The 104,316-nt window shown below is 41.1% G+C and overlaps 6 protein-coding genes, 1 long non-coding RNA gene and 1 other non-coding gene across 17 annotated transcripts; 4 read left to right on the top strand and 4 right to left on the bottom strand.

The window, feature by feature from the left end:
• The first annotated feature begins 3,686 nt into the window (after positions 1-3,686).
• Positions 3,687-13,787, top strand: sufu (suppressor of fused homolog (Drosophila)). The gene is made up of 12 exons (XM_020642971.3): positions 3,687-4,054; positions 4,419-4,553; positions 4,841-4,977; positions 6,939-7,081; positions 7,370-7,455; positions 8,596-8,668; positions 9,178-9,334; positions 9,484-9,589; positions 9,982-10,116; positions 11,902-12,040; positions 12,129-12,197; positions 12,302-13,787. The coding sequence occupies exons 1-12, from the start codon at positions 3,906-3,908 to the stop codon at positions 12,389-12,391; spliced, it is 1,419 nt and encodes a 472-aa protein (XP_020498627.1). The 5' UTR covers positions 3,687-3,905; the 3' UTR covers positions 12,392-13,787.
• A 1,048-nt stretch (positions 13,788-14,835) lies between these two features.
• Positions 14,836-29,247, top strand: trim8a (tripartite motif containing 8a). Of its 4 annotated transcripts, none has more exons than XM_020642974.3 (7): positions 14,836-15,099; positions 16,170-16,761; positions 25,716-25,811; positions 26,635-26,868; positions 27,019-27,050; positions 27,610-27,725; positions 28,028-29,247. In XM_020642974.3, exons 1-7 carry the CDS (start codon positions 15,086-15,088, stop codon positions 28,687-28,689), a joined length of 1,746 nt encoding a protein of 581 aa, XP_020498630.1. In that variant the 5' UTR covers positions 14,836-15,085; the 3' UTR covers positions 28,690-29,247. The 4 variants fall into 4 exon arrangements, with proteins under 4 accessions (XP_020498630.1, XP_065815427.1, XP_020498631.1 ...); XM_065959355.1 differs by having other exon boundaries at positions 16,167-16,761; XM_020642975.3 differs by having other exon boundaries at positions 14,836-15,103.
• Positions 29,248-39,505: 10,258 nt separating this feature from the next.
• Positions 39,506-43,186, top strand: LOC136180398 (uncharacterized). The gene is made up of 2 exons (XR_010667077.1): positions 39,506-39,938; positions 41,841-43,186. It is a non-coding gene; the product is annotated as an uncharacterized lncRNA (long non-coding RNA).
• On the bottom strand, positions 42,588-46,291 carry npm3 (nucleophosmin/nucleoplasmin, 3). Its single transcript, XM_020642961.3, has 5 exons — positions 46,112-46,291; positions 45,817-45,902; positions 45,562-45,681; positions 44,121-44,214; positions 42,588-43,308 (listed from the first exon to the last, which is right to left on the bottom strand). Exons 1-5 carry the CDS (start codon positions 46,182-46,184, stop codon positions 43,196-43,198), a joined length of 486 nt encoding a protein of 161 aa, XP_020498617.1. The 5' UTR covers positions 46,185-46,291; the 3' UTR covers positions 42,588-43,195.
• A 1,898-nt stretch (positions 46,292-48,189) lies between these two features.
• Positions 48,190-62,325, bottom strand: oga (O-GlcNAcase). Of its 2 annotated transcripts, XM_029279157.2 has the most exons (19): positions 61,837-62,325; positions 60,492-60,543; positions 60,291-60,388; positions 59,969-60,099; positions 59,670-59,841; positions 59,476-59,574; positions 59,079-59,363; positions 58,810-58,968; positions 58,460-58,659; positions 57,971-58,255; positions 57,676-57,879; positions 56,797-56,971; positions 55,183-55,236; positions 53,703-53,788; positions 52,519-52,623; positions 52,190-52,281; positions 51,888-52,080; positions 51,629-51,788; positions 48,190-51,146 (listed from the first exon to the last, which is right to left on the bottom strand). In XM_029279157.2, exons 1-19 carry the CDS (start codon positions 62,000-62,002, stop codon positions 51,010-51,012), a joined length of 2,853 nt encoding a protein of 950 aa, XP_029134990.2. In that variant the 5' UTR covers positions 62,003-62,325; the 3' UTR covers positions 48,190-51,009. The 2 variants fall into 2 exon arrangements, with proteins under 2 accessions (XP_029134990.2, XP_065815424.1); XM_065959352.1 differs by lacking the exon at positions 55,183-55,236.
• Positions 62,326-63,404: 1,079 nt separating this feature from the next.
• On the bottom strand, positions 63,405-75,208 carry pprc1 (PPARG related coactivator 1). Its single transcript, XM_020642908.3, has 14 exons — positions 75,051-75,208; positions 71,864-71,959; positions 71,621-71,770; positions 70,745-70,825; positions 68,630-70,652; positions 68,027-68,080; positions 67,164-67,224; positions 66,764-66,831; positions 65,660-66,368; positions 65,367-65,570; positions 65,188-65,260; positions 64,968-65,089; positions 64,480-64,631; positions 63,405-63,885 (listed from the first exon to the last, which is right to left on the bottom strand). The coding sequence occupies exons 1-14, from the start codon at positions 75,129-75,131 to the stop codon at positions 63,785-63,787; spliced, it is 3,975 nt and encodes a 1,324-aa protein (XP_020498564.2). The 5' UTR covers positions 75,132-75,208; the 3' UTR covers positions 63,405-63,784.
• On the bottom strand, positions 64,731-64,869 carry LOC114920754 (small nucleolar RNA SNORA50). Its single transcript, XR_003809050.1, has one exon. It is a non-coding gene; the product is annotated as a small nucleolar RNA SNORA50 (small nucleolar RNA).
• A 5,245-nt stretch (positions 75,209-80,453) lies between the features above and the next one.
• Positions 80,454-102,760, top strand: ldb1a (LIM domain binding 1a). 6 transcript variants are annotated; one of them, XM_020642944.3, is made up of 12 exons: positions 80,454-80,637; positions 83,905-84,011; positions 94,956-95,058; positions 95,645-95,689; positions 95,870-95,945; positions 97,219-97,321; positions 97,634-97,806; positions 97,895-98,017; positions 98,111-98,188; positions 98,287-98,410; positions 98,584-98,726; positions 99,639-100,514. In XM_020642944.3, exons 2-12 carry the CDS (start codon positions 83,984-83,986, stop codon positions 99,861-99,863), a joined length of 1,221 nt encoding a protein of 406 aa, XP_020498600.1. In that variant the 5' UTR covers positions 80,454-80,637; positions 83,905-83,983; the 3' UTR covers positions 99,864-100,514. The 6 variants fall into 6 exon arrangements, with proteins under 6 accessions (XP_020498600.1, XP_020498598.1, XP_020498599.1 ...); XM_020642942.3 differs by having other exon boundaries at positions 98,584-98,732; XM_020642943.3 differs by having other exon boundaries at positions 80,454-80,748; positions 98,584-98,732.
• Positions 102,761-104,316: the final 1,556 nt, after the last annotated feature.

The following is a 104,316-nucleotide window of genomic DNA, read 5'->3' as shown; positions in this document are numbered from 1 at the left end:
GTAGAACCGGTTGTTTCCCAGTCTAACTGACGGAAAGATAGGAGTTTCCTGAACATGCTCAGGTGTGGCCTTCCGCCAAAAGTTCATTGTGCCATATTACACGTCTCCTAAAAGAATGTGCACTCACACTGACTGAACCACAGAGACACAGATAACATTGAGGATTTATCTTACTGTACTGTCACTGTCACTGTAGAGTCCTACAGTCAATATTGACCACCATCCTTTCTTAAGGGAAGGTAGAGATCCTGTAAAACAACACAGGTTAATATCCAACTTATCATGGACGGTTTCAAACATACATCAACCAGCTACTTATCTAACTGTCCCAAAGTTCTTTTCCTGGGAGTGTTCAGCCATAAATGATGACTCATTCCAGTCCCTGGCCAGAGGGATATCGCAATGATCTGATTTAGTTTCATTTCAGTGGTCGTGAAGCATTTCCAGGAACACTCGAGTTGAGGGGATGGTTGGAGACTCCATAAGATTTGTACAACTCCAGCACTGAAAATTAATTGTAGAGGTTTGTTTTTGATATCTAAAATCTATTTAAATCCAGTCATGACAAAGTCTATTTTAAAACAACATCTTGTTCTACTGTGTAATTTCCATGCCAACCGTGATTGAACACTGCTCAATTTCCATTGCAAATGTAACGGCCTCTTGCACAATGTTCCAATGAAAGACGGAGGGCTGATGTTATCGCTCATCATCACCCTACTTTTCTTGAGAAATAGGGATAGTCGTCAGTGACTAAACCTCACCGTGCTACCCAACATGTTCATATTCCATAGCCTGTTAATAACACTAATGTTGTTTTATTTCAGATAGAGTGCGTTATTATTGTCTATTTCATCAATACAAAGACATTCAACTGTAAAATTAACTGAGCATTTATAACTTAGAGAGAGTTGTGTCAAATGATCAAGCCGTCCAGGGTTTGTGAAGCTCCTCAGTTTTCTTAAGTGCTATGCTATGAGAACTGAATTCCATAGATGGTGGCGTCTTCAGGTGTCGTCTATGGGCTCAGTTCTTTTGGTATGGTACCACTGCACAGCACCAGAGAGCGGAAATCATGACCAACAGAAGGCAATAATGCCTTAAATTAATTGCACCATGTCTCAGTGTTGCTATGAAATATGTTTGGATTTTATGTATTTGTCGTTTTTCTTCAAATGATGGGTAAGCTGCTCGTTTTTAGTTGCATTTATTATTTATCTGAATCATACAAACGTGTCTTAACAACTGTTCAGGGTTCATTAAAGTTGCTGTTAAGTACTTTTTAATATTGTTAATAAAGTGAATCAAACTGAATAATTTGTCTCTGTAATTTATTATCTCTCGTCATGTGACTTTTAAAATTCCTGCTGTACGTTCTGTATTTTTGAGAAAGAGCATTCAAGGACAATGTCTTTATAAAACCACAAGAAACTTCATACTATGCACACACACAGAGTTATTTTTCTTCTGATCTTATCTCAACTCTGGCTCCATAAAATCCACAGCCTCGCCGATGGCAGTTAGCTAGATTAAACAATAAGATTAGCTGAAACTGCAAACATCCTTTTAAATTAGAGAATCATGAGAATCTAACGAAGTTTCCAGCTGCATGTACTGAAGAATTCAATAAACAACATGATGTAAACCACTTCTGGTTTAAAGCATTTATTTGCTTTCCTGAAATTCCTGAAACTCATGCTAACTGCTGTACAATGGATTAAGCAACATTTCAGGAGAGGGTCCATAATGGTGGTTTTATTTTTCACCATCCTGGTTGGGTCTAATGGCTTCTGGCATCCAGACTCCAGCTATGACTGTGTTTACGCTGTTATGGTGATTTTGTTCAACTGCATGTTTAGAGTGAGGATTATGGGCCAGTTTTAAAAAGGGTTTCAGAAAATGAAGAATAGCTGGCACTTTAATGCTTGTCAGGTGGAAAGGTTATCACCACCAACTCCAGCGGGAAACCTGGTGGCTGATAAGACGCTACGGCTTTTATACTGTTGCCACTCTCTGGCACTCAGAACTGTGTAAGAGATGAAATACAATGATTATACCTTATCTATGATGTATTGTGATGAAATCTCTTGACTTTCTCTTTTCAGTTTGGTGTTGTCTCATAATAGGCTGGTTATGTTTATTTGTATGTTTCTGAAATAAATAATTTACATTTAATGAACTCCTTCCTTGCTCTTGTTCATTTGAGATACAGTAAGGCCTCACATGGTTAACAGAAGAAGGATATCATGAGGTTAAAAAATGTATGATATATTATATCCCTACAGACATGCACTAAAATGTCAACATTTCAGATTTTGAATGGTCTGATTCTCTTTCAAGAGGAGGATTTTATTCAAACCATGAACTAATACAGCACAGAGCGCACAGTGTACAAGGATCAGTACAATGCTGACTGAACAGTCATTACGTGACCCCGGCTCATCCCCTCCAAATAAGGATGGTGACATGGTGACTTCCTCATTACTACATCCTCAAAGTAAGGGTGTATCTCAACTGAACTCTGACTCATCTCACTTTACGACTCTGACCAGAGGACTCCTCCACATGAACTTTCTTTTATGAAGGGTTTACTTGCAACCAAGTATTATTTTTCATGCTTTCTGGACTGAGAGGTTACAAAACTATACTTAGAAGTGAAAAAAAAGGAGAAAAAAATGAAATAAAAACGAGTTTTTAATGTGATAGATGGAGTTGTAGGGGTTTAAACCATACGCATATACTACTTGAAACTTAACATTTTAAAAGTCAACTGTTTCCCTTTTATTTTGATAGTCGTGATACGTACTGCAGCAGATTCTCACAAATGATGCATTTTAGATTTTTAATTTAGCAACAAAAAGGAGGACTTTAAAGTAGTTTTCTATTTGGTTATTTCTTGGCTGATGGTCTTGGTTAATCTGTTCCCAGTATTTTTGTTGTTGTTTTGTCTAAAAACTTAATTTGTTTTGGCCAACAAGTCCAACATCATACACTGATTGATGAAAACATTTTTATTTTTCTGTGAATAATGCACAAAAATAACAAGGGGTACGACCAGAAAAGTTTTTAACTTCGTCCTATCCCTTTTGAACATGGACTATATTATTTGAGTTATTTATTTGTTGCTACGGCTCTGAGGATCCAGTTTGTTTTTTTTATTTAGCTTTTTTCCTTTTTATTTTGTGTTTGTATTTCTTAACATGTTCAATAAATTGAATAATAAAATAGTTTAAAAGTATATGTGCACTTCAGATAAACAACAACATATACAGAAATCTTACACGTAATATACAGTGTAATCTCACAAGGGCCATTTTAATGTAATTAATTAAAACATTTTACTGGTAATTGGCCTACTTGTATAATTTTACTCTATTTCATGCAGGACTTTTTAGCAAAAAGTTTGCAAATTTAACTTTTGGTATAAAAAAATTGCAATTGAATAAATATTCTAGTTACTTCTTCACACTCGTCACTTTTCTTCAAAGGCCCATTTGGCCAAACACTCATCATTTGGCTCCTGGAAGACTTTGAAGAACCAGGCATCTTCTTACTATTTGATTGACAGAGTATCAGCCAATCACAATTGTCTTTAAATCACCATGAACCTCAAACCTCCTTCCTCATTGGTCTTAGGGGACGTCAGTCACTTACGTCACCATCCCTGTTCAGCCAATGGGAAGGCCGTTTTTTTTTGTGGAGGATGCGCAACAGGCTGTGTCCCTGCTGAGTGTAGCACAACGACTGAGGGGAAAACCTAAAATTTCGTTGCTTAGCAGTACGAGATTAACACTTTTTATGATTCACAAGTTTCTCTTATTTATTGAACTTTGGGTGGACAGAAGAAGATAACTGTTCATTCGTTGTTTATTATACAAAAAAGCGGATTTGTTCGAGGCCTTCGCATGGATGAGGTACGGCCTACCAGTGGTGCTCCAGCCCACGGGCTGGTGCCGCTGTTTCCCCCCGGACTGCAAGCTATCTACGGGGAATGCCGGCGTCTTTACCCCGAACAGGCCAACCCGCTCCAAGTAACAGCCATTGTGAAGTATTGGTAGGTGACTCCTTGTTTTCTGTCAGTCTGAAACTTGCATTTAATTCGTGTATAACAAGTTTATAAAGTGATGGCCAGATGTTTGGTCAACAGTGAGCTGAACTGCTAAGCTAACATCTCAGCTACACAGGAGACATACTGTAGCTGCTGCTGTGTTATAGGACATTTGAGTGTTTAATATCAACTATTCTTGCCTAACCAGTCGTGAAACGTGTGTTAAAATAAGTTTACACCTTGACTTACATGTGGCACACTATTTGTATACAAGGCATGACCTCCCAGCATGGCTACTTGTCTTCACATGGGCTGTGAGTAAACACAGATTTTTCACCTGGCCTATGTTTCTATTTGATGTTTCTCTCAGGTTAGGAGGACCAGATCCATTAGACTACATCAGCATGTACAGGAGTATGGGCTGCCCAGCTCAGGACATCGAGGAGCATTGGCACTATGTCAGCTTTGGCCTGAGTGACCTGTATGGGGATAATAGGGTTCATGAGTAAGTTCACTATTGTAACAACATTACTAAAAGTTGCTGAGTTACTATCATATTGTGTGGATCAAACAAAGCCTATCTAAGTGTGCTAAATATTTGCTTAACAAACCATTGAATAGTAGACCACCTACTAACTAACACAGCACTTAACTATCCTCTGTTATTCAACAGCCTCCTGGTGATCTCAACAAGCATTGTGATTTTTTTTTTTTTTTACATCCCACATGTGTATCACAAAGGAAGTACAGCTTCTGACGTGTTGTTTTACCTGGTGTCTTTCTGTGTGTTAGATTCACGGGGGCAGACGGACCGAGCGGCTTTGGCTTTGAGCTCACCTTTAGACTTAAAAGAGAGGTTGGCGAGACGGCACCACCGACCTGGCCAGCTGAACTCATGCAAGGCTTGGCTCGCTATGTGTTCCAGTCAGGTAAGAGTTAAGTCATTTTTTTTTTTTTTTTTTTAACAAAGTGGTACTTAGGCTTTGCATCTTTGAAAAGAGAAGGCTGCACAATTCAAAACATCCAGGTTAAGCCACAGTCTGTTTGTCTCGTACTCTGTGGCAAATAATTGTGAATTTGGTTTTGATAATAATCCAGCGTCTGTGAGAATAATAATGAAATATTAGGAGAATGCATACTCTTGTTTTTTTTCCCAGTGATAAGGAAAGACATGATTTATCTTCTGAGATATAAAACCTTCACAGAGGGGTTTTTTAACGTAATAATTGGTATTAATATTACAGCTGGTTTCATTAAACATTGGATGCTTTTTAAGTAATAGGTTAAGCTAAACGTGCAGTTTGAAGACCTTATTTTGGACTTTAAAACGGCTCATGATATTGTCGACATATCAAAGAGGATTGGTTTATCAAGCAACTAAATGTCAGATAAAGTTATAAACAACATTTTTAGTCAAAGTCCTACATCTATCACAGTGGTGTCCACACTTTTTTTGTTGCGGGCCAAAATTGTCGTGTTAGAATTGTTTGCAGGCCACAGATTTATTTATTTTTTTTAAATATAGTTGAAAAAATAGTAAGGCTTTGTAGATCAGAATCAAAAGGCTCGCTAAAGATACCCTTTAATTAAAGGAGATCAAATATTTTGATTTCTTTGTTCTACTTTATTTGTTTTTTTCTCAGGATCCAGTCTGTGACGTGGTTCATTTTTTTGGAAAAGCTTTCTGCATGTAGCTCAGGTCATTAAACGGTTAAACAACAGTCCGCTTGTTTGTAAAAACTTTGCATAGGTTTTTTTTCATAGTTTACAAAAAAATGTGGAAAATAGTAAAAGCTGTAGATTTAAAAAAAATAAACAACAACATACATGTTACTGAACATTTTCTATTTATAGGAATATTGTTCAGCCCTTGTTAACATGAAAAAGAAAAATAATAAATAAGATAATGTGCCAATCTTAATCAAGGCCTCGAGCCAAAATCTTCTGATTCTTCATTTGAAGTCACGGGCCGCAGAAAATCCCCTCAAGGGCCGCAAATGGCCCTCGGGCAGCACTTTGGACACCCCTGATCTATCACATCTACAGTGTATCCCTTTTACTTCGGTGTCCATACCAACTTTTGGTTTGTGAAATTAAAGAATGTTTCTTTGTAAAAGTATTGTTTTCTTATGCATGATAGATGAGTCTCTGCAGGCAGCAGTTTTCAGTTTAGCACGCACTATTTGTGTGTGTGTGTGTTGGAGCTCTGGGCATTGACAGGAAGTCTGATTTACCATTTCTTACCCTGTGCCATTTGTAAAAACAGCCTAACAAGACTGTTGTTGTAGTGCTAATTTATAATCTGGGTAATGGGTGTATTATCTGGTGCTAAGTCGTTTCAGTCTTTCATAAAGTGCACAGGAAAGTGTTGTTGAGAAGCAAAGGGGCATTTAAAAGCCACGAGGAAAGAGAAGAAGGCTTTTCTCCCCTCATCACTACCCAGCCCTTCTCTCCTATCCAGCTGGGGTCAATTTGTGCGTGGGTGGGCTGGGCTCCTGAGCTAAGTTAATGCTGATTCTTGGCCATCTTCCCCCTTGCTTTTCTTCTGCAGCAAATCAAGACGTGGGACATGTTACCTCCCAAGTAGACACATTCCTTCGATGGAAATGTTGTATTTATGGGTTTTTTTTGTCACATCTTGGACTTCTCTCTCGTACTTTCTCATTCTCTTTCTCTGCTGTTTGTGTTCCATCTTTTCCTGCTACTGCTACTTTTCTTCTGAATTCCTGTACTCTCTGAACAATGGAAAATTGGACCGCCTCCCTCTGGTAGCTGGAAATGCCCTTTGCCGATGAAGACCCATGACAGAGTGTATTCTTGGCAACTTATTATAGTGTATTCTGTCATACTTTAAAGATACATATCTCCTTTTTCTCTCTCTCTTTAACAGAAAATACATTTTGTAGTGGCGACCATGTGTCGTGGCACAGTCCTCTAGACAACAGCGAGTCTCGTATCCAGCATATGTTGCTAACAGAGGATCCACAGATGCAACCAATTCAAACTCCATTTGGCACACTGAGCTTTCTCCAGGTCAGTCAAAATATACACTATCCACACAGTGGTAGTTATTTCACAAGAAGCACTCCTTAATTTAAATCCACTTCATGGTGTTATGGTATTTGAATTGAGAATTTGGACAAATCTCTGACCAGTATGAGAATCATTTGCTTGACACATTTTATCCAAGTTAATAATAAAACCAGTACAGATAAGAGATGGCTACTTGTCATGAAAAATAAAGTCAAACCTCTTGAGGAGAAGCATGATATGAACAACAGTGGAGACCACACCCCTCATGCTCTGCACTGTCTCCTTCAGATTGTAGGGGTTTGTACAGAAGAGCTTCAGGCGGCCCAGCAGTGGAACGGCCAAGGCATCCTGGAGCTGATGCGTGGAGTCAAAATGTGAGTACGAGCTGGGCTTTGTTAAATGATTTTTGTTTCAGAATTGGTTGTTGATAAGTTAAACCAAATCAGGATAGTTCTTCTTTATGTCCTAGAATAAGTAGATCAAAATATTAGCTGTTATACCATGTGATTTAGTACTCCTCATTTCTTTGTGCAGGTTTGATAACTTTACTCGGAACACATCTTGAGTTAGTATCGGTCTTGTATAAGTGCATTTCTATTTGATAGATGATGAGTTTTTACCACAAGATAAAAATTACATTTATTGTCTCAGAGAGGAAATGAGCATTGGGCAGCGTACATAACAAGTGAAGTACCAGGGGCCGTATTCACAAAGCCTCCTAAGTACTAAGAGTTGCTCCTAGGTACAAAACTCTAATAAAATTATTGAAATCGGGACATTTTGTAACAATTTCCCCTCAAAGTTTGACGAGTTCCTTGAAAAGATGAAAGTTATTCACAAAGTGTCCTAGCCCTTAAGAGAGCTCCTGAGGCGTTTAACTGTGAGGAGGAGTGAGGAGGACTTTTAACAGGATGAAGAGTTTCTCAAGCTGAGGAGAAAGTGGAGAAATGTTGACATTTCAATCCATCTATGACTTTTTTCAGGACAAGGGAGACATGCAATTTGAGTTTCTCTACATGTGTTTACCTCCACAGGTACTTCTAATCACTAATTAAGGCTCTTTAGATATAACTATCAGCAAGTGAAGAAACTGCTGGTCGTGTCATTTTAAACATTTTGTAGGCTATGTACTTCTCAAATTATCAGACAGATTCTAATTTCATAGTGTTCATAATTACACAATCTTATTTTTTTGGGTTATCCAATCACAGCTCATATCTGCTTCCATTGTTAGCAAATCAATACGGATGACTTCATTACTTTCCGGTACATAGTTTCAACTCTCCGTCCAAACGGTCAGTCATTAAACCAAAGTGAACTTAGCTGAAAACAGGAAACAAGTCCCATCAGTGTCACTCCAGTGTAAAAGGAATCCAGCCCAGTTAGACTGATGCACCGTTGGGCAGCCAGTAGAGAGCACAGTTACTGATTTATATATTAACTGTGTGTGTGTGTGTGTGTAACTTAAGTTGAATACTATGTGGGACTAATGTTTATGATCGTCCTGTGTACAGAGCGGGTGGCCCCTGGCTAATCACAGACATGAGGAGAGGGGAGACCATTTTTGACATCGATCCTCACCTACAAGTAAGGCTTTACTAAGTTCTGCACAGCTGAGCACTACCGGTATATGTTGTATTTACAGGCTGTGACATGTTGTATTTAACGGCTGCTAGCTTGTTGTGCATTTTGATATATGAAGATGCAGGTGAAAATTAGTTTTAAGCTTACTCTAGTACAATATATGATATTGTCCCTTTGCAAATGAACTGTGTAACATCATAATATCCTTTTATCATTTATACAGGGGGTTTACTGTGAATCCTTTTGACTGTACAAAAGCTCAGTGAACAGAATAGAGTTTAAAAAAAACTATCAAGAGTTACGTAACAATCAGTCGAGGCAAACTGGTTTTCCTGGTATAAAGACATAAATAGATAAAAGGTGGCCATCTGTACATTTGAGAACAAACTAAGCGCCCTCTGTTGGCCCATAACTCTCAAAGCAGTGTCTTCTCACGTCTGAAATGTAAGCCATATGTGAGTTTTATGTGAGCTGGTGTTAATGATTGCGTATATATTTCTTGCTCATCCAAGCAGGAGAGAGTGGACCAGGGTATTGAGACGGAGGGCTCCAACCTGAGTGGGGTCAGCGCCAAGTGTGTGTGGGACGATCTGAGTCGTCCGCCAGAGGATGAGGAGGACAGCCGATCCATCTGCATAGGGTCACAGCAACGGAGGCTCTCAGACAAAGGTACGGCATGTTGTAAAGGAGTGAAGGAAAGTAGACCCTTCGATTAAGACTGAGCAGACCAAAGATCTGTAAGGAGGAGTTCTGGTTTCACGCTGTCAGCAGTGCATGATGGGATAACTCCATGCTGATCCTTGTCCGTGTGTTGACAGACACAGAGCAGATCAGGGAGACGCTGAGAAAAGGACTGGAGTTTAACAGCAAGGCAGCACTACCACCCATCAACAGCCAGAGACAGCAGAGCCATGAGAGACCTCAGTGAGTGTTCCTCCCACACACACACACACACACACACACACACACACACACACACACACACACACACACACACACACACACTTTAACACAGGTCCAGCTCAACACATGGGTTTCACGAGGATAACTCCCAGCAACATGTGCAGTGACTCACCATGAAACTGACATCCGGACTGTTACCGCCATTGTTTCTTAGCTACCACCGTGACGCAGTGGCGAGTCACTTTTTTTGTAGTTTTTTCTTCTTCTGCAGAATCAGGTAGCAGCTCTTTTTAAGAGGTTGTGAAATAAGTTAACAATTACAGGAAAAGGACAAGATTTACTGCACAGAAGCTGTATTCACAATTTCTCCAAAATGACATACACTTTTCTCCTTTTCTCTGTCTGTTTCTTAGGAGTCGGAAGGACAGTTTGGAGAGTGAGAGCTCGGCAGCAATCGTTCCTCACGAGTTGGTCCGAACACGGCAGTTGGAGAGTGTCCACCTAAAATTTAACCAGGAGTCGGGCACACTGCTTCCTCTCTGCCTGCGGTACTCTATCCCTCCCTCGCCTTCTTCCACACACAATATTTACCCTTTTGGAATGTCCCTACGGCAGCTAGATAAAGATTAATCCCAAACATTCTTGTTGGATGGGTGTGGCGGACTGCCTTTATAAATCATCAGAGCAAAAATGCCGATGACGCCGTTCTCAGAAGTTAAAAAGGGGCTTTTGGCAAGTCAGCCCCAAACTCTGATTTTCCACCTCCTTCTTCTTTCACTTTGATGCAACTTCAAAGTGTCAATGAAATAAATAAAAAAGTAGCCATTTTTTTAGTAGCCTGGAGCTATTTGTAGTTGGCAGAATGGCTTCAAAGTAAAGATTAATGTAACCTGTGACATGAATGGTCACCTGAAAATTTGAAGAAAGGATATAGACTCAAGTCCTGTACCCTGTACTTCTGATGTTTTTTGTGATCTTATTCCTGCACATTAATAAAAGAATAACTTTATTTATGTAGCACCCTTAAAAAAAAGAAAGAAAAAGAAGTGCTTTGACAGACAAAGCAAAGGCACAAACTCAGGACAACAACAGAACAGATATCAGAGAGTATAAAAATAATATAAATGCAGATCACAAGAAAGAGAAAATGTGCAGGACTCGAGAGGCAGTTAAAGCTATCAAGCAATATGTTTAAAGAAAATTAAATTCAAGATAAAAAAAAAGTCAAAAATAAAGAAGAAGACACTATAAACAATTATGAAAAGGAAGAAGAAAATATAGATGTTCAATAAATAAATAAAAGCAACAGAAGGGGTAGGAATGAATAAAACTGTTAAGAGCAGTAAAATAAATAAAGCAAATGATGAATTAAAAGGCTAAATCATTAGAAGAAGGATGACATAAGCGGTGCTGGTGGCCTAGTGGTTAGGGCGCGCTCCAAGTGGGCAGTTGAGGTTCAAATCTGACCTGGGGCTCCTTTTCCCGCATGTCATTCAACACTCTTTCTCTCTCCTATTTCTGAATCTATCTCTAAAATAAAGACAACAGTGAAACATTAAATCCTTTGATGAAACACTTTGGATGACAACTATCTGGTCTTGGTTTACAACTGGATCTGTAACCTTCAACTTCAAATGAACCCAAAGAAATTGCATATTTTTTTTCTTAATGAAATACTCCTCCGCACAGGACGGGAGACAAGGATAAAGCTGCTCCATGCTATCTGTCTGAAGAGAGACCAAGGCCAGAGTTGATTGTCAGAGAGACTTTTGTGTGAGAGTGAAGGGAGTTAAAGTTGGGCCAATTATACGACACCTACACAGGGAGTGTTTACGGGAAATGTTGCATACAAACTCTTTTTTTTTTTTATCTCAGTGATTGCAGATAAGGGAGCATTTCAGCAACACACCTGATTAGAACGAGGTGAAGATTTTTTTCTCTCTCCTGAGCAATGGAGTCTATGGATATGTTCCCTATGTGCTATATTTTCTGGCTATTTTTGGGTGATCTTGCACTTTGATTTGATCCCTTGATACTGTAGTTTCGAAAAATATCTCTTGTCACACTAAATTAACCACGATCACAGTGGAGTCAAAGACATTTATAAATGTGCTTAGTCCATGAAATCACATTATGAAACATGCAACAGTAATTGTTATTCTTATAACTGCAAACAATATTGTTCTCACATTGTTGTCTTACACAGGTCGGGTTAAACCCTTGGTATTGCCTTGTGGAGGGACAGATATACAGTTATAGCTCAGATTTTATAAATTAAAAACCACACACTCATGCATTTTGTTTATGTTGCCCTGTGTTTTCATGTCTTACAGAGGCCGGTTGCTTCATGGGAGACACTTCACTTATAAGAGTATCAACGGAGACACAGCCATTACCTTTGTTTCTACTGGAGTCGAAGGAGCTTTTGCTACTGAAGAGCATCCATATGCTGCACATGGCCCCTGGCTTCAGGTACATAAAACCCAACTTAAACTTACTCCTTCATGTAATGCCTTTATATTGAATCACATCTGTTTGACTTTCTGCTCTCATTGTTTAGATTTTGTTGACTGAAGAGTTTGTGGAGCAGATGCTCGGGGATTTACAAGAACTCAACACTCGTGAGGAGGTAAAGAAAAAAAAAACTCTTTGTTGTAACTTTTGTTTTGAGTTTATTCAACTGCTTTCCTGTTTGACTTTTCTGTACCTTTTTTTTTTTAATTCTTTCTATAGACAAAGCTGCCAAAGGAGTACAGTTGGCCAGAAAAGAAGCTGAAGATCTCTGTACTACCAGACTCTGTGTTTGATAATCCACTGCAGTGAAACAGAGACACCTAATCTCCAGAGAAACACAACACAGCTGCAGAAACACTACCAGAGTGGACCATTGTGGACAGGACAATCTCCCAGGACATGCAGCGACCCTGAGCAGTCAGATATGTTGCTCTGGTGACGGACGAGACTGTTTCACTCCTGTAGATGATCTAAACACGTTTGACTGTTACTGCATTCTCAGACTAGTTCATACTGTTTACAAGTTTTCCTCTGCGGTCTGAATGCTTTTGAAAATATGGAATCAGCCTGAAAACCAGCCTGTCCAGATGTTAGACCTGAAAGCATAATCATTAAGTGTGACACACTTGCTGAAGGGCAAAAAAAGGATGTCGTCATCTCTCCAATCAGGCCTGCCAAGGTTTGAGGTCCAAAATATACGTCACTAGAACAGACAAGAACCTGCCCAAAACAATAACTGAGTGGATGAGTCTGAAAAGCAGTTGTATTTATTCCATTGACCTTAGAGAGGACAGAAAATTTCAACTTTGTATCCTTTTTAGTAGTGTTTTTTTTGGGGTTTTTTTGACAAATGCTGGACATTTTTCTATTACGTGTCTGTGGTCATACCAAAGTTTGAGCTGTTGGCCGACTGCTGCCAGAACTGTCTGTCACAAATGTGTCATGATTCTGTAATAATGACAGGACAGGATGATTGACTGTTACTCACTGGTTTTCTGAGAAAACCAAACAAGCATTTGAACCGTTTTCATAGATATCTGGAAAATAATGCTGCACCTCCCCTCTTATGTGCCAAGAGAAATGAAAATGAAATGAAAGAAAATGTGAATGTCAGTGTCCAGTTTCCTCACGCATTATTATTTGTGTTCAAAAGTTAAGAAACTTAATACAGTGAGTCTGTTGCAAACATTCAAAGATAAGGAAACTGTGTTCCTTGTCGTCTCTTTTAAGTGTTGTCTCCGATGGCCACATACAGGTAACAACCCCCCCACCCCCCTTAATGCTAGGACCTGCTTAAAAAGTACATGTGTAGTTAAATTCCTCAGTGCCTTGAGTTTTAAAGGAGCACAAATTCTGTTGACTCGTAATGCCACCAACAGCGCCTCAATTGTGATGTCACGACTAATGAAGGCTGCTGTGTTCATCGTCTGCCTCCTGTTTCCTCATTGCATTCCATATTAACACCAAAACAGAGAACAGACTACCTTTACTGCCGTGTCTTTTACAGTGACGTGCTCGTATTCATATGTGAACGTGTCTCTATCTTTGTTTGTCTTTTTTTTTTTTTATTATTCAGAGTGAGAAGTGTCAAGTTTAGACGTGCCTTTTCTTTGTAAATGCCATCCTATTGACAGAACTGGCTGATTGTAATCCCAAGTGCATTAAAGAGTGTAGGTATTTACACAAATAAAAGCTGTAAAACTAATCCAGGATTACAGGAGTTTTATTTCTTTTAAAGTTGCTTGTAGGTGGTGTATGGCTGCAGTGATACAGCACTTCTCACTTGTGATTATCAGACATGTTTTTCTACTTGCTGAGACACAATGTTCCTGTGTTTTTAACCGTAACTCAAACTTTACTTGTTTGTATGAATGGATTTAATTGTATCATGATTCTTATTGTTTTATGAGTCCCAATAAAATACATAGGCACATGTTATAAAGTGGGCATAGGCTAATTGTATACCATATACCAATATTTAAATCAGTTCAATGTAAGCTATTCAGTTAAGTTATATCTGGAATGGTGCAGGTGGCCTTGTGGTTCAGTTCACGACCCATGTACGGAGGCAGAAGTCTTCAAAGTGGGTGGTCCTAAGGTTCAAGTCTGCCCTGTGGCTACTTTCTAGCTTGTTATTTCTCTCTCTCTCTCTCCGATAGTCTATCCATCGTCCCATCTAATAGGCAATAAGCTCCCCCTCCCCCAAAATCTAACACATTATTCATGAATTGGCACCACTCATGGACCATATCAAGCTCCTCACCAACTAATGTCATTGCCTTGACTCTTAGAGAGCCTATTTTCAATACAAAGTTGTACTCACATGGTGCACATGGCATTAGAAATTGTTTAACTCAAATGACCTCATTTTTATTTGCTGTTTTTTATTTAATCAGTATTGTGTTTTTTTTTTTATCTGTTATTTCCCAAAACATTTGCTGCAGTATCTTTGCATGAAAAGGGCTGTACAAACACGGTTATTATTATCATTTTTCCATGTGTGATTCAGTGTTTTAATGTTACTCCTCGTGCACCAACCCTCTCATGGGCCCCTGGGGGCCTCTTACCCAGCCAGCCAGGACTCTCCTCTTTATGAGAACCAGTGGTGCAGAGGATGACAGGTCACACAAATGTCTCCCGGTCATTAACAATCTCTCCAGTAGAGTTTGCTGTGGCCTGCTGCTCCCTGGTCTTCCTCCTCCTCCTCCTCCTCCTCCTCTCGGCTCCTCCCCATCTATTTATCAACTCTGTGACGGGTCACGTTGTCGGAGGGGGGCTGTCGGTGTGAAAGCACTGAGCTCCTTACCGACGAGTCACAGTCTGCTCGCAGTTACCATTAAATATTAGTCAAAGAGTTGACGGGAAAGCGAAAGCAGCTGGACAACAGCCGGTTATAAAAACGTCGGATACATTGTTGAAATCTAACCGGACGAGCTGGATTTCCTCGCGGACTGGAAGTGAAGCTCTTCGGCTTTAAAAAGCGAACCGGAGTCCGCCGACGAAATGGACAATAAATAGTTGGTAACGTTGCTTTCCTATTCTAAAAAAAAAAATTAATTTCACTAGTTTAACGCGTTTTTTTTTAACAGCGGGTCAGCTGTGACTGACTTAAAATAAAAGGTCAGTGTAGCTCAGTCAGTGTGACATTTCATTAGGCAGAGTCCCGTTTCCAGTGTTATTCTGAAGCAAGTTGTCACTCGCTCTCAAACGCCACAGCTTGTATCGCCCTGGATTGGATTACCCAACGTTAATTGAAAGCCATATATTAGAGAGACAGTGTGAACTGTTTCATTTAAAAAAAAAAAAATAGTTTTAGACATGTTTGGGTTGAAGTTTGACTGTAGTTGCACCTCATGGTTTGACTCTTGAACTAACCTCACATGTTTCATCTCTATGTAACAAACCCTTCATTAACCTTACCTTAAAAGGTTTTCTTGGCCTGCAGGCTGTTTCATATCTTCCATATCTTTCTTTGTGCCAGTTTTAAGTAGCTTATGTGATAGGCTTAATTTCAATGGAGTAGCCTGTTTATTTAATAAAACAAGCAATCCATTATGCAGAACCAAAATCTTAGTTTTGCCCTGACTCATCATGACTCCATTCGCTCATCGTAATGCATTATGAATAATCTTTTACTAAGATTTTCTCCACCTGTGGTTTTACTTGGCTCTGATCTTTCCGTGACATTTTGGGTAAAGTAAAAATAAGGTTATAGTCTTGAATGCTGATTGTATTTCTTACAAATAGCTTTGTAATATAGCAATAAGTAAGGTCTTTTTACCTGCTCTTTTGTAATGTTAAAAGACAAAGAGTAAGGTATTTTACCTGCTTTTTGTAAAGTGTCTTGAGATAACACTTGTTATGAGTTGACGCTATACAAATAAAAATTGATTGATTGATTGAAATAGTTAATTATCTATGAATATTTTCATTTATTTATTATTATTGTTATATCTCAGTTTAACATGACTTTGAATAAATCTTACCTCTTATTTTTTTAATACTCCGTTTGCTGTTGTAAAGGGTCATTCTTTAAAATCTTGTTATTTAGAGAGTAATTGTCACGTTTGCTCCTCTTGGTCAGCAGCAGTTTGGACCCAGCTGTAGTCATGGATGAGAGTTGGAAAAACTGCTTCGAAGAGGAGCTCCTGTGTCCCATCTGCCTGAACGTTTTCGAAGAACCCATCCAGCTGCCGTGCAAGCACAACTTCTGCAAGGGCTGCATCTCCGAGGCATGGGCCAAAGACGCCGCTGTGGTCCGCTGCCCCGAATGCAACCACGAGTACGACCAGAAACCAGCGCCGGAGAAGAACTTTAAGCTGGCCAACATAGTGAAGCGGTTTAACGCGCTGAACACTGACAAAGCCCCCGCGGTGCTGCACTGTGTCCTCTGCAGACGAGGCCCGCCGCTTCCCGTGAGGAAGGTCTGTCTGCGCTGTAAGGAGCCCTGCTGCCAAATTCACATCCAGACTCACCTGCAGCAGCCGTGCCCCGCCCCGGGACACCTGTTAGTGGACGCGGAGGAGCTGAGCGCTTGGACCTGTCCCAGCCATGAGGAGTACAGGCTTCTCCACTGTGAGGAGGAGCAGGTGGCTCTGTGTCCATTCTGCTGCATCTCTCACTGCACTAACCAAAGACACACAGTCTGCGATGTGGACACTCAGCGCATACAAATGCAGGTACATAAATCACACCCACACACACACTCTCCTACTCACGCACTCACTTCCAACTATTAGCTGGCAGGCAGGTGACTGTCAAAACATTTAAAGGATTCACTCTTCCTAGACTTTTAGAGGCAAACACTTCTTTCAGTTCAGCAGTCTTTAAAAGCCTCCTCTCATTTTCTTTTCCTTCATCTGATATGAAAGGACCCGACAGGTGAAAGCCACAGCTCGGAGTAGATAATAGTGCACACACATGCATGCACACACATGCAGACATACGTCACACACTGCTTTTAACCTTGATCAAAGCAGCCGTTCCTCACAGCCACGCCTTCACATTAGCCGCCCTGTGCCCCCCCCCTCCCCCGGTAAGTGCTGTGATGCAATCTGCAACCACCGGAAACGCTGACCCCTGTGCAGAGGGGTGGCGGATCCACATGTAGTTTGTTTATCTAAGCTACAGTGATCAGTTTCAGGAGTTGGTCATGAGGAAATGCACACTGGCAATGATTTTAGGGTGGGTATCCTGTGTCTAAGAAGGAAATGTAGTGATTTGTGATGGTGTTTGCTAGCCAACAAAGTTGCATTTAGACCGTTGCCAGGCCTGAGGAGGTGATATTAGTAACATTTTCATGCCAACAAAGCTTAAGATGATACATGATGATGAGATGTTCAGAAGCCAGCAAGTTCATGATGTTGTAATGCAACAATAACCAGCACTAAAAAGGAAATTCTAGTCAAAGTTTCTGGAAAAAGCACAGGTCTGATAATAGGCAGTTGTAGTTTGTCCTTCTTCTCCAGCCGGAGTTGTTTCATGAAGAAATGCTCTCTGTCACTTGTTTTCAGTCTGAGACGTGTGTTGTGGTGTGTTCAGAATCTAGAAACTTTATTTAGTTGCATTTCAACCATTTCAAGGAGTGTGTTATTCTAGTGAAAGTTTCAGGGGGACCGAGCTTGTAAGGACGTGAGGAATGTTGATTTTTGAAGTATGAAGGAGTATTTTGTTTATCTCAGCACCCAAGATCAGGAGTTGTTTGTGAGGAACTCAACTGTAGCAAGACGGGTAAATGACCAGACTTTAAAAAAAAAAGATTTATTTTGCAGCTTTTTATGTCTTCGTGTCAGAGATCGGACAGTGGATAGAGTTTGAAAGCAGGAAGAGAGAGAGAGTAGGGAACGAGAAGTGGGAAAGGAGCCACAAACCTGGACCTGAACCGGGGGCCGTCGGCCCGGAGGATTACAGGCTCCGCACATGGGGGGCCTGCGCACCAAACACTTCACCACCGGCGCCCCTGGACATTCTGTTTTATAATGAAATGCGGTGGCTTGTGAAGCTGGGAAGTTTGTGAAGTTGGCAGGAAAGTGCTTTTTGTCAAATTTTCAGAAAATTGAAAAGAAGGAAGGAATGTAGATTGAGGAGTTTGCTCATAGAGAGATGAACACTGGCAGTCCTTTGTGGGCTGATAAAAAGTTTTCAAGAAGGAAAGTGATAATTTTCCGAGGTGTCTAACAGACAATGAGTTAATAAAGTTGTAATTCAACTTTTACCAGAAATAGGAAGGTGAGTCTAGTACACTTTGAAGCAGACAGAGCTTCAAAAGAAGGGAGCATTATAGACGCAGTGGCAGTTTTCATTTGAGCTCACTTTTCCGAGCATGATCACTTTCAGGAGTTATTTGTTCAGAAATGAACAGTAGCCACATGGCATACTGCTTTTGAGAAGGAACTGTGCAAAAAAAACAAAATGAAGGTGTGCACAAACCAGACAGTTTTTCAGTTGCAATTCAACTATTTTTAGAGTAGGCAGGCGACTGTAGTGAACTTTAAGGTACATTAACAGAAAGAATAAAGATTCTGTAGTTTGTGTGGTGGCCTTATCCAATGTGTTGGTAAGACAGGAAAGATGTCTTCACAGTGGTCACTTTTTCATGGTTATCAGATTCATCCTGATAACACGATGAAACAGAACCTCCATGTAGATTCCCCTGAAGCTCCAGAAGTAGAACAAATATACGACATGTAAGTTAGCTTAGTTAGCAGTAACTGTCAGCCAGCAGCAGTCACTCTTTAAACAACAGCTTTGTGTGTGCTGGTTCATTGACATCTTCTCGACAGGTTTTCCCCCACAGGGGAAATGCACAAAAGAAGAGAAAATACCAAAGAAGAAGAAATTAGGGAGGAGGGGCTCTCATCGTTAACACTACAGGCTACATACTACACTATATAGATTCTGTGTAATTATAACAACACTGCAGGGGAAGATAAAGTCACATACGACCCTGCTTCATGTTTTTTTTTTTTAAAGTTAATAATAATCGATCTTCTCCAGGATGGACTAATATGTAAAGGCTGTGTTCATTTCTGCCCCCCCTTCAGTTTTATACTTTATTACAGTTAACTTTTCACAAGTCTAATGTAAGAAGCAACGTGTTAAAAACAGCCGCCCACGCGTCCTTATACACGTTTCTTCTCTATCTGTAAAGTGGCATCAGAAAGAACCAGATTAGGTTCAGCTTCTGCAGCGCCGTGTTATACTCTTGTGGATTTGCTTGACGATCGCGTTATTAGGTCGTGAAAAGTTACAGATGCACGGCTTCCCAGTGTGTGGATCACTAACTTCTAAATCAGTTAAAGGATTCAGTGCAAACTGTTGCTCTGGTTCTGAGCTATTATTGGGACAAAAGATGTCTGTTCAGCCCTTTCCACAGCTGCCCTCTACACACATGCACACACCCACCCATCCTTCTTTTTTTTCACAGCTGTATGTTCACAGGGTAAATGGAGTTATCCTGGAGTCAGAGGTCCTGGCTTCTCTCCCCGCTTGAGCCTTTAGACGCTACACAAAGCAGTGCTCTTTAATGTTGATAAATGGAGCAATAGCCAAAACGTCTAAGACAAGGCTCTAGTAGCTTCTCGGCTTTACTTACTGAGAGGTCAGTCTTCTTGACAGAGCTGTGGTCTATTTTGGTAAAGGATTTTTAAATTCCCCTGGCAGCACTCTTGTTACTTTTGGGATAAACAAAGAGGGAAAAACCAATGCAGCTATGTTCATATCTTTTAGTTATGTTTGGCCCTCAAAGGAGACTTTTGAAGGCGTGCTGGTAATTTCAAGACAAGAAAGGAAGGGTAATATAATAGTAATGTGGTCCCTGGGACAGGCGGGGGAGGAGGAAGAGCCCTCCCACACAACCTCACCTTGGTTTTCTCAGGCTCCTCAGCAGGAAACCATCGTTATGGTGGCTCAGACGTTTGCTGTTCTTGTATCTGGGCTTCAGTGAGTCAGTTCCCCCAGAATGCAGAGGGCAGTCCATTGACATCAGTCGTGGGGAATAGTTGTCAGTTGATTGTGAAAGAGGCTCTCTGTTCATTGAGCCTGAGGCTCCTCATTTAAACATGAGCTTCCTGGCAACCCGCGGGTGTCTGGATGCCTAAATAGGACAGTGGGGAAAGTGATCATTGGCGGGGTTTAATCTTGATAAAGGTAGGCTTTCACGCTGCTGCAGAGAGATCTGCAATCAGACTGTTCCCTCATGTCCCTTTATGCTATTTCAAGCACAAAACAGGGCAAAAGGGGAATAAGAGGAAACAGAAACATGAGAGAGACATAAAGGCACCGAAAAAAATCAACATGAAGCAGTTAATGTACCAATCACAATAGCAATAACCCTACAAAGTGTTCTTTTTTTGTCTCTACAGCAGTCACACAATAGGTTTGGAATAGGTTTGGGGAACCACTGAGTTCTTATAAACAAAAGCAAAGCAGTCATGATAAATGCAAATGTGCTGCCTGTAGTTTGTCCACACAGAGCACATTAAATACCAGATGAAGCTAACTTTGTGAAAGGAAGAGTCTGTTGTTGTGCATATAATCCGACTGTTTGAAGAGGACTGTTTAACTGAAACTGCCTGCTGTGTAAGCAAGGTGTAGAGTGGAGATGTGTTACCAGAGGCTGACACAGGATTAAAGGACCACTCTGTTGGTTTAAGACGTGAAAACCAGCCTTTTATAAGATAATATTATATCTGTAATGTTTGTTTTATAATTCTGATATGGACCTATGTGTCTAAATAACAAAACTAAGTAAAGATGTGACAATATAAATATGTATAATCAACACAGTAAAGTTTGAATTACACTCAGGGTTAACTGAAAGTGTTGTATTGTATTTGTTCTTTATTTGTGCAGAAACGAGAGTAAAATAAAACAGAAGTAGGCGTAAAAAAAAATGCACTGGAGGGTTAAAAAAAAATCTGGGGGCTTGTAAAAGGAACCCACCCAACATTGAAGTTTAAAGAATCCACAAAGTCGTGTCAGAAATTTACAAGCAGATTTGGGAGTTTTAAGAATGTACAACAGAGGGAAACTGAAGTTTTTAATCGCTGTAACCTCCACATTTTCATGTTAGAACAGGCCAAAGTCAGCGAGTTATCGCACTAAAAGGTCTACTAAACATAATGAATGCTTTTTTTATGATGTATGAAGTTGGCGTTGAAGCCTCATTCACCTTCATTTGCAGCGTACTTCTTTTCCACTTTCATCGACAGACTAATAAAAAGATGAATACCCAACATCTGAAACGCCCAAACCCCTCCCCGGTCTTTGGGTTTGGATGTGTTTTCCTCATCATGAGTCTATTTGATAGATCTTGATGTGCTGTTGTGAAATCCCAAACATAGCTTGCTCACCATGCACAGCTCTTTTAAAAACAGCCATATCCTCATGATCTGTTATAGCATGTGATACAAACAAAACAAGGAACTGCTCATCATAACACGACTCTAAAGTGTCATCGGTTGTTAAAAACAATCCACGAGGTACCTTAAGGAGAAAGCATTGAGCTAACTGCTGCAGTAGTTAAGTGTAAATCATGGTATGATACCTTCATTTGCTACACAATTATATTGATTCTATAGACTGTACATGAACTAAGTCTCAGTATGTCTCCCATTGGTTTCTAAAGCACACTTCTGAAGCTCATCCATGGTCGCCATATTGAAAACTCTATCTCAACCAACATGTAAGTTGACTCACTGTAGGTCAACCTACATTCTGGTTGTAATTACAGGCAAAGAGGTGCAGCTGGGGGGGGGGGGGGGGGGGGGCCTTCAGCCTCATGACAAACAACTACTACTTGTCAGTCAGATCTGCCAAACCCCTTATCATCAAAAAAGGCAGTTATACAAAATGAATCGCCTGTAAAATGTCCCCCGATAAAGACACAAGACCAAGATGGTTTTTTGGACCAGTCGGTAAACATGTTTATTTCTGCTGTAGAAATGGACATTTTAATATAGGGTGTGTATGGGACTTCCTGGTCTTTTGGAGCCTGCCTCAAGTGGACACTTGAGGAACTAGTTTTTTGCACTTCTGCATTGGGCTTCATTTTTCACCACCGGAAGTTGCCTCTTGACTCTCCCTTATTCTAACTGATACATCAGATGGCAAATATTAACATCTAGATGAGCCTCTTTTATTTATATTGGTATTAGTGTAAACATTTAGAAATATGTGCCTAGATGAAAAGTTATTTTACGGAACATTACTTTTTCCATGAGTGAACACTAAGGCCTGTGTCCACCTAGCATTTTTTTTTTCTTCCAGCGCCAGCGTCTTTTTTTCAGTTGTTTTCAATGGGTAGAGAGCATTCGCAGCAGAAAGCGGTCGCCTGGAGAAAAAGCGATCTCAAACATAAAACATAACGGAGCCGTGTCGGTCATACAGCGGCCGTTGTCAACAAACTGTTGTCATAGAGACAGGACAGACGTGCTTCTCAGAACGCTTCATTCAAACACTCCCGAGAGCACAGCCGGCCCTTTTCTGCCCGGAAAAAACGCTAGGTGGACACGGGGCCCAAGGCTCCAACTGTACACTAAGCAGGTTGTTCTAAACTTGGTCTCGACTTATGACCCACTGCCAACTCAAATGTTGACCCAAATTTCTTCAATTAATCAGATTTATTTAATGAAAAATTGTGCAGTTTGTACCTGAGACAGTAGGAAACGTGACAAAGCAGGAAGTGGAAAAAAAAACTTGAGTGTTATAAAAAGCGCTTCACAGACTCTTTGAGACAATTTTTTTTTTCTAGGCACACAGAGAAAACGTCTCTGCGTCTCGCTCTTGGTGTCCCGACCCACCAGCTGTGAACCACTGCTCTTAGCACTGTCTGCAGCGCATTTAACAGAACTTCACAGATGAGCAGAAAGTGGTCAGCAGACCACAAGAATTGTTCGACTATGAGTAATACAGTTTCACACTTGTCAATACGGTTGTTTAAGAACGTCACTCCTCGGATACCTTTGCAGAGTGAAACTGTCAGTACGAAGAATACAAGATAAGAATCGTTTCCATGTTTGTTTCTCAGTACCTGTATACCTCATACGTTTATGTCACACTGTATACCCTCAGTATTCAATTCATATACCCATTAACACTCACCTCAACAGAGATGCTCTTATTAATGCATGATCATGTAACTGCATGCTTTTCTACTACGCACTTACAGCCACCCTGATCAATATTCTCAAATGAACAACAGATCAAACATCTGCCAGTGTTTGACTTCAGAGTGGTTGCTCATAGTGACAAAAACACAGCGAATTATCTCTGAGCTCTTCACTTACCCTCCAAACTATCATGCTGTTTGGCATTTTTAGTGTCACTGATTTGGTTTAGCACTTTAGCCTGCACGCATGGATGTGAGAACTTTGCTCAAATTGCAATGAGGAAGGGCGCCGATAGTCTAGCACTAGCGGTTATGTCGAACGCCCCGTGTGCGGAGGCTATAGTGGCCTTATTGCACACCTGTAGGTTCGAATCCGACCTTGGCCGTTTGCTGTGTGTCATCCTGCCCCCCTCTCCTCCCCAAATGTCCAGTCTCTCTTCAGCTAACCAATCCGAGAAAGTCAAAAAGTTGCAATGAGGCTATGACTAAATAAATCTGTGAAGCTATACTGAAGCAAGCATCAAAACTTTGACTTCTAGTTCCCAAGTGTTTCTGTTGTTCTAATGCATTACACAGTAAACTTATTTGTCACTTTGGTCTCTTCTGAACTCAAAACTATGCCCGGTAGAAGTTTTATTCTCAAAACAAGAGTTTTGCCATCCACCTTTCCCTCGCACTTCATTTTGTCCTCAACCATCCTTCAAGCTAACACCAAGCTAGCATTAGCTCACACCAACTCCTCTGAGGTTAGCCACCTGGGACAGCTAGCTAGGGCTTTACCTGATTGGTCAAATGGTGTGTCTCTAAAATGTAAAGCTCTATCTGATAGGTCTTTTAACTATTCTAGTGTGAATGCATGACATGTGAACAGAAAATGTGTTTTTAAATCATCCAGTGTCACAGTTTTTTTTTTTTTTGCAATTAATCTTCTACTCAAGTTAATGAAGATGTGATTTATGATGCAGAACTAGTTTTCCTGCACCTGAACTCAACTCTCCACTCTTATCAACAATATTATCTGCTGCAGCCGACAGCCAGACAAAGGCTTTGATTAACCAGAAACATGACTCCAAACGGATTTCAGAGTTGGTCCTGTTCTGCAGGATGTTGTCAGGACGGGAAGTTGACAAAAAAAAAAAAAAGTTAATGTTAATAATGTGTTTGTAATGTTTAACAGCTTACAATCATTCATTTCTCATATTCTTATTCCCCGGTTGGGCTTCCAGTCCTAAATCGTTGTCAAATATTTACATACAAAAAGAGAGTAAGGCCAATGTGAGTGTAGCATTTATCAGCTAGTATTTTATGTCATTAGATTTCCTTCTTGCTGTTTTGTTACAGGAACTAAATGCACTCTTTCAAGTGTTCATTGTGGTGAAGTTTAGTGGCTGGCCAGTTGTTGAACATAAGACTCTATGAGTGTTGTAAGCAGCTGAAGAGGCCTGTTGCTGTGATACCACAATGTAGCTACCCTGAAACTCACTCACTGGAGACCACAGGAATGTCCTCTTTCTCCCTATCTCTCTCTCTCTGTCTCTCTCTTTTTTTTTTTTTTTTTTTTGCCTCAAACTTTCCCTCTGTCGATTTCAGTCTCTTTTTGTACGCTTCCTTTCTGTCCGTTCTTGGCATGTGCAAGCAGAGCCCCCACAGCACTTTGCCGTTCCTGCCGTTTCTTTTTTTTTCGCCCATGCACACTCACGCGGAGGGAGCGAGCAGACCCCGGCGTTGTGCACACAGACGTGACAATCTGTCACTGACACAGAGGCCAATGCAAACAATGGGAGCCATGCATGTGGCAAAATGAGAAAGCAGAGAGGGGTAGTGAGACCCCCCCCCACCCACCCACCCACCAACACCACACACACACACACACACGGACCCACACACACACGTTTTGCACCCTCACATACACATTAGCTTTCACATATAAATACATACACAAGGCTTTGTTGCCATGACAGCGGGTTCTCTCATTTGGGCACTGTGCCTTTCCCATGCAGAAACAGTTCATTAAAAAGCCTACCTGCCCTCCCCTGCTCCTACTTAGCTGTCAGCCTGTGACTGCAGATTGATTTCCGTCTCCTGCGGTAAATGGAGAAGGATTGTGTTTACTGACTCTTTTTGCACTCAGCCCACAGAGGAAGTAGGCAGGTCCCAACAATGGCTCTCACTTGATGCAGAACGGCACCTGATCAACTTAGAAACATGGATTTGGGCAATTGTGTATTTGCCTGATGGATAAATGCATGTGTTCGTTGCTGGCAGCTGTTGTGTCCTGCGTCTCATCAGGATTGTGCAGGAGGTTGTCTTAGTGATTAATGAATAGCACCCAGGGTTACTGAGGTCACAACAGATCCTTAATATTAAGGCAGACTGTGTGTGTGTGTGTGTGTGTGTGTGTGTGTGTGTGTGTGTGTGTGTGTGTGTGTGTTTTTGTGTGTTCTGTTTATTATTTCCATTTTCAGTGTATCTTGTCGAGGTTCATCTGTCTAATCCATCTCTCAATATGTCATCTCTCCACAGGCCATGCTAATGAGGCAGCAGGACAGACTGGAGGGTCGTGTTCAGAACATCGATGAGCAGCTCACCAAGCTGGAGTCAGACAAAACGCTGATGAAGGTACAGTACGACACACACACACACACACACACACACACACACACACACACACACACACACACACACACACACACACACACACTGCGTATCATAACAGAAACACTGAATAGAATCAGCTCTGGTCCCTCAGTTCTTCATTATCATGAGGGGTTTGGTGCTGTAATGAACTGACTCTGCACCTTTGTTCACTGTTTGGAAATGACAAGAAATGATTATTTAGCTGCAGGTTTGAATGGCTTGTGCATTCGCTGGAAGAAAAGGCATTCTCTAAAATGACTTTCCTACTTTATCTCCGAACAAGAAAAAGCACTGATTCCACAAAATATAGTTAATACAAATGTACTTTAATATGCATAAGTGAGCACACTAATTCATTATTGTGTATTGAAGCATAATCTATCCCAGTTTTTTATCTGTTTTCTGCTGGAAGGTGTGAATGGAAATTAATGGAAATTAGATGCTTATGCTAATAATTGCAGAATAACTTGGTAAAAAAAAAAAGCTTATTTTATTTTTTAAATTGGCACTCCAGCGGTTTGATATTGCTCTTTTTTCCAACGCAGAGCACTTATTAAAGAAGAAAATTAAAACTTTACACAATCTAAAGTTGTAAAAGGTTCTCATACATAACAATACTTCCTCCAGACCACCAAGAACATTACACAACTTTCTTCATAGGATGAGTTATACTCTTCGAGTTAATTCATTTGGGCGTGCAAACTAGGTAGTGTGCCCGTATAATTTCTGTGTATATGCATTTTATAGCTCTAAGAGTGTATCTGCACATGTTTTTGAATAACCTCGTCTCTTCTCCTCTCGGCAGGATGCGGTGTCTGAACTCAAGGAGCGTGTGAGAGCTCAGTATCAGAGGATGCAGGCGTTAATAGAAGCCAACCAGGTTGAATCGGTGCAGATGCTGGAGAGCACTTTCACGGCATACGTGAGGAAAAACTCCCAGCAGGTTCTGCAGCTCAACGAGAAGCGCCAGGAAGCGGAAAAACTCCTGAGCTCTGTACAAATGTTATTCCAAAGAGCAGACAGTGTCAACTTCATGAAGGTACTTGTCTTAATTCTCTCACATGCATTCACATCTGTTAACCTGCACAAACGCAGGTCGACTGTTAAGATTATCAAACACAAACATTCATAACGGACATCATGCATGGTCAACAATCTAAATGACCGCTGCTTTTGATTTCATTTTCAGAACACAAAACCTTACCAGCTGCTAATGGACAGGTGAGCATTGAACTTCTATTTGAACTCTCTTAGCTTGTAGAAGATAAAGATTAGATGAGATGTTTATTGCCATTTGCACAGGTACAGGACAGTACAGGTAGATTGGAATTTTTGTGTATTAAAGAGAAGAAAGTCATACATTTATTTTTTTCGTTAAGGCGGACTTATTTACAAAAAGTACGAGTCAGCAACTTGTTTTAAGTTGTTTGATGACATAAAGTGCTTATGATAAATTCTATTTTCTACCACAATTATTCATCTCCCTGAAACAATCTTCCCTGAGTTCTAAAACAAAAGAATCATCTGAGCAAAAGCAACTTATAGTCTAAAAACCCTGAAAATATAGAATATTTAATTCACAATCCTTTTTGTATCTCTTCTCTTTATTCATGAGATTAAAGGAGCAATTCAAATTGCAAGATGAAAGGTGTACATCAGTCATAAAGCTGAGACTTTGCGTTCATATAAACCAGAAGTCCCTGAGTGCAGAGCCAGAGGTGCAAACAGCTTGTTGAATCAGGACTACAGCATTTTATTTGTGTTTGTCTCCTTCTCATAGGTCCAACTCACACCTGATCACAGCCATCCCTCCATTAAGAGTGGGCCAACTTAACTCTCATCATTTACTCTCTGAACTCGCAACAAGGGAAAAGAACCTGCGCAAAGTGTTGGAAGGTACGAAAAGAATGGCAAAGACTCAAGAAAAATTGCTTTAAAAAAATATATATACATGTATTTATATGCTCTTCGTTTATCTCTTATTATTCTATTACCTTGATGTTTATTTAATTTCATTTAATATATTTTCTCTGTTTTCTCTACCCTTTTCTCTATGAAATAAACAGTCCTTTTAATTTGATCTTTATTCATTTGTTTATTTGTTTTTGGAATAAATATGTACAGTGTGCGTATAAAAAAAGAAGTAATGTTGGTGATATCAAATTGTCTAAACACTGATATGATTTTTCTCTTTTCAGAACCCATTAGTGAGGCGTCCATTCTTGAGGTTGTCCCGTCTCACTGCAGCTCTTCTGGCTCCCACACAGGGACTAGTTCAGGACTACAGAAGAGAAAATACAGCATGGCTTTCCTGGAGAGTAACACAACAAACTCCACCTCCCAGGATCCTCCACCGTTGCTCTACAGCAGCAAGAAACCCTTCCTGGCTGATCAGAGCCATCGAACGTCGTCCATTTATTCCTCTGATGGCCTCTCCCAGAATCCTCACGCCGGCCCCGGTCACAGCCGACTCCTTGACTCTTCTGCCCATCACATGGTGGGTCTAGGGTCCAGCTCTAGCCACCACTCAGGGACCATATTCCCCCCCTCACATTTCCCCGTCGGAGGTGCCTCGCAACAAGCCATGTATGAAGGCAGGAAAGTGCTCATGTGCACTTTGAATAACTGCTGCTGCTCCAGGACCCCCGCTGCTACTCGTGCGCGACCTCCGTATCCGGCTTCGGACTCCTTCCCCTCAATGACCTCTCAGGAGTTTCCCCCTCATGCATCCCTTCCTGCAAGCCAGCCCCTGCAGCATTTCCCCATGAGGGGGCTAATGGAGGCCTCGCAGACGGCAAGGCACCCTGACTTCTACGGTCTGTACGGCCAGCCTTCAACCAAGCACTACGGGACCAAGTAACAAAGAATCAGCATTCGTTCTGTGTCATTTAATCCCAATTTGCATTACCACCATTTCCATGATTGCTTTTTGTTTCTTTCCATTTTGGTTCTCAAATGAGTTGTCGGTTCTCTGGCCTTCATAGTCATGTTAATTTGACATTTATCTGACCCCATTTCTGGGAAACCATGTTGTTACCTCCTGCATCACGACGACAGTAGTAATGCTCTAATTTTCCGTTTTGAATCAACTGGAAGTGCTGGTGTGAATCATGTAGTCTTAAATCCATTCAAGAAGAGAACTAAAGAACCGAGTCCGGACGTATGACTCCAGAGACTTCAGTGCCTAAAAAGACTGTTAACACTCTATTATTGTACTTGCAAGTTCCTAGCTCTTGATTATTTCCTGTTTGTGGCTGAAAGCATGCAGGGAGCCTCTCCATGCACTCCAGAAGTCCATGTGGCTTTAGAAACACACTGGACTACAAATGCTTGTCAGGTTTTTCATGAGTTTTTATACAAGATTATGAATAAACCAAAACCAGTGGAAAATAATGAATAAAAAGAGGATATTAATTTACCTTTTTGTTGTTTTTTAAGCCTTGTTTCACAGTTTTGGCTTTCACGTTTGTTATTCCATGTTTGATTATAGTTAAGTTCTTGTTTGTGCAGGGAGGCACAATGTGTGATTTGTTTGGGTTTGGAGGTTTTACAGTTTGACTCACAGGGTTACAATGAAATGTCAGAGCTTCCAGTGAAAAAAAAAAAGAGAAGCCATTATTGCAGTGCAACTAACCCCGCAACTCACCCACAGTCTATTCATAGGATAAAGCTTGTAAATGGAAAAAACGCCCTGTATGACCACATGTGTGAGATCTACAGTATTCCGAGGAATCTCCGAGCACGCTGGAGGAGGTTTGGAACAATGATTCGTTGCAGACGGGGCCGCAGCAGACCTTATTATCTGCCAATTTAGGACAGTTCACTTCCTTGTCAACATCCTGGTCTCCGGCAAAACCTCCATCTCATCCCTCTTTGTCTCATTATTGGAGCTTGTTGTCGAGTTAGGTCAGAGAACAGGAATAACTGATGAGCAGCACCTCCCTCCCCTCCACCCCTCTCTCTCTCTCTCTCTCTCTCTCTCTCTCTCTCTCTCTCTCCTCCTCTCCCGGGGTATCATTTGCGGGGGCTGGATGCAGAGGAGGAGGAGGGTGAGAGCGGCGGATGATATAAACGCAGAGTTTTAATGAGGGCTGGGACAGCAGAGTCATCTACTTATCTGTCACTCATACTCCTTTCATCAGTCCCCTCCCCCCCCCAGCGAGACGGTGAGATAGACGGAGGGGCGGAGAGAAGGGCGGAGAGCGAGGGGAACGGTTAGAGAGGGTGAGGCGGGAGAGGCACATCACTTATTTATTTATGGGTTATAAAATGTTCTTCTCTCCTGTTCTGGTCCCCGTTTTCTCTCAGTCTTTCCTTTTTTAAATTCAAATTCAAGAGGGTGAAAATTTGTGATATCCTTTCCAAAGGACCCGTCCCCCTTAAGCATCGAACACATGAGGAGGAGGAGGAGCTGAGGTTTAGTTACTGTGTGGCATGAATCTGACATTTATTTTGTGTGTGTGTGTGTGTATAAGCCTATTAGCATTCCCCTTGAGCTGGTTCCTTGTGTGTGTGTGTGTGTTATTAATAAAACATGCAGCAGATATCCTGAAGGAGGCCATACCATTAATTTAATCCATATGAGTGATTGCATTTAAAGCTGCATGTTTCTTTTTTTTTTTTTAATCAACCAAGCTGCCTTAGAGGGTCAAACCTTCAACGACAGGGATCGAGTTGTGAGAGAAGTTCTAGCTCCAACATTACAAAAGAATATTTGAGGTCAGTACTTGTTTCAGGAGCTCTAATGCTAATTTGATTTATAAGCGTGTTAATTTATCTGAAAAATGCCAAGGGGCTTCACAGGACAAAAGAAGAAGAAGACAGAAACTGGCAAAAAATAAAAGCTTAACACTCAAACCAATCTGAATAAACTGTAAATAAACTCGTTGGCTTAATTAAGTTTAACTTTTTTTTTACTTAAGACAAAGGAATAAAAGATTACTCACTTTATAGATCTGCTGTAAATCATTTTTAGAGTTGTCGTCTCTCAACTGGAAGGTTGAGGGTTCGATCCCCAGCTCCTGGCCTATCTTCCTGCAGCATGTCCGATGTGTCCTTGGGCAAGACACTTAACCCCGAATTACTCCCGCTTCTTCATCGGCGGCGTATGAATGTGAATGAAAGGATTAGTTACACCTGATGGTCTCACTACAACCACCGCCATCAGTGTGTGAATAGGTGTGACCTGCGGTGTAAAAACACTTTGAGTAGTCAGAAGACTAGAAAAGCACTAAAAAAGTTCAAGTCCATTTACCATTTCTGGGGCCTCTGCAGCCAGCCTCAAGTTGACCCTAGCTGAACTGATATTGCACTTCCTCATTGGCTTATTTTGTTCAGTATCAAAGGTTGCCGCTTGGGTGAGATATGACAATAACCTTATTACTCAATTACTCAACTGATGTCAAACCACAAAATGAAACAAATGATAGCTGAACAAAAGGTATCAATTTGAAAGAGTAAACACATTTGCAGTCACTATTTCTGCAAGGAACGGGAGAACAAAGTCTAGCTTGATAAGAAAATCGACCTGCAAACAGGCTACACCTAACAACACACATTAAGATGTATTTAAATGTTTCTGTCTTTTATTTAAAACTTTTTTGCAAGGTGCTTAACCATAGAGCAAAGGTGAAGATTTGAGGTATGACAAGAACGCAACATAACGCCGTCAAATCCTAAAGTAACATCATACCAAAAAAAAACAGAAAACCAAAGTACAAAAACAACATTTTGACCCCCAGTGCAATCTTAAGCAACAGCCCTACCATCAATTCTACTTTTATGAATATTTTACATTTCAAGTTTTTCTTTACATAGTTAGATGAGAATTCTACTTTATATTGATCACTGAAGTCGCAGTGGGAGGTGCTAGTTTATTAGAGTGCATTCAAATGAAAGGTGTTCCTGATATTACTGATAGAATCACTTCCTTGGTGACATCAACAAAAACTGAAAATGCAGAAGCTTTTTTAAAAGTTGAATGTATAGATCGTTAAAGTGGACTGCATCATATTGCACATTTGGTGGTAATGTTATGGCTGATCTGTGTAGGACACCATATAAGAATTGCATACATACAGTTTATAAGATTGAACAAGAACTGGACTAAACACAACCCTCAAGTTGTAACAGACATGACCCAAAGGCAACATTTGAATGTTCCTGTACTTCAGATCTTTACAGTATAATAAGATCATCATCAGCTGTTAATCTCTTAATTGACAGAAACCCTGCAGGTAAAAAAAAAAGAAAAAAAGGTGTGTATCTTTCTGTGTTTGGTTTGTGGAGCCTCATGTGCGGGTCTGGTGCAAGTCCAGTCCTGTTGTATGAGCGAATGTGTGCTCAGGTGTCAGCGCACAATCCGTCGGTTTCTGCGTGTTTCCTCATATATGTGCAAAAGTAGGCTCTCTGAGTGTGTGTGCGTGTTCAGTGAGGTTACATGTAGGGTAAGAGGTGATGCACGCAACAGCTGTCCTCTGTTGTGGCAGGTGTGATGGAGCTGTATATGTATGAGTACAACACGCCCCATGCCTGCAACAGGACATGGGGCCGTCCTGTGTGTGTGTTGGGTAAGGGTGCGTGTGTGTGTGTGTGTGTTTTCAATGCATGGGGAACTGTCAGCTGTTTTGCAGCTGTTGTTTGTGTGCTTTAGACACTGGCTGCGGTTCTGTTAGAGTTACAGTGAGCAATATTTCTCTCTGTTTCCCTATGCAGATTCTCCTGCTCAGCATTTTTCATATTATTTATTTATTTTATGTATCAAATGTTTATTTATATAGGGAAAAATATGTAGCATGTAAACAGTGACAGAAAGAAAGAAAAAACACACATTATAATATTCAAAGTATGGTACAATAAAACATCAGACATAGGGAGCACCAGACTACATGAGTGAGCCCTCTTCAAACATTGTGTCATTACGTTTGAAATAATCCCAGTTTGAGTCGTACAGGTCAGATTTTCCACGTTTTGATCCCATGAGCATGAAAAGCTGTACGACAAAGTGAAGCTATCTCAGAGCACATTTAGGTTTTGATGAAATGTGCTGTAACAGATGTTTGCATCCTCACATGTCGGTAATAACTCTGCAACATTTGCATCATGGCCTCAAACCGACTACAGCTCACGCAGACAGAGGAGGTCTATTAGAAAAGAGACGACTATTGTGTTTCAAAGAGGGCTTTTTTTAATTTGGGGCCTGTGGGCAAAATCAGGCCCTTAAATCATGCATGAAAAAATCTTTAAAAGATGAAATATTTCTTCCAATAAGAAATATTATCTCTTATGCTTGTAGAGAGTTAATGTCAGTTCATTATCAAGTATACTGCATGATTATTAAAAGATTATAATTAGGCAATTAAAGCTCCGGTTAGGAGTTTAAGATGGTTATGAAACTGAAATTAATATTGATTAATTTGAGAAAACGTATTATTTCTATTTAATTACTGTAAAGTCTGCCGCTAGTTATAGGAGTAAGAAAAGACAAGTAACAGCACACTCCAGAAACAGTCTTTGTTTCAGTTTCCACAACTAAGAGTTACCATAAATTATACCATTAACTGTTTAAGGTCACGTATTAAAACTCAACTTTCAACCAGTTTAAAGTCTCAGAGCTCCCCAAAACATGTCTGTGAAGTTTCTTGTAAATCCACTCTTATCCTGTATTTCTCATGCCTATAAACCCCTCTATTTCAGCCCTGCCCAGAACAGGCTGTTTCTGTGTCTGTAGCTTTAAATATGTAAATGAGCTGTGTCTGACCACGCCCCCTCTCTGGAAGGGAATTTGGCTTGGCCTTTCTTACTCCCTGCCCTGTTTTTTTTAACAGTGGAAAGGCAAACTCAATGAGCAGAACAAACAACTAGCTGTGGGAGTGTCACCCACCTGGGGGAGGGGTTACTGCCCTTTGTGATGTCACAAAGGGAAAATCTCAAAACGGCCTGTTTGAGCACACATTTTCTGAAAAGCGGAGCAGGCAGAAGTAGGAGAGGATGGACTTCTCAATTGGGGGGGTGGTGTCAAATATAGGGTGGTGTTTAATTTAAGCTTTTAATAACTTAAGCCTTCATTTGAAGAGAGAAAAGATGCATTGAAGTACGTCATTGAAGAATGACTCCTTTAACGTCTCACGCTGAGGATGTATAGCAGCTGAAGGGTATTCGAGGGTGGATTTTTCCACTGTCACTCAGGCCTTTGATGGATACTATTGACATAGTCCCGATACATTTGCACAGCTTATAGCTTACATAACCGTCCTGTGGGTGCAGCGCTGACATGGCAGTATTAAGTATTATAGTCTTTGTGGAACATATGTGGTGTTTAGTGCTGTATAGGACGCACACAGAGAACTCTTAGTAACAGTGACAGGATCGTATACAGCATTCAGAGCGGCTGTTCATCACTCATGCAGGATGCTAACCTTCATCTGATAAGGCCTTTGAAATCTGTGCCAAAACTCAGATCCAGGAGAGCCGCACACACACACGACAGACACACATCAAAGACACACAGCCTTGGCCAATGTTTATTGATCCTCAGGTTTATTTTTGCTCATGGAAACCATCGGAACATAATCCAGTTGTCTGTTTCAGCTGAGAGAAAATAAGCAACATTATAACAATGTGTATGAGTGAAAAAAAAGCAAAGACAGGTGTGTTAGTGTAATATGTGACATGAGTTTTAGAGGTGTTTCAGAGTCATTTAGGGGGAAATCAGCTGTTCCGGTTTTTGAGCAAGAACACAAAGTGACATGCGTCAGCTGCTTCTGAGTACACCAGAGAGCGAATGTGAGTGTCCTGGGTGGAAGTTTATTAAAGGGAGTTTCTAATGCTTTTCAGTTCCTTCGATCCACCCTCCCTTCCCTCGTTCTCATCCATTCGCCCTCTTTCCTCATCACTTCCTTTTCAACATGGCGTATGCCTCTTCCATGTGTCTCTCATTTTCTACGTACAGTCTGGGCCGTAATCAGTTCAGATTTAATGCCTGAGACAGAACCCTCGCTCTAAATCTCCCTTTGCCCGATCTTCTGATCAAATTCCCTGACCAGCCTCAATCTCTCACTTACACCCGTCTTATACACATACAAACATCTGTTTCAATTTAACAAACTAATTCACATTGAATGTTTGAATGAATATTGCTGTGGCATGATCCATGCTACTAAAAACCTTGTCAGATTATGAAAAAGGACGTAATCATAGGCACATCATGTAGGTAGGGCAGTGCAAAGTCAGCAGATTGAGGAAGTAGATAGGCCCACACTTTTGCTCAAATGCATTTGAGCAAGTTTGCTGGCCTATCTGCTGGCCTATCTTTCTCAATATGTCAAATTATGCCCTTAGACTTATTTCAATCTGCAGTCCCCTGCCTGGTTGAAGGCGGCAACATATACACATGTACATAAAACATTTCAAAACAGAGATAGCACAACAACAAGTAGAACTCAAACAACAAAAACATGAACATTTAGTTGACAAAGACACACATTTATAATACAAAAAGGTGGCTAGTCAGAGTGATATGAAGTGCACTAAGTGCTAAAGAGGCAGGAGGTAAAGTGCTAAAGAGATAGTGTACTGCACATCTTCTGTCATTACTGTGTGTTTTATGTGATTTGATGTGTTTTTCAGGGAAAGACAGAAACTGTCTGCTTGGGATGATGAAGGAAGTTCTTTCAGATAGGTATTTATTAACTGGGACGCTGGAGCTAAATGTCCGGTCTTCCCGAGATGTTCTGGGACCAATCAGAAGAAGCACAGATGAAGGGAGTTTTCCACTTGACAACCCCCACTGATGTCCTGGCTCTTACTGACCATCAGCCTACAGTGTTGAGTTGTGGGGGGGCCAATATGGGCCGTGTGGCTCACATAAGCACAGCCTGAGTCTATTGAAGATGGCAATGCTGTTTTGGTTGCGATGGCAACTAACAGCCATAAGGTAGGTTATGTAACTTATTAGTAGGGCATAGGAGCATAACTGGGATGAGGGATAGCTTCACTGAGTGCTCATCCTTTAATGTTTATTTCACATTACCAGATGAAACATTTGCACCACCTTCCACAACCTATGAAGGGGCATCTTTTAAAAGTAGTTCAGCGATGCCTGCATGTGGATAACTTTTAGTTTTTTCTACCTCTGCTTCTCTGGATGTCAAGTTGCTACTGCAAAACCGAAATTGAAAGAAAAATGACAAAGTGTGTAGTAAGAGGAGGAAGGAAGGCCAGGGAAAACCAGTCTGAAATCCCCATTAGCTGTCTTTAAAGAGTTCTGTACAGGCACCAGAAAATCCCTCACCCCCTCTCCTTCAGCTCAGTGCAGTCGTGTTATTTCTCTTTCTGTTTTATTGGTATGTTGAAATGAAACTAACTCTCCAACGTCTCCATTACAGCAACAAATGAACTGACTAGCCATTAATTGTAGTCACTAAATAAACATGTATATGTACTACAGCGGCCTTAAAATGTACCTGAGCTGCTTTGGCACTGAACAAACATCTTTAATATCACTTACTGTTGAACAGTCCCATCTGCTGATGCCACCCTGCACCCGGATAGAGAACTGCAGGACAGGTGCAGACGGGGTGAAAACACACCCCTGACAACCATGTCACGAATGCAGATGGAATCACTCGGCCCGTATGACCAGGAAGTGTTTTGAACTGTGATATGTTGTTAATGAGTGTGTGTGTTTATCACCTAGCACCATTGAAGAGCAGCTGTTCAAAGCATGCGACATGCACTGATGAACTATGAACCTCACTGAATGCATGCATGTCATATCAGGTGAGAAATACAATCTCCTCAGCACGTTTGTGTTTTAAGAGGACACGGGGGGGGGGGGGAGGACGGGGGGGCAGACGCACCACGTGTGTTTCCCTCTATAACTTACACACTATATGAACCAGACCAGTGGTTTCCAAAAGGTCGCAGAGTCGTTTTAAGTGGGTCACGAAAAAAATATATAGTGACAAATAATCTATGAAGCGCTTTTGAAACATGTTTGTTTTGGTCCATCTTTTTGTTCTGTCACACGTTCAAGGTTCAAGCTGCTCAAATCTTTATTGAATAAATCTGATTCCTTCAAAATAAATCCTAAATTTGGGTCATTATTTCTCTTTAAGGAGATGGAGATGACTCCTGAGGCTAAACCAGTGGAGAACCAGTGAACTAGACCAACCGAATGTATGTGTGTTCCACTTACATCTTTTTGCTCATAAACAATACAATTTAAAGATGATTACATATCTGTTTTGTTTGATAATATTTATTGAATGGAGGAAAGTGTAGAGGTTTCAACCAGTAGTGAGCTGTGACTCCTTATCGGCCCTCTGCCTCCCCAGCCAGAAAAAAAAAAAGAAGTAAAATACCAGCCTGTTTGGCTGTTCCCTATACCGCAAAAATACAACTCTAGGCTCAAAACCACAAATAAAGAAGCTATGTCCAGCTTAACCAATGCAACAACATGGAGAGAAAAAGAAAACCATCTCATTTCTTATACAAAATACAAATGAATTACTTCATCACACTAACTGTGCGTTCATTTCATCAGTGCGTTCATTTCATCAGTATAAGGTGACAACAGGCTGTGGTGCTAAAGCGTGAGCTCGCCCAGACAGCGGGGGGGAACATGTCATGAAGTTGATGACATCAAAGTGCGTCCACTTAAATGAAAGATGTGATCGGTCAGTGTTACAGTCATTTGAAATTATTCTCTCATTGAATTACATTCACCAGGCCCTCTGTGATTTTTAAACAGGACCACCAATCACAGAGCTAGAAGTATTACATTTTCTGCCTAGCAACATCAGAGACAATTCTGATAGGATGACAAACTGGCCTCTTTCATGGAATCCTTTAGATGCGGAAACAAACTGAAAAGGCAGGTTTATTTTCACTGAAACATTTTTGTTCATAAGTTGATTATGACGTTATGAATTGATTTCATTTTTTAAACTGATTACTTTTTAAAATATAGACATATAGCTCAAATATTTTAATATTTAGCCTCTCTCTCGAGGCATAAAGGGCCCTGACTGTTCCCTTAGATCCCCTATGATTCACTTTTTGACTAAATAAACATAGTATTTAAATGTATTTCTAGATGTTTTGTTTGTTTCTACATAGCATACATAGGACTACCTAAAGTTAACGCACAGATGTTACAGATGCTGATCCTACTAAAAGTCAACAAAGCAAGAATTGAAACTGAAGACATTTTGATTAATTCATATAAATGTAAAGAGCTGTAAGAGAGAAAGATTAACTTAAAACCTTAAAAACATTTTCTTTATGAATGCAGTGGTTAAATGTGTCTTCTGCCTCCTTACCTTTTAGATTTGAGGAAGAAGACTTTTAGCAGCTGTCTCTTGTTGTATCCGCCCCCAGTCTCCCCCTGCTCGCTGTAATGTTTTGGCAATGCTGCACTATTCTCTCATTTTCCCCTGCCGACAGTTTTTATGTTGACTAATGAGACACAAATGAGTGACTCAGCCAAATTTATGATGAGCGTACTTGTGATAAGGATGAACTTTGATTCTGTTGAAGTTACACTTAATTACTCCCACTGCACTTTATGGTACTTTTCCATTCTGTATTGAAACCCAACCTACCCAAAAACTAAAACATCTCTCATCCATGTACTGTTTAATCATCTGTAATACATCCATAAAGTCAGCAGTTTGAAGGACTCCCCTAATGTGTTGAAGGTTATGATAAATGGACTTGAGCTTGTATCGTGCTTTTCTAGTCTTCTGATTACTCAAGGTGCTTTTACACCGCAGGTCACATATACTGATGGCAGAGGCTGCTACGTAAAGCGACTATCAGAAGTAACTAATTCATACAGCAGCGGGAGCAATTAAAAGTTATGTGTCTTGCCCAAAGACACATCGGAAATGTTGCTGCAGGAGCTGGGGATCGAACCCCCTAACATTCTGGTTGAGAGATGACCGGCTCTACCACTTTGCATTGTGTCTTGGAGCACTGACCATTTCTGATTGTTGGAGTACAGGTGTGGCTTTTCTCATGTAAGCGAACTAGTTTGACCTCATTTTAACAACAATGGGCTGCAAGAACCTTTTAGTCCCTAGAAAATAAGTTCCTGGAACTCAAAGTACCGTGTGCTTGAAGTGGAAATGTGTCTTTTGGTGCATATTTAGTCAAAGAGAGCAAGGTATGTGCAATGTGAAAGAAAGCAGATTAGGAATGTTAACATAGAAGAAGAAGAAGAAGAAGATATACTTTATTAATCCCGCGAGGGGAAATTCTATTTTACATGCTTGTTGAACATGCTACACACATTAGCCTGAAATATACACACATGCGCAAACAGAATCATATGGACAGGCACTAATGGAGAGATGTCAGAGTGAGGGGGCTGCCCACAGCGAGCACTCCTGAGCTGGTGGGGGGGGGTTTGGTGCCTTGCTTAAGGGCACATCTGCATTGCTCAGGAAGTAAACTGGCACCTCTCCAGCTACTAGACCAAATTTCTAAACTTGGTTCCCACCAGGACTTGAACTAGTTATCCTCCGGTTCCCAACCCAATCCCCACAGACTGAGCTACTGCCATATGATGTAGGATGAGCTCTTCAGATGAAACATTATATTTGGCATTGAGTGATCTCTCATTTTAAGTAACATTTCTTTGAACATGCACGTCTTCGTTATCTGCTAGATTGTTGTTACTCATGCTGCAGACACCAGAGCTGCTCTGGACACGGCTTTAACCTCTACTCAGAGGTGAGGATTTAATGCAGCACACAGATGCTGCACCATAAAACTCTCATACCCAATAAAACAGGTGTAAAGGTTCACAAAACTCCCACTCAGCCTTCAGCGGTTGGATGTAGTTTATGAGTCAGAAAATAAGAAGCAGCAGCACCTGCTCTGAGTCAAGGTGACATTAACTAGTAGGAGGATTGCTGCACATTGTGCTGAAGTTATTCCTAGTCTTGTTGCTTACCTACCTGGCATCGCCTTACTCGCCCAGAGAGGAAGAGAGTGAGTAGAGAGAGAGAGAGAGAGAAAGAAAAACAGATGGCGTCAGTGTCTCAATGAGAGTAAACACCTGGGATGATCAAGGTTGCCAACACAGGCCTATGGGTTGAAAAGGTAATCGGATCAGATTACAGCTATCGGATATATAAAATCTTAATAATGGGATTTTCAAATGAAAAAAAAGTGAATCTCAAATTGGATTAGATCAGCTAATCCAGGTAAAACCTCATGTGTACAAACTGTTAAGTAGGATCAGGATACCTCTGATCCTAATAATTGGGTCACCCTGAGACGAGTTGAAAGGTAGATTCAGGTTGGAATAAGGGAATTAAATTAAATTCATTAAAATGTATAGTGATGCTGTGACATTGTAGAGTAACTCATGGGTAACTCATGACGTGACGATACGTTAAAGGTGGTACATGATGATGATAATATTACGATACTGCGGTTCTCTAATATTTAATATATTTTAAGACGATCATATAATGACACATTACAATATCTGATTCACTGAAGAACAGTTTAACTCATTAAAATATAAAGTACTGGATTAATGTATTTATCAACTGTAACTTGGTGTCAGTTTCACCTCTTATCACGCTTCATCTTTTAACTTCTTGTCGTCCAGCTGTAGTCGTCTCCTCCTTTTATCCTGTTGGAAACTTCTTTGGCTAATTAACTTACGTTACAATACCCTCATTCATGTCTCAAGCAACCACATGAGAAGTCACATAATGGGGACATGGTGAGTAAAAATCTGCAGGGGAATCTGTTTAGAGCGCCAAACTTTTTGTAAAAGTAAAGTTTTGATGTTTGTCAGAGGTGGAAAGTAATGAAATACATTTACGAGCCTTGCTGTAATTGAGTTTTTTTTTGTGTACTTCGTTTTTTAAATCTGTAATTATACTCTTACTTAAAAAATCAAAACACATCCGTTACTGAGTAAAAAGATGTAGGCCTAAATAAAAAAACAAAGAAAAGAATGACACATTAGACCTCCCTCAGGGTGTCATTTTTTTAATGGACTTTAATTTGTATAGATTTTCCTTTAATTAAAAACATCTAATTTGATATTTAAATCCTCTAGTCCTTTTTGCACTACACAGGAGAGATCCGTTGTTTAAAAAAAGTAACTAAGTAACTTTTACTTAAAATACATTTTAAACAAGATACGTTTTCTTTTACTTGAGTACATTTTTAAACGGGTCATTTTTTTTTTCAGCAAAGTAAAATTACTTTTACTTGAGTAGAATATTTGAGGAATCTTTCCACCTCTGATATTTGGCACCAATGATTCGATAATTGTGTCACACCAGTCAGGATGATGACATATTATAGTATCAAGATATTTTTCCCCATGCCCAGTAGATACATTAGATAAGTGGCAAATAAAATAAATAGTTTTGTCTCCACAGAAGAATCCAACAGAGCGCTGTTATCAAGCATGAAATGTTTAATTTAAAGCTTCTGTAAGGATCTTTATTTTGTGTCTTTCCTTTTAACAAGGCGTTGTGTCTTATATTAAAAGTAGGTTGTAACATTTTTTATTTTAATTTAACCTTTTTTTAACCCATTGAGATCCAGATCTCTTTCACAAGGGTGACCTGGCCAAGAGGGCAGCAGCACACGTCATAATAAACATTACATAATAATTAATATACCTTATTGCACAATAAGACCAGAATGAGACGCCCTGCTGTGTATATATTTTGTATTTCCATTGGGTCTGTGTCAAGTCTATTGCTGTGTGTCCCTGGTCGATTCTTTCTATGTGATTGTTTTTATTTCATGGATCAAACAATGAACATTTTACATAGTTTTTGTTCGTTCTGGTTAAATTAACGGTTTTGTGTCCCCCTAAATAAAAACCACTTGATCCCTTTAGGAGCTTTGTTAAATCACATGTGATGATCTTGACCTGGATAACATCCTGATCCAGCTGCCTCATAATGCAAATCAATCATTTCAGCTTCATCTGATTAAACCCTTGTTCTCTTCTCTCCTCATCAACAGAAAGATGCTAAAAACGACATTACACAGGTGGTCATTTCTCACGTTACCATGGCAGCACCTGGCATGACTTGGTTGTTGTGACAAAAGCGCTGGTGGAGTTACCCTCATATGGACATCTGCTTCTCAGACACGACGTGGTTTATTCAGCATTTCCTACCTTGACTTCTTCCCCGCTTGGTCATGGTTGTGCTGCTCGTCATGATGCGGAGACAGGACAGGTTTGATTATGTGCAGGGGAGCTGTCAGTGTGTAGAAGTGCAGTTTCCTCTTTGAGAAGTAGCTCTAATAAAACAGATTGAAACAGCTGACATCTGCACATGAACCATTTACACCCCCCTATACAGTGACTTTCTGCTTACAGCTTCCCTACTGAGATCATGTTTGTACAATTGTATCATTGTGCATATGTATCACACCTGATGCAGTAAAATAAGACAAAAGCCTGACAAACTAAACACAGCTATTCCTGGTGCCAACATCAAATAAGAGGTAAGACAAACACAGAGTAAAGAGTCTTCAAACGATGTGAGAACGAGGACAAGGATGGAGGAGCCTGTTTGGGTAAGGCTTTATGTTCTACCTCCAGCTAGTACACCATATTCTAGAGAGTGAAAAGAAACATTGTGAGAAAGAGGACAGGGAAGGTCGAGCCAGGGGGAGGGGCCTGTCCCAGGCTGGAGCTCGCCCCCTCCGGGTTATGCTGTAAACACTACACACTAAAATCACAAGAAAAGAGGACTAAATAAATGACTCTTTAACTTTCTTTAATTCACATGAAGAGTAAAAGTCAACACAAGCAAGTGCTTCCTTGATGCTTTCCACTGTAAAGTACAAAATCTTCACATTCATGACACATCACATAGAAAAACAGTATTTTGAAAGGACATACAACTGGAGGTTTGAATACTCTAATGCACCGAGTACATTTAATGAGCCGTGGGTATGAAATTAATCTGAATGCACCTTTAAGTTGGAATCATAGACGACACACATAGACTCTAACACTCACACACTTTTTTGGGGGGGATGACATCATCAAACAGCTCATGAACCCACGGGTGGTTAAAGACATTTTTTCCATCACTGGTGCACATAAAAGTGTTGACTGTATCAGATACAGAATAAATCGCTGGGTGGCACTGAATAGCAAAAACCGTTCTTAAAGTGAAAGTCTTCACAGCAGTGAAATAAACTGCTGAGTGACCGTGAGAAAAACGGACGAGTGAAGAGGCGACAATTTCAGCGTTTAACGTCTCCGTCTGGTACAAAAAAATCCTCCCTCATATTTCTTAAAGGAAACGAATGCAGCTGTTCCTGGAAGCCATCGGGAGGGGGGGGGGGGGGGGCTCTCCAAACTACTGCCTCAGCTTCTTCTTCGCTGGTTTAATAGGAGTGATCTCTTCGTGATCGTCCTCATCAAAATCATCTTCATCGTCCTCAGACAGGTCGGACTCCTCCGGCTGGGAGGCTGCAGGAGAACAGAAGACAATGAACAATCTCAGCCTCATGTTGGATCTTTATACATGCTCATGAAGACAGAGAGGGAGCGTTTGATTTAAACCGACCTCTCAGTTGACCTCACGCACAGGAAGTTGGACGCAGCGTCAAACGCTCGTTACAACAAATGCGGAGGGCAAAAGAAGGGGTCTAATCCTGACCATGCAGCTTTCTCTGCAGAATTGTCAATTTGCATTTCACAGATTTTTTAAATTGAAATAAATATTAAAGAGGGCAAAGGTCTTGTGCTTTTTTAAAGGAAGAAATCTGACTTACCTTTACTATGTAGCTGGCTTAAATTCAAAAGAAACTTTATAAAGACTCTGAATGTTTGAAAACCTCATGAATTCATTTTTCACAGATTGTAGCCGAGTTATTCTGACACCATGTGGGAGAGCACTGACCTGCGTCTAGATGATGGACTTAAGCAATAATTGTATCAGCACATTTCAAAGCAACATCATTTCCTGTTATAGTTAAGAACCAAGCCCTGAGACCTACTGGTTTTTGACGCCAGTCTTCATTTTGTTTTCTTTATGACTCGTGTTCTGATCACAAAACTGAGGCATGAAACGGGTCAGAATCAAGTTCCATCCACCAACGATATTTAGTCAAAGAAATGGCACTCACTGAGCAAATGTTGCAAAAAAAAAAGTGAATATTAGATTTGTCCAAAAGATGTTGTAAAAGTAAAAACTATTTAATTCCTCAATCTAGCTGCATCTTTGCTCCAACACATGCAAAGCAGTTTAATGTGGTTTGGTGAAGAAGAACTCGACTGACCTATGAGGTGTAGCCCGCTGACAGTTACTGGTCCTGTCCCAGCCTTGAGCCTGATGGTCACTGGGGCTTTCAGTTCAAACTCTCCCAGACTCACCTGAGGAGGAGAAGAAGTAAAAACTTTGGTAAAATGAGAAGACTGATTAAACCTCTTGATTGAAAGGAAAAGTCAAATCTGCAGGATCTAACACGTACTCACAGTATAAAGTAAAAGTAAAAGAAGCCGTCTGATGAACCGCTCTCTTAAATGTGTCTTTGCAAATTTCCCTAAAATGCATTAGAGCAAATAAAATGAACCTGCTTTGAAGATTTAAGGACTAAAAAATACAGATATGAGTGTGATAAATAAATTACTTAAGTAAAGAGTTACCTAAAAACATTTCAATAATAAGAATTTGTGCGCCCTGCCTCCGGTTACATCTCTACTCGTTTTGGAAATACAGAACTACAGGGGGCTTCATGACTGAGCATGAAGAGACGGCTCATCCACCCTGAGTCATCAACTCACCCCGACCCCTACCCTCATCTCCTCATTCCTCGACCCCTACCCTCATCTCTTCATCCCTCAACCCCTACCCTCATCTCCTCATTCCTCGACCCCTACCCCCTTCTCTTCATCCCTCAACCCCTACCCTCATCTCCTCATTCCTCGACCCCTACCCCCTTCTCTTCATCCCTCAACCAGTACCCTCATCTCCTCATTCCTCAACCCCTACCCTCATCTCCTCATTCCTCAATCCCTACCATCATCTCCTCATCCCTCGACCCCTACCGTCATCTCCTCATTCCTCGACCCCTACCATCATCTCCTCATTCCTCGACCCCTACCCACATCTCCTCATTCCTCGACCCCTACCATCATCTCCTCATTCTTCGACCCCTACCCTCATCTCCTCGACCCCTACCGTCATCTCCTCATTCTTCGACCCCTACCATCATCTCCTCATTCCTCGACCCCTACCCTCATCTCCTCATTCTTCGACCCCTACCCTCATCTCCTCGACCCCTACCGTCATCTCCTCGACCCCTACCCTCATCTCCTCATTCTTCGACCCCTACCATCATCTCCTCATTCCTCGACCCCTACCCTCATCTCCTCATTCCTCGACCCCTACCCTCATCTCCTCATTCTTCGACCCCTACCATCATCTCCTCATTCCTCGACCCCTACCCTCATCTCCTCATTCCTCGACCCCCTACTCTCATCCCTTCTTCCTGCAACCCCCACCCCTTTCTCCTCATTCCTCCACCCCTACCCTCATCTCCTCATCCCCTACCTTCATCTCCTCCACCCCTACCCTCATCTCCTCATCCCCTACCCTCATCTCCTCATTCACCATTTCAATCCATGTTAGTCATCTAATGTAACAGCTTCTCTAAATCAGCGTCTGTGGCTTCGTGGTGTTTGTTAGTGAAGCTGCATTAAATCAAAGTTTCACTGTACCATGGGCAGACAGCTGATGTGAAGGTTGGCGATGGGCACTGAGATGTTCTTTCCTTGGTGGTTCAGGGCTGTAACCTCCACGACGTTACTCTCCTCCTTGGCTCCCTCTCCCAAACAAATCTGCAGGAATCACAATCAGTGAAAGAGAGAAAAACACAACTAGGAGTAGATTTAAATACTGAGCTACACGCTTTACAAGTTAGTCCTGCTCCAAACTGTTTGGAATGACACAAACTGTGTTGTAAATGTTCATACTGTTCTCAGCTCGAGGAAGTGCTCCAGGTCCTCCTCTTCATCCCCCTGGAAAGTGAAGAAAGGGACTTTTGAAGACAGCTCTTGGCCTAGAGGACACAACACAAACAATCCACATACATATTAATTTAGTTAATTTAATGTGAGTCAGTGCACTGGATGATTATTTTAATAACAAATAGCCTACATCTTGATTTTTAGAAATGTAAAAGCAGGTTCTCGGTGGGAACATCACAGAGGAGAACCCACGTGTGGACCTTCACAGCATCATTGTTTTCACTCTTTAAATGTTTCTTACTGAACAGGAAGCTCTCCAGTTTGGATTGTCCGGCCGGTCCGATGTCGGAGGAGTCGTCGTCGTTGAAAGACATTTCGTTGAAACTTTGAAATTGCTGTTAAATTGTCACACTTTGAAACCTAACGAGTCAGCCGCGAAAAATATCATGCACGGTCGCAAACTATGAGCATGCCTGACACGTCACTACTGTGCGACGGTAGCTAGGTGATGTGTTTGTTGCCTCCTCCATAAACCATCATGAGTTATCCTTTCATTCAGTAACCAGTGAAAGTAATATAAATATTCATTTAATTAATTACTCTGAAGAACGGAAAAATATTAAAACTGTTTTAGTGTGTTTAAAATATATTTAAAAAAAATAGAATTTCAACTCCCCCCACTAAATTAAAAGGGACATATTATAAAAAAATAAAAAATAAAAAATAAAAATAAAAATAAAAATAAAAATAAAAATAAAAATAAAAATAAAAATAAAAATAAAAATAAATAAATAAAATAAATATATTTTTACAGTGTTCATGAACATATATTTGGGTAGCCTCTAGGTCTACCGACCCACAAAATGTGAAATACACCCATCCAGTCCTTTGTCTGTGGTCTGTTTAAGTCTTAAAACACAGAGAAAAATGCTCCATTCCAAATTTGCTCTCTTTGTGATGTCACAGTGGTTAAAAAAATCCCCCCCATACATCTTTTTTTTAATTATTATTATTATTTGTGAAAATGTTTCATATTTCACTAAAATTCCAAATGTGGGTTGTGTGAATTAATTTATTATTTCATTGCTTGTTCTTTGATTTCTTGTCTCATGTTATCTCGTTATCGGTGTGCATTAGTCGCTAAGTCATCTTACAGTTTTTTCCAATTGCTAAAACACAATTTTGCAAACTAGGCTGGTTTTATCAAAACCACACACACCCAAACTGCAAAATACCTCATATATCCTGCAAAATGAAGCACTGCAACCAAAACTACATATAGCATTATCAAAATCAAACTTTTGCACCAAATGGCACACACTTCATTCATATTACCAGATTTATGTCTAACCAACCACACACTGTTGGGCATAATGAAAAGCACTCTCATCTTTAGTATGCTTTGTCATAATACTAACATAGTTTGAATTGTAGAAAATTCTCCAGATTGTTCACATGCACAGAAATATTTGCAGATACACACACATGCTGTTGAAACATTTTTTTTATTTTTCACAAACAAGTCAGTGCTACATATACCAGTACAATAAAACAGCTCAAGTTGGGCTGATCTCTGTCCAGCCTCTCGCATTGTCAGCCCATGGTTGATGACATGATCAACTAAGGTTGCTCTGATTTCATTTGAAAGTTGTCGTCTTCTTTGGCCATGAACTCCTCTACCAGCTCTACCCCGACCTCTCACCCTCCCTCTTCCTCTTCCTCTCTGTGCAACGTCTTCCATTGTTGTTGTAAAAAAAAAAGGTGCTCACTTCCTGATTGAAGTGATAACAATTAACCATTGAGGAGTTTGGCCAGGTGGCACATATATTGGCCAATTAGCTCATGTAGTGTCATTTTGAATGGCAGTGTTTTGAAATAGCAAACATGTGACTTTATGTCAGATTGTCGTGTCTTATACAGAGATCCATGTTTGGTGCATTTAAAAAGTGCCATTTTGAATTGCAAAATGTGTGTAAAGCAGAAAATGTGTTTAGACTTTTGGAGACTTGAGAAGAGGTTTTGCTCTCTGGGTGTCAGTTTAAATAATTGTGCTATGCATGTCATTTTAGTGTGTTAGCAATTGGAAAAAACTGTAACAAACTACCTTTTGTCACTCACTTTTCCACTCCCCCATTCAGCACTTTTATCTGAGCCTGAATGTCTAAAAGTTGCTATTTAAATAAAGTTTCATTGATTTATGTAGGAGAAAATCAAGATTTCCCTGAAAAGCAGTTTACACAGATTATTCGTCACAACAAATAGATGAAGTGTGAATGTGGGGTTGTCGAAGGAACATTGCAGGTGAATCGTGAAGGGCAGATTTTTATGCCAAGACGGCAAAACATCATGAAAATATAACAAAAAGGACACACAGCAAAGTAACTTATTATTATTTTTATTTCTTTTTTAACATTATGTATGTTACATATAAATTTTACATTGGTCAAACAGTCACTTTTATGACAACCCACCCCTTCCCTTAACTCAGAAAATCAAAATGTACAATTGGAGCCCTTTCTCTCACTCACAGCCGGTTTCCATTAAACCCCGGTTGGAAGCGGAGAAAGCTCTAGCATCGACAAACTAAAAAAAAAACAAAACATGAACCTTTTAAAACAAGCGTGAAGATCCTGCCGTCTATCTGATGAGATTCACACCTTTCTGAAACACAGCCGGGCAGGATTCAATGTGTTTCTTTTTCCTTCAAGGACAGCAGAGTGCTCGCCACAGTCTCAATAAAGATATACAAAATAATAACACTTTATGATTGACAGTGTTTACAGACTGTCAGGGTTCTACAGTATTATGCTCATAGAGGTGAGTGGCATGCGTCTTTCTCTATGCAGCACGAGATGAGGTTATTTCTAATGATCGCCACAGCAAATCCAATACACCTCATGCACATTAATGTACACAGTATCAAAACATCACATTGGCAAGCAGCTACTGAAGAGCAACAGATGATCCTCATGTAACAGACCAGACCACTCCTATATTTAGTCAAAGTGTTTTTTAAGTAACCGGTAACTACGTACATTTACAAAAACTAACAGGAAATGCATCAGAATATAAAACATTCAATGGACAGATAGGAAAAGGCCCAGGAATTTTTCGCTCCATGCTCCCCCCACAACAAAAAAATGTGGGAGTCAGTACCACTTTGGTGACAGAATTTAACCTTTGCAATGCCGCTCACCGAGGCTCCACTGAGACATTCATTTAACAGTATGCAATGCAAGGAGGGACGCAAGATAACACGTGTAAACGGATTATTTTCTCTGAACAATAACAAGCAAAAGATTTCCTTTCATCTTTTGGACAGAGACGAGATAACCTGCTGCTTTACGAGTCAGGTTTGGAATAAGTGGTTTTGGAAAAAAGCTCTGCGATGCTTCAAACTCTTTTTGGATTTTTGATCACTTTTAATAACTTTAACCGAGCTAGACAGTCTGAGCTTTCAGAGACAGTGATGATGTACTTCTGTTCGTCTACTTAAAGGAAGAATGTGCGACATCCTACACATAAATCCAGCAGAAATCAGGTTTATTCTCTGAGTCATGACCGTCTACACTGAGAAGCTCGAGTCGCACCAGCTGTACTGTTGTCTGAGCTGTGTTTACATCATGTTTACATGGACGGGACGGCTTTGCCTATAAATCTGTTTCAGTCAAGGAATAGAGAAAAGAAGGATAACTAATCACTGCTTATTTGGATGCCATTTAAGTGTCTTTAGATCACGGCCATTCTGGGTTAACTCATGTGCAATATGAAGCTATGAGCTAACCAAAGTGTGCCAACAACAATGCAGACCACAGGTAATTGCAGCTCGAGGAAAGGACAAGCGCTTAATGGTGCTTAACTACGGTGCGTTCTTATCGACAACTTCTTCAGAGCAAACGCGAGTGGAGAGGGGTTGGAGGTGCGAATGCTAGTGGTGGGGAGCGGAGGCTTAGGAATAGCGGCGGTGTGGCCAAACAGAAGTTTGTTTTGGTTTAATGCTGGTGATCAAGGGGGAGACATCTACTGGATCAAAAAGTCACACAATCTTCCTTTAACGTCTTCTGTGTTGACAGTCAACGTCAGGCTACGTCCGTGGAACTTGAACAACAACTAAGATCATGTTCAAAGTGAACCTTCTCTTCTGACAGACACACATTATTATGCCTTTACGCACAAGACACTGGGGTCTGATATATAAACCTTAAAACCAAAGGCAATGAACCGAAAGGCAATAGCTTAAAGGGGACGCAAGTAAAAAAAAAAGAAAGAAAGCAACTGCTGAAATATGAAAAGGGAAGTTGGCAAAGCACACAGCAAAAATAGGCCGAGAACAATGTTTGTAAACTTGTGGAAGCTTCTCTGTCGCTTTCCAATTGTCTACTTCTACTTTAACGGAAATTAAGAAGACTTCCTCGATGAGTCTTTAAAAGTCTCAACGAATACTTGCCTTTTCTCGTCTGTGAGACTCTTGGATTCAGAGTCGCACAAACCTGAGGAGCTACATTTTTCCAACCTTCATGTCTACAGAATCGGCATTTCACACCACTTTTTGTCAGAAACACGCCACTGAAATGTGCTCTTTTTTTCAGTCTATTGTGGAGAAATACCCTTATGTGATGATGAAAGGCAAACTCTGACATAGCACCTCACATCCTGTAAAAATGTGTCTTACTTATGTTGACAGCTGTGGTGTTACAGCAGGACGTGGGGGTAGTTAAGACTACCTGAGATACAGGCTGCCCTCATTTCACAGCTCTACCTTCACTTCAGATACAGACACTTTGCATTAGGGCATGTAGGCATTATCCATGTAATGGCTACTGGATTAAATCAGAAAAAGGCTTATGGAGCTATCACTTCTTGCCTCCTGGAGGTATAAAAGCAGGGGGACCCCAGAAATCAATGCCGGAGTGTCAGTCTTCCATGCTCTAGCTCAAGTCATCTGATGACGGATCCCTCCTTTTAGCTTCCGATCTGCTGAATCCAACAGAGCCATAAAATCTAAGGGCACCACGGGAAATCTGCGTGTGCGATGGCTGTGCTTCTGTACATAAATCCTAAAAAGAGGTTTCCGGGGCCTCGTCCACATGGTAATGTAGTATAAAATCATCACAAAGGTTTTTCTCATGAAGGTTGCAAACATGTTGAAGCCGTGTTGACTTGCTCTCCGTCTCTCTGTTATTGCAGCAGGATGTTTCTTCATAGGCTGCGTCCCATAATGATGACATCTTTGGGGAAGCCCTCCATTGTTGCCACTTCAAAGCATCCCAGCTTACTATAGAAGTCCAACATTCTCTTATCAGTCTGACGGATCTTACAGAATGCACCTTGGGAGCCTGGAGGGGACATAAAAAGACAAAGTCAGAGGAAAAGATCTTCAAAATCAAACACCTAAATATGGTCTAGAGATGCTTATTATTATTCTTTATCTTTTCCCCCATGATTGTTTTAGCTTTATTGGACAGGAACGCTTACTAAGAGAGGAAATGTTGGGAGAAGAGAGAAGGGAATGACATGCAGCAAAGGGCCAAGGTCAGATTCAAACCCAGGGTCGCTGCAATGACATCACGCAACATAACTGCAATACTATCTGGTGTCCCATTTCTCTATGATTGTAATATAAAGCAAAATCACTTCATGATAGAAAGAGAGCATGAACAAATAAAGGTCCTCATCATCAATACATTTTACTGTGTTAAGGATAACACAGTAAGGATAGCGTAACTCAGAAGTTTGCATGATGATTAATAATGCCGCCCACAACTGACAAATACCAATATTACAATGTTTACTTTAGCCAGTATTCATAGCATCCTACCGTTAGCTTTAAGAGAAGATAGAAGACATCCCATCATGCTTTTGGCCACACTGGGGTCAGTGACCTTGCCCTGAATGTCGACTTTGATGAGAGACGGGAAGTTGGAGAGGAAAGACTCTGGAAGACCCTCCTCATCCTCGTGGAAACTCAGCATCATTTTCTACAGGGACCACACAAACAGACGGTTCAGTAAAATGGACCAATAGGAGCCACAGTCTTTGTTCACTTGATAGGGGAGAGACATGAACAAATATCCAACCTCAGCCTCAGTGAGGTCCTTCTGCTCGTCAGGTTTGTGGTATTTCTCCTGCATGAAAGGAAGCCAGCTCAACTTGCAACTTTTAAAGAAGGGCTTGACGTCCACGGTACCGACAGCATACCCGCAGATCCCTTCATCATCCTCTAGCACAAAGCCGTAGTCTGGACTCAGAGTCAGGAGTCCTCCTACCAACCTGTGAACAAACAGGAAGGATTTTGTCATCATGTTGATTTGCAGGGAAAAACACTGCAGCCCAGAATGTGGTCCAGGAATATGTTGAAATAACTACGTCGACACTTTACCTGTCTCCTATGAGATCAGGGTCATCATCAGAGAAAGGGGCTTCCTCGAGTCCTTCAAAGAACATCTCTTTACAGATTTTATAAACAGAAGACTGAAAACAGAAGGAAAGACTTGTGTTGTCATTTACATTCATCACATATCTATGCTGCATCGCTGCACACTGAGCTTACACTACACCAGTTCTACTGGGATCAGCAGAAACTGGCCAGTGTCATTTCAGCAGCCTGACATTTAAACTGTTGGTTGTAAAATTATTAACGCTTAGTCATTGTAACTGAAATACTTGAGTTCTGGCATTAATGAAGTGAACCAAGGCGTTATTTCTTACCTCATCTTTGGGAAAGTATGGCCTTATGGAATAGATTTTGGAGGTTGGCATTGAAGGTGGAGGTTGGTAGAAAAGATCGTTTGCCCCATCGATTGGCAACAATCTCTGTGGGTATCAAAAGAACAGATTCAGTTTAACTGAGACCAGGCGGCGTGCTACTCTGGCTGAATGCCTCATTGTGCATTTGCTTCAGTTGGGCCACTATCAAACCAAAAGAAACGTCAGAAAAGAGCAATAGTGCTGGTGGTATTGTAAAAACTTTAAGAAAAACATTTCTATAGAAACTGGCAGTTCTGTTTGATCTGACAGTGGGTAACTTGAGCAAACATCACAGCTTTCTCTTTTTTTTTTTGCTAAAAGAACGCATAGCATTAAGCACACACATATTTGCTTTTCAAGTAAAATAAACAAGGGTGGTATTTTGGTCTGACTAAGGTTTTACTGGCTGAAGGAGATGCTCCTTTCCCTTTTGAAAAACACTGCAATATTTCGCTGCGCAGGACCCTCCTGTTGAGAAAAATAATGATGCTTGCGCAGAGGCAGAGAGAACTCCAGGGAAAAAAACTCAATTGGTAAAATTCAACTGAGGCATTCAAAAGCCAATTGGCTTGATCAGTCTTGCTTTCCTCTATTGATGAAGATACTTTTTTTTTTTTTTAGATGTGACAGGTGTGTTTGATCATGGAGTTTTCTCATTGCCATCATGCTTGCGTTCTCGCTGGCGCTGCAATGCTTGCGCGTGCGCTCGCAGAGGGCTGGCTTGGTAATTTGTGCACTGTGCTTTCCTGCAAAGAAATGAGATGTCATGAAAATAAAACCTAGCCATGCTCGCCTGCGCTGCGTGCGCTAGGGAAAAGCAGCATCTCCTTGGGCAGTTGCTGAAAGAAATTCAAATTAAATCACTCACAAAAAAGCCATGCCAAACACTGGCTGTAACCTCTTTGGTCTTTTCAGTCTAAGGTCACCCATTCCTCTGCCACTGAGCGTTAATATCCCAAAGTAAAACGGGACATGAACATTTCTGTGTGGAGGGGATGGAACCAGGATGTTACTAAGCCCAACCCCTTACAATCAGCTCACCTCAGACAGACCAAAGCCCCTTATACCTATTTTACCATCATCGTCTTTGCTAATAACACTCTTTTTTTTCCATTTGATTTCCGTAAATTCGGTGCATTAGATACCTGGAACTCTCCTGCTAGACCTCCCCTAAAGGCCCAGGGCTCTTGGTCTCCTCTAAGGAATTGTGCTGAGGACTGACTACGACACCCTGTTAGGAGCAGAGCCAAGCGGACATTGTTACTACAGGATGGGGCTCTCCGACACAGATGAAGGGAGTGGGGAGGGATGAGGAGGAAGGGGTCATACGTATCTATTAGCATAATCCAAATAATGTATTTGGTTTAACGTATTTAACCATAAAAAGGACCTAATTTGGAACTTATAAATTATATTTAGAGGAAATATTTTCTGATAAAATGGGGCTCAAGCAACTAAAGTCTACATTAGTCTACAAATCAGAAATCGAGTACCAACTATAAAAGGTCTTAAATTGTGTCAATTTGACAAACTGCTCCACATGACATAGTCATAAAACTGAAGAAAGAACAGAAGTGTAGTTTAGCCCCCTCAGCGTTTTAAGTAAGAATGGTACTTATTTAAAAAGCTGACGGCTTCACACTGACCACCCGTAACAAACCCCATACTGTCTAAAGACTACAGAGGTAAGCCTCAGCTGCTGTCACCCCACTAATCTTAACACCTCGTGTGAAGTCACATTCTCTACTTATCTGCCTCGTCACATGATTGAGGAGCATGTGTCATCAAACCAGGACGACAGAACAAAGAGGTTGTATGAACATCCTGGGAGTTAAAGGGGCTCTGAGCGAATTCACTTTAAAGCTGCAACGAGACAGTCCACAGATGAAATACACTGCAGTACAGCACACAGAACGTGTTTTCGATCTAAGGCAGACAGGATTGTTAAGAGTCTGCTTAGACTAGCGTTGACGCTAACCAAGTCTGACTGTGGTTGATGAGAAGCCCTGTCATGTGACCAGACAAATGCAGCGCGCGGTAAGGACATCTAATACTGCTTAATATTTGAGCCTCACCCTGACACCTAAAACAATTCCTCTGACGAGCTGACACGACACCGTACACCGATGCACCCACGGGAAGGAACTCTGAACTTGTAGCTTACCCAAATCAAAACCCCCAAACCCAAAAGACAATGGACTAGTTCCACCTGGCTTACTTACTCACACTACCCTGTCTTAATCACAGTTAGGATGAAAACATCTTAATGCAGGGTCTAGCAAATGTATACATGTGCACATTCACAGAACACATGCTCTGCTAACATTTTAAAGCCAAGTGTAAATCCCCTTGAGTAGGTGCATCAGGCTGGTGTGAGCCATTTCTATAAGCCTACTGACAGAAACAAAAAAACATGTTAGAGATGCTGCCAAAGAGAGAAATTTGGGAGTTAACATTTTTAGGATTCAAAGCTTAAATCGCTGCGCGAAATGTGACTTCATCCGAAGGGCTGCTTTCTTTCCTCCAAATTAAACTTTTGCAAATATAAATCTAGTTTAAGAGAAACGTTACGTAAGTCCATTTGAAACATGAAACGGAAAGAGACAACGCCAGCACTGTGCATACATCGGCCACTGTCGATCCAATAGCAGTAGAAACTTGTACTGTGGATTCTTCCATCTGTACATAGTGAAGGGAGAAAACAGTAGAAAATAGTTATTAGTAAGCGTTCTCAGTACAATAACCAGAGAGGTTGTGACTAAGTGCCAGCTGCACAGCTTCCATATTCAGGGGAAATATGAGGACAAATTTAAAAACCACAGCAGAAGTCAACCATGAGGCTCTTAATGACACTGCTGTTCTCAAAAATAATATTCAGAGATGTTTATGGGAAATATCATCTCCTCTGTGTTGTGTGGGACATTACAGTTACCCACTGGTGCATATGACCTTTTTGTAGGGATTTTTGATGTGGTTTTGCCAGTGTGGGTATGCTGCCTGCTGTGTACTGGTCAGAGTTCTCGGCTTTACCATAAAGCCAGACGGTAGAGAAACCTGCGAATGAAACTGGGTTACAGGGGGGGCAACCTACAGGCCATGCTGGTGCTTCAGGCTATTAAAGAAAAACACTCCAAAACAGATCGAGGTGCTAACACAAGACTTAATGCTACTCAAACTGCATCAGAGTGCACCATCTGAAAGAATGAGAGTCTGAGAGAGATAGAGAGAGAGGGAGAGAGAGAGAGAGAGAGGGAGAGGGAGAATATCTTTTCTTACAAGATGATGGATCCCACCCTGATACAGATTGAGCAAATATTCTAATGGCTCAAATCTGCCAACAGCCTCTTCAAGAGATTACTCAGCAAGGCGACAAAGTAATGCTTCCTGATTATAACCATATGTTTCATGTTAAAACCAGCTAAGGAAGCAGAGACCAGTAAAGATCATTTCACACAGTTTATGCACCAGAATGGCCTTCCACAGGCAGTCAGTCAACTTGTTCTCCAAGCTCGCGTGCGCGCTATTGCATGGAGGAAGGGTTGCGCAGGGGATGGGGACTTCGCCCTGGCTCCCATCCCCACAGACAGAGAGATGGAAGCAAGTGTGTCTGTGTGGGAATGCAGCAGTGATGTCACTGGATACACAGCAAGCAGCAGTAACCCTGCTGGGATTTTCCACAGAGACCCGGTTTAGATACCAACAGGATGGAGCAACTTGTTTATGAAATAAATCAGGAGGATGCTAGCTGTGCAAGCGGCATCGAGTCAAATGTAAAAAAATAAAAATAAAGAAAAAAAAGAAGAGGACATGTTTGAAACAGGAGCATTAAAATATACAAACTAATAATTACGATGTGATGCATTTATTTCTGATCTGTGCTCAGCTGATCTATAATAAAATACAATCAGTAATAAGGCCACTGCTCGGATTTCTGCCCTGCATACAGGGGGCGGCCAAGAAGAGTTTAAGCTCTGATTTTCTTTTTGCAGTTATTCTGCCACGCGTTTAACGACCTGTGTAAGATGTGTGAAGTAATAATAAATACTCCAGTCAAAATGACATTTCTACTGTATAATCCATGCAGCTAAAGAGTTAACAAATAAAGCTCTGTTTGGAGTGAGCCGTGTGTCAATGTGTCTCTGAGGGAAACTTCACTCAGGATATCTAGAATTTGGTCAGACTATTGTTTATACTACTGCCCCCTAAGTGTCAGTGCCTTGTGGTTCATCTGAAACATACCTAGCCACTGGACAAACGACTTGACCATAGAAATGTTGCTCTTGATGTCCCAGATGTAAGGGTAGAGGTCGTAGAGGATGGTGCGGTTGGCTGAATTGGACAGTCGCGTGAACATCTGGATGACTGAGCAGCACATCTCCTCAAACTTCTCTGCCCTCGTTTGCCACTCTTCTACCTGCGGGCCAAAACAGAGACGGAATATAAGAAAAAAACGAAATAAGACCTGAATCATTCGGGTTTGTAGTTAGTCTTTCTAATCAGCACACATTTTTAAATGTGCAAACAAACTCAAAACAAAAACAGGAAAGATATTTGTTGCAACTTTTACTAACTGGTAGAATAAAAGCAAAGATAAATCTCCTACAATCACTGAATGGAAATAAATAGTGTATTGTGTATAGTATGGAACAACTGACTTTTTCACCGAGACATGACACCAAATAAGATGAAAAAAGAAATAACTGAAAATCTTGTAGTTCCCTCATATTTTTGTTTTGTTATCTATAGAACAACAGACATTCACATCCCCGTGTAACCCCTCTAACGTTCCCCCTGTAAGTGTTTATCAGTCAATTAATATCAAATCAACTACCTTAACATATTATCACACCTTTTCTGTGACAGGTCCAAATATCTTCAAAGAAAATATGCTTATAAGGAAAGCTGTAGTTTTCATAAATACTCAGCTCTGTGGTGCAAGTGCATTTCATTACCTACTAGAAACACACCACCCAGTGGGCAGTACAGGTAATGCACATCCACCATTTTGTTTTCAGCAACCAACTCTCTCACAACAAGTTCTGTCAATAACTACACCAGTTTTCTCAGAGAGATTTCTCTCTCAGCTCTTGTGTATTGATTTGAGTGAAGTCAGCCCACCTTGTCTGTCTCCTTTCTCTTGCAGTTGACACTGACGACGCTGCTGTTGGCTCTTAGCCAGTTGAACTCCTTCAACATCTGCATGGCCTTGTTTCCGTGTTCATAAGGCAGGTAGAAAAGCTCTGCCAGCAGGCTCAGGTCCTCCAGTGTGAGGGGCTCTGCTATGAACAGGGGCTTCTCATTGGGTCCAGGCACAAACACATCCTGAGGACACAACCCGGACATTCTCAGACTTTGGAATCTACATTTGCTTTTTTATTTCTGATGTAAGCGGGAAAAGAAAGAAGAAACTCACAAATGGTTGCGGCACCTGTTTGAGCTGATCATCTGTTTGCATGGGGGCGATATCACTCCCAGAGTCCTCCAGGATAGACTCTTCTGGGGACTTTGACTCTGCCAGACTCTCCTTGTCTGTATCCATGGGCTTCAGGTCCTCGGCCATCTTGTCACTTAAGATAGGATCAGCATGCTTCTCCTCTGAGTCAGCTTCAACTTCAGCTTCCGGCTCTGGCTCGTCTACCATTTTCTCAACCACCATCTCCATGGGCTCCTCATCTGAATCCTTCTTCTCCACCTCCACCTTGAGAGACGCAGTAAAGAAAATATGTGTTTTAGAACTACATATATAAAGAGGCTTTCTTTCCTTTAAACACACACTCACAACAGCCATACCGAACAACAACAAAGTCCAAAGAATGAGGGCAAGGACTTGATTGTAAACAAGGAAAGAGGATTTAGGGGTGCTTGTGGAGTTGCAGATATATTGTTATTTTATTGCGCTCACCTCCTCAACATCCTGAGATATTTTTGCCATCGGGTGTGAGAGAGGTGAGAGTGGATCGAGAAGAAGAGGAGGCATGGCAGGAGACATGATGGGCTGCTGGAACACAGTTGTGACAGTCGTGGAAGAGCAGAGGGAGGGAGAAACCATGGACGTCACGTCGATAGCTGTGCCTTTAGCACCACTCTGAGGCACCTGTCGGCCTGAAAGACAGAGAGGAGCCTCATTGAATGCTTTTTTTCAGTGTACGTTATCTTTAAGACCATCGGTTCTAGCTGTAAGTGTATTCCAAGAATAACCGCTAGAACATCCATTAGCATAGAAGTACGACATAATAATGGGACTGCTCTTACTGTTGTATTGATGAGGAACACAGAATTCACTGAGCCACTCTGACAGAGCCAGTTTAAGAGCAAGCTGTGGGCTGTAGAGCATGTCTGTCTCCAGCTCTTCATCGCTGCCCTCATTCTCTAACTTTATCTGGATGGACACTGTGCTGTCCTCGCCATCAGCTGTTTAAGGGCAAGACAAACAAACACAATTGATGACCTTTGTAACATTACCATGTGAAAAATCACCAATATGAGAAAATCATCCACACAAAGAAAGTGACATAACTTACTCATTACTACATCCTTGCGCACCCCATTCATGTTAGACTTGTACCAGGTGGCCAGAGTGTGGATTGCCACGAAGTTGGACTCAAACTCGCAGTTGGGGTTTGTTAGTACCCCCTTCAGCCTGGGGATGAGCTCTGTGGAGCGGCCTTTGTATGGACCCAGGAAAAGCCTCTTCTGGTCATAGTCATTAGCATGAATGTTGTCCCAAATCACAGGGGCTCGCCTCAGGATTCTTGAAACCTCCTCAATAGACTCCACGGAGATGTCTTTGGACACCACCTTGGGTCCTGCAGAAAGAAAACATATCCAAATGTATCGATGCATCTTCTACTCTGACATGTTTGACTGTATACTCGACTGGAGGATCAGTTCGTTCACAGGAAACTCTGTTAGACTTACCTGTCCACAGCACATCAATGCTAGGCAACAGCTTCTCTCCAACTGTGTGGAGGTAGGGGGACTGAGGAACATTTGGGTAGCAGAATGTTCCACAGTACTCTGTATTTTAAGGAGAGGACGCAAAGCAAACGTTAATATGAAAGTACATGGAAGATATGTGTAAAATGTTTGAAAACGACTCAGAAGTGATGTACCTGTGGGACAGAAGAGGAAGGTTTCAGGCTCTCCTAGGTATTGGTAGATTTCGTTGGTAATAGAAACCTGCGCGTGTGCAAACGAGCTGAACACCTCTTTGTCTGCTGGGCACATGTTGTGGTCGATGTCGTCGAAAAGTAAGGCAAAGGACTTGCAGCCAAAGTGAGTAACCTGAGGGGGCGAGTGAGGAGTTGGTTATAAAATAAGAAAACAATAGGTACAGAAGTAAAAGATGCATGAAACAATGTACGAGAGATTCAAAATATATACACTGATGTGATACAAAAGGTTGCAATACCTGATCAAGCTTCCTTTTGAGAGCAGAAACCTCTTTCTGATTGGAGAACGTGATGTCCAGTCCAGGGGAAATGGCGTAGATGAACTCTATCCCATGCTCCTTAGCAGCACTAATCAATGTCATCAGTTGCTCTATGAAAAAAATGGAGGAAAATACATAATTTACTGAGTACTTGATTGTGCTTTTATGAAAAATAATTCAACTCTTTCCCATGTTTCAACCTGTTTTTTTTTTGCAAAGCGTCCTTAAACTCAGATAAAAGTGGATTCATTTATTTATTTTTGACTCAGAAAAATGTAAACAATGTGAAGTGAAAAGTCACCTGCTTCCTCCACAGAGTACAGCTCTCTCCAGAACATCCTGTGTTTGTAGTCATCTTTGGGTGCATACAGGTATGTATTCAATCCCCACTTCTGCTGCCTGGGAAATGTAACGTTGAACAAACTCAGTATAACAACAAATCTACTTTTTTTTAATAGTGTTATTAGGTGCTTGCATAAATAATTCACATAGTTCACCCTACCTTCTGAACAACTCCTTCCTCTGTTCCATTGTCCACGGTCGCCCATAAAAACCTGCATCAGCGGAAAAAAAACAACATTGCTTCAGTTTCCATGAAGTCTGCAGCGCTAATGATCAACAGCTGTCCCTTTGACCATTCAGCTGCTTGACCACAAACACTTGGTCTGGGCTTGGCTGGAAATACCATTAGAGATGTTTCTGCTAATTTCTACCATTAGTTTGTCCAGTCAATCATTCTGAATCCTCCTTTTTTTTATCTGTCAAGTAAAATGAAATCCAAAATGATGTGCAAGAGGCTAATGTCATGTTTATCAATTCCCATTTAGTCTGATCAAAATGTATAATATGACACTGGCCAAAGCAAATAATTCATCACCTTCTTTTAGGTGTGTTGTGCTTTTAGTCAGTCAGTGTTTTCTGTCAGAGCCTCACGGGGATGAAACAACATCCCAACACTTATCAGAGAGCTCAACACGTACCGGTTATTAAGTTCTTATTTGAAACAGTGGCTCATTAGCAATACAATCAGTAGGCACTAAACCTGATTCCCTCTGGTACTGCCACCTGGTGTCTGGCAGTCTGGGAATTTGCCCTGTGTTTTACAAACCACTGTTGCTTGCTTCACTCGTCCACTGTGGTGTGCCTCACTCAATGTGTTTTACATGTTGCCTCATGTGAATTGTACGTGTTGCTTATTTTGTGATTGATATTCGCTGCCTGCATGATGATAATATTTGTACAACGCTGTAAAATGTTGTCCTAATGTGTGCACGTAAAGTACACTTTGGTAGGCCACTTCCTGCATGCTTTTACACAAACCGGTTTAACATCATATAATTAAATGCTTGATGCTGCTTCTTGTTTGTCCTGCATGCTTCATATATTTAATGCCTGTGGCTACACATCTGCTCCCTCCATTACTGTTTGTAGCAATGTTTAATCACAAGATTTTGCTTGCACACTAATTTATGTGTTTTTTTCCCCCTTTATTTTGCTCTTTTAAAAGGGAGCCTAATCAAAAATCTGGTTGATGGATATGCCACAAGTAGCATGTTGTCTACATGAGGCATATTTACAGAAATGTTAATTAACATGCAAATAAGGATTATTATAAAAAATGAACCATATGTCATTAATAACAGTGCAATATGTGACTAACTAGTTTAAAAATGCATGCAAAAGTTGCAATCAAATGACGTCTGACTGCATTTACATACAATCTCAATGCATTATAAATGTGATGATATTTCATATTGATGCAAGATATGCATATTGCTGCAGCATTTTTCTCCCACATGAGTTTGCATATAATGTATTTTTTCTTTTATCTCATGGTTCAGTTTTACCTTCCACAACCCCGCTGATGAATTTTCTGTGGCCGGTCGCTTGGACCGCAATGCCGGACTCTTCTGCCGGGCCGGGGGCCTCCACACAAGCCTCTCCGGAGACTGGGCTGGGGCTCGGCACACCGTCCACTGGTGGTTTCTCCAGCGTCTTCTCCTTCTGAACCATTGTAAGAGACAATCTCCTTTTTCCTTTTAAGTCTGCAGATTCAGACTCAGACAGAAGGGATCGAGATGTTTTTGTCTGCAGACTAAACGGAGCACAAAAAAAAAAAAAAAAAAAAAAAGATGTTCCGCCTCCGACTAACGATTACCTACGATATTAACGAGTCTATCAAACCTGTCGAGAATGAAGCACCTGCTCTTAACAAGACGTCACCGAGATGTCTACCAGGTGCTGTCGGACAACATTAACGCTGAGTTATATTTCAGGAAAAACACAAATACTCGTTCCGTTTTGTCCGATCATTTTTCGCCCTGGTTTTAGTTGGTTCTTCCTGTTTATACCGAGTGCGCATGCTCATAGGACCAGCTAAAACCAGTTAAAACTAGATCTGCGTGACAAAACACCGCAAAGATGTCAAAATGGCAAAGAGAGAAATTAACTTTTTTTTTTTTTTTACTGCGCAACGCTCAACATCGTCTGATCACATAAACACAAAATCAAGGTCAAGTCAGCTGTTTTTGTGACCATGCGACAGCCATAATGGAGAGTTTTTATTTTTTTTACAAATACAAGACAGCATCGCTACTATAAATAATATCTTTTGTACGAAATTGTATTATAAACAGTTCTCGATCAAATATCTTTATGTTTAATAGGAACAATTGGTAGCTTGATAAATAAAAAAGAATCGGGTTTATGATTGTAAGCAATATTTATGTCCTTGCAGCTTAATGACAGTAAAGGTTCAATAAAATGTAGTTTAAATGAGTGGTGTTAGTTATCTCAACAGCTTTTTGATATCTTGAGATTCCGGTCCATATTTGGAATGCAGCTGAGCTCCAACACTACATCCAGAGGGGAGGCGTTTCCTCTGCTGTTTGACATGAGCCCGTTTCCAGTGTCAGCAAAACACCCTTTGTTTTAAGTAAATACGATACAGAACATAATATTTTTATATAACCCAAAAACTTGTAATCCCACTGACATGAGGCTCAATATATAGCAGTGACCCCCTCCTCCTGTATTTATATACTTTTCACATAACTGACATATTTAACTTGTTGCACAAGGTAAACAGGTGTAATAGTAATGCACAGTGCATACCACTAAGGTTTTTTTTTTTTCCAATATTTTCTATGCTGTCTGGCAGAAACATGTGATGAACTGATCATTTGTGAAGGAAATATGTCACCTTTTCTTTTTCCTACTGTGAAAATCTTAGAAAAACAGAACCATGACACTAAAAAGGCACAACTATACTATTATTCTTTAAAAACTTATGCTTTTCCCTTTCAAATTCCTTCCTTGAAAACAGTCTATAACCTCTGTCAAATAAAAGCTGGTACAAGGTAAGTCGCTGAAAAAATTATTAAAATCCCAGAAGAATCAGACAAAACAAACACAATGAAGTATTTTTCATTTTATTTAGGTTCGCAGTACATTTGCATAATGTATTACAACCTCTCCCAATAATAAAGGAGTTCCAGTTGACATGCTTTCCCCCTTTTTTAAAAATTATTTTCCATACAATTCAAATTGAATTTTACATTTAAATAAACTTTTAAAAAAATTAATAATCTCCATTATTCCATTTTTTTTCTTTTACTACTTTCATTACAAATCTTCACTTCAATAGAAGGTGGTAGCTTGCAGAAACAATATAAAACAAACAAAAACAAATGCAAAATGTATGCAACAACTAAAAAGTAATGACAGTGTTGCAGGTGAGGAGCCAACCGCTGGCTCTGAGGTAAGTGTCAGCTGATTCCTGCTGCAGGCCTCCTGTTACCTCTTCAGATTCTGCTGGGCTTGCTTCAGTAAAGTGTCGAAGTCGAGTGTTTGACACTTGACTTTCCCCTGATATGGATCGTACTCTCTATTTGAATCTGTAAAGATAAGGTCAGATATGGTCAGCGAGGCATTTACAAAAAAGGGACAAAGACTGCAGAATTTACTGCAGGGTAACATGAGATGAGATTCAACTTTATTGTCATTACACATATACAAGTATAGAGTAACGAAATGAGGTGAGGTAACATCATTTTGGTTAAAGGGGAAAAAAAAATGGTGGCAACTGATGGAATTTGTTTTTGCCAGAATATTTGAATAATCCAGCACGAAACAATAAACCAGAATGTAAAAAAAACTTTACAAATATTTTTTGGGTAAAATTTGATTCCCTATATGATGACCAAGCTTAAAGAAATATAACTCTAGAATAGAGAACATAACTTGTTTTGACTAGTTGTCTTTCAAACTTCCTCTTTTGTCAGAAAGAGTGAAGAACATCAAAAACAAGGATCATGTGGAATTTGTTTACAATATATCGTGTCAAATAGGTCAGGTCAAAAAGACCTCTGTATTCACAAAATCAATAGAGGACATGAACTGTCTTCATTGATAGCTTCAGCCTGCTAACAAGGCATGAGATGGGCTAATTCAATCTGTATACATGTTTTGAGGTGTGGATTTATGCTCACCTAGGTCAGCGTAGGTGGTCTGGCAGAACTGTCTCCTTCCACCAAAACAGAGGTCAAACGGCAGCTCATCGGGTTTGCGCAGCTTGCTTCCATTCTCGATGGCCGTGAAAGCATCCTTGGTGTCATAATAGGTCACAAAGCCGTAGTTGTCACTGCGACAGATAAGAAAAAAACATTAGCCTGAGTTTATCTTTAATTTGGCTTGTGAGGTCTTGTGTTTAAGGTCTTGTTAAATCTTGTTCTTGGATTGGAGCTGTGACTTGCATTTAAAAGAGCAAACTGGGAGGGATGCCAGGAGGCTCCAGTTATGAACAAGCCGATTTGTTTTAGCACTGTAGCTTGGCCTAAGAGGTCACGGAAAAAGACCAAAAAGGTTCAAAGACAGTGCATTTAGTTCATATCAAAAATAGACTAAGCATGTCAATGTAAAAGAGCAAGCAATAAAAAGAAACTTAAGCATGTGCAACACTAGCTCCATGTATTCTCACCCATGATCTCTAAAGTGCAGGGTGCATTCTTCAATCTCCCCAAACAGAGAGAAGCGCTCCTGAAGTTCTTTCTGAGTCATCGTTCCCCGAATTCGACCAACGTAAACAACCCGACGCTCCTCCTGAGAGAAAAAAAAGTCGTCCATCACGTAAGTCACATTTAAATATGTTTACTATATCTGCTTGAAGACCTGTGCACTCTTTAAGAACGTCCACTTACAATGGCTTTCTCCTTGCATCTCTTCACCTCTTCCACATTCATGTTTGTACCAAATTGGGGCCTCTGCATGGGACTGAGGAAAACAAGATGAATCTGTGAGTTATTTCTTTTCAAAGTATAATTTGTACAAGTTCAAGAGCTTTTTAAATGCAGTTATTGGTGAGCATGATTCTCTGTACCTGTGCAATCTTCTGCTCCTATTCCACTGTGCTTGCCTCTGAGGAGATCGAGAACGTGACCTGGAGCGGCTCCAAGAGCCAGAACGAGAGGAAGAGTAAGAGTACCTCCGCCTTCTGGGCGGGGAGCGGGACACAGAGGGAGAGGACCCAGAGGAGGAACGGGAAGAGGAGCTGGAGCTTCTGTCCCGATGGCGAGAGCGATACCTTAAGAAGAATTACGGATTTTAAGTAAGGAAGAAGGGAATTCATAACAGAAATGTGTGGCAGTCAAATATTTTGACTGTGGGCCGAACCTTTTCTTAGAGGGAGATCGGGATGTAGACCGAGATCTGGAGGACTGGGAGTCTGACTCTGAACCACTTGACATGGGGCTTGGAGAGCGGCGGGATCTTTTTCTTGACCAGCCTCCGGTCCTCTCGATGCGACTCGCTCTGGGGCTGGGCGAGCGAGAAGCAGTGTGTCGGCGGTAAGACCTTCCGTAAGGTCCTCTCCTGGGGCTTCCCTCTTTGAAAGTGCCATCAGTCTCCGGATGAGAAGGCGAAGCATCAGGAGTCTCCAGAACAGAGCTTCTCTCCATCTCATCAGTCCTGTGATCTAGCGGCTCTGTGCGAGTTAAATCTTGGGGTTTGCTTGCGGCCACAGCGTTCGTGTTAGCCCGCGCAGACGACACTGGGACAGCTGGTGGTGTTTGTGTAGTGATTGGTTTAATGGTGATGAAAGACTGCTGTTTGACGTTCCAGCGCTTGCCTGCCTCACCGTTTGAAGCACCTTTGTTGGGAAGGCAGTAGTCATGGTCCATGCAGGCCACTTCTGGGGAGACGGCAGCAGCAGCTGGAGTGGGTTTGCTGCGGGACCTGACTGAGGGCAGAGGCCGGGCTTCTATCTGGATGACCTTGGAAGGGCTAGACTTTGAGGCCTCTGCCGCCTTGCTCTTCCCCAGCAGGGCCACAGGGACCAGGGGCTTCCACATCTGGTGGGGAGGAGTGGCTGGAGGAGTCAGAGCTGAAGCAGACGGAGATTCATAAATATCTTTGATCAACATATGCTGTAAGACAATTATTATAGCAATAAAATTAGCAACAAAGAAAAAATAAAGAAAAAGGATAGGTTACATTATTATAGCTAGAAAGTCACTTCAGTCTGTATTTGGGGTCTAGTTTATTTTTGCATGTCGCTTCCTTGGTAATGTTCTGGTTCCAGATGTTTATTTAACTCAAAGATCAGTTTAAGCTTTTTCAAACTCTTTCCAGAATGAACACTGGACACTATATATATAAAAAAAACATGTATATTTTTTTCTCTCTTTTGCACATCCTCTCCAACAACTGGACTCTATACAGGAGGTAATATGTTAATATATTAATGGGTTAATCTTCAGGCCTAAAGTCTTAAGTTACCTGCTGTGCTTGAGAGGTCGTTAGCCCTCACACGCTCCACAACTGTTTTCTCTGGAGCCACCTCAACGCTGAAAAGTAGCACAAGAGTCTGTGAGTACATCACGGGGAAATACTTTTACCTTAGTCTTGAGAAAAGGCCACAGCCAGTGGAGACCAAAAAACCAACATTAGACCAGGATGCCCAAACTTATACCAGGAGCCATTAACTTGGCCAGACAAAAGCAGGGTTCTCGGTAGGTCTTGGCAAAAGGTGATTGTGCATCACCTTCAAACACACCAACACACACACACACACACACACACACACACACACACACAAACAAACAGCACACATGTTCAGCTCTCTCAGGGGTTTGCCATCACTCGCACTGAGCAGCTTGTCGGCTGTAGGGTAACTCACCTAGAGTTTCCTACAGCTGCTGCTCTACCAGAGACCTCCGGCACACATTTCTCCTCTTTGGCTGAAGAGAAAAGGAACAAGGCAGTGAGTGCAACGGCACAGGGAAGAACAAAACCAATGAAGATAGTGTACATTAATATTTGGCCTGGAATGATGTAATGGCTGCAGCATGCCAGGTTTTAAACAACTCATTTTGTGTGTTTTCCTATAGAAAATCTCTAAATGGTCAGCAGCTAAGTTAGCTTTAGTGCTCGATATGAATGTTCAATAAAAGGGCAACTGACATAACCAATGCTCATACAGAGTCCAGCCACTTGTTACAGAAGGGCCTTATACAGCCGCTCAAACAAAGACAGCAGAGTGAGGGTTAAATGGATTTGCGGACGGGGCAGAATTCCAGCAGCTGAGCAGACGAGAGCACAAAGCAGCTTCTCTGCCCCCCCGCTGCTCACATCTCTTAAAGGGGAACATTTCAGCAGATAAAAAGCCATTTAACAGTCAGAAGTCCCCCATCCTCTTTGAATGTTAAATATGCTCCAATAAGCAGTAAATATATATACCTAAGCCCTGATAATGTAGTTGTTCTGTGGGTCACTGTTGGCCAGAATTATAACTTCACACTTGTCAAGATTTCTATTCCCCTGAAGACTTCCATTAAGGTCGTTCTGCTCATTAACCTGCTGCTGATAACATATTTTACTGTTGTATGCTCACCATCGCAAAACCAGAAAACTGACACTGACTGCATTCAGCTCGAAGTGACCCACTAGGCTGTGCAAGCATCTTTGTGCCAGCACGACAGTATGTCATGAAGTTCTTCTTGAGTGTGAAAAATATGTCACAAATCAAAAGTCTCTTATTACCTTGGGTTTCCTCAAACTGCTCCAGCAAGCTCGTCAGATCAGCAGCTTCGATTCCTACAAAAATGCATCATTCTTTTCTTAATTGTCATAATATAAAACACAATGAAATGGTGCCGTTTAAGCATCATTTAATCAGTGCATGATGGCCGATTACACACTCCCAATACACGAGAGCTTGTTTACAATTACACTGGACTACAGCAAGAATTATAGGAATAAACAAGACTGAATAATCAGGATTAAAGCTGAATTGAAAGAGCTGAAGGACAGGTGTAGGAAGATTACAAAATAAATGTACAGAGGGGCAATACTGTTTGAATTATCCTGTCAAACTACATTTCATTTGAGTAACTGCATTAACACCAGAGACATCTTTCCCTAAAAACAATGGAGTTTTTATTTTATTTTATGGCGACAACAAACAGAGCGGATCAAATAAAAGTAGAAGTTGTAAACATAGGACGCTGATGAGGGGGCAATTTTGAAGCGAGGTTTTTGTATATAAATATTAGTTGCTAATCTGTCAATTCATTTAGTGTGCATGTGGGTCCATTACATGACATCTATCACACAGCAAAGAAATGAAAACATCTTACAACTCACCTATCTCACTGGTGAAGGCCTCTATCAGCTCCTGTGTGGAGCTCTTAGCGCTTTGAGGTTTCAGTGCTGTAGTGGGTTTCTCTTTATTTTCAAGCACAACAGGTTTGGAGATCTTTAGACTTCTGGTTTCTGAGGGATGATTAGCAGGAGAGGAACAGAGCTTCGTACCGTCCGCTGTGGGTTTGGTGGCCATGCTGACAGATGAGGGGCTGCTCTTTATTGAGGGAGGAGCAGTGACCACGGGCACCTTTGGGAAAACAACCGTGATCTTCCTGGGCGCAGGCACAGTGGCAGCGATGGGTTTCATCACCTCTGTAGTGGTTTTGGGAGAGGTTTTAGTGACTTCTGCAGGTTGAGATGTGGGCCTTTCAGCAACTCCACAATGTCCCTTTGAAAGTGCAGGTAAACATTTTGCATCAGGTGGGGAAGCTGGAGACTCAGAGCTCCGGGGCGCACACAGTGCAGCAGGGTGAGCAGTGGATTGGGGCTGTGCAGATACATTCTTCACTGAAATAGCAGCAGGAGGCGAGGGGTTTTGAGGTGGAGAAGGTTTCGGTTCATCAGCTGTTTGCCGGGGTTTAGAAACAGATGGAGCTGCTGAAGCCTTGTTGGATGAGGCCACCATGTAGGCAGGCGGCACCAACAGAGCCTCAGGAGTAGGCGGAGCACACGGTCCCCTTGGCTGCCAGGCAGGTCTGACCTCCTCCACTTCTTTCTTTGCTGCTTGTACGTTTGGGCGTCGAGGATCTTTGGGGCTGGGGTCGGGCAGGCAGGGGATAAGGGGAAGCTCTTTGGGAAGCTCGGGGAGGCTCGGCCACTTGGTGCTGTTGTCGTCCTGTTTCTCCACTGGGGCCGGCTTCTTCTGCTGCCGCAGCCGCCTGTACTCAGCCAGACTGAGGGATTTGGGCTTCGGCTCTGGGACCGCAGGGGCCACAGGAGCGGGGGCCTCGCTTACAGGCGGTGTCATGGGGTGTGCTGCGACACCAGGAGCAGCTGTGGAGCTCTCTGCAGGCACTGGGGGGACGACGGCAGAGGGAGCTACTGACGAGTCTTCAGGCTTCTCCGGGGTCTTTGCCGGCTGCTCGGGCATTTCTTCCGGTTGTTTGGAGCTCAGCACTGCGGGTGAACTCTTGGGTTGATTCTTCTCAGGGCTAGCATCTGACAAGGCAGGTTCCTTTTTTTGGGACACTTCAGATGTGGCGACTCGTATTTTCAGTACAGGCAAAGGTTTTGTAGTGGCAACTTCAGTTTGGCATGCATTTAGTTTCTTAGGTTCTTTAGAGGAAGAAGTTTGAGTTGGGGCAGGAGGAACCTTTGGGATTCTTTGCTTCTTTACTTCTTTCACCATCTTTTTTTCAAGTTTTTTGGGCAGCTCCTGTGCTGTGTTTCTTAATCTACCACTCCTAAGGACTCTTCCTTCCACAGGTTTAGAATGAGGCTGCTCCTTGCTTTTCTTCTTTTTCCTCTTGGAGGGGCTTTTCTCTTTAATCTCTTCTTTCTGTCTTCTAACAATCATTTCATCTTTAATGCCTGGTGTCACAGGGGTTGCATCTTTTACTGGATACTCTGTGACAGTTACATCTTCATCATCAACTACTATGTGCTCTGAAGTGTCAGAGGCAACTTCCTCTGCTTCCTCTGAATCCTTCTGCTCTTTTAGTGCAAGAGAGGCTGGGAGATCCATGTCTGGGATGGCCAGGATAGGTTCTCCATTTTCACCCTGGTCAACAACTTCAAGTAAGATGCCTCCTTCAGGCAACATCTGTTCCCCTACGTCATTCTCCACACAAAAGGTCATACAGTACGGGTGCATGTGCCTGACCAAGTCCCCCAGGCACACGGGAATGCCGCCATCATCCTCCTGCTCCAAGGTGATGGGGAGGGGCAGGGTGAGACTTTTCCAATCCAGCAGGTCTCCGTCAGGAGATGAGTCGTGGCTCACTGGGCTCAGAGTGAAAGAGCCATCTTCCTCCTCCTCCCCGTCACTTCTCTGGAGAGAGTCTGCAAGTATCCTGGGAATACTCTGGATACAGACAGACGAATGAATAATTTAATTTAAAAAGCTGTTTAATGTAAACCTTTAAATACTTTCCATTTCAAAGTGCAAAAACCTACCTTTCCAGTAGATAGGGATCTTGTGTTACAGAATGCGTCTTTCTCTGGAGGAGAGCGGGACAGGCACATCAGTCTCCTGAGCTGAAGAGTAGAAAATGAACAAAAGTTAACTCTTTGTAATGTTTGTAGACTTCAAGCTAATGGAAATTTGGCTTCAAATGTATGACAAAGTAATAATCTCACCAAGCAGCCACAAAAAATCTGATTTAAAATAAACCTCAAGAAAAAAATAAGACCTAAAGGAGATAAATTAATTTGACTGAGTGGAAGCGTTCATCTTAACTGGTCACACTGGTTTACAAACTGCTCTACAATCCATATAAACATAGAAGTCAGCAAATGCATAACTTCAGCTGAGAAAACAATCACTTACCCCTAAAGCCATTACTGCAAAAAAAACCTCTCCTGAAGTGTTAGCTAGTGCTTTACTATTAAATAAATAAACTCCTCCAGCAATGCTCAACATCAGCAGCCTACAATTTTTATGCTGCAGTTGATGCTCATGCTGAGTGATAACCACCCAATAGCTGCTTTGTTGCTTGTCCTATGATTGGATCTCTGAACTAACTTTTGGACTAAATATCTAAACGAGACCATCAGCTTTACAATCCCCAAATATAAAATCAAACAGCAAGTTTAAAGGAGAAGTCAAACTCCTCGCATGTGTCGATGTACTTGTTCATAAACCCAATAATGAAACTTAAAAGTCCATTGTCCCCCCAAAAAAGTGTGTTTGAGATCCACAGAGAACAGCAGGCTGTCCTTCTACCCCCTTTCACTCTCTCTCCCCCGGGCTCAAAAACCAGATGGTGGATGTCGAGAACAGGAACCAGCGAGGAGCACTTTAAGAGTTATGCGTGACAGGTGGGCACTAACCGGAGAGTGTTCCCTGCCCTTCTGACCTGACAACAGGTCTGCGTCGGGCAGTGTGTCAAACGGGGACAGGTTCTCGTCGTCCACATTGTCGAGGATCTCAGTCAGGGCGGTTAGCAGCGTGGCTTCACTTTCCTCGTCTAGTCCTTTAGTCTAAAATAAACACACAGAATTTAGACACATCTTAAAATGTCTGTAAGATTACTGATCATCATCATTATGTCCATCATTTTAAATCAGTCTTGCCTCTATCGTAGGCGCGTCCTCAAACATTGAAAGTATAGAGGGGTCCAAGCAGCTCTGTAGGGCCTCCAGAGTTTCTCCAGGGCTCAGGCCATCAGTCTAGAGACAAAAACAAACTTCAGATTTATTTGGCTAAATACAGTCAAAACTAAATTCATGACTCAGTTGAAAGCTCGATGCACAAGTACATAATTATAAGATTAGAGATAAGACAGGGTTTATCAATTCCCACTTATGGAGAATGCAGTGGTTACATCAGCTCAAAGTAAAGGACAGGGTAAACAAGTGATTAAAGACGGAAAGCAATACTAGTAAGAAGTGTACACAGTGATCCACTTGTGGCCAGATAAACCGTTTTTTGCACTGACAATTAGCGAAAGTCATCATCTCTAATATTAATCACCAACAAGCAAAATGGACGAGGACAAACAGTTCTAACTGGAAATGCATAAAACTAAGTCTGTCAGCTTTCTGATTTTTTTTTTTTAAAGCTGACATTATTTCAATGATACGTTGGATTAAAATTAATTAAGTAATTAGGCTATTGTGTTTACACCAAAGTGTCAATGCAGCATTTTTTTATTTTAGTCAAACCTATTGAAAGGTGTCTTTTTCTTATAAGGACTCTATTCCCTTTTTTCTGAATTATTAAAACAATTGATCAACTTTTCTTTTTAAATTTGATCAATTGAAAAGTTAAAGGTAGTTCGGACTTATCAAATGAGCCGATTGAGTCTGAAACATCCTGGCTTTATTTTCAATCAGATACAAAGTATATACACGTGTAGGTTGGGGTGACTGTGGCTCAGTGGTAAAGTCGGCTGTCTCTCAACGGGAAGGCCTGGGTTTGATTCCCGGCTCCGATCTGGCCTTGGGCAAGAGAGTTAACCCCAAGTTGATCCTGCTGGTACGTTAGCAGCGTGTGAATGTTTATGAATGGATTAGTTAATACTGATGGCCACTTAACAAAGCAGTCTCTGCCATCAGGGGGTAAATGGGTAGGAGGGACCTGCAGTGTCAAATCCCTTGTTATACAGTGGCAGATGGAGCCGCTTTTGTTTCGTCTCCCTTCTTTAAAAAGGTTTGCCCAGCTGCTTTAGACATTATGTTCTTCTTTGTCAAACACAAAATGTTATTTTGTTGAAGCTAGAAATGGTTCATTCTAGTTTAAGTGTTTTGTTTTCGGGTTGGGTGCAGTCCTGAGGTAAGTCAGGCGTTTGAAAAAGAGAATCAGAAAAGGAAACCCCAGAGGGCAACAGGGGGCGCATGTTTTGAGTTCCAGCTCCAAGAAGAAAAGAAAAGTACTCGAGGCATTTTCCTACAATGAGTAATATACAAGAACATGAACAGAGGGTTTCTGTTGGTTAAGCAGGTCTTGTTTGCAAGTCAGTTGTTAACACAAGTTAATTACTATAACAACAATTACAAGAAATGTGGGTTTTACTAAACACACTGCCAAATGACAGCAAAACTTAATTGACAACATTTTTTAATAATTAACAAATAGAAATAAACAATGACATTTTAAATGTTACATTTAATTTTTTAATATTTGACACTAACTTGAAACATTCAAAGTATTAAATACCATGTGATGTTCCCTACAGGTTTGAATCTTGTGCAAAAAACTTCAGTAAGTACAGCACATAAAGCTCCCTACAACAGAGGTGGGCAACTGGCGGCCCCCCCATCAACCCTCAACGTGGCCCTCGGGTCAATTTGTACACATCAATTAATTGGAAACATGAAGAAAAACATGACAAAAATCTGCCATGAAATCATGAAAACCAGAAACATGTCCATAATAATATTTGACCACTGGTATGTGTTGAGTTAAATTTGAGACATTATTGACTGTAATTGTTTTTTGTATACTACAATTTGGCCCCATGGCAGTGAGAATTAAATGAATGTGGCCCTTGCTGTGACCAAAGTTGCCCCATCCCTGCCCTACAAGGTCAAACATCACTGATAAACTTCTGCACATTCACCTGAAAACTTAGTAGTTTCGTCCAGAGAACCACGTGTTTCTGTCTACACATGCACACACACACACACACACACACACAGTGCGCAGACATGTTTGATCCTTGCCTCACCCCGTCCAAAGGGAGGCAGTAGTAGGTATGTAGCTCTCCCTTTTGGACGCCCACGTGTTGAACTACAACAAACCCGGGCGGGGCCCTTCATCTGTGCCTCTGTCCTTTACTTTTAAAAACTAACACACCAGTTCACAAACACAAAATGCAATCACACTCCCCAAAAGTGCTGAAAAACACAAATCGGGTCAAACACTGACTGTATCGAAGGGTGTAATCAGACTTGATTGATTACAACTTGTGCGCATGTGCGAAGCCCTACATGTGATTCAACACGACCGAACCACCATGTGGATACACACACACACACACTTGAATGAAAACTTGCACTTTCAAACTAAATGACCACACAGGTGTCTTGAATGGCAGCAGGTGATAAATGTAAATAAGTTTCATAGATCATGTGCAGCATCACTGATGACAGTTTACTGCATTGAGCTGACAATGAGCCTGTGAAGCAACCACAGCTCGACTAAATCAACTCACTGCACCTTGACTACTGGACGTGGGAAACAGTTTCCAGTTAAATAGCAATCTGTGGGAAAAGGTAGCTTTCTAGCATCTTGCAGTGTTGTTTTTTTCAACACGTGTGGATGAATACCCAGAGCACCTTTTCTACACAACCCCCCCCCCCCCTCCTCCCCTGATAGGACCTTACCAAGCTTTTTAAACAATATTTAATGAAACTGGACACATCCAGGACTAATTAACATTAATATTCACAAACTGTCACTTCATTTATTTAACCACTCTTTGCAAAAAAGGAGGTTAACATGAGAGACCGGCCAAGCCACACTGACAAACGAGCTAGCATTAACTTAACCTAAAACATACAAGCAAATGCATAAACATATTAATTCTGTGCTAATGAAGAAACACAAGCCCACATGGGGGTTTCTGTCTGTATTTAGCACAGCACATTTACTACTTTATGAATAAGTTTTACTAGTAATACTACGGCTGCATCCACGTGTCACTTTTCCATGCGCAGTGCAAACAACATGCTGTCTGTCCAGCCTCCGTAAACACAAACTCAGGGAGTAACAGTGGACTTACATGATAGGAAATACAACAAAGGACATATTCTGTACCTCGTCTAGTGTATCCATGGGGAAAAAATCCATATTGCACGCTGTTAAAGTCTCCTCGCCTGCTCCCCACCGCGCCGCCATCTTGCCAGTATACTCCCTGCTTCAGGCTCGTTTCGGAATGAAAAGTGATGAATCGCGCAGCAGAGGAACAAGCACGCCGGGCAGGAGACACGTGGTCCAGCATTCCCGGCAAAATGACGCAAAAAAAAAAAAAAAAAAAATGACGCCGGGGTCAGGGGTGACGTGGCCACGTGTTTGTTGTACTTCTTGAACGCACGTTTTGATTACCTGCTTGGATCATCTCACAGTCGTTTAAGAAAATAAATAAAAAAATACAAATACAAATAAAAAAAAATGAACTCTCATTCAGGTAAGATGGGCAATGTATGGTAGGAGTTATTTACAGGTAGTAGCTTAACAGAATATAAATAGATATTGCAGAAATATAAAATAAGTATTGCACAGTATGAAATGTAAAATATTGCAGAAATATAAAATAAAATAAATATTGCACAGTATGAAATGTAAAATATTGCAGAAATATCAAATAAAATAAATATTGCACAGTATGAAATGTAAAATATTGCAGAAATATAAAATAAATATTGCAGTATGAGATGTAAAATATTGCAGAAATATAAAATATGTATTGCACAGTATGAAATGTAAAATATTGCAGAAATATACAATAAATATTGCACAGTATAAAATGTAAAATATTGCAGAAATATAAAATAAATATTGCACAGTATGAAATGTAAAATATTGCAGAAATATACAATAAATATTGCACATTATGAAATGTAAAATATTGCAGAAATATAAAATAAATATTGCACAGTATAAAATGTAAAATATTGCAGAAATATAAAATAAATATTGCACAGTATAAAATGTAAAATATTGCAGACATATAAAATAAATATTGCACAGTATGAAATGTAAAAATATTCATTCCAGCACATTCAGGTATAGCAGGAAATTAAAAGGTGGACAGGTTGGCAAAGGAAGCCGTAAAGAAAGAGAGGATTGATATTAACATCAAATTATCTAAGTCAGAGGCGAAAAGAGTCACATAATTAAACAGGAATGGCAACAATATTGGAACAATCAGACAATCAGACATTTATACTCAATTCAGAGGGAAATAGATAGAATAGAAATAGATTCATCCTGTCTTTGTGAGATATGCAATCTAGCAGAAACAGTTGAACATACTTATTAAATGTAGAAAGTATGTAGCACATAGACATAACATGATGTCAGAAATGGAGAGAGGGGGACTCGTAAGAAGAGATTTCAAAAGTATTCTGGAGTGTGAGGAGAGAGGGAGAGGCCGAAGATGCTTGTTTAAATATCTATAACAGGTTTGTTGAGGAGGATTTAGGAATGTGAGTAATAATTAAATCCAGCAGATGGCAGTAATGCAACTTTTTGGATGCCAGCTGCCAATGAAATCCAAAGTAGATTACCAAGTAGATTACCTATTTGGTGTGTGCTAAGAGACAGACGAGCAGAAGCAGACGCCCTAAACATAACTTTGCAGTTCTTTTAAAGTTTTTTTTTGTAAACTCAGACAGTGTTTTGTTGGATTTGTTAGTTAGACGGTGTACCTGTAAGTTTTTATAAACACATTGCTACCCTAGGCACCTATCTGATAAAATGATGTGCAAAGGATTTTTTTAAATTTTGAAACCACTGGATGTAAACAGTGAATACTTGCAGGTAAATAAACTAATTAAACATGACTATAAAAACCTCAGGAGGAAAAAAAAAGGATGTTATATGCGCCCTTTAGTCATTCCACATTAAAGTAATTAGCATCAATGCGGTTGGAAAACTTTAAAGTTTCTTAAGTTTAATTTTCGATCCTTCTGACTTATGATGAACATTATTTCAATGATACGTTGGATTAAAATGAATTAAGTAATTAGGTTATTGTGTTTACACCAAACTGTCAATGCAGCATTTTTTTAATTTTAGTCAAACCTATTGAAAGGTGTCTTTTTCTTATAAGGACTCTATTCCCTTTTTTTCTGAATTATTAAAACAATTGATCAACTTTTCTTTTTAAATTTGATCAATTGAAAAGTTAAAGGTAGTTCGGACTTATCAAAGTTTAAATGATGCATACATATATATATATTTTTTTTTTACCGTGGCAAATTCAAACAATGAATAGATTCTAACTAATCGAGACAGTTTTCTAACTTTACGATAACAACCTGTAGTTGTCAAAAGTGGCCACGAGAGGGCGCTGTTCATTTGGTCTCCCTTCTAACTTCTACCCGTATAAACCATAGACACTAAACCCTTTGTTTTGAAAGATACGGTTTTAAAGGTCATTTTTCTGTGTGTAAATTGTTTTCTATTTTTTCAGGAGTCAGTGGACAGCTGAAGAAAGTTCAAGGAAGTGATTCACATCCATCCTAAAAGACAGGCAGACTAAGACTTCGTCCCCCACAGTGAAGCTCCAGCTGTTATCAGTGATTACAGGCAAACTTTGGTTGCTGATGATGATCACTGAGATGCTGTAAGAGCTCAGGTAAAATATAGTAAGTGGACCTTTAATTAATATTATTTTTAGAGTGAAGCGCATTGTTGTATATTCAATTTAATAGTGTAACCATCCTTCAGGGTAAGATACACAACACAAGTCTACACAGTCATTGTACAATGAATGCACGGACTTCTGAGAAGAAAAGACAAAAATCTCTAAAGCTGTAAATGACTTTACATGTAATACAATAATAGATATATTTTGTGTCCAGATGTTGCACATTAAGTAAATATATGAGTGAATAAGCAGACAGGCGTTGAACACTGAGGTTGAGATCAAATGGGGTCAAATAGAAAAAGTGTGAAAGATGTGTTGCTTTGTAGGATCAGTATTGCATGGCAAGCCATGGGCAATTCCCTGAGTCCCACAAGCAGACATGGATTAGAGATGAGCTCAGAAACACACGCACAGACACACACTCAGTTCCCCCGCTATAGGCTCCCACCTTGTCTGCATCTTTATTTTAATTATGAATGGTCTGTGGTTCAGCAAAAAAATACAACTTTTAAGATTTTCCAGCAACATTTGCAACATTTAAAAAATCTTTCTACAACGTCAAACCGCCTCCTAATGTCTTATAGAGTGAACTGATACATCTGTTGTGACACTCTTAAAAAGCCATCGTTGTTGCCGAGCAGCCTCAAAACATCAGACACACTCAAAGTGATAGACTCACTCCTGTAGATCTTCTGGCGTTAATCCAGGGATCCCTCAGGCAACAATTAAGAGTCTTACTGATCAATTGTGTCCCTTGTTGCGTTTCGACAGAAGAACCTGAATTTCAATCAAGATGGAGAGTGCTCTAGTTATGTGCCATGGTATAAAACACTTATAAGTATCCCAATTATCTCCTAATGAGTGTGGATGGAGAGTAAAACATGTGCGTCGCTGTAGAGAAAATCAGATACCAAATAAGAACGATCAACTTCCAACCGTATCAATGTGTCAGGTTGATGAAGTGAAAGCAAGTAGATATCTGAATGAAGTTTTGCCTTTAAAAAAGAAATATAATCTCTTTCTATATAAGCACGGATCTGATAGACCAGTTCCTGACCCTTTTTGTTTAATACGCCTCAAAGGAAAAGGTCCAAAGCACCTCCTACCAACACTTTCTTAAAACATTGTCATTTCACAAATATGTTAATTTGAATAGATTTTCAAACCACATATTATTTAACACTCATTATGTCTAAGTGGATACATGTACAAGGACTGCACAATAATTAACAATTTCTTCAGTATTGGATTATATGGACATTGCTATAAACATAAAGCAAAAGTCTGAATTTATCATAATATGTATGAAAAATGTTCTAAATCAATGCTTTCTCTCTCAGCATGCTATCATCATACCGTGTGGTTAAACTGATGTAAGCTTGAGTATATTGGCCATGCTTTAACATCATTATCAGCTACCTTCAGACTCATTGGTGCAAATACAATGGTGAAAAAAAAGTTTTTTGGATTCAGGAGAAACATGTTGCTAACAATAATAATGTGTAAAACATGAAGAGCAGCTGATAGACATAGAAACTGTGACTTCTAGCTTATAATCATTCTTAAAAATGTTTTTACTTATCCCATTTGTTCCCTTCATGTCCTTATTTGGAACATAGTATCACACAGTGTATATTGTTCTCATTTTGTCCAGGCCTTATAATAGTTAGAAAATGTGTTCCATTCAAGCACTGTAGACCTGGGGTGCCGGATGGCCTATCAGTCATGTCGTGCACCCCATGTATAGAATACAGAGGCTTTAGTCCTCGTCACAGGGGCCCGTGGCTTACACTCCGACCTCGGCCCTTTGCTGCACGTCATCCCTGATCTCTCCTCAAAACATTTCCTGTCTCTCTTCAGCTGTCCTATCCTATAAAGGCAAACATGGCCCCAAAACAACTAAAAAGAAGAATTATATTGCATGCATTGGCTGAGGGAAGCGTAATGTAAATTTACCCATAAGAATAACTTTACAAACATCAATTGTTTTTCTACTAATTCAAGCTTTTTCTTACATTTTCTCAGTGTCTTTTATCCACTTTATCAACTTTATTTTCCCATTATCTGCATCACAGTTCCAGTTTGAACAATCAACAAAGAAGTACAAGAAAGAAGAAAGTTAGAACATTTTCTCTTTTTTAAATTTAGTCCGGTAACCCTCTTGCTAATTTCGAGTCTGTTCGATTATTTGTTTTTCAAGTTTTTCTAGTTTTGGGGAAGATGTAAATCACTGTCTGACATTCTAACTCAAATCAGAGTGTTTGCAGTGTTTCAAATCAAATCACCCTTCGTTGTACTTTAGATGAAGCGCTTTTTGTTGCCTGTTTCCAAGTGTCTGAAACTCATAGACCCAGCCTGTCTGCTTCCTGTTACCTGTCAGGTTTTTAATGAATCCTCTGCCGCTCATGTTCACACACACACACACACACACACTCTGCAGCTCGTCCTCTACAGAGGTTAGCTGTTCCGCTGTTCATCTGAGAGACTTACGAGCTCGTCTGTGTGTGTGTGTGTGTGTGTGTGTGAGAGACAGACAGAAAGAGAGGAACACACCACCGTGCCCCTAACACACTTCCTTACTGCTACCTACCTACCGCTGCTCTGCCGTTGCCATGGATACAGTGCCCTCTCTCTCCCTCTCTCTCTCTTTTTCTCTCAGTGGGGATGGAGGGATGGAGAGGAGAGGAGAAGTGGCTCTGGTTGCTGCCTCTGCGTCATATTCATACCAGTGCAGCTGAGAACTGCCCACCCTCCTCTTTTTCCTCCCCCTTCCTCCCTTCCTTCCTTCCCTCTTTCCTTCATTCCTTCCTTCTCATCATCCAATTTGCACACAGCTAGCCCCCCCCCCACCCCTTTCCTTCATCTGTGTCTCCTATCTGCATCTGCTCATCTCTCTCTCTCTCTCTCTCTCTCTCTCTCTCTCTCCAACTCTCTCTCGCTCTCTCTGTTGGCGCAGCTTGGTTTCCTCTGCGTGGCTGACCCGGGCAGACTTTTTTTTGAGCGAGCGTGGGCGCAGAGGGAAGACAAAAGGTAAGCGCAGAGATGGAGGATGTTTAAGAGTGTTTGTCTGTGAGAGAAAAAAGAAAAAGAGAGGAGAGTGGGGTGGGGAGCAGGAACAGCTGCAAGACAAAAGACGGAGAGGTAAGCTTTGATGGCGTGAACTCACCTGAGATAACAAGTGTGCCACCAGGTGCTTTTTAAAAAAAATGTTTTTCTCTGAATTTGAATTTAAGGTAAAGAAGGTTGTCAAGGGCTTGTACTACAGTGTCTGCTGCTGGAGGACAACATGCAGAAAGCGTGTTTTAGTGCAGGATGTTTACCTCAGTGTAACAGGCTGTAAGCGTGTGATCGTGCAGGCACTCTGCTGTCTGTCACACAGTGTTATGAAGCTGCTGCTGCTGCTGCATGCTCCCACAGTGGATAGAAGGAGCAGAGGGGGAACTTCATCATTCTCGCAGAGCAGTTTTTTGAGCGATGCGTGGATGTGTTGACAGAGCGGGAATCTCTGTATCTTGCTGCAGGAGCGGGAGAGCATGTCTGACAGTGCTGGGAGAGCTCAGCATCAAAGCCTAATCGCTCCTGGAAACAGAAGCCATTTCCCAAATCACATTCATGCACCCCTCCTCTCCTGTGCTCTTCTTTCTTTTCCTCTCTCCTGCTTTGTCTCGCTCTGCCGTCTCTCTATCTCTCACATCCAGCCTTTTGTTCAGAGTTCCACGGTTTCACACTGGCAGGATTTTCTGTAAATGTCAAAGCTGCAGATCACAACCTTCACGCGCACAAAGGACTGACATGGTGACAGAGGAGCAGCGAGAGATGAGAGCGAGAAGCGTTCTGAAACAGAAAAATCGACACAAACTGTGTGAAGGTGAAATGAAAAAGAAGGGGGGGAGAGAAGACAAGTAAAGTGGGGGGGGGGGGGGGGGGGAGAAGAGGAGGCCCGCAGGGTTATTCATTGTGTCTCAGTCCTGAGAGCAGTGTCTGACACCGTGTATGACATTTAGCTGTGATGCTGCTGCCGCCTGCGTGCGGGTGTGTGGGGAATGTGCCTGTCAGCTTGCGTTTCAGAGGAGACAGTTGTTTGTCTGCTGTTAGTAGATTGGTTGTGAGTGGCAGACAGCAAAGATCTGAGGTTTGTTAAACTTCAGCTTACATGGGGGGTTGTAAGGGCAGCAGATACACTAGACTGAGTGTTTTACAATCTTTCTCATTAAAGAAATGGACTAAAGTTGTCCAAATTTGAAACATTTGTCATGTTATGTTAAACTTGAAACTTTATTAACCAGAGGATGTTAAACACCAACAAAGTGAAATGTTATTACAGATTTCTTTCAGAAGTAGAATCAGAAATACTTGGGAAAACAGAGCAGAACTCAGCAGCATGTTCATAATAGAGACGGTACAGCTTTAAGAAGTTACAAGAGCAAAATCAAACAAGTATCAGAAAAGAAGATAAATAACGGGAAATAAGAAAAACACACAGGAGCAACTTTACTGTCATCATCATGTCAAGTGTTAAGCATGCATTTGTACAAATATCGTTTGTACTGACAGAAGAGGATTTAATTATACCCACTAATGCATCACTTTGACCATTTTTCTACTTTCTTTGAACCTTTTTTTTGTAAATTAAGTTTCTTTAAGCTACTAGAGCTTTTTTTTCAAGTGAAAATACAAGTGTTTATGGATTAAAAAAGAGTTGGTGTTAGATGCTCTTTGGAAAAGGGTTCACATGACAAAAAGTCATGTGAACAAAAAGTCTGCCGTTTGTTTTGAGGTTTTAATGAAACCATCGAAAGAGAGGCATTTAAGTAGTTCATGACAGTTGCTTAATTGTTGTGATTATTCTACAATTCAGTTTTTAGTTATTTTTCCATTTATTACAGTTGTTCATTCGTGTTTTTGACAACTTATATTTCATGCGGTCTTTGTGTTTTGCTGTTTGGCAAACTCTTTGTCAATTGAATCTCGATAACTGATTAGATTTCTCTGCTCCACATAATTCATTAACTCTTTATTGTATAGAGTTCACTTGTAATGGAATTTTTCGCGCTCATATCAATCAAGTCAGACGATATATCTGCAGAGGAAATCCTCTTTTTTATTGGTCTGATTAATTGAGCTGCCGTACAGATTTCCCATGCAGGTAAAACCATTTTTCCATTCCTCACATCCAGTCACAGTAAGTCAGCGCTAAGGCTCGAGCAGATATCCATTTGACAGGATCAGGCACACGAGCAACAAAGATATCCAGCTCACGGGTGTCAGTTATGTGCTCGTGTGTTTGTGTAGTGAAGTGTGAGATTATGAGATTATTGGCAGGGAGAACAGGCTGGCTCGAGCCAAGAGAAGTTATGGGATGAACAGAGAGAGGGGAAACCAGAGACGGGGAGGAGGGAGAGGAAATGAAACGAAATCACATCAGGCAACAATGAGCTGCAGAAAGGTCAAGGTAATATCAACAGGACGAGGAGATTAAATTGACAGAGTAAAGTGAGATTAAAAAGGGAGAAAAAAAAAAAAAGAAAGAGGCAGAGGCTGCCAGGCAAACAGTCTGATTGTTTACATGCTGCTCCTGTTGGGTTCGAGCGCGTGCACGGTCGAACGGTGCACGCTCTTCCTGCCTCCCATGAGTCTCCTGTGTCCCCGCGCTCCAGGTGGGCTTTGCATTTTTAATCGATACTGTCTGTAGTGATTAACACCAGTCTTCTCTCAGCAGTGGAAAGGCAAAGGGGGGGGGGGAGGAGAGACAGAAAGAGAGATGGAAATCTGTCACACAACGAGGCATGGTGTGTGTGTGTGTGTGATGGAGTGTTTGTACATGTATGTGTGTTTGTTTGGCAGTAATGACCCTCTGCCTCTGGGCTCCTACTGAGTATGTTTATCTCCCACAGCAGCAGCGGGCAAAAATGGACGATGCATCACTGCCACACACACACACAAACACACGCACACACAGTAACACACACGCACCTTGTACATTTTTTTTTTTCCTTTCCCTTTCCTTTGCTCTAATTGCCTCCCTCCTGCATTCTCCTCCTTTCACAGGCACACAAATCCTCGCTCTGTTCCTTATTACTTACTCCAGTCTCACATACTGTACCGACTTCTTTCTTCCTCTCTCATTTTTCCCTCCCACTTGTGTTGCAATATGCCTATTAATGATGCAGCTAGAGCAACCACTGCCAACTTCCTGCCTCTGACAGAGAGAGAGGAGTGTAGTTGTGCTGTACATGCCCTGCTTTGTACCACTCCCTCTAATCTCTCCACCCCTCTGCCTGTCTTGTTTTCTCTCAGAGTTGGCCCATGCGAGCAGCAGCAGCGTGTGGACTGAGTGCAGCTGTTTCGTTCCGAGCAGAGCCCAACATGTGAGAAGATGTCTGTTGGAGGTTGTGCTTGTCCCGGTGAGTGTTTACTCTTTTTCTCTCTTTCTATGTCTCTCTTCTTCGTCCTCTTTCCTCGCTGTACTCAGTGGTGCTGTCAGAAAGATGACTTATGTAAAAAGTGCTGCAAAGCCGCCCAGGGCCAGTGTCAAGCTGTGTGAGTGTGAGTTTTGTGTGTGTGTGTGTGTGTGTGTGCATGCACGAGTGTGTTGGTGAAGCACTCGCAACACATGTCCTAAAACAAGGTTATGGACTGAGGCTACCACACTCTGGGATTGAGTTGTTCAGCAGAGCCTCTCAGTCACGCTAGCTTGCTGTGCAGCAGATCAATGGCTCTTTCAGTTTCACCACACACAGAGACACTGAGGTATCAATAAGTACTTCACTTGCTGATTCTTTCACTCTTTTCCTCGGCTTAATCTGGCCTCTGTACGGCATGCTTCTTGATTATTTCTGCTCTTTTGTGTCTTGAAGAGTTGCCTGAAATACCTCTTCACTGTCACAGGAATTAGTTTTTCACATTTAATGCAGAGCAGAATGGAGCAAAAGTACTTCAACTTACTCACTGCAAATGCTTTAAAGCTTGTCTCTCTCATAATGGGTTTATATATGAGTTAATAAGACAAACGAAGAGTTTAATTATCTCGGTGTTAAGCTGCTGTTTAAATACAGCCCATTGTCATTGTGACTTTGCATTTTGCATTCCTGCATAATTTTGACTTTTTATGCAGTTTTGGCGCTTAGCTTTTCCTAAAGTCGACCTCTTATGCTGAGATTTAAGTTTTTAAGATGACTTTTTGTCACTTTTTTATTTTTCAAAGCTAGGATAGGTAGAGAGGGATATTATTTTTTCTTAATTTTGTCTTTATTGAAGATGGGACAGTTGAAAACAGACAGGAAAGTCAGGCATTAGAGAGAAGGTTCATGCAGCCCAGGGCTGGAAATTAAACCAGGCATTGGACTCAGCCTTGTTGCAAAGAACACTCCACTCCACAAGGTTGAACTACCTCGACGCTCCTCTGTTGAGCTTTTAACAAATGTTGCATGTAATATCGTTTACTGCTGTCGTGATGGTGATTTATTGGTGCTGAGGAGCCACACTTTGCTGCAATGCTGCTGTTTCAGAGCAAGGGCATTGCAATCTAACGTTTGAGTCTGTCTGCACGTCAGTCGTTTGCAAGCAACATGTTTTGACCTTTTTTCTTAATCAAGTAGATCTTGTAATCCTGTCTCTCCAGCAATTTTTTCTTTGACATTACCTTGGTGAGAACTACAGAGACGGTTGCCATGTGCACAGAGAAACCCTCACAGTGCCAGGGGACGGGCTCCGGGCAGCACGAGGGAGCGAGTAACAGATAGAAATTGAATCGTAACATCGGCTCGGGGGGGGGGATCTCAAAAAGCAGGCCGATTGAATTAGAGTGTCAGTTTCATTTTAATGGCGCTGTTCTGATTCATTGGCAGTCGGCTATCAGATGGAATAAAATTAGAAAGAGAGGCTTCAGCTTGATGCTCTTTTCTCAGATCTTTCCTCTTATTATCTCACTTCTTCGCTGACCCTTGTAGTTTTCCAGTATCTCTGCTTCCTTTTTAGCTCCCTCTGTTGACAGAGCAGAAACTTTTAATGGCAGCCACATGTTGTTAAAGATGCAACGAGTAAAACGGTCGAACAAAAGAGCACAAACACTCGAACACTCGCAGGTTTACACTTGCAGTTACACCTTCACAAGGAGCCTACTAGGACAAGTTACGGCTGGTGGATCTCTCAGATAACAGCATTGATCAACACCAGGTTGCAGTCTCTCTCTCTCCCTCTCTCTGTGTGTGCTGTAAATCATTATATTTGAAGGCTGGTTTGTTTACATTCCTGCATGATGGCGGATGGAAGATCCTCCTGATCCCTTTGTGTGTGAAGCTGCATCAGAAAAAACAAATCCTCTCTTATTCTAACATCACTTTCTCTTTTTCATCTCCTCCCAGTCTCTGTGTTGTTTTTGGGTCAGAGCGTTTTAGAACGGGAGGAATCTGAAGCGAGCGTATTTGCATGTGACAGAATGTGGCCCGTAATGAAGAACAGACTTCTCCTGTCTGTCTGGTTTGGTTGACAACATTGTGACATCCCGCTGTTGTTGTGACTTTGCTGTGAATCAGCCTTTTTAGGGGCTTTGTTCCCCGCTTGAAGGAGAGCTGTCCTAACACATCGGAGCCAATCACCGTCCTTTGTTCTGACTAAATGGTAAAAATAGATTGCCTCTGAGCTGAAGATACCCCCTCCCCTCCATTCTCCCATGCACCCACTCAAGCATGCCTACCCCTCTCCTCACCCCTCCCTCCCATTTCTGCCTTCCTCATCTCACTCTCTCCCCCTCTTCCTCTTCTTTCACCCTCTCCCTCTGTGTCACTCCCTCATCCCTCGCTCGCTGCCTTTTTGCAGCCACAGTGGTGTTACCTCATGCAGAAAGTCACATGGCTCCTGATTGGAGAAAAGTGACTTAAAGCAGAGCCAAGATGGCAGCCAAACAACCAGGGCTTTTTTTGATTACCGTTACACAACAACTCGACTGCCTCAGCTTTATCTCGCTGCGCTGAAAGCCTGCGACTCTCTTTCTTTTCCCCCACTTCTTCCCATCTCCTCGCCCCCCCCCCCTCCTCTCTGTCTCTCTCTCTCTCTCTCTCTCCACCAGAGTGTGTCTCTCAGATCTTGTTTGCAAGATCAAAATGGCTGTGTGTGCAGAGGCAGAGAGAGAGAGAGAAGGAATGCGTGGGAGACAGAGATGCTGGGGAGTCAGAGAGATGAAGGGGGGGGGGGGGGGGGGGGTAATGATGTCACATCTGCTGCAGGCCGACAGGATGGCAGAGCAAAGCTGCCATGTGCCACGCAGCCCAGAGGAGGAGGGAGGAAACTAAATGTGTGGGATGGGAAAAATGATTTTCTATCAAAGCGCACCTTTATGTGTGAGAGATGTAGACGCAGTGGAGTCTTTAAAACATGAAAGAGCGTTGATGCTTAGATAGAAGGTGATGGAAAAGGAAAGAGCTGTGCAGAAAACTAAATGTGTGAGGAGAGACGCAGAGCCGTTAAAAGAGCTGTATGCCTCTGCCACCTGTGTACGTGGAAGCGTGTGAGAATAAGGATATTTCTGGTTGGGAAATGTTGTGTACATAATGAAGATAATAGTAATCTGTATTTATAGAGGACTTTTTATAGACCAAAATCCAAGTTACAAGGTTCTTCAAGAAGCTCACAAAAGAAAAGTCAGAACTTGATCAGGTTTGTAAACCTCTGTGATAAGTTTTTATCCTTCTTTTAAACTGACTTCAATGAATACTGATGCATCTCTATGACCTGCACAACTTATCAAGACCTTTAGGAAGAAGACAGATTCTTTTTTAATAGTTGTTCATGCCTGTCACTGCTGGCTCAGCACGCAGATTGGAAGTGCCTGAATAAACGTTTTTTAAGGATAAAGACTCAAAGAGAGCGACATATTTGAAAGTGAAATGAAAGCAAGATGGGATATTTGATCAGGAAACAATAATTAGCCATGTGGAGGACGAGATAAGCGTTGAGATGAGATGTGCCACTTTGACCACAAGGGGCGCCAATTAGACAAAAAAAACAAAAGTTCCTCACTGTAGCTTTGAAGAAAACTGTAATTAATACAGTGCAGGACAAAAACATTTAAAAAGAGTTCAAATAAAATTTAAAATTTAAATTCCAGTGGATAAAAGCTACTGTCAGAAGTTTTAAGCAAGACTGAAATGAATGTGGAGGCCTCTTAATCGCCTCCAAAGGCCAAATACGCAATCAGCAAGAAGATGAATTACTTCTATGTAGTTCATTTCGATGACTGTAAACAGCACTGCCAGGTAGATGTCAGGTATCTGAGGCAGTTAACAGCATGCTGCAGAAACAGTCAAAGATTCACGATAAGTAATGTGGTTGACTGTAAAGGTTTCACCGTACCAAACTGCACCACACTGTACAGAAGCAAACCGGACCGCTTGGTGGAAACAGGGCTTAAGGAGACAGCACACAACAACAACAACAACAGTGGGTCACAACATTTATTTCCCCAATGTGCAGAGGCCAAAGTCCTCGCCCCAGGGCCAAATGCTTTGATTCCAGCCCTTGGCCTTTTGCTGCTGTTCCTCTGGATTTTTCATGCAAAATTGGGACGAAAATAATCTTTTAAAAATGTCAATTCCTGACTGCGATTCTCTACAGCTTTCTTCAGAGGTTGGTTCATTCTGCCCTGATTCAGATCTGTGATCACCACAGCAACATTCACAGACCAGCTTCCCCTCCGCTTCCGTCCATCTGTCTCGAACACGTGCCGTTTAACTTCCTCTTCTGAGGCCACAGTAGCATCCTCTGGGTGCAGTCTTGTTGCTATCACCACCAGGCAGGTGTCACAACAGTTTCCTTCACAGTTTTCTGCTTCCACTGTGGCATTAAGAAAAGCAGCGACAGGAACAGGCCGTTTACCAGCTCGCTGCAGATTTTTCTCACTACTGTTTCATTATCTCTGTCGTAAGGTCAGTTACAGATACATGATGTATGAACACTTTTCAAAGTGTTGTCTGAAGTGTTCAACTTGTTTCTATACAACACAAGTTTCCACCAAGGTCAGTGTATTCAGTGGAATTTCAGTGGGAATACATGCACTCGGTCCCTGCATAAAAGAGAAGCTGTAATGTGGTCTGACTGCACGAGTTAGGCATCTAAAAATACTAGAGGGAGCATCAGATCTTGTGTAGTACGAGACCAGTTTTCCGGTGACTGAAATAGTACCGAGTTCTCAAGAGTAACACTGCCATATTCTTGTACCACACTTAGTGTTATCACTGTCTGTCAGCCATACTCGCCAGGTTCTCTGTTCATGTTTGTACTGAGTGTAACTGTTACTGAACACAGATGAAACAGGATCCAATTCTCAGAAAAGACTTCCACAATGATGCATGAATGTCTCACATATTGGGCGCTATTTAATTCATATTTACATTTGTTCAAAGGCAAGGAAAGTGTATCTACATGTACTTACATAAAGACATTTTCATATAAACAAGGAAATTAAAAGTGCTTCAAGCAAACATCAGAAGCATCATGAAAAAGTGCAAAGAAACCCAGGACAAGAAAGTGCATTCCATCTGTATATACTACAGCAAATCATGCAGACTTTATCTCATATCTCAGTCTTGAAATGTTACTATAATGAAGATAAAGAAACATTTAATCATGACTCACGTGGTGTAGCAGAAAAGTGAGATTTTTTTAAAGTTAGATGATGTTTTCTGAATGAATTGTCATTTCTAAAATTCTCTTGGCCTGCATTAAACAAATACACCCAATCACTATATTATTCTGTCCATGCTCATGAATTTGCTCATAAAAAATATGCAGTCATCTGATATTTTAGTCGTGTACATGTAGCAGTATGCTATGAGCAATTGGGTCTTATAATAATGAAAAGGACAAGAAGGCTAAATAAATCATTTAAAAGAGAGATTTTCTATTTATTATATTTTTATTATGCTCAGAAAAACTCCTGTCAATCTTTTGTGGCCTGTCTACTATTTTTCTGAAGCCCTACCAGGACGATGTTTGCATCATTTGCCAGCAGAGGGAGATGTTGTCTGTCAAATGTCTGCTTGTGTCAGTCCATCAACACTGACCAGACAGCAGACTGCAGAATCCTTCTCCAACTACATGTTAGACCTGATTATGTGGCTGTTATTTAACATTATTTAGTCCTAACTTTATGCTTTATGTTCTATCTTTATGAAGGAAAGTCTAAAACAAAACAACAGGGACTACAAGAACAAGTATTTAAGTTGCATCTTTCACCGACAACGAACTGAGTTGGGCTTTGCTTGGTTACCATATGAACTGATCCTGCGGTAACAAGAGCAGGCTGCAGCTGGGGAAGTGGACACAATTGAAAGAAATATACTCCAGGCATTGTAATGACATCTGAATCCAGCTCTAGGCAGTTTTATTGATTGCTAGGTTTCTGTATAAATGAATATAAAGCAGATTTCTCTTTGTGCCATTCTGCTCCAGTCTCAACTCTTTATGCAGCAAAGAAAGTGACTGGTGTGTGTCAGATGTGTTTACTCTCTCAATGAAATGCACTGTGTCTCATCTGCACTCCTGGCTCATATAATTCTACAAACTGACTGGTAGCTCAAGTAAAAGCCTGAACAAATTGAGTTTGAAATGCACTCTGAGACCACAAAGGGTTTTCCGGTCTTCAAATATATTGCATGTAAACATCAGAGTGGTTATTGATTAAAAGTGAGGCAGCAGATTATACGCTTACATAATCTGAGTCTATGGCAGGCTCGGGACTGCGGTCTAAAGGATTTGAGTCATCAGCCAAGTTAATCATTTTTCATAAGCCTTTACAAACTTGGCTCAAATTGAATGGCCTATTTAGGTTGCTAGTTATATGTCAGAACAGCATATCACACTCCATGTACTTAAAGGAAGTCAAGTAAATCAAACATTTCTTTCTTTTTTATCTGGGGATTTTTAAGGTCAGGACGGACTGAGCAGCACAAGGAGACCAGTGCTGGTACTCATAGTTCAGGCAGTGTAAGCAGAATAATTCACATCATTACTTATGATTATTATCATTTTTTTTAGGTTTCGGCACAATGACAAAAAATGTTTTATAAGGCAGTAAAATCATGAACTTCTTGGGATTAAACACCTCCAGTTTTGTATCTTTGAGTAAATCTCAGAAACGGAAGAATTTAAAGTCATCGATAAATTCATTGCTCTAACCTACAATCATACAAATGTTTAAGGCAAAGTCAAAGCAAAAGAAACAAGTGCAGAAAACGGCAAAATGTTACATGTTCATTTTTTTTCTAAATAAGCTTAGATGTGCCAAAACTTTATCTGATGTTCTGAACAGATTTGAACTGTCACAAAGTTTCAACTATTCCCAGTTTGTGACTGTGAAATGTCTGACAGTCTAGACGTTAATTCATGTGAAGTTGTTTTATTTTTGTAAAAATCATAAAATATGCTTCATGTTTTAATTGGCCTTAATCTCTCATGGGTGGCCTCTAACTTTATTCTACACTATGTCATTTTAAAGGCTGTACATAACAAGTTATAAATGTGAAAGCAGAGTTATGGATTGTATTCAATGGCGTCATGTCTTCAGAGGAAGAAAGTGACCATTTAGATTTACTTACTTAATACTTACTGTAATGTAGTTCAGTTTAATTTTAAACATTTCCATTTTCTGCCAGTAGGAAATGTTGTACTTGTTTACTCCACTACATGAACTTAATATATTTAGTACTTGCAGCACCAGATGAATAATTAACTTAAAATGTGTATTAAAGTAGTGTTGTGCATAAGGACAAGAACTTCCCCTGATTCCCAGCAGTAGATGTTGCAAAACTGAAGGTGCACCTTTAAGCTGCACTATTTGATATTTATGCACAAGCAGCATTATTCATTAACAGGCGATTATTCAGTTTACAGTAGTTTTAAAATTCAAAAACCATCTGAAGAGTTATAGAATTATGAAGTGACAAAACATGGAGCCTATTTGTCTTTTGCTACTTGGCACAGTACAAATATAAAACAGGTCTGGCTTTATTGAAGAGCTTGAACCATAGACTGTTAAATTCAGTCAGGTTTTCAAACGAGGTCTCCAAACTGTGGAAAATGTTTTTTTTTGGTCCATTCAGTTTGCCATGTTTTAGGGGTCACAATAGGCTAATAAGCGTTCATCTCAATGGGGACCCTCCTTGTAGACCCCTCAGAGGCGCTGCTTGTCAACAGGCAAGACAGGCAACTGCTTGGGGCCCCAGGCCATTAGTGGCCCCAAACTGGGAAAATTGTGGCGTTACAGCAGCAGGTTATCCAAACACACAATATGAGTAAAAAAAACACAATGTTAGCAAATCTAAACACAATATAATATTAAATACAAAGTAAATAAGTACTACAATATCAAAACTAAGAATGTGAATATAAACAACCAGGATTTAACTAAGCATTCCTAGTCTGAAATAGGAAGATTAAATATGGAAGATTAAATAAAATGTGCAAAAACAGAGTTGTAAATGGACAGTATTGACATAAGTTAAAGTGCATGAGTGTAGACATATTATAAGGAGAAACTATACAATATAACGGTGAGTAGACAGACAAATGAAGTGAACATGAGTGCGGGGATAATTTGTAAATTTAAACATGTGCAGAACAGATGACAGTATGGAGAGACTAAAAGAGCTAATGGTGATGAACGCTGGTTGAAGGGGCCCCCTGTGAAATGTTTTGCCTAGAGCCCCAACAGGCTCTAGAATCGCCCCTGAATGCACCCTTGGGGCTTCTGGTTGAAGGAACAGGTCCGAGGACAGGACAGATTGGGGGGGGGGGGGGGGGGGTCCTGTCAGTGAGCCCCAACAGGCTCTAGAATCGCCCCTGTGCAGCATTGCACCCTTGGGGCTCCTGAAGGAACAGGACCGGGGACGGGACAGATTGGGGGGGGGGGGGGGTCCTGTCAGTGAGGCCGGCCTGTGAGCTGTGATGGGCGGAGGAGCCTGGAGGAGGAGGAGGAGGAGGAGGAGGAGGAGGCGGGGCCTTTGTTTGTTCGTGTCTCGGCTGGCAGGAACAAAGGGTCCTGTAGTAGTAGTGGATAGATTAGGTAGCGCCTTCCCCCCCTCAAACAAATGACATTTAAAACATACATTTTTGGGGGATCGCTTAACTGACAGGACGGTGCAAACTTAGCGTGAGCTGTCTGCTTCCCGTCTCTCATCCTCTACCTTTTGATATCGCCGGACTGCATCATTATTAAACGGAGCGGAGCTGCAGCTTTTCCCCCATCCAGCCGTGAAGGCTAGCTGCGAGGCTAGGTGGCTAAAACACCGAGCCGAGGTGTTGAGCGACACCGCGTTTCGGTGGACCTTTCTCTGCAGGTAACTCCAACTTACAGCGACTGTACAAACGACAACGCTTCACCACAAACAGGTCGTGAATAAGCACTTTGAATTCGTAGGTGTGCGTTGACGGGGGGGACGGTACTTTAGCAGCTAGCTGTGTGCAGAGTGTAGCAATGGCAACCCCTTCAAACGGTAAATGGAATGCGGCCCTCTAGTTCAATTCACGCCTAATGTTGTTTTTTGAAGGGAGTACAGGCTCTAATTTGTTTTTGTGCACCGTGCATGTTACTAAAACGGTGTGTTGACACCTGTTTCTGTGTGTCACTGCACATTGCTGTGGATGTTTTATTGGATTGGGTCCAGCCTCTGCATGCAGGGCTATTGTTTGCTGTGAACAGTTTGGGCGGAATAAACTGCATCAAAGTCCCACTAATTAATCTACCTTTTGTGAGAGTTGTTGTTGTGCATCTTAATCGTGTTCCTCTAGACTGATTGTGGATAAGGATGCTCCCTTGCTGATGCATTTCACTTATTATTATTATTATTATTATTATGTGTATATATGTGCTTCTGTTAGAGAGGATGATTTAATCTGCAGATATTGTGTGCATGGGTTAAATGTGTTGTTTGTTTAAGGTTTGGATAATCTTGGTGTGTCATGCAGAAAGTGGTGGTGCTACGTATGAGAAAATAGGACTCTCTTATGTGTTGTAAGGGAATTTGTCTTGTGCATCAGATAAAACAAAGACTACACACTGGGATTGAATGCTGTCTGGAGGTAATGGCTGTTGCTGTTTTGAGAGGGTTGGCATTCGGTCAGAGGTAAATGGGGAGGAGAGGATTGACCTGCCATGACTCTCTGGTATATACTAAAGGAAGAAAAGGGGGCCAGATCAGATTAGATTGAGTTGTTCAAGGAGCCGAGACGATGGAGCAGAGTTCATGCAGGTTAATTTAACCCCAAGTCTTTTTTCCCCCCCTGTCAGTATGTGTTTGTCTTGTCTTTCCAAGAAAAGTCATTAGTAAAGTTAAGGCCTATTGTCTTAGATATATTGTGTCATAACCCATCTTTCACAATACTTACTGTGTCACCAGATTTATCCTAAAGCCCTAAAATTTAGACTAAATCAAAGCCACAAATTTAGATTTTGCTTCCCCTCAGTTGTCTTGATTTACAGGCAGGTTGGTGACACATTAAAATCTTTTCAAAGGGGAAAACTCAGGGTCTGCCTTATCTCAACGTTATCAGTATGTGATGTTTTGCTAATAATGAATGAATCACCACCACATTTATTAAGTCCCTCATTAAGATTTTACTTTTTTTCTGGGCAGAAAAGTAAGGTTATTTACTACAATGGTTGCGATGGTCTAGTCTGGGTCAACTTCCCGGGGTTGTTTTTCCTCAAGCATCCCAGATATCTTTGGTCAGACCTAATTACAGGCGGCCGCTGTCTGTGTGAGGTCTCCTTGGGTAGAGAGATATAGAAGAGATGTTTTCTCAGGGCCCTGAATTGTTGGAGCATGAATGCTTTTTATCCGAACAGACAAGGGTTAACAGCAGCCAGGGTAGCGAGTTGGGGGATGGGCAGAAGAGGCAAACTAGAGGGGGAAACACAGAGCGCAGAGCGTGGCTAGGATTACATGGGGCTGTATGCAGAGAAGAGGGTTCCCTTTAATGGTGGGGATGGTTGAAAAAGACTCAACACAACATCTCCCCTGCTTGTATCTCGCCATTTCACTGACTATTTTCTCAGATTGCTGTAGAGTAACACATACTCCTTTTATTTTTTTACTTTTTCTTTTAAAGTGATTGTTTGTTTCCTTGTCCATTTACCAAATTGAAGATGCATTAGATAATGAAAGCAGCAGGAAATTGTTTTGGCAAAGTGCTTTTATTGGAGTAAATCTCAACAAAATCATCCAACATCAGATTGCTTAGATGATGCTGTGATTTGAATGAGCTAAATCTAGAGTAATCTAAATCTCTTCTAAATCTGTGTTCTCTTTTTTCTCCTCCTCCTCCCTCCTCCTCTGCTGCATGCTTGTGCGCAGGCTGTTCGTCAAAGTCATTCAAGCTGTACTCTCCTAAGGAGCCCCCAAACGGCGGCAGCTTTCCCCCCTTCCACCCAGGCGCTATGCTGGACAGAGATGTGGGGTAGGTTTGAGGTTATAATGAAAAAGTGTCTTTGCATTTATACAGTCATTACATCAGGTAAATTATTCTCCACTAATGTCTCCCTTTGTAGTTTGTTTGCTTTTTAAAGATGTCTATTTTTAGATGCTAATTATTATTATTTTTTAGATGTATAAATAAATGTCTGTACTGATGTGTAAAGTCTTATATTTTTGTGTCTTTCATGGCACATTGAACTCTTTCACAGTGAAATTGGAATAAAATTAAGTGAGAGCTGAGCACAAAATGTTTCTAAATGAGCAAAGAAACAACCTTCATTACTTTGTTACTTTTTAAAGCACTTATTTATGCAAGTGCTGATTATTTTAAACTCTTTTCGTGGCCCTGAACTTGAGTTTTGATGTTGGATTTTCATCTTGTTCCTCATGTATGCTGAACACACAGCTCTAAATCAACAATCTGACTGTCATGTGATGTCTCAGCAGGTCTAGGATTATTGTTTAGATGTCATGGCATACAAATAATTTGCCATATTGTATGTTAAGTGCAAACACACGACGCTGCTTATGATGTAGTTGCTGAATTGAATATTTCTTGTTTCTCATAGGCCCACACCCATGTACCCACCGTCATACATGGAGCCTGGAATGGGGTGAGTAACCTGACCTTATAAGTGACCGATCAGCTGCAGTTTGCACTACCTCAGAAGTAATTCAAACTCGTTGAATTACAGGCCTGTTAAAATGTGGCATTACATCTCCGGTGGTAAAATAAAGTGTGAGTGTGTTGTTTTACAGTTTGGATTGATCAATCGCTCTATTTTCTGTTTCAGGAGACCCACACCGTACGGGAACCAGACAGATTACCGGATATATGAGCTGAACAAACGGCTACAGAATTGGACAGAGGTGAGAGTCACTTCATTACTAACATAGAAAATAGAAGAAGCTCAGTAAAAAAAATTCGACTTTCCAGAAATTCAGGACTCGCGTTTCATTTAAAGTTTGATGCCTTGATGTTTGATTACACTCTGAAGAACTAAGAAGTGTTTACTGATGCCATGTTTTCAGATTTTCCTCTTCCAGCTGCCGTTTATCTGTAGCTAACCATGCTGGGGATTTTGCAGAAAATGAATCCTGAGAACTCACTGACTTAATTTACATTCAGGCTCTAATAGGATTATCTGATCAACCTGGCTGAAACATAATTGGAGTGCCAACTGTTTATTGACCGAAGAGTGCAACTGAATGCATGTAATGAGATGTGCTTTTTTTTTTTTTTTACATGGTTGTCTGCATGTTGTAGTGTGCAGACAGTTCACGTTAACCTCTGGCTTTTATTCGCAAGATTTTCAGAATGTCAAACAAATCAGCTGATGTCCGAATTGCAGCGTTCCTACCCCTTAAACCCAATTTATTTATAACACTTGTACTTCCGAACTTTTTGTGTTAAATTGCTGATCACCAGAGTCTCTTACTTTTAAGTGGTTGAGTTTCATGAAGCACGCACATCTGCTCTCTCTTTGTTCACACCAACAAGGATTCTATTGATTAGAGGAAGGTGTTACCAAAACAGAACATGTGAGGGAACAATAGTTTCTAGTTCCTCTGTCTAAATGGATTCAGTTAAAGGTGCACAGATTGACCAGAGTTTGTGAACTTCTCTGTTATTTTTCTTTATTTGTCATTAAACAACTTTTAAATAGTTAATTATAGCTGTTAATATCTTTCTAGTATTTGAACTGAATGCTGAAAATGTCACTCATGTATTATTGTGACAGATACTTTTATAATTTGTGCTTTACTTCACAGATATAAACACATTTCTTGCAGATATAACGGCATATAAATAGCATGAGAATACCAAAAAATAAAGGGTTTGAGACGCTGGGGGGAGATTTGTTTAAAAAAAACGTGAAAACAAGTTTTTTCAAAGAAACTGTAATCAGTGCGTCTCTATTTTTAGTGCACTTAATGTTTTTGTGTTTTTCATATCTCTTATGACCTCTTCTCCTCTTTAAAGAAAAAAATAATGTATTCATTTATTCAATGCAGGATAAACAAATCTTGTTTTGGACTTCAGCACCTCTTAACTGATTATGCTTCTTAATGAATTGCCTTTCAAAGTTATTCTTCATGCTGGTGAATTTAAAAACTGTTATTGTTCTTCCTCTGCTCGCAGGACTGTGACAATCTCTGGTGGGATGCGTTCACCACAGAGTTTTTTGAGGATGACGCCATGCTTACCATCACTTTCTGTCTGGAAGATGGACCCAAACGATACAGTAAGAACCTTTTTTTTTATGAGAAGAGAAAATATTGATTTAAATACGTGTACTCGGCTCCTACGTTAATCTTCACACTGGATGATTTTGATGTTTTAAGATGTCCATGTTTTTACCATGATGTATTATAAGATTGGTATTGACATATAAGTGTTGATAGGATCATGTGTTACCTTTCCACTATGCTTTTAAATGTATCTTTGTCATTGTCCTATTTGTTTTTATGCTACCCTCCACCCACCTTCAATACATGGACATAATGTCATTCTATCAATATGTTTGGTATTCATGAGTATCTCATTTCATCTGCAGCCATCGGCAGGACGTTAATCCCGAGATACTTCCGAAGTATTTTCGAGGGGGGTGCCACAGAGCTGTTCTACGTTTTGAAGCACCCGAAGGAGTCCTTCCACAGTAACTTTGTGTCTCTGGACTGTGACCAGTGCACCATGGTGACCCAGAACGGCAAACCCATGTTCACACAGGTACAGTAAACGTGACGCTGAATTTGAAAATGTTCATACATCCTGTTGTTTGTGACTTTCAACTCTTACTTTGTCTCGTGCGGGTTAGGTTTGTGTGGAGGGGCGCCTGTACCTAGAGTTCATGTTTGACGACATGATGAGGATCAAGACTTGGCACTTCAGCATCAGACAACACAGAGAGGTCCTACCAAGGAGCATATTGGCTATGCATGTAAGTTCTAGACTTGAAAGAATACACGCACGCACTCAATCTTACAAACTGAACATGTGCTTACTCAGCTCACCTCTTAAACCCTTCACTCAGGATCCTCAGATGCTCGATCAGCTGGCTAAGAATATCACCAGATGTGGGCTGTCGAACTCCACGCTCAACTACCTCCGTGTAAGCGCTGTTATTTAATCATTTATACATGAATGTCATTTATCGTGCAGCAAACACTCCTTCATAGCTCTTTCCTTCCCTCTCTGTCTTCCCCATAGCTATGTGTGATATTGGAGCCAATGCAAGAGTTGATGTCCAGGCATAAGACCTACAGTCTGAGCCCCAGAGACTGCCTGAAGACCTGTCTCTTCCAAAAGTGGCAAAGAATGGTAGCCCCTCCAGGTAACGCATATACTTCAAAATCATCGTCATCATTAATTGCACAGAGTCCTTTCCAGTTTCATGTCCAGCTTGAAATGCATGACAGTCCCTTTTCCACTTCAGGCTTATAGTTAACTAGTATGAATGCACGGTTAGAAAACCCTGTCTTTTGTACATCTTTTGTCTTCTTGTAGCTGAGCCAGCCAGACAAGCTCCAAACAAGCGACGGAAAAGAAAGGTGTCCGGTGGAAGCACCGTGAGCTCCGGTGGAGGCAACAATAACAACAGCAACAGCAAAAAGAAGAGTCCAGCAAACAGCTTTTCACTCTCCAGCCAGGTACCTGTAAGCATTACTTCTACTTGACCTCTCTCCAAGTTCCTTGATCTGCTGGGCAAGGCTTGGGTGGTAAGACGGGGTGGAGGGGTGGAAAAGGAATGAAGGACAGTTATGAGTGGGTGTGGGGGATTCTAATGTGTTTAGTCATAGTTGTAGCAGCAGGTTAAGGACGGAGATAGCTGAGAGGATTTTGAAAGTGGGGTTTGGATTCAGGTGTAGTGGGTAATGATTTCTTTAGTACTTCTGAGAGTATTTATATTTAGACCCCCTGATGTGAACCAGTGATGGGCAGTCCCTGGTCCTCTGGGGCCACAGGGTTAAGGGTTTCTATAGGAGGTTTAAGCGACCTCAATCTCTAAGAAATGCTTTATACATTTTGGGAACATGGGTTAGGGTTACCTTGACCTGATCTCCAGGAGTCAGGTTTTGTCTCAACTTGGTTTCAGAGTCACCCTTAAGTTTACCAGAGCACATGGTTCACACGGCACTGATGTCTTTGCTTACGTGGTTGCTTGAATGAGCGAACGAGACCCGAGGTGGAATGAAAACCCCCTGATTCAGCACTCAAGGATCAGGGATGCCCACTGCTGGCCAATAGAGAGGGCCGGTCAGGGCCACATGGACTACTGACCTGTGAGGGTACATACCCTGAAACATTGTCCTGTTTTAAGGTTAAGATTGTAAAGGCGTGTAAATATCAGACTTAATAATTGGGATACACTGGTCCCTAGAGCTTGGCGTGACGTTTCCATTAAATTGCATTTCATTAGTTACATTTTCTTTCTAGAGCTGGAATTGAACCAAGTTAGATCACAGCTAGCTACCGTTCAACTCGTCCGTGCAGCTACTCACTCCGCGAACCCCCCCGGTATTATGGGGATAATATGTACCGGCCCTTGCTGTCCCCTTTAGGACGTGATGATGGTGGGAGAGCCCACTCTGATGGGAGGGGAGTTTGGTGACGAGGACGAGCGTCTGATCACGCGGCTGGAGAACACGCAGTTCGATGGGGCGAACGGCCTGGAGGATGAGGACAGTTTCAACAGCTCGCCTGCAATGGGGGCAAACTCGCCCTGGAACAACAAGGCTCCCTCCAGTCAGGAGAGCAAGAATGACAACTCGCAGTCATCCCAGTAGAGTGCTGAGGGACCAGAGAGCCCCCTTTTTTTAAAGCTTAGAAACATACTGGGATCTTCCTGAACCAACACATTAGCAAGAGGAGTCAGGCAGGGTGGCCTCGGGCACTCGTGTTCAGTTTATTTCTGTTTCTTGTGTTCCATTCAGTTTTCTTTTAACGACAAAAACAGAATGGTCAGGGAAAGAGTGGAAAGCTCATGGACTGATTGAGCTGTCACATGAAGGGCCGTGTCAGCAGAATCCCATTCGCTCCCTCACATTGTTGCACATGCTCAGTGGTGCTCAGCCTTGGCCCTTAGCTATTCGGCTCCAGTCAGTCCTCTTAGAGGTGTGGTGAGGCTCTTGGGGTGTGCATGTGTTTGAACCCACCCATCATCGCTCACCACAGCGTTTGAGCCAAAGTTGGCATGTCCTGGTTTCTGAGTGCTCGCCATGGCGACCACTTCAGTGGGTTCTTGTTCCAACCTCGGGTCTCGCAGGCGTGCGTTGTCCATTCACAACGCACCTCTTTGTTTCTGTTGTGCTCATGTCACAGGGAAGAAATGCTTAGCTTTTATTTAACTTATTATTTTTTGCAGGCTGCAGAAATCTGTGTGCACTCTTAGTATCAAAAATTCAACGTTCGGTTTTTAAAAACTCAATCATTTGTTTTTGTAGGACCTGGTTGGAACAAAAACCTGTACAGTGCCGGAGCTTGAGGACCGGAGTTGAGAACCACAACGCAAAATCTTACACACAAACACGCACACACGCATACACACACACACACACACACATACACATTGAAACACACCCAGAAGAGTGCACACACTCACCTACACCCACAGCATAAAACATTGAGGTACTGGAGACAGGTGGTACGCAGCATGTCTGGACCAGAGCACCAGACGCTACAGAAGTGTGTATTCATTTTCTATGTTTTAGACTTGTTTTGAATTTTTTTTATTTTTGTAAACAATTTCTAAGAAATAAAACAGACAAGCAAGCAAGCAAACAAAAACACCCCAGAATATCCTTTGCACTGTTTTCCACGTTTAACTCCAATCTATTTTTCTTATGAATTGACGGTGTCCTTTTTTCTTTTCTATTATCGCTAATGTAAGAACTGTAAAACATCAGAAACCTGCAGTATATTAATGTATAAGTATTGCTGTTAAATCATTCTTCTTGTGATGGTTATAACTTTCATGTAAGTCTGTGCTTGATATAATGTCATCCATCTGTGTCCGACACCACACTGTCACCAGGTGCATTGGCTTCAGTGCTAGAACACAAGTTTGGGAGAACAAGGTGAGGGTTTAAAAACTGTACTACATCTCCAAAGCAGCACACTGAAAACCTCTCTCCCCTCACTATATTTCCATCCCACACCTGTTTGGATCTGTCAAATGTCATCGCAGAACTGTTTACTTTGTCTTGAAATCTCTATCTGGGGTCCTCATTAAAGAAAACTTCTCAAATTTGCTACTCAAAAAAAATATTTTAAAAAGTTTTGACAGGATTGTAAAATAAAAATAAAAAAAAGACTTTTGTATTAACTTAAGTTTCCCAGAAAAGTTTTTAATCACAATTAAGAAAGCTGCAGACCAAGGAGCTCCATGTAAAGACTCTTTAGATATTGATTACTCTGTGCTGTTTTATGTTTTATGAAGAATCATTTGTTGGCTTTACTCCTCATGTTTGTGTCTGTGATTGTATATTTTTAGGTAGTCATTTCTGTAAAAGTTATTCTATGTATTCCTCCCTAGAACTATGAGAAACTCAAATCTAATGTAAAGAGATGAAAAGCCTCCTTAAAAGTTTTTTTTAAACGTGATTTTTAATGGTACAATCACTGATACAAGAATTTTGCCCTCATGTTAGCAAACTGTATTTATTTTTCTATGTACTGACATTCTGTTGAAGTCCAACCCACCTGTACAATACTCATGATAATATATGGAGGAGTTTGTGGGACTGCAGAGTCACATGATGCTCATTAGGGTCATTCCATTACTTGTTTTTATTTATGACATGCAGCATCAAGGTCGTTCTGACCTGTGTATTAAATGGTTCAGTATTTGACATTTACACCTTTCCCTGCCAGTTGACGGCTTCTGCTCTAACTGAAAAAATTACAAGATCCACTGGAAACAAAAAAATAACCCCTTTTAGGCAACGCATTAGTCATCCTTTTCTGTGAAGTTGCTCTATTTTGGGGGTGAGTCATCCTCTTGATGAAGAGACCCAGATACTGGAAGTGTGCCACAATGGCGCGGCATTTGTTCAAATTCACCAAAAAAACCTTCAGACCAAATAGAAATGGTTTGGTTTTGTAATGTATACGATTGAGGATTTTCTGAAACATTTCAAATCTTTGAAAGAAAAACAGGCTGAACATTGACCTCGCATTCACCTTTGCGAAAGGTTTGTTATTTCAAACTTGTGTTAGAAAATGTTGCTTAACTTCTGAGCTTCAGCAAGCTCACAGCATGAACAGTAATTAGCAGATTCCCCCACCAGGGGTCTCTCAGAGAAACCATACAGAGTGTCAGAAATTCCTCCATTATTATAACTGGCAGAAATGGCGTCTGTAAATCCACGCTGAGCTGCAGGCTGTTGTGTGAAAATCCTTATTGTCTCTAGAACCTCTAGTCTCCTTTTAATTGTGGATCAACTCAGCAGGCCGACGCAGAATTGAGTCTCGGGGGTAACTTTTCAACGCCCTGTCTTTCCTAAGTTGACTTAATTTAGGGAATAAGGGTTTATGATATGTGAGACAGAACTGGAATGGCAATGCACCCATCGCTGGCTCCTGTAGCACCTCACCATAGGGGTGATTTTATATCTATATTTTTCGCCAGGTTTCTGTCTGATAATTCATGTATGGTATCAATAAAGATGAATTTTCACTGAAACTTTTGTGTCCTTATTGGCTCAAGCTGTGTTGACTCTTCATGTTGAGTTTTTTCATATACCCCCCCAGAGAAGCACTTTTAAGAGCTTCTTAAATAAACAAAAAAAACCAAATGACTGACATTTCTCTAGTAAACATGGGGAAACAGCCCTTCTGGTGTGGGAATGTGTCATGATCCCCCAGGAGGAGCTGGAAAATGTTGCTGGAAAGAAAGAAAGCAAGGCTCAAAAATGAAGACAAGTTGTACTTGACAAAGTAGACAAAAATCTTCCCAGTTTCTAATTGAAGAATTAAAAGTTTGATTTGTAATTTGGAGCAACTATTGATTCTCACTCAACACAAACTTGGTGAAAGATGCAATTCATTGTTTTGAGCAAGTTACTCATTATTCATTCTTGGCTGGGCAGCAGTGGTGAAGATGGCAGCTATGATGGTTGGCGAGGAAAAAAATTGGAACGACAACTGATGACAGAAATTGTGACAATAGTTGAGTTTGGAATAGATGGCCATTGTTACAGATAGCTGTTGAAGGAAGAGCTAGATGTCTCGTTTCTTTGCAGATTTAGTGAAACTAGCATCTTAGGTGTAGGCTACAACAACAACAGACACAATGGAGATGAAGAGCAGAGTCAACAACACATGATAGAAAGTAGGTTCTAGAAAGTAACCTGAAACTAGGGGTTAAAAGGGAAGTGAGCCTTCGGGGTATGCAAAGGTGAGGGACAAGATTAGACTGTTTGGATTCTTGGTTTTATTACACCCTAACACAATGAAGGATTTGGTTAAAGGCTACATGAATAGCCAGCTTTAAAGATAGCAAGGGAGCATAACACTTTGCAATACTGGAATGAGCCAGGAGGGTTACATAAACTCCCTGGCTGACCAACCTTCAGTTCTAACCGCTGTTGTTGGATAAAAATGTGCCATTTGAATAACCTTAATTCAAACATATGTGCATACAGTAATAGCCAACTATATTCCCTCATCTCAAACTGTTAGTTAGACTGTTATGTACAGTGCCTTGAAAATGAAGTCTTGAACCGGGTATCCAGAAATGTGATATTACCCGTGCCCAGAATTTTTGGCTGTCACCCTCAAGAGGCCAAAAGCCCCCCGGCAAATGGGTTCTCAAATTGACCTGTCAGAGGCTCAACCTTAATTCCCTAACCCTAACCTAATTAGAACTCTGCTCACACTGTAATAATTTAAAAAGTATTAACATAGGTAATGAATGAATTTGATTTCACTGTTTCTGTATTGGAAGCTGAGCGAGACCCTAACCCTGGCACAACTTCACCAATAGACAAGGTGCATGAGGAGTGAAAGGCTAGAAGAGGTCAAAATGCTCCAGCAAAACTTAAAGTATGAAGATCAACTTTATTAACAAATTAGACCAAATTGACCCTTTCTGCATTAATCAGCAACTGAAAAGAAAATGCATTGTAGATTAGGAGGGGAATTGAACTGAGAGGTGTTTAAAATCTATTAGCTGCCAATCTACAGCTCATGTTAGCAGTAAACCCCGTCTACAGATTGATAACATGGGACAATAGGAAA

The sequence above is a fragment of the Labrus bergylta genome, chromosome 10, assembly GCF_963930695.1.
Source record: "Labrus bergylta chromosome 10, fLabBer1.1, whole genome shotgun sequence".
Lineage (NCBI taxonomy): Eukaryota > Metazoa > Chordata > Actinopteri > Labriformes > Labridae > Labrus > Labrus bergylta.
The sequence above is the reverse complement of the archived record's forward strand: the minus strand, read 5'-3'. Positions and strand labels throughout refer to the sequence as shown.

What these genes read in the sequence shown, in the direction of transcription:
- sufu (XM_020642971.3), top strand. Translation starts at nt 3,906, where the DNA reads ATGGATGAGGTACGGCCTACCAGTGGTGCTCCAGCCCACGGGCTGGTG. An exon ending in GGGGATAATAGGGTTCATGA is followed by an intron (nt 4,554 to 4,840) that starts GTAAGTTCACTA and finishes TCTGTGTGTTAG; the next exon opens with ATTCACGGGGGCAGACGGAC. An exon ending in AACTCAACACTCGTGAGGAG is followed by an intron (nt 12,198 to 12,301) that starts GTAAAGAAAAAA and finishes TTCTTTCTATAG; the next exon opens with ACAAAGCTGCCAAAGGAGTA.
- trim8a (XM_065959355.1), top strand. An exon ending in CTCAGCGCATACAAATGCAG is followed by an intron (nt 16,762 to 25,715) that starts GTACATAAATCA and finishes ATCTCTCCACAG; the next exon opens with GCCATGCTAATGAGGCAGCA. An exon ending in CAGACAAAACGCTGATGAAG is followed by an intron (nt 25,812 to 26,634) that starts GTACAGTACGAC and finishes TCCTCTCGGCAG; the next exon opens with GATGCGGTGTCTGAACTCAA.
- npm3 (XM_020642961.3), bottom strand. Translation starts at nt 46,184, where the DNA reads ATGTCTTTCAACGACGACGACTCCTCCGACATCGGACCGGCCGGACAA. An exon ending in ACATCAGCTGTCTGCCCATG is followed by an intron (nt 44,215 to 45,561) that starts GTACAGTGAAAC and finishes TCTCCTCCTCAG; the next exon opens with GTGAGTCTGGGAGAGTTTGA. An exon ending in CAGCGGGCTACACCTCATAG is followed by an intron (nt 43,309 to 44,120) that starts GTCAGTCGAGTT and finishes GTTCTCCTGCAG; the next exon opens with CCTCCCAGCCGGAGGAGTCC.
- oga (XM_029279157.2), bottom strand. Translation starts at nt 62,002, where the DNA reads ATGGTTCAGAAGGAGAAGACGCTGGAGAAACCACCAGTGGACGGTGTG. An exon ending in CTTCCTCTTCTGTCCCACAG is followed by an intron (nt 59,575 to 59,669) that starts GTACATCACTTC and finishes CTTAAAATACAG; the next exon opens with AGTACTGTGGAACATTCTGC. An exon ending in TGTTCCTCATCAATACAACA is followed by an intron (nt 58,660 to 58,809) that starts GTAAGAGCAGTC and finishes TCTGTCTTTCAG; the next exon opens with GCCGACAGGTGCCTCAGAGT.
- pprc1 (XM_020642908.3), bottom strand. Translation starts at nt 75,131, where the DNA reads ATGGCGGCGCGGTGGGGAGCAGGCGAGGAGACTTTAACAGCGTGCAAT. An exon ending in GATCCCTATCTACTGGAAAG is followed by an intron (nt 70,653 to 70,744) that starts GTAGGTTTTTGC and finishes GTCTGTATCCAG; the next exon opens with AGTATTCCCAGGATACTTGC. An exon ending in GCAGCTGTAGGAAACTCTAG is followed by an intron (nt 66,832 to 67,163) that starts GTGAGTTACCCT and finishes GCTACTTTTCAG; the next exon opens with CGTTGAGGTGGCTCCAGAGA.
- ldb1a (XM_020642942.3), top strand. Translation starts at nt 83,984, where the DNA reads ATGTCTGTTGGAGGTTGTGCTTGTCCCG. An exon ending in ATGCTGGACAGAGATGTGGG is followed by an intron (nt 95,059 to 95,644) that starts GTAGGTTTGAGG and finishes TGTTTCTCATAG; the next exon opens with GCCCACACCCATGTACCCAC. An exon ending in CCACGCTCAACTACCTCCGT is followed by an intron (nt 98,189 to 98,286) that starts GTAAGCGCTGTT and finishes TCTTCCCCATAG; the next exon opens with CTATGTGTGATATTGGAGCC.